Source organism: Phyllobates terribilis, unplaced genomic scaffold, assembly GCF_046119375.1.
Source record: "Phyllobates terribilis strain yellow unplaced genomic scaffold, ASM4611937v1 Scaffold_4__5_contigs__length_816908805, whole genome shotgun sequence".
NCBI classification, from domain to species: Eukaryota; Metazoa; Chordata; class Amphibia; order Anura; family Dendrobatidae; genus Phyllobates; species Phyllobates terribilis.
The window spans coordinates 684,839,247-684,983,425 of NW_027362764.1; the positions used below are offsets into that span (position 1 = coordinate 684,839,247).

Here is a 144,179-nt window from a genome sequence, read left to right on the forward strand (position 1 = left end):
TATGAGGAACGGTTGCAGGATTTGGGAATGTTTAGCTTGCAAAAAAGAAGACTGAGAGGAGACTTAATAGCTGTCTACAAATATGTCAAGGGCTGTCACATTGTAGAAGGATCATCTTTATTCTCATTTGCACAAGGAAAGACTAGAAGCAATGGGATGAAACTAAATGGGAGGAGACACAGATTAGATATTAGAAAAAACTTTTTGACAGTTAGGGTCATTAATGAGTGGAACAGGCTGCCACGAGAGGTGGTGAGTTCCCCTTCAATGGACGTCTTCAAACAGAGGCTGGACAGACATCTGTCTGAGATGATCTAGTGAATCCTGCTTTGAGCAGGGGGTTGGACCAGATGACCCAGGAGGTCCCTTCCAACTCTACCATTCTATGATTCTATGATTCTATTTCTTTGAATATTCCCCAAGTACATATTATATAATATGAGAGTAAGTCACTGGAATTTCAGACACTTGAAAAAACTCTTGTCTTAGATTCTTTTTTCACTGGCTGCCCGGTCTTAAGTTACATCAGTTGAAAATAGAATGAATGGGATCCTATACTATTAGCTCAAAGTTCAAAGGCCACAGCTGTCACACGTCATGCTGTAAAGCTACTTTAATTTGCACGAACACTTCATGCACAGAAAATATTAGCAACACAAAAGAATTAATAAGTATTACATATATATTATAGTTCAACTAGATATATTGTTATTATTTTAAAATGTTATACACATAAAATCATGCAATTTTTTCGCTTCCTGTGTGAATAAAGAAATAAATCCATTTTAGAGTTCTTTGATCAAATCCTGCTTTGGAATGAAAACTCTAAGGAAATATAAGAAAATAAAATTAAATATCAAATTCATACAGAAACAGAATTATTTAAATATCTTATACATATATTGGTTGGTTCTAATGTAATTCAAAATATTGCTACTTAAATTTATATATATGAAGTTCTAATTTATTAATTAATATATATATATATATTTTATAAATGTATATATAAATACAATTATACGCAATCTCTACTTAGACAAGTGTATATATATATAATATATATATATATATATATATATATATATATATATATATATATGAACTATTAGAAACTATGTAACTACAATTTTACTGTGTAAGATTATAAATAAATATTGAGACATTGTATTACATTTTGATACAACATTATAATTACAGTTTTTCCTTAGCCACTCCCTAAACCAAATCTTCTGTCTCTCTCAAATATCTCCAGGAACGCCCGATTTAGGAAAGACATTTTTCTATCCTTCAAAACCTCAGAGAACTGCCTGTTCTTCTGTCCACATTCCATGACGTCACTGTGAGTTGGTCGTCTCACCTGTCTCTGTCCATTAGGTTCAGCCATTTTCCTTTTTAGAGAATCACAGTTCTGACTGAGAATTAACTCATTCTGTGGAGAGATGGATCTTTGCACTGGCTGATATGGCTTATAACATATATGAAATCTTCTGCGTATTTGATAGAGTTCACTATGGGGATGACTCAGTCTAGGAGAGTTTGATATTGGCTTTTGGTAAGATTTTACCTTTCCTGGTTTTATGAATTTAGCTTGATTTATTTTCTTTTCACGATTCTCATGTTTTCTAACAAAATCCAGCATCTGCGCACATTCAAATAATGAATTTTTTTGTGATGCCATAACTTTGGAAACTGAATTTAGGAATTTGAATTTTTGTACAAAAGTTGTTATCATATGTTGTACTTTTCCATTTTTGATGAGAGCTTTGTACAACCGTTCAAATATGGACATGAATGTATATGTACATTCCTTCCTACCAATCCTTAGTTTCTGCAGATCTTCTATGTTGGGAAAATCCTTTGTGACACAATAAATCAAATATCTTAATCTGTCCGAATCATTTTCCCATCCATTAGGAGAGTCATTTTCACAGGGCATTAAATGTAAACGTCTGGACAATGTCACAGGAATCCATATTTTAAATAATTGATTCCTCTCCTCATTGGATAAAGCAAACTTATCAGAGAAGCTCTCAAATGTCTCTGAATTTCTACAGGCATGGATTTTGACTAGTGTTGAGCCACCCCCATAGTGTTCGAGTTCGGTTCGGTTCGTCGAACACCCGTGTGTTCGCCGAACTGTCCGTCGAACTGTTCGTCGAACACCTTCGAACACCGTTAAAACCAATGGCAGGCAAACAAAAACACATAGAAACACATAGAAAACACCTTCAAAGGTGTCCAAAAGCTGACAAACTGCTCAGAAGACATAACTAACACATGGAAAAGTGACAAGTACATATAGTCATGCGAAAATAAAAGAGGTGGAGGAGTAAAAGGAGGGTGAGACACAGATATAGGCATGTCATGCCCTTCTAAAATCCAAAAAGTGAGAAGCCGACACGGCCAGTCCGCTCCTGCCTGTGCCACCTCCGTGTCGCCGGGTTTGTGCCAGAGCCGCGGTGAACCCTGACGGCCAGCCCCCCTCTCCCAATACTGGTGCCTGTCCGCTGGTGGGTCGAGCGAGCCCCCCTGTGGTGGAGGCAGCTCTAAGCTTTTTAATTTAAATTGTCTCTCTAATTTGAATGAATACACTTTAAATCCATTTACAAGGGTCTATTGGAGGGCAAGTCTCATGCCAGCAGCCGCGGTAATACCAGCTCCAGTAGCGTCCACTAAAGCTGCTGCAGTTAAAAAGCTTTTATAAGGATCGAGCTCGGCTGTCCACCGCAAGACATCCTACTGCCAGTCCCAGCCCCTATGCCTTGGGGTGCCTCCTGATGCTCTTCACTAAGTATCCCATGGTCCCGAAGCATTTCCTTTGAAAAAATTAAGTGTCTAAACTACAGGTGGTGCAGCTTGCTTAACAGCCGGGATAATCCGCTGACTAGCAGACACTGCTACAAGGCACAAAGTATTTCCTGGGCTAGATGCAGTTAAAAATTTGTAATTAGATACTCTCGTTGGATGCTGAGAAAGCATTCCATAGAGTCTATTGGCACCCCATATATGATTCTCTTAAAAAGCTTGGGGTAGGGGTCTAGGGGACCCTTTTATAGCCAAAATCACGGCCCTGTATCGCAATACGTCACCTAGGCTGAAGATAAATGGAACTGTAGCACCCTGAGGGCTCGGTTGCTACAGATGTATTGCACCTCACCCAGAGGTGTGATATCTCACTCTCAGGTAAGGATGGAGTGTGGATCAGGACCCGACACCTGCATGCATTACACCACATTGCTGTGGGGCAGGGCAACCAATATGCCCCTGAGATGGGCACGACAGTCCCTGTCCCTGGCTGGAGTGGGGGGAGGGAACACTGAGGAAGGGGAACCCTGTAGTGCAGGAGCAGGGAGGAAGCAGTTCCTGGGTGCATTGAGAAGGGAGTATAAAAGGTGGGCACCATCTTAGTTCAGTGCAGAGAAGTCTGAGCAGAAGTGGCAGGGAGCAGGGGCTCTGCATGAGCTCTGCTCCGGAGGCGGGCCTAGTAACAGAGGCCCAGGCCTGGAAGAGGGAGAAGGAAGGAAGAGGAGCGGAGAAGGCTCCAGGAACGAGGAATGAAGGGATCCCAGGGGTGCGGACGGGCGAGTCGCCACCGCACGCCCGAATCCACCTGCGTGGAGGGGTCAGGCCAAAGGGGGAGACCGGTCCCCGAACTAGTGGAGGCAGGAAACGACCCTCAGCTAGAAACCGGAGGCTCTGACATTTTATGTGGCGCAGCCCCTCGCTACACCCGCTAGGAAGGCACCACATAGGGTCAGGGAAACTGGCGCCAAGTTTACCAAGAGGAGGCCCGAGGTAGCCGGACAGAAGCGTTGGTAAGAAAGGCCAGACAAAGGACACACAAAGGGGGTCCTGTGAAGTGCTCCAAAGTTATCTGGGAGTTGTCTGAGCCCCTCACCTGGTGAGCACAGTACGACGTGGGCAGCCGTTACCTGCAGACGTGGTCTGGATAATAAGAACTGTGAGTAAAGGCCCTGAACTGCATCACTGACTCCGTGTCGTTACTGCTGCTGCCCTGCACCATCACCCCCATCCTCCGCATACACTGCCCTGAGGCTATACTCCTCCCGTGGGGAGTTATGCTACGCTCTGCTGCACCCACAACACCAGCCTCAGTGGTCTGCCCTGTAGCGGCGGTTCACTCTGACCGCAATCCACGGGTGGCGTAGTCGGACATTTAAACATCAAAACCACATAAATAGTTCCGCCACTGGTTTGACCGCCCTGAACCACAGAACCGGGTCGCCGCCACGAAGACTACAACCACCAGCATCCACCAAAAAGGGTCCGGCTCCGGGTGTCCCAAGGCCCAGGGGGTGCGTCAGAACATTTTCATCACCTTTCACAATCACCAATGGGACAAGGCAGTGATGTCCTCTGTCCCCTCTCTTATACATCCTAGTGACGGAACACCTGCTCTCATCAATTCGCCATAACCCCAATATTAGGTGGATTGAGGTGGGAGGCACCGAGTACAAGTGCTCTCTATTTGCTGATGATGTCCTAGTATATATCACTCAATCACATATATCCATCCATGCTGTTATGGCTGAAATAGATCACTTTGTTACATGGTACAATTTTAAAATCAATGCAGCGAAGTCTGAGGCCCTCGATGTCTCCCTCCCCAAATCCATATAGGATTCCATCCAGTCCAACTTTCCCTTTGCCTGGCCCTCACAGGGTATCAAATACTTAGGAATTCCTATTCATAGAGACCTCTCCCATCTATGTTATCTTAATTTTGGGCCCTTTATTGAACAACTCCATACAGACCACGGTTGGCAAGTTAGAACTGTAAGATTCACTACGTGAACCACTGGTGTTTTGTGGAAAAGCACATGTACACTGCGTTCCAAATTATTATGCAAAAAGTGTTTAGGAGTGATAAGGGAAGAATTTGTTTGTTTGTCAGTTAAACTCATTGATGGTGATGTGTGTCAGGGCTCTTTATATCACTGTAAGCAATTGCAGACACCTGTGCTAATTAGTTTGGCAGGTGTGTCCAATGAAAGGCAAGACTACTTAAGAAGGCTCTCTCACATTATTAAGCAGCCTACATTTTCTGCCAAAATGGGAAAGAAAAAGGATGTGTCGGCTGCTGAGAAGCAACAAATTGTGGAGTGTTTAGGTCAAGGCATGACTACAATCAACATTGTGCGATGATCAGGATGAAGTGTCTTGGCAATCAAGAAGTATGTAGCTGATTCACAGTACACATGTGTGCGTGCTGATAAGGGCAAATTGAGGACTCTTTCCTACAGGCAATTACGTCAGGTTGAAAGAGCAGCGGCAAAAAAGCCTTGTCATAGCAGCAGACAAGTTTTTGAAGCTGCTTGTGCCTCCAACGTCCCCCGAACAACAAGATGCAGGGTCCTTCAGAGGTTTGCAGCTGTGCATGCGCCATCCTGTCGACCTCCTCTATCCACTTCACACAAGCAGAAACGGCTCCAGTGGGCCAAACATTACATGAAGACTGATTTCAAAACTGTTTTGTTCACGGATGAGTGCCGTGCAGCGCTCGATGGTCCAGATGGATGGAGTGGAGGATGGCTGGTTGATGGACACCCCACGCAAACACGGCTACAGCGCCAACAAGGAGGAGGTGGAGTAATGTTTTGGGCTGGAATCATGGGGAGAGAGATTGTCGGCCCCTTTAGGATCCCTGAAGGCGCTAAAGATGAATTCCATAATGTATGTGGATTTTCTCAAACAGCACTTCCTGCCATGGTTCAAGAAGAAGAACCGTGTATTTCACAGCAAGATCATTTTTCTGCATGATAATGCACCATCTCATGCTGCACATAAAACATCTGCATCTCTGGCTGATATGGGCATAAAAGGGGACAAACTTATGGTGTGACCCCCATGCTCCCCTGACCTCTACCCCATTCAGAACCTTTGGAGCATCATTAAAAGGAGTGTCTATGATGGCGGGAGGCAGTTCACATCTAAGCAACAGCTCTGGGAGGGTATTCTGTCCTCATGCAAAACAATTGAAGCAGAAACCATCCAAAACCTGACAAATTCAATGGACGAGAGAGTTCAGAAGCTCCTTTTCGAACAAGGGGTCCTATGTGAAAATGTAACATCACCTAGAATAAAGTTTTGAGTTGAAAACTGTTTGATTTCAGTTTCTAACAACCTGCTAATGCTTATAATTTCAAAAATGACCATTTTTTTGGTCTTTATTAAAATGAAAAGGTTGATCGAAAAGTTTGGGGGATCTAAGAGTGTGGCAACCCAGTAGTCATGATTACTTCGAATTCTGACAATATGAGGGTCATGCTGCAGGTAGTGCAGCAAGAAGGCACTTATGTGCCTTGCGCATATCGGAGCCCCAAAATTATTTTCCGGGCTAGATGCAGCTAAAAATTATTTTTAATTTTAAATCTGGTGAAGCTTTAGTATAGATGGCCTAATAGGATCAGTGCTGCACACTGCTACAAAGCCCAAATTATTTTCCAGTCAAGATACAGATAAACATGATTAGTAATTTGAAAGCTTAAAACGGTTGGTAGGGTGATTTTAACCAATCATCAAGCTTTTACTCTCCCCAGGATGACACAGGGGTAGAAAAGTCGTTTCGGATCCATGATTTGTTCATCTTTATGAACGTGAGTCTGTCTACATTATCAGTGGAGAGCCGCGTGCGCTTATCTGTCAGCACACCACCAGCAGCGCTGAACACACGTTCAGACAGAACGCTGACTGCGGGGCATGACAAGATCTCCAAGGCGTAAGTGGCTAGCTCCGGCCATTTATCCAGATTGGAAGCCCAAAAAGAGCAAGGGTCCAGTGACACAGTCGTGGCTTCAATGTTTACTTGGAGATACTCCTGTACCATCGTCTCTAGGCGTTGACTATGTGTCAGACTTCTTGTCTCCTGTGGCCTTGCAAAGGATGGGCTAAAAAAGTGGTGAAATGATTCCGCAAAATTGATGTTACCAGCAGATACTGTGGTTCTGTTATGGTTTGAGTGCTGAACACTTGACGGTCCCACGGTTGGCAAGTTGGAACTGTGAGATTCACTACGTGCACCACTGGTATTTTGTGGAAAAGCACATGTAAGATTCTGCAACAGTCTCTGCTGATACTCCTGCATGCGTGCATCCCTTTCTATGGCAGGAATAATTTCTGCAAATTTACTTTTGTACCGGGGATCTAACAGTGTGGCAACCCAGTAGTCAGGATTATTTCTAATTCTCATAATTCGAGGGTCATGTTGCAGGTAGTGCAGCAAGAAGGCACTCATGTGTGTTGCGCATCCAGGAGCACCAAGTCCCTGTTGTGTTGGTGGCGAGGTAACAATCATGCTTCCTTCCTCTGTCCTCTCCCCCCAACCTCGCACAACAGAAATGTGATCAAGGTCTCCCTCATCTGATGAGTCTTCCATCAGTTCGTCCTCCACTTCTTCCTGGGCTCCTGCACCTTCCTCACTAGTTTGGCTGCTACCATGCACCCTGGTAAAACCATCTCCCCCACCCTCACATGCCTGCCGCCTTGGTGCTGCCGACCGTCTGGACCTTGCAGATGTTAGCCCTTCCGCATACAACTCCTCCTCCTCTACTTCCTCCACCTCCTCTTGTGCCACCACCTGACTCCGAATTCTGTTTAACATGTGCTCCAGCATGTAATTCACCGGAATAGTCATGCTGATAATGGCATCGTCAGCACTAAACATCTTCGTCGCCATTTCAAAACTGTGCAGAAGGGTGCATAGGTCCCTGATCTGAGACCACTCCTCCAGCGTGATTTTCCCCACCTCTGAATCTCGTTGGCCCAGGCTATACGTCAGAACGTATTGCACCAGGGCTTGTCGGTGCTGCCACAGTCGCTGCAACATGTGCAGAGTTGAATTCCACCGGGTAGGCACATCGCATTTTAGCCGGTGAAGTGGCAGGCCCAACGACTTCCGTAGAGATGTAAGTCGCTGAGCTGCGGGATGTGAACGGCGGAAGTGAGCACACAGCGACCGTGCCCTCTGCAGAAGGCCATCTAGTCTGGGATAGTGGGCTAAAAATTGCTGGACAACCAGGTTCAACACGTGAGCCATACAAGGCACATGTGTGACATTGCCCCGGCGAAGGGCCGCTCCCAGGTTTGCAGCATTGTCGCACACGGCCTTCCCTGGTTTCAGGTCCAGTGGAGACAACCATTCATGAAATTGGTTCTCCAGAGCTGACCACAACTCCTCAGCTGTGTGACTCACATTTCCCAGACATTTCAATGTAAAAACCGCCTGATGACGTTGAGCCCTACTGCCCGCATAGTAAGGAGGTGTGCAGGATCCCTTCTGCGCAGTTAGAAAGCTTGTGGCATGACCAGACAGGCTTTGGGTGCAGGTGGAAGACCGAGAGGAGGTTGAGGAGGCAGAAGCAGTGGAGGAACTTTGACATAAAGAGGATTGACGCACAACTCGTGGGGACGGCAAGACTTGGACAGCAGCCCCTTGTCCTGCTGTCACCATAGTTACCCAGTGCCCAGTCAGCGACATGTAACGCCCCTGTCCATGCCTACTCGTCCAAGTGTCTGTGGTGAAATGCACCCTGTCACACACAGAGTTTCTCAAAGAAGCGGTGATGTTATGTGCGACATGCTGGTGGAGCGCAGGCACACCTTTCTTTGAGAAGTAGTGCCGACTGGGCATCTGGTACTGGGGCACTGCGACGGACATAAGGTCTCGAAAATCCTCTGTGTCCACCAGGCGGAAAGGCAGCATTTCTGTAGCCAAGAGCTTGCAGATGGTGAAATTCAACCTCTTAGCTTTCTCATGGCTAGGAGGAAATGGTCTTTTACTTGTCCACATCTGAGGGACCGAGGGCTGGCTATTGTGCTTAGACGGGGTTGATAAGGGTGTCCCCGGCAAACTGCCGGTCTGTGAGGAAGATGCAGGCGGACATGTTAGGTTGCCTTGATCCAAAGGTGGTGCTATCGATGTCGGACAGCGCTCAACACCAGCTGGTGTTACCACCTCCAAAGAAAATGATGACCTGCCAATCACGCTGGCTGTTGCGGGTAAAGAGGTGGCAGGTCTGCGCCCCAAAACAGGTGTGACTGCTGTCCCCCCAGTCACAGAGGATGAAGAGGCCGCGGATGCACAAGATATGGCAGACGGTGATTGGCCCGGCCGGCTAGGCCGCATTGTAGCACACTGAGCTTCCCACTGCAACTTATGCTTCATGTCCATGTGCCGGTTCATGCATGAAGTACTCAAACTATGTATTTTTTGGCCTCTACTTAGCTTTTGCTGACAATTGTTACAGATAACACGAGTTGGGTTATCTTTATCGATCTGAAAAAATGCCCAGGCTATGCAAGGCTTAGCACCCATGCGACCTGAAGAGCCACCACGACTTGTGGTGAGAGGCAGAGTTGTGTTTGAGGATGCAGTTGTTGACGTGCTTCCAGTACTACGTCTCTGTCCAGGAAGGCGCAACCTGACCTCGTCGTCACTAGCATCTTCCTCCACCTCCTCTGCTGACCTCATCTCTTGGCTGACTGTGGGTTGACAGTAAGTGGGATCTCCGACCTCATCATCATCACCCTGTGCGTTATCACACCTGTCGTCCTCAGAGCCAACCTGTTCCCGCCCTGACAAAAAACTAAAGTTGTCGCTCCAATCAGGTATTTGAGTCTTATCATCGTCTTCCTCATTGTCTCCACCAACAGGAGTTACAGTTTGGGAATGAGGGTCTACATTATGGTCAGAACCTTCTGCGTCTGGTCCTGGATCCGACTCATAAAGATTCTGGGCATCAGTGCAGATAATTTCCTCGTCTGGATTCACAGAAGTGCTGGAGTCGACCTCTGATTCCCAGGCTATAGTATGAGTAAACAGCTCTGCAGACTCAACCATCTGTTCTGCCTCATACTCAGACGGGCAGCTGGAGATTTGGGAGCTGTGAGGAAGCAAGTGCGATTTGGGTGACACCTTTGAGGACTGGAGTATTTGTGATGTTGAAGTTGATGTGGAGGAGAGCCCACTTAAAGGAGCACTTGATATCCGTTGAAGCACCTGCTGTTTTTGTGCCTCATCTGGAATTTGTAGCGATTGGCGTGGCCGTAAGAAAGGGATCTTATCACATTGTCCGCTAAAAAAAGTAGACATTTTAGTTTGGCTGGAAGTTGGTCTTTCTTCTGCAGATGTTACTGTTGCTTTAACACCTACCCCACGGACACAACCTTTTTTCCCCTTCCCAACACGCCTATTCCCCTTTCCACCAGCAGCAGGCCTTTTTCCACTCATTTTGGTGGTTAACTAATTCACAACTCTGGAGTTGTTTGCACAAAAAAACAATGGATGGTAACCGAGCAGAGCTGAGTGGCCAAACTGTGGTATTAGGCCAAAACTATTGGCTGGGTTAGATGCAGAAAAAAATTATTTTGAATTTGCAACCTGATGGAGGTCAGTATAGATGGATTAATAGAACAAGACCCACACACAGCTAGAAGCCCAATATTTTTTCAGAGGTAGATGCAGAAAAAAATAAATTCAGTTTGCAACCTGATGGAGGTCAGTATAGATGGACTAATACAACAAGTCCCACACACAGCTAGAAGCCCAATATTTTTTCAGAGGTAGATGCAGAAAAAAATATATTCAGTTTGCAACCTGATGGAGGTCAGTATAGATGGACTAATACAACAAGTCCCACACACAGCTAGAAGCCCAAATATTTTTTCAGAGATACTGTAGATGCAGATAAAAATTAGTTTTAATGTGCAACCTGATGGAGGTCAGTATAGATGGACTAATAGAGAAAGTCCGACACACTACTAGAAGGAAAAATATTTTTTCAGAGCTAGATGCAGAAAAAAATTATATTCAGTTTGCAACCTGATGGAGGTCAGTATAGATGGATTAATAGAACAAGACCCACACACAGCTAGAAGCCCAATATTTTTTCAGAGGTAGATGCAGAAAAAAATATATTCAGTTTGCAACCTGATGGAGGTCAGTACAGATGGACTAATACAACAAGTCCCACACACAGCTAGAAGCCCAATATTTTTTCAGAGGTAGATGCAGAAAAAAATATATTCAGTTTGCAACCTGATGGAGGTCAGTATAGATGGACTAATACAACAAGTCCCACACACAGCTAGAAGCCCAAATATTTTTTCAGAGGTACTGTAGATGTAGATAAAAATTAGTTTTAATTTGCAACCTGATGGAGGTCAGTATAGATGGACTAATAGAGAAAGTCCGACACACTACTAGAAGGCCAAATATTTTTTCAGAGCTAGATGCAGAAAAAAATTATATTCAGTTTGCAACCTGATGGAGGTCAGTATAGATGGACTAATAGAGAAAGTCCGACACACTACTAGAAGGCCAAATATTTTTTCAGAGCTAGATGCAGAAAAAAATTATATTCAGTTTGCAACCTGATGGAGGTCAGTATAGATGGATTAATAGAACAAGACCCACACACAGCTAGAAGCCCAATATTTTTTCAGAGGTAGATGCAGGAAAAAAATATATCCAGTTTGCAACCTGATGGAGGTCAGTATAGATGGACTAATACAACAAGTCCCACACACAGGTAGAAGCCCAAATATTTTTTCAGAGGTACTGTAGATGCAGATAAAAATTAGTTTTAATTTGCAACCTGATGGAGGTCAGTATAGATGGACTAATAGAATGATGCTATGCCCAAAAGATTTTACTTCACTAGGTGCAGTAAAAAAATTGGTATTCTATACACAGGTGGTATATCTTGCAACACAGATAGGCTACTCCACTGACTAACACACTCTGCAATAGGCCAAAAAGGATTAGCTTTGCTAGATTCAGCCAAATGCTGTGAAAAAAACTTGCACAGCACTGGCACAGACCTGCCTGGCAAAAACTGATAGGAACTGATGTAACCTAGTCCTGAAAAGGACTCCAATTACAATTAGTCTTTACTCCCACAACCTATCTATTTAAGAGCACAGACCTCCCTGATAAAAGTCGTAGGAAATGCTGTAACCTAGTCCTTTATATTTGTGCGAAAATTGGCTTGAAATTAACAAGGTATAGCGCACACAGCAACAGCGGTGCCGTCTAACACGCAGCTGCAGCAGTGAGAAAATGGTGGCGACGGGGAAAATGGCTTGGTCTTATAGGGCAAGGACATGTGACATACACTGCCAATGACACATGCCCTTGCTTGTGTGAAAAAAAGCACTTCGCTCCGTGTGTGCGCTGCTGATAGGCTGACAGATTGCACCACCCCACTGCAAATGCGGGAAAGAGAAAAAAAAATGGAGATATTCATTGTTCCTGCAGAGATCCATCCCCTGCCCCTCCCCCCACCCCGCTGTACACTCAAACTGCGTATTAACATTAATTTTCATCATTACTGAGAAAAAATCCAGTTATGATTTTGGTGCACGAACAGTTATCGAACATAACCTCGAACAGCCGAATTTTTCTCAAATTGTTCGTGTTCGCCGAACGGCTCGAACACCGCCCAAAACAGCTCGAATTTGAGATTGGCGAACAGTTCGAGTAGAACAACGCTCATCTCTAATTTTGACATCATATTTTGGCATGATTTTGTATAATTTCAGCAAATTTTTCCTCATTTTAATTTGGAGTTGAGCCTGGGTAATTCCAGAATTCTCTGATATTTTTAGTGGCTCTTGTACGTCCGTTCCTCCTACGTCACTCAAGTCTCCTACCACATCACCTAGTATGTCGGTTTCTCGTATGTCAGTCATGTCTCCTCCCATGTCAGGTTTCTGTATGTCCGTCTCTTGGTCAGACCCAAGGTCACCTTCAGTTACAGACACGTGTCTTACTTCTTGTTCATTTTCCACATTACAGTCAGAATCAGTATCACCGTCTGACACTTCTACACTATTTTCCTGCTTAGAAATCTCTAACACAAGACTATGAAAAAAATCTACCAAATGTAGAATATTTCTCAATTTCTGTTTGTCTCTATTTACCAATTTAGAAGTTAACTGTAAATTCTGCAATTCACATTCTTTGTATAAACTGAGCCGCAAAACTTCTATGTCATCTCATACATTAACTTTGAAATTAATATTACTTTGTTTAGCAAAAGAAGAAATTATATCCATATTTTGCTTACCTTAAGATTCCTTGGCTTCTCTTTATCAGCACGTCCTGTCTTCAGTTTGTCTGATTCTTTTCCTGTGTGATTCTGTTCCTTGTTAATACCTCTGTGTCCTGTCTTTCCTCAGTCTGTAGGTCCTTTCTGCTTCTCGTGACAAACTAGTGAATTTACTGACACGTGAACAACAGCTGTTCAGCTCATCAGGACTCCCCCCTTGTTCACGGAAGAAATTCACTTACTTAATTTAAAAAACAAAAAAACAGGACTTGCTGGCTCACCATTGTAAAATAATACTCTTCCTGTATTATTTTTTTCTACTGAGGACTTCTCAAAGTATCAATATCACGATATTCTTATAAAAAAATGTATCTATTTATTCTTGGATTGTCCATTAAAAAGAATCAGATTGCAGCAGGTACATACAATAATTAGTTATAAAGTAATTGTCCATTTGTCCATAATTAGCCTAATTGTTGAGATTCACCCATCTTTCCTTGGATCCTGGCTGGTAAATCATGTCTTTGTCCAGCATGTGTCCAGGCCTACATGTCATCTGCTTCTCAGCATGAAGATTCTGTGTCTTGTGGGGTGGGCAGAGCAAGAGAGCCCCCCCTTTCTGTACCATGGGCTTTTATAGCCAGTCGTATGGACACCTGTTCTACATATGGTAGTGAACCAAAAATACACACACAAATAGCGCATGTCAACTAGACACGATGGCTGAGGCATAGAACTCAGAAAAATGATTATCGATTAACATTCCAAATGAATTTCCATAATTAACCATTTAACAGAGACCGCCTGGGAATACCAGGTGCTGTAGGCTTTTGCTTTTTCCTTCCTTCCACCAGCAGGGGGCACTCTCTTCTATGCCTTTTTTCCATTCCCTTTCACAAGTGCACACATTCATTCTCTTTTCTTTTTTTCATTTGCTTTCTCTCTTGCGCTATTTCATCTCTGCAAAATACCAGCATCCTTCTGATCACCTGGGCCTCCAGCATTGTTGCTTATTTACTTTTAATACTAGGCTCCTTTTCACCAGGACCAGCATCTCCCGGGTGGCTGGAGGCAACCACTGGTAACCCCAAGCAGAAGACCTTTGCTGGCAACACGACCCTCTCCCCTGAAGAGCAGCTCAAAGTCACTGGCAACCATCTCACCCTCTTCCTTTATTCACCCCTGGACGTCTCGCTCCGCCCCCAAGTTACGGGTCCAGCTTGCTCTTTCTGTCACATTACCGCGATGAAGGGTTTAGCCTGCAGGAGACCCTGCGCCGAGCCATTTTTGAAGACACCTGATGCGGCGGGTGAATCACTGCTAAACAAACCACACCTGTAGGGACGGCACAGCCGTTGCATGGACCCTTTGGAGCCCGCCCCGTCACCACCAGATTGCTCGCCATCAAGCGATCCTGAGAAAGGCTGGCCGGGCGATGGATCAAGCAGCGTCTACTGGCCATACCACCTTGGATACGCCTGATCTCGTCTGATCTCGAAAGCAAAGCAGGGCTGGGCTCAGACAGTACTTGGATGGGAGACCTCCTGGGAACACCGGGTGTTGTAGACCATTTTTATGACGTTTTGCCCTACTGCCCAGCTCGGCTAGCATGGAACGGAGCCTTGCCGGACTCCGACCTTAAGTAACTTAGATGATGGAAGCCCCAAGGCCGCTGAGCCAGTTGGCAGCTAAGTACGCTACACCGCCGCCTTCACGCAGGCCTGACACCGAGCTCCTTGCCACGGCTAGGAGTGGTTATTGACTCCGCATGTCGCCGTGTGGAAATGATGGCGTTAAAAGCACCCGGGGCCGTGAAGGGGCCAGGCTTTCAGCAGGTGCCCAGGGAAGGTTTTGGATGCCGGCCGCCTAGCGAGGGCCAGCAAAAGTAACATGTTTCTCTGCAAAGAAGCTTGTGTAACCAAGCCAGACGGCTGACAAAGAGCTAACCTCAGTGCAAGGAAGGCAAGGAAGGTGCAGAAGGAATTGGGGAGGGGGGGGTGATTCCAGCTAGGGCCCTGAAATCATAAAACAGGCAGGAGAGTCTGATGCATGGTGACGGAGAGGTTGTAGGGGCAGATAGGGGGTGTTGTCACGTGCGAGCACGTGTGCATGCTGGCTTGTGTGTGAGAGTGCGCTTCCTAGGTGTGGCGCGCTGCATACAGTCAAAGGGATTGTTCCCTTTCATTAAAAGTTAATCCTCGGCTGCAGGCTATTAGAAAGCAACTAACCGCGCTCTACTCACCCTACCCGGGTCTACCGGTGAGTCTCGCCTCTGCTCCCGGCCTGTGGCATTGGCCGTGAAGCCGACGTTCCGTTGACAGCGCTGCAGCCGATCAGTGAGCTCAGCGGCTCTGAGTGGGGCCTTCTGTCTACAAGACCTTTTAAGGAAGCCAGCAAAAAAATTGAAGAGAAGCGAAAGCACAAAATGACCTGGTCTTGCTGAGCACTGGAAAGGGCAGCCGGCAGCAAGACTTTAAAGTAGAAAAGCAGCAATTGAGTGGCTTGTCTCTGCCTATGCCCACACCACCCTGAACAAGCCCAATGTCGTCTGATCTTGGAAGATATGCAGGGTTGGGCCTGGTTAGTACTTGGGTGGGAGACCGCCTGGGAATACCAGGTGCTGTAGGCTTTTGCTTTTTCCTTCTTTCCACCAGCAGGGGGCACTCTCTTCTATGCCTTTTTTCCATTCCCTTTCACAAGTGCACACATTCATTCTCTTTTCTTTTTTTCATTTGCTTTCTCTCTTGCGCTATTTCATCTCTGCAAAATACCAGCATCCTTCTGATCACCGTGGGCCTCCAGCATTGTTGCTTCTTTACTTTTAATACTAGGCTCCTTTTCACCAGGACCAGCGTCTCCCGGGTGGCTGGAGGCAACCACCGGTAACCCCAAAAAGAAGACCTTTGCAGGCAACACGACCCTCCCCCCTGAAGAGCAGCTCAAGGTCACTGGCAACCATCTCACCCTCTTCCTTCATTCACCCCTGGATGTCTCGCTCCGCCCCCAAGTTACGGATCCAGCTTGCTCTTTCTGTCACATTACCGCGATGAAGGGTTTAGACTGCAGGAGACCCTGCGCCGAGACATTTTTTAAGACTCCTGATGCGGCGGGTGAATCACTGCTAAACAAACCACACCTGTAGGGACGGCACAGCCTTTGCATGGACCCTTCGGAGCCCGCCCCGTCACGGCCAGATTGCTCGCCACCAAGCGATCCTGAGAAAGGGTGGCTGGGCGATGGATCGAGCAGCGTCTACTGGCCATACCACCTTGGATACGCCCGATCTTGTCTGATCTTGAAAGCAAAGCAGGGCTGGGCTTGGACAGTACTTGGATGGTAGACCTCCTGGGAACACCAGGTGCTGTAGACCATTTTGATGACGCTTTGCCCTACTGCCCAGCTCGGTTAGCATGGAACGGCGCCTTACCGGACACCGACCTTAAGTTACTTAGATGATGGAAGCCCCAAGGCCTCTGAGCCAGTTGGCAGCTAAGTACGCTACCCCGCCGCCTTCACGCAGGCCTGACACCGAGCTCCTTGTCACGGCTAGGAGTTTTAATTGACTCTGCAGCTCGCCGTGTGGAAATGATGGCGTTAAAAGCACCCGGGGCCGTGAAGGGGCCAGGCTTTCAGCAGATGCCCAGGGAAGGTTTTGGATGCCAGCCGCCTAGCGAGGGCCAGCAGAAGTAACATGTTTCTCTGCAAAGAAGCTTGTGTAACCAAGCCAGACGGCTGACAAAGAGCTAACCTCAGTGCAAGGAAGGTTATCCTTATCCTCTCTTGCTGACAACTTTATCTTCCAAAAGGTAGGGGAGAAAACAAGGGGATCTGCTACTTTGGATCTAATTCTTATAAACAGGGAGGAAATGGTTGAGGAGGTAAAGGTGGCTGGGACCCTAGGAGGCAGCGATCATGCTATTATAGAATTTTGGATAACTAGAGGAGGAAGACATGTGAAGACTCAAACTTCAAGGTTAGATTTTAGAAAGGCAGATTTTAAGAGACTCAGAAAGAGAATAGGAAGGATCCAATGGCTGGATGTCCTTAAGGACAAAAATGTCCAGGAAGGATGGGAAATTTTTAAAAATGAGATTCTCAAAGCACAATCGTTAACAATCCCGAAAAGTAGGAAGAATGGGAAGCATTTAAGGAAACCAGGATGGATGAACACAGAACTTAAACACATGCTAAAAAGAAAGAAAGAAATGTTTATTAAATGGAAAGAGGGAGGCATATCTAAAGAAGATTATAATGCAGTCTGCAGATCCTGCAGGGCACGTATCAGGTTAGCTAAAGCTGACAATGAATAAAGGCTTGCAAGAGATGTCAAAAGCAATAAAAAAGGATTTTGGGGGTATGTCAAAAGTAAAAGAAAGTCAAAGATGCTATAGGATTTTTACAGGATGAAAATGGAGAAATGGTAAGAGAGGATGTTGAGAAGGCCGAACTTTTTAATTCCTATTTTGCATCTGTTTTCTCTCAGAAAGAAAATGTAACATCAACTGATCTTCACTGTCCTTTCAAAGGAATAGAGGAATCCAAGTTATCTGTAAACAGAAAGATTGTGAGGGAATATTTAGCTAACATAAATGAGTTCAAGTCTCCAGGTCCAGATGAATTACACCCCAGAGTACTGAAGGAGATCGTAGAAGAAATTTTAGAACCACTCTCCATAATCTTTGAAAATTCTTGGAGAACAGGAGAAGTCCCAGAAGACTGGAGAAGAGCAAATGTTGTTCCTATCTTCAAAAAGGGGAAGAAGGTGGACCCAGGGAACTATAGGCCGGTGAGTCTGACTTCTATACCAGGAAAGATCTTTGAACAAATTATTAAACAACATGTATGTAAGTACATGGATAAGAATGAAGTGATTAACCAGAGTCAGCATGGGTTTGTAACTAACTAGTCATGTCAGACTAACTTAATTTCCTTCTATGACAGAATCACTGACTGGGTGGATCAGGGAAATGCTGTAGATATAGTATATCTTGACTTCAGCAAAGCATTTGACAAAGTATCTCACACCATCCTTATTGAAAAAATGACCAAGTATGCAATGGACCAGGCAACTGTTAGGTGGATTCATAACTGGCTTAGTGATCGGACTCAAAGGGTGGTTGTAAATGGCTTCACATCCAGCTGGATGAATTTCTCAAGTGGGGTACCACAGGGCTCCGTCCAGGGACCTGTATTGTTCAACATCTTTATCAATGATTTAGATGAAGGAATTGAGGGTAAACTGATTAAATTTGCTGATGACACAAAGCTAGGAGGGATAGCTAATACTAGAGAAGAGAGAGAGAGGATTCAAAAAGACCTAAATAAACTGGAGCAGTGGGCAGCAACCAACAGAATGGTTTTTAACAGGGAAAAATGCAAAGTACTACATCTGGGCAATAAAAATGAAAAAAGCATATACAGAATGGGAGGAATAGAGCTAAGCAACAGTACATGTGAAAAAGACTTAGGTATACTAATAGATCATAGACTGAACATGAGTCAACAGTGTGATGCAGCAGCAAAAAAGGCAAATGCAATTCTGGGATGTATTAACAGAAGCATACAGTCTAGATCACGTGAAGTCATTATCGGTCTTTACTCCTCTTTGGTCAGACCTCATCTGGAATACTGTGTACAGTTTTGGGCACAACATTTTAAAAAAGACATAGACAAACTGGAGCAAGTTCAGAGAAGAGCGACCAGAATGGTGACTGGTCTGCAAACCATGTCCTATGAGGAACGGTTGCAGGATTTGGGAATGTTTAGCTTGCAAAAAAGAAGACTGAGAGGAGACTTAATAGCTGTCTACAAATATGTCAAGGGCTGTCACATTGTAGAAGGATCATCTTTATTCTCATTTGCACAAGGAAAGACTAGAAGCAATGGGATGAAACTAAATGGGAGGAGACACAGATTAGATATTAGAAAAAACTTTTTGACAGTTAGGGTGATTAATGAGTGGAACAGGCTGCCACGAGAGGTGGTGAGTTCCCCTTCAATGGACGTCTTCAAACAGAGGCTGGACAGACATCTGTCTGAGATGATCTAGTGAATCCTGCTTTGAGCAGGGGGTTGGACCAGATGACCCAGGAGGTCCCTTCCAACTCTACCATTCTATGATTCTATGATTCTATGAAGGCAAGGAAGGAATTGGGGTGGGGGGGTGATTCCTGCTAGGGCCCTGAAATCATAAAACAGGCAGGAGAGTCTGACGCATGGTGACGGAGAGGTTGTAGGGGCAGATAGGGGGTGTTGTCACGTGCGAGCACGTGTGCATGCTGGCTTGTGTGTGAGAGTGCGCTTCCTAGGTTTGGCGCGCTGCAGAGAGTCAAAGGGATTGTTCTCTTTCATTAAAAGTTAATCCCCGGCTGCAGGCGATTAGAAAGCAACTAACCGCGCTCTACTCACCCTACCCGGGTCTACCGGTGAGTCTCGCCTCTGCATCCGGCCTGTGGCATTGGCCGTGAAGCTGACGTTCCGTCGACAGCGCTGCAGCCGATCAGTGAGCTCAGCGGCTCTGAGTGGGGCGTTGTGTCTACAAGACCTTTTAAGGAAGCCAGCAAAAAAATTGAAGAGAAGGGAAAGCACAAAAGGACCTGGTCTTGCTGAACACTGGAAAGGGCATCCGGCAGCCAGACTTCAAAGTAGAAAAGCAGCAAGTGAGAGGCTTGTCTCTGCCTATGGCCACACCACCCTGAACACGCCTGATCTGATCTGATCTTGGAAGCTAAGCAGGGTTGGGCCTGGTTAGTACTTGGATGGGAGACTGCCTGGGAATACCAGGTGCTGGAGGCTTTTGCTTTTTCTTTCCTTCCACCAGCAGGGGGTACTCTCTTCTATGCCTTTTTTCCATTCCCTTTCACAAGTGCACACATTCATTCTCTTTTCTTTTTTTCATTTGCTTTCTCTCTTGCGCTATTTCATCTCTGCAAAATACCAGCATCCTTCTGATCACCGTGGGCCTCCAGCATTGTTGCTTCTTTACTTTTAATACTAGGCTCCTTTTCACCAGGACCAGCGTCTCCCGTGTGGCTGGAGGCAACAACCGGTAACCCCAAGCAGAAGACCTTTGCAGGCAACACGACCCTCCCCCCTGAAGAGCAGCTCAAAGTCATTGGCAACCATCTCACCCTCTTCCTTCATTCACCCCTAGACGTCTCGCTCCGCCCCCAAGTTACGGGTCCAGCTTGCTCTTTCTGTCACATTACCGCGATGAAGGGTTTAGCCTGCAGGAGACCCTGCGCCGAGACATTTTTGAAGACACCTGATGCGGCGGGTGAATCACTGCTAAACAAACCACACCTGTAGGGACGGCACAGCCTTTGCATGGACCCTTCGGAGCCCGCCCCGTCACGGCCAGATTGCTCGCCATCAAGCGATCCTGAGAAAGGCTGGCCGTGCGATGGATTGAGCAGCGTCTGCTGGTCATACCACCCTGAACACGCCCGATCTCGTCTGATCTTGGAAGCTAAGCAGGGTTGGGCCTGATTAGTACTTGGATGGGAGACCTTCTTGGAACACCGGGTGCTGTAGACTATTTTGATGACGTTTTGCCCTACTGCCCAGCTCGGCTAGCATGGAACGGCGCCTTGCCGGACACCGACCTTAAGTAACTTAGATGATGGAAGCCCCAAGGCCTCTGAGCCAGTTGGCAGCTAAGTACGCTACACCGCTGCCTTCACGCACGCCTGACACCGAGCTCCTTGCCACGGCTAGGAGTGCTTATTGACTCCGCAGCTCGTCATGTGGAAATGATGGCGTTAAAAGCACCCGGGGCAGTGAAGGGGCCAGGCTTTCAGCAGGTGCCCATGGAAGGTTTTGGATGCCGGCCGTCTAGCGAGGGCCAGCAGAAGTAACAAGTTTCTCTGCAAAGAAGCTTGTGTAACCAAGCCAAACGGCTGACAAAGAGCTAACCTCAATGCAAGGAAGTCAAGGAAGGTGCGGAAAGAATTGGGGAAAGGGGGGGGTGATTCCTGCTAGGGCCCTGAAATCATAAAACAGGCAGAAAAGTCTGACGCATGGTGACGGAGAGGTTGTAGGGGCAGATAGGGGGTGTTGTCACGTGCGAGCACGTGTGTATGCTGGCTTGTGTGTGAGAGTGCGCTTCCTAGGTGTGGCGCGCTGCAGACAGTCAAAGGTATTGTTCCCTTTCATTAAAAGTTAATCCCCGGCTGCAGGCTATTAGAAAGCAACTAACCGCACTCTACTCACCCTACCCGGGTCTACCGGTGAGTCTCGCCTCTGCTCCCGGCCTGTGGCATTGGCCGTGAAGCTGACGTTCCGTCGACAGCGCTGCAGCCGATCAGTGAGCTCAGCGGCTCTGAGTGGGGCGTTGTGTCTACAAGACATTTTAAGGAAGCCAGCAAAAAAATTGAAGAGAAGGGAAAGCACAAAAGGACCTGGTCTTGCTGAGCACTGGAAAGGGCAGCCGGCAGCCAGACGTCAAAGTAGAAAAGCAGCAAGTGAGAAACCTGTCTCTGCCTATGGCCACACCACCCTGAACATGCCTGATCTTGTCTGATCTCAGAAGCTAAGTAGGGTTGGGCCTGGTTAGTACTTGGATGGGAGATGGCCTTGGAATACCAGGTGCTGTAGGCTTTTGCTTTTTCCTTCCTTCCACCAGCAGGGGGCACTCTCTTCTATGCCTTTTTTCCATTCCCTTTCACAAGTGCACACATTCATTCTCTTTTCTTTTTTTCATTTGCTTTCTCTCTTGCGCTATTTCACCTCTGCAAAATACCAGCATCCTTCTGATCACCGTGGGCCTCCAGCATTGTTGCTTCTTTACTTTTAATACTAGGCTCCTTTTCACCAGGACCAGCGTCTCCCGCGTGGCTGGAGGCAACCACCGGTAACCCCAAGCAGAAGACCTTTGCAGGCAACACGACCCTCCCCCCTGAAGAGCAGCTCAAAGTCACTGGCAACCATCTCACCCTCTTCCTTCATTCACCCCTGGACGTCTCGCTCCGCCCCTAAGTTACGGGTCCAGCTTGCTCTTTCTGTCACATTACCACGATGAAGGGTTTAGCCTGCAGGAGACCCTGCGCCGAGACATTTTTGAAGACACCTGATGCGGCGGGTGAATCACTGCTAAACAAACAACACCTGTAGGGACGGCACAGCCTTTGCATGGACCCTTCGGAGCCCGCCCCGTCACGGCCAGATTGCTCGCCATCAAGCGATCCTGAGAAAGGCTGGCCGGGCGATGGATCGAGCAGCGTCTACTGGCCATACCACCTTGGATACGCCCGATCTCATCTGATAATATCACAGCGTACCATAGCAATCAGTAATATCCATCTAATTATTATCAAAATATTAAAATAAAATATTTTTTGTAATAATAAACAATAATAGATAATAATTCATTATCAATCAAGTTCTCCATATGATAGAACATTTTTATGTCATAGGTGTAATTACCTTTTCCAACCCATAGGTGTCAGTGTATTTTGAAAAAACAAGTTTTTATATCTTTATTAAACCAATAATATCAAAGAATGTATACTCCTGAACCAAAATGAATAAATATATGAATGTATGAATGAATGAATGAATGAATAAATGAATGAATGAATTGTTGTGTTTACTCAAAAAATGTAAACATTTTTTTCCTTAGCAATATATATTTAATGAAGCAATACTCTTGTATTAGACATTACTTTATTAAATATTAATGTGTTTTCTCAATTGAGATATTGAACTGAAATAAAATCAAATGAGAATTAAAAAATGAAAAAATAGAAAAATAAGAAGTATAAAGTAAGAATAAAATGTTAAAAATGAAAAATAAAATTAAGAGTAAAAATAAGAATAAAAATAAAAATAAGGCCTTTAAATTTTAATGACAAATGCAGAGTAATTATATTCTCCATAAAAAATACCCTTATATCTCCATTATCTGGATGATTTCATATTTGTCATAACCTTGTACCACCAAAAAATATTAAATTATGCAAATTTGCATGTAATACCCTTCTTAATTATACCATAGTACCTTATTATTATTTCTTCTTTATTAAAATGTGTGGAAAATAAGTATTGATCAAAAGTGATTATTTAATCAGGATCAAAAACACATTTTCCCCCTTAATACCAAAAATATTATTTTATAAAATTTATGTATATATCAGAACCAAATTAAAAATAATTATTCTTCTAGAAATATATACATATATATATTTCTATATTTCTTTAATAATTATTATTTCTTGATTTAACTAATAGTGTATAAGGGCAACCACACATCAAAATGGTTTACAAAGCAAATTTATATTTAGAATAATTTTCCACATGATAATATTCTTGAATAACTATAATATTATTTTTAATGGTTACCTAAATAGGTACACTCCTCTCTTTAGTCAAATCTATGCTACTCATCGATATGAAATTTATGCACAATATTTCTAGAAGAATAATTATTTTTAATTTGGTTCTGATATATACATAAATTTTATAAAATAATATTTTTGGTATTAAGGGGGAAAATGTGTTTTTGATCCTGATTACATAATCACTTTTGATCAATACTTATTTTCCACACATTTTAATAAAGAAGAAATAATAATAAGGTACTATGGTATAATTAAGAAGGGTATTACATGCAAAGTTGCATAATTTAATATTTTTTGGTGGTACAAGGTTATGACAAATATGAAATCATCCAGATAATGGAGATATAAGGGTATTTTTTATGGAGAATATAATTACTCTGCATTTGTCATTAAAATTTAAAGGCCTTATTTTTATTTTTATTCTTATTTTTACTCTTAATTTTATTTTTCATTTTTAAAATTTTATTCTTACTTTATACTTCTTATTTTACTATTTTTTCATTTTTTAATTCTCATTTGATTTTATTTGAGTTCAATATCTCAATTGAGAAAACACATTAATATTTAATAAAGCAATGTCTAATACAAGAGTATTGCTTCATTAAATACATATTGCTAAGGAAAAAAATGTTTATATTTTCTGAGTAAACACAACAATTCATTCATTCATTTATTCATTCATTCATTCATTCATTCATTCATGCATACATTCATATATTTATTCATTTTGGTTCAGGAGTATACATTCTTTGATATTATTGGTTTAATAAAGATATAAAAACTTGTTTTTTCAAAATACACTGACACCTATGGGTTGGAAAAGGTAATTACACCTATGACATAAAAATCTTCTATCATATGGAGAACTTGATTGATAATGAATTATTATCTATTATAGTTTATTATTCCAAACATAATTTATTTTAATATTTTGATAATAATTAGATGGATATTACTGATTGCTATGGTACGCTGTGATATTATCAGATGAGATCGGGCGTATCCAAGGTGGTATGGCCAGTAGAAGCTGCTGGATCCATCGCCCGGCCAGCCTTTCTCAGGATCGCTTGGTGGCGAGCAATCTGGCCGTGACGGGGTGGGCTCCGAAGGGTCCATGCAAAGTCTGTGCCGTCCCTACAGGTGTGGTTTGTTTAGCAGTGATTCACCCGCCGCATCAGGTGTCTTCAAAAATGGCTCCGCGCAGGGTCTCCTGCAGGCTAAACCCTTCATCGCGGTAATGTGACAGAAAGAGCAAGCTGGACCCGTAACTTGGGGGCGGAGCGAGACGTCCAGGGGTGAATGAAGGAAGAGGGTGAGATGGTTGTCAGTGACTTTGAGCTGCTCTTCAGGGGAGAGGGTCGTGTTGCCTGCAAAGGTCTTCTGCTTGGGGTTACCGGTGGTTGCCTCCAGCCACGCGGGAGACGCTGGAACTGTTGAAAAGGAGCCTAGTATTAAAAGTAAAGAAGCAACAATGCTGGAGGCCCACGGTGATCAGAAGGATGCTGGTATTTTGCAGAGATGAAATAGCGCAAGAGAGAAAGCAAATAAAAAAAATAAAAGAGAATGAATGTGTGCACTTGTGAAAGGGAATGGAAAAAAGGCATAGAAGAGAGTGCCCCCTGCTGGTGGAAGGAAGGAAAAAGCAAAAGCCTACAGCATCTGGTATTCCCAGTTGGTCTCCCATCCAAGTACTAACCAGGCCCAACCCTGCTTAACTTTTGAGATCAGATGAAATTGGGCGTGTTCAGGGTGGTGTGGCCGTAGGCAGAGACTAGTCTCTCACTTGCTGCTTTTCTACTTTGACGTCTGGCTGCCGGCTGCCCTTTCCAGTGCTCAGCAAGACCAGGTCATTTTGTGCTTTCCCTTCTCTTCAATTTTCTTGCTGGCTTCCTTAAAAGGTCTTGTAGACACAACGCCCCACTCAGAGCCGCTGAGCTCACTGATCGGCTGCAGCGCTGTCGACGGAACGTCAGCTTCACGGCCAATGCCACAGGCCGGGAGCAGAGGCGAGACTCACCGGTAGACCCGGGTAGGGTGAGTAGAGCGCGGTTAGTTGCTTTCTAATAGGCTGCAGCCGGGGATTAACTTTTAATGAAAGGGAACAATCCCTTTGACTGTCTGCAGCGCGCCACACCTAGGAAGCGCACTCTCACACACAAGCCAGCATGCACACGTGCTCGCACGTGACAACACCCCCTATCTACCCCTACAACCTCTCCGTCACCATGCATCAGACTCTCCTGCCTGTTTTATGATTTCAGGGCCCTAGCAGGAATCACCCCCCCCTCCCCAATTCCTTTCGCACCTTCCTTGCCTTCCTTGCACTGAGGTTAGCTCTTTGTCAGCCGTCTGGCTTGGTTACACAAGCTTCTTTGCAGAGAAACATGTTACTTCTGCTGGACCTCGCTAGGCGGCCGGCATCCAAAACCTTCCCTGGGCACCTGCTGAAAGCCTGGCCCCTTCACGGCCCCGGGTGCTTTTAACACCATCATTTCCACATGGCGAGCTGCGGAGTCAATAAGCACTCCTAGCCGTGGCAAGGAGCTCGGTGTCAGGCCTGCGTGAAGGCGGCGGGGTAGCGTACTTAGCTGCCAACTGGCTCAGAGGCCTTGGGGCTTCCATCATCTAAGTTACTTAAGGTCGGTGTCCGGCAAGGCGCCGTTCCATGCTAGCCGAGCTGGGCAGTAGGGCAAAACGTCATCAAAATGGTCTACAGCACCCGGTGTTCCCAGGAGGTCTCCCATCCAAGTACTGTCTGAGCCCAGCCCTGCTTTGCTTCCGAGATCAGTTGAGATCGGGCGTATCCAAGGTGGTATGGCGAGTAGGCGCTGCTCGATCCATCGCCCGGCCAGCCTTTCTCAGGATCGCTTGGTGGCGAGCAATCTGGCCGTGACGGGGCGGGCTCCGAAGGGTCCAGGCAAAGGCTGTGCCATCCCTACAGGTGTGGTTTGTTTAGCAGTGATTCACCCGCCGCATCAGGTGTCTTCAAAAATGTCTCAGTGCAGGGTCTCCTGCAGGCTAAACCCTTCATCGCGGTAATGTGACAGAAAGAGCAAGCTGGACCCGTAACTTGGGGGCGGAGCGAGACGTCCAGGGGTGAATGAAGGAAGAGGGTGAGATGGTTACCAGTGACTTTGAGCTGCTCTTCAGGGGGGAGGGTCGTGTTGCCTGCAAAGGTCTTCTGCTTGGGGTTACCGGTGGTTGCCTCCAGCCACCCGGGAGACGCTGGTCCTGGTGAAAAGGAGCCTAGTATTAAAAGTAAATAAGCAACAATGCTGGAGGCCCACGGTGATCAGAAGGACGCTGGTATTTTGCAGAGATGAAATAGCGCAAGAGAGAAAGCAAATGAAAAAAAGAAAAGAGAATGAATGTGTGCACTTGTGAAAGGGAATGGAAAAAAGGCATAGAAGAGAGTGCCCCCTGCTGGTGGAAGGAAGGAAAAAGCAAAAGCCTACAGCACCTGGCATTCCCAGGCGGTCTCTGTTAAATGGTTAATTATGGAAATTCATTTGGAATGTTAATCGATAATCATTTTTCTGAGTTCTATGCCTCAGCCATCGTGTCTAGTTGACATGCGCTATTTGTGTGTGTATTTTTGGTTCACCACCATATGTAGAACAGGTGTCCATACGACTGGCTATAACAGCCCATGGTACAGAAAGGGGGGGCTCTCTTGCTCTGCCCACCCCACAAGACACAGAATCTTCATGCTGAGAAGCAGATGACATGTAGGCCTGGACACATGCTGGACAAAGACATGATTTATCAGCCAGGATCCAAGGAAAGATGGGTGAATCTCAACAATTAAGCTAATTATGGACAAATGGACAATTACTTTATAACTAATTATTGTATGTACCTGCTGCAATCTGATTCTTTTTAATGGACAATCCAAGAATAAATAGATACATTTTTTAAAAGAGTATTGTGATATTGATACTTTGAGAAGTCCTCAGTAGAAAAAAATAATACAGGAAGAGTATTATTTTACAATGGTGAGCCAGCCAGTCCTGTTTTTTTGTTTTTTTAAATTAAGTAAGTGAATTTCTTCCGTGAACAAGGGGGGAGTCCTGACGAGCTGAACAGCTGTTGTTCACGTGTCAGTAAATTCACTAGTTTGTCACGCGAAGCAGAAAGGACCTACAGACTGAGGAAAGACAGGAAGCAGAGGTACTAACAAGGAACAGAATCACACAGGAAAAGAATCAGACGAACTGAAGACAGGACGTGCTGATAAAGAGAAGCCAAGGAATCTTAAGGTAAGCAAAATATGGATATAATTTCTTCTTTTGCTAAACAAAGTAATGTTAATTTCAAAGTTAATGTAGGAGATGACATAGAAGTTTTGTGGCTCAGTTTATACAAAGAATGTGAATTGCAGAATTTACAGATAACTTCTAAATTGGTAAATAGAGACAAACAGAAATTGAGAAATATTCTACATTTGGTAGATTTTTTTCATAGTCTTGTGTTAGAGATTTCTAAGCAGGAAAATAGTGTAGAAGTGTCAGACGGTGATAGTGATTCTGACTGTAATGTGGAAAATGAACAAAAAGTAAGACACGTGTCTGTAACTGAAGGTGACCTTGGGTCTGACCAAGAGACGGACATACAGAAACCTGACATGGGAGGAGACATGACTGCATACGAGAAACCGATATACTAGGTGATGTGGGAGGAGACGTGAGTGACGTAGGAGGAACGGACGTACAAGAGCCACTAAAAATATCAGAGAATTCTGGAATTACCCAGGCTCAACTCCAAATTAAAATGAGGAAAAATTTGCTGAAATTATACAAAATCATGCCAAAATATGATGTCAAAATCCATGCCTGTAGAAATTCAGAGACATTTGAGAGCTTCTCTGATACGTTTGATTTATCCAATGAGGAGAGGAATCAATTATTTAAAATATGGATTCCTGTGACATTGTCCAGACGTTTACATTTAATGCCCTGTGAAAATGACTCTCCTAATGGATGGGAAAATGATTCGGACAGATTAAGATATTTGATTTATTGTGTCACAAAGGATTTTCCCAACATAGAAGATCTGCAGAAACTAAGGATTGGTAGGAAGGAATGTACATATACATTCATGTCCATATTTGAACGGTTGTACAAAGCTCTCATCAAAAATGGAAAAGTACAACATATGATAACAACTTTTGTACAAAAATTCAAATTTCTAAATTCAGTTTCCCAAGTTATGGCATCACAAAAAAATTCATTATTTGAATGTGCGCAGATGCTGGATTTTGTTAGAAAACATGAGAATCGTGAAAAGAAAATAAATCAAGCTAAATTTATAAAACCAGGAAAGGTAAAATCTTACCAAAAGCCAATATCAAACTCTCCTAGACTGAGTCATCCCCATAGTGAACTCTATCAAATACGCAGAAGATTTCATATATGTTATAAGCCATATCAGCCAGTGCAAAGATCCATCTCTCCACAGAATGAGTTAATTCTCAGTCAGAACTGTGATTCTCTAAAAAGGAAAATGGCTGAAACTGATGGACAGAGACAGGTGAGACGACCAACTCACAGTGACGTCATGGAATGTGGACAGAAGAACAAGCAGTTCTCTGAGGTTTTGAAGGATAGAAAAATGTCTTTCCTAAATAGGGCGTTCCTGGAGATATTTGAGAGAGACAGAAGATTTGGTTTAGGGAGTGGCTAAGGAAAAACTGTAATTATAATGTTGTATCAAAATGTAATACAATGTCTCAATATTTATTTATAATCTTATACAGTAAAATTGTAGTTACATAGTTTCTAATAGTTCATATATATATATATATATATATATATATATATATATACACTTGTCTAAGTAGAGACTGCATATAATTGTATTTATATATACGTTTATAAAATATATATATATATATTAATTAATAAATTAGAACTTCATATATATAAATTTAAATAGCAATATTTTGAATTACATTAGAACCAACCAATATATGTATAAGATATTTAAATAATTCTGTTTCTGTATGAATTTGATATTTTATTTTCTTATATTTCCTTAGAGTTTTCATTCCAAAGCAGGATTTGATCAAAGAACTCTAAAATGGATTTATTTCTTTATTCACACAGGAAGTGAAAAAATTGCATGATTTTATGTGTATAACATTTTAAAATAATAACAATATATCTAGTTGAACTATAATATATATGTAATACTTATTAATTCTTTTGTGTTGCTAATATTTTCTGTGCATGAAGTGTTCGTGCAAATTAAAGTAGCTTTACAGCATGACGTGTGACAGCTGCGGCCTTTGAACTTTGAGCTAATAGTATAGGATCCCATTCATTCTATTTTCAACTGATGTAACTTAAGACCGGGCAGCCAGTGAAAAAAGAATCTAAGACAAGAGTTTTTTCAAGTGTCTGAAATTCCAGTGACTTACTCTCATATTATATAATATGTACTTGGGGAATATTCAAAGAAATATAAAGATATTCAAATGATATGGCAATGCGCATTAATAAATTGGGATACAACAATTTTGGGTTAAATATATATATATATATATATATATCTAAAACTTCATATGTGGAATGTTTGAGTTGAACAGATCTGTGAATGTCAGAGTGAAGGTGACAGATGAGTAAATCAGCAGCTGCTAAGTGTGATTGATGTGACAGAGGCCTCGTATGTTTGTATGTTTGAAAAAATAAATGTTTCTTTATGTGAAGGTACAAAAATATATTTAATTCTGAGGAAATTATAATACATAATTAGGTATTATCTACATATATATATTTCTATATTTCTTTAATAATTATTATTTCTTGATTTAACTAATAGTGGATAAGGGCAACCACACATCAAAATGGTTTACAAAGCAAATTTATATTTAGAATAATTTTCCACATGATAATATTCTTGAATAACTATAATATTATTTTTAATGGTTACCTAAATAGGTACACACCTCTCTTTAGTCAAATCTATGCTACTCATCGATATGAAATTTATGCACAATATTTCTAGAAGAATAATTATTTTTAATTTGGTTCTGATATATACATAAATTTTATAAAATAATATTTTTTGGTATTAAGGGGGAAAAATGTGTTTTTGATCCTGATTACATAATCACTTTTGATCAATACTTATTTTCCACACATTTTAATAAAGAAGAAATAATAATAAGGTACTATGGTATAATTAAGAAGGGTATTACATGCAAAGTTACATAATTTAATATTTTTTGGTGGTACAAGGTTATGACAAATATGAAATCATCCAGATAATGGAGATATAAGGGTATTTTTTATGGAGAATATAATTACTCTGCATTTGTCATTAAAATTTAAAGGCCTTATTTTTATTTTTATTCTTATTTTTACTCTTAATTTTATTTTTCATTTTTAAAATTTTATTCTTACTTTATACTTCTTATTTTTCAATTTTTTCATTTTTTAATTCTCATTTGATTTTATTTGAGTTCAATATCTCAATTGAGAAAACACATTAATATTTAATAAAGTAATGTCTAATACAAGAGTATTGCTTCATTAAATATATATTGCTAAGGAAAAAAATGTTTACATTTTCTGAGTAAACACAACAATTCATTCATTCATTTATTCATTCATTCATTCATTCATACATTCATATATTTATTCATTTTGGTTCAGGAGTATACATTCTTTGATATTATTGGTTTAATAAAGATATAAAAACTTGTTTTTTCAAAATACACTGACACCTATGGGTTGGAAAAGGTAATTACACCTATGACATAAAAATGTTCTATCATATGGAGAACTTGATTGATAATGAATTATTATCTATTATTGTTTATTATTCCAAACATAATTTATTTTAATATTTTGATAATAATTAGATGGATATTACTGATTGCTATGGTACGCTGTGATATTATAGGTTAGGAAAAACTGCCAGATTTGGTATCAGATTAGGGAATGAAGACTTCAATCAAGACATCGCAATTATGAATTCTATCTTAATAAAGACTTTTAATTTTTATAAATCAAAGAGATTCTCAAAAGTTACAAGAAGAAGCAACTGATATCCGGACGTCTCAGAAGGTAACAGGTGTGAATGCTGAGTGTTATAATAGACTGTGTCCATTACATAAAATACAATTCACACCACTGATCACCAGGACGGCAGAGGACGATGATCCTATATGTACTGTGTTATGTTCAAGTTTCATCACGTTCCAGTGGTTTCTTATCACCTGCAACGCTTCAATGAAATCTGGTGAACAGGTAATACCTGGCATATGTGTCCTGTATATAAAGGACTGAGTACTGGTTATGGTGCTATATAAAGCAGGAAAGTGTCAAGTTAACCCTTGCTTTACTGACCAAAGACGTCACATCTGTTCCAAAAGTGACACGAGACCAGTGCGGACACACGGAAGATTCCAAAGACGATCCAACGTAAGTCCAGGTGACACTGCACACATATTAAAGCTACATTTCATCCATGGACTTTGTTTTCTTATCAACTGACACACATGATCTTTCTAATAAAGAGTACAGTTTATGGACTGAACAATAATGAGTACAATTATGTACTGTACAATATCTACATGCTGTAATTTATTTCAAAGGAGTTTTCATCTAAAGACTGTGTTATAAAAGAACCAAGAAGAAGACGAGACGACGACCCGATGACATCAGATGATGACGATTGAACCCGCGATTGCTTCAATTTAGATATAGGGAAGTATAATTATACATATTAAATGAATATTAGTCACGGCTAACCATAACATGAATTCACATCATTATATAACAATAATCCGTTATTGATACTATTATTACTATTATTATTATTATGGAAATTTAATGATATTGCCAAGGAAGAAGGAAAGAAAAAATGATTGATGAATGTATCTTCTTTTGAGAATTTTCAGTTAAAGTCCTTTTATTCTCAAAAAGGGGGAAATGTTAAATGGTTAATTATGGAAATTCATTTGGAATGTTAATCGATAATCATTTTTCTGAGTTCTATGCCTCAGCCATCGTGTCTAGTTGACATGCGCTATTTGTGTGTGTATTTTTGGTTCACTACCATATGTAGAACAGGTGTCCATACGACTGGCTATAAAAGCCCATGGTACAGAAAGGTGGGGCTCTCTTGCTCTGCCCACCCCAAAAGACACAGAATCTTCATGCTGAGAAACAGATGACATGTAGGCCTGGACACATGCTGGACAAAGACATGATTTACCAGCCAGGATCCAAGGAAAGATGGGTGAATCTCAACAATTAAACAATTAAGCTAATTATGGACAAATGGACAATTACTTTATAACTAATTATTGTATGTACCTGCTGCAATCTGATTCTTTTTAAAGGACAATCCAAGAATAAATAGATACATTTTTTTATAAGAATATCGTGATATTGATACTTTGAGAAGTCCTCAGTAGAAAAAAATAACACAGGAAGAGTTTTATTTTACAGTCTCCCATCCAAGTACTAAACAGGCCCGACCCTGCTTAGCTTCCGAGATCAGATGAGATCGGGCGTGTTCAGGGTGGTGTGGCCGTAGGCAGAGACATGCCTCTCACTTGCTGCTTTTCTACTTTGACGTCTGGCTGCCGGCTGCCCTTTCCAGTGCTCAGCAAGACCAGGTCCTTTTGTGCTTTCCCTTCTCTTCAATTTTTTTGCTGGCTTCCTTAAAAGGTCTTGTAGACACAACGCCTTACTCAGAGCCGCTGAGCTCACTGATCGGCTGCAGCGCTGTAGACGGAACGTCAGCTTCACGGCCAATGCCACAGGCCGGGAGCAGAGGCGAGACTCACCGGTAGACCCGAGTAGGGTGAGTAGAGCGCGGTTAGTTGCTTTCTAATAGCCTGCAGCCGGGGATTAACTTTTAATGAAAGGGAACAATCCCTTTGACTGTCTGCAGCGCGCCACACCTAGGAAGCGCACTCTCACACACAAGCCAGCATGCACACGTGCTCGCACGTGACAACACCCCCTATCTGCCCCTACAACCTCTCCGTCACCATGCGTCAGACTCTCCTGCCTGTTTTATGATTTCAGGGCCCTAGCAGGAATCACCCCCCCCCCTCCCCAATTCCTTCCGCACCTTCCTTGCACTGAGGTTAGCTCTTTGTCAGCCGTCTGGCTTGGTTACACAAGCTTCTTTGCAGAGAAACATGTTACTTCTGCTGGCCCTCGCTAGGCGGCCGGCATACAAAACCTTTCCTGGGCACCTGCTGAAAGCCTGGCCCCTTCACGGCCCAGGGTGCTTTTAACGCCATCATTTCCACACGGCGAGCTGCGGAGTCAATAAGCACTCCTAGCCGTGGCAAGGAGCTCGGTGTCAGGCCTGCGTGAAAGCGGTGGGGTAGCGTACTTAGCTGCCAACTGGCTCAGAGGCCTTGGGGCTTCCATCATCTAAGTTACTTAAGGTCGGTGTCCGGCAAGGCGCCGTTCCATGCTAGTCGAGCTGGGCAGTAGGGTAAAACGTCATCAAAATGGTCTACATCACCCGGTGTTCCCAGGAGGTCTCCCATCCAAGTACTGTCTGAGCCCAGACCTGCTTTGCTTCCAAGATAAGACAAGATCAGGCGTATCCAAGGTGGTATGGCCAGTAGACGCTGCTCAATCCATCGCCCTGCCAGCCTTTCTCAGGATCGCTTGGTGGCGAGCAATCTGGCCGTGACGGGGCGGGCTCCGAAGGGTCCATGCAAAGGCTGTGCCGTCCCTACAGGTGTGGTTTGTTTAGCAGTGATTCACCCGCCGCATCAGGTGTCTTCAAAAATGTCTCGGCGCAGGGTCTCCTGCAGGCTAAACCCTTCATCGCGGTAATGTGACAGAAAGAGCAAGCTGGACCCGTAACTTGGGGGCGGAGCGAGACGTCCAGGGGTGAATGAAGGAAGAGGGTGAGATGGTTGCCAGTGACTTTGAGCTGCTCTTCAGGGGGGAGGGTCGTGTTGCCTGCAAAGGTCTTCTGCTTGGGGTTACCGGTGGTTGCCTCCAGCCATGCAGGAGACGCTGGTCCTGGTGAAAAGGAGCCTAGTATTAAAAGTAAAGAAGCAACAATGCTGGAGGCCCACGGTGATCAGAAGGATGCTGGTATTTTGCAGAGATGAAATAGCGCAAGAGAAAGCAAATGAAAAAAAGAAAAGAGAATGAATGTGTGCACTTGTGAAAGGGAATGGAAAAAAGGCATAGAAGAGAGTAGCCCCTGCTGGTGGAAGGAAAGAAAAAGCAAAAGCCTACAGCACCTGGTATTCCCAGGCAGTCTCCCATCCAAGTGCTAACCAGGCCCAACCTTGCTTAGCTTCCAAGATCAGATGAGATCAGGCGTGTTCAGAGTGGTGTTGCCGTAGGCAGAGACAAGCCTCTCACTTGCTGCTTTTCTACTTTGAAGTCTGGCTGCCGGATGCCCTTTCCAGTGTTCAGCAAGACCAGGTCCTTTTGTGCTTTCCCTTCTCTTCAATTTTTTTGCTGGCTTCCTTAAAAGGTCTTGAAGAAACAACGCCCCACTCAGAACCGCTGAGCTCACTGATCGGCTGCAGCGCTGTCGACGGAACATCAGCTTCACGGCCAATGCCACAGGCCGGAAGCAGAGGCGAGACTCACCGGTAGACCCGGGTAGGGTGAGTAGAGCGCGGTTAGTTGCTTTCTAATCGCCTGCAGCCGGGGATTAACTTTTAATGAAAGGGAACAATCCCTTTGACTGTCTGCAGCGCGCCACACCTAGGAAGCGCACTCTCACACACAAGCCAGCATGCACACGTGCTCGCACGTGACAACACCCCCTATCTGCCCCTACAACCTCTCCGTCACCATGCGTCAGACTCTCCTGCCTGTTTTATGATTTCAGGGCCCTAGCAGGAATCACCCCCCCCCTTCCCAATTCCTTCCTTGCCTTCATAGAATCATAGAATCATTGAATCATAGAATGGTAGAGTTGGAAGGGACCTCCTGGGTCATCTGGTCCAACCCCCTGCTCAAAGCAGGATTCACTAGATCATCTCAGACAGATGTCTGTCCAGCCTCTGTTTGAAGACGTCCATTGAAGGGGAACTCACCACCTCTCGTGGCAGCCTGTTCCACTCATTAATCACCCTAACTGTCAAAAAGTTTTTTCTAATATCTAATCTGTGTCTCCTCCCATTTAGTTTCATCCCATTGCTTCTAGTCTTTCCTTGTGCAAATGAGAATAAAGATCATCCTTCTACAATGTGACAGCCCTTGACATATTTGTAGACAGCTATTAAGTCTCCTCTCAGTCTTCTTTTTTGCAAGCTAAACATTCCTAAATCCTGCAACCGTTCCTCATAGGACATGGTTTGCAGACCAGTCACCATTCTGGTCGCTCTTCTCTGAACTTGCTCCAGTTTGTCTATGTCTTTTTTAAAATGTGGTGCCCAAAACTGTACACAGTATTCCAGATGAGGTCTGACCAAAGAGGACTAAAGACCGATAATGACTTCACGTGATCTAGACTGTATGCTTCTGTTAATACATCCCAGAATTGTATTTGCCTTTTTTGCTGCTGCATCACACTGTTGACTCATGTTCAGTCTATGATCTATTAGTATACCTAAGTCTTTTTCACATGTACTGTTGCTTAGCTCTATTCCTCCCATTCTGTATATGCTTTTTTCATTTTTATTGCCCAGATGTAGTACTTTGCATTTTTCCCTGTTAAAAACCATTCTGTTGGTTGCTGCCCACTGCTCCAGTTTATTTAGGTCTTTTTGAATCCTCTCTCTCTCTTCTCTAGTATTAGCTATCCCTCCTAGCTTTGTGTCATCAGCAAATTTAATCAGTTTACCCTCAATTCCTTCATCTAAATCATTGATAAAGATGTTGAACAATACAGGTCCCAGGACGGAGCCCTGTGGTACCCCACTTGAGACATTCATCCAGCTGGATGTGAAGCCAATTACAACCACCCTTTGAGTCCGATCACTAAGCCAGTTATGAATCCACCTAACAGTTGCCTGGTCCATTGCATACTTGGTCATTTTTTCAATAAGGATGGTGTGAGATACTTTGTCAAATGCTTTGCTGAAGTCAAGATATACTATATCTACAGCATTTCCCTGATCCACCCAGTCAGTGATTCTGTAATAGAAGGAAATTAAGTTAGTCTGACATGACTTGTTAGTTACAAACCCATGCTGACTCTGGTTAATCACTTCATTCTTATCCATGTACTTACATACATGTTGTTTAATAATTTGTTCAAAGATCTTTCCTGGTATAGAAGTCAGACTCACCGACCTATAGTTCCCTGGGTCCACCTTCTTCCCCTTTTTGAAGATTGGAACAACATTTCCTCTTCTCCAGTCTTCTGGGACTTCTCCTGTTCTCCAAGAATTTTCAAAGATTATGGAGAGTGGTTCTAAAATTTCTTCTACGATCTCCTTCAGTACTCTGGGGTGTAATTCATCTGGACCTGGAGACTTGAACTCATTTATGTTAGCTAAATATTCCCTCACAATCTTTCTGTTTACAGATAATTTGGATTCCTCTATTCCTTTAAAAGGACAGTGAAGATCAGCTGATGTTACATTTTCTTTCTGAGAGAAAACAGATGCAAAATAGGAATTAAAAAGTTCGGCCTTCTCAACATCCTCTCTTACCATTTCTCCATTTTCATCCTGTAAAAATCCTATAGCATCTTTGACTTTTCTTTTACTTTTGACATACCCCCAAAATCCTTTTTTTATTGCTTTTGACATCTCTTGCAAGCCTTAATTCATTGTCAGCTTTAGCTAACCTGATACGTGCCCTGCAGGATCTGCAGACTGCATTATATTCTTCTTTAGATATGCCTCCCTCTTTCCATTTAATAAACATTTCTTTCTTTCTTTTTAGCATGTGTTTAAGTTCTGTGTTCATCCATCCTGGTTTCCTTAAATCCTTCCCATTCTTCCTACTTTTCGGGATTGTTAACGATTGTGCTTTGAGAATCTCATTTTTAAAAATTTCCCATCCTTCCTGGACATTTTTGTCCTTAAGGACATCCAGCCATTGGATCCTTCCTATTCTCTTTCTGAGTCTCTTAAAATCTGTCTTTCTAAAATCTAACCTTGAAGTTTGAGTCTTCACATGTCTTCCTCCTCTAGTTATCCAAAATTCTATAATAGCATGATCGCTGCCTCCTAGGTTCCCAGCCACCTTTACCTCCTCAACCATTTCCTCCCTGTTTATAAGGATTAGATCCAAAGTAGCAGATCCCCTTGTTTTCTCCCCTACCTTTTGGAAGATAAAGTTGTCAGCAAGAGAGGATAAGAATTTGCTTGACCTGTTAGTTTTACTTGAGAGAGATTCCCAACAAATGTCTGGATAGTTGAAATCTCCCATGACCACTACGTCATATTTTTGGAGAACTTGGTCATTTGATACATAAAGAGTTCATCCATATCTTCAGCTTGCCCAGGTGGCCTGTAGTAAATGCCTACAATGGTGTCCTTTTCGTTGTTCTCTCCTTGTATTCTTACCCAAACAGTTTCCACAGAACTCCCATTCTCTGAAGCTTCAATCTCTGTGCAGATATACACTTTTCTAACATACAATGCAACACCTCCTCCTCGTTTATCAAGTCTGTTTCTTGCAAATAAGTTGTATCCTTTTAGCCTTTTATTCCAATCATGTGTATCGTCCCACCAAGTTTCAGTGATTCCAATGACATCATATTCCTTTTCCTGCATTAGTAGTTCCAATTCTCCTTGTTTGTTGCCCATGCTTTGTGCATTTGTATAAAAACATTTTAGTTTGTGATTGGTTTCTCTTCCTCCCATATTTTTATTATTTAAATTGTTTTGTCTTTGTTCTTCCTTTCCACTTCCAGTAGCAGAGATCTCAATAGTATTTGTCAGCTGTATGGCTTTTTCTGGCCTTTTGCTTCCCTTCCCACATTGTTCTAGTTTAAAGCTCTTCTGATGAGTGTAGCAAGGCGACTTCCAAATACATGTTTTCCAGTCTTCGTAAGGTGCACCCCATCTCTAGCAAGTAGTCCATCGTATAGGTAATTCATTCCGTGATCCAGAAATCCAAATCCTTGTTGACGGCACCATCGACGTAGCCAGTTGTTCACCTGTAGAATCTTATTCCACCTCATTGTTCCATGACCATCCACTGGGAGGATGGATGAGAAGACCACCTGCGCTCCCAATTCTTTCACTTTCTTGCCTAAGTCTTCAAAGTCACTGTAGATGGTTTCCAGGTCCTTTCTTGCGGTGTCATTTGTCCCCACATGTATTAGCAGGAATGGGTAGTGATCTGTAGGTCTGAAGAGTCTTGATATCCTGTCAGACACATCTTTAATTTTTGCTCCTGGAAGACAGCACATTTCTCTTGAGGTTATGTCTGGTCTGCAGATAGCGGCCTCTGTTCCTCTTAACAGGGAATCCCCCATGACCACCACTCTCCGTTTTTTCTTCACAACATTCTTCTTTCTCCATCCAGGAGGATTCTGAGGGCTTACAAGGTTATTCATTGCTGGCAAAGTCTTATTTTGCTGTATTTCTTCATGGTTCTCCTGCGTGAGAGCCTGGTACTGGTTCCTGAGCAGTATGGGTGCTGACTGCCTCTCGATCCTCCTGCTTCTGTGGTTCACATGCTTCCATTCCTCTGTTTCGTCAGGTGCAGTTCGAATTTCTTCTCTTTCTGAATCATGAAGAGATAATTCTGCTCTGTCTAAGAACTCTTCACCTTCCTTAATGATTTTCAAGGTAGTTAACCTCTCTTCTAGATTTCGCAACTTTTCCTCCAACAGGGACACAAGCTTGCATTTCTGGCATGTGAAGTTTGGCTTTTCCACTGGCAAGTCTGTGAACATGTAGCAGGAAATGCAGCTCACCAAATGGCTCCTGGACTCTTCCATGTTCTTATTGTTAATGTTCTGAAAACAGTGAAAAAAGCTTAAAAAAAAAGCTTCAAAATGCACGCACCTACCGACGCGCGGTTTACCGATGTCCTCTTTTCAGCTCCAACAGCAAAAATCCAGTGTTCTTTGAGCTCGCGGAGACTCTTCGCTTACCCCAAAATGCAGTGGGAATATGCAAATTATCTCCTCAGGACTCCTCCCCTGGTTTACCGATGTCCTCTTTTCAGCTCCAACAGCCAAAATCCAGTGTTCTTTGATCTCACGGAGACTCTTCACTTACCCCAAAATGCAGTGGGAATATGCAAATTATCTCCTCAGGACTCCTCCCCTGGTTTACCGTTTCCTCTTTTCAGCTCCAACAGCCAAAATCCAGTGTTCTTTGAGCTCACGGAGACTCTTCACTTACCCCAAAATGCAGTGGGAATATGCAAATTATCTCCTCAGGACTCCTCCCCTGGTTTACCGATGTCCTCTTTTCAGCTCCAACAGCCAAAATCCAGTGTTCTTTGAGCTCGCGGAGACTCACTTACCCCAAAATGCGGTGGGAATATGCAAATTATCTCCTCAGGACTCCTCCCCTGGTTTACCGATGTCCTCTTTTCAGCTCCAACAGCCAAAATCCAGTGTTCTTTGAGCTCGCGGAGACTCTTCACTTACCCCAAAATTCAGTGGGAATATGCAAATTATCTCCTCAGGACTTCTCCCCTGGTTTACCGATGTCCTCTTTTCAGCTCCAACAGTCAAAATCCAGTGTTCTTTGAGCTCGCGGAGACTCTTCACTTACCCCAAAATGCAGTGGGAATATGCAAATTATCTCCTCAGGACTCCTCCCCTGGTTTACCGATGTCCTCTTTTCAGCTTCAACAGCCAAAATCCAGTGTTCTTTGATCTCACAGAGACTCTTCACTTACCCCAAAATGCAGTGGGAATATGCAAATTATCTCCTCACGACTCCTCCCCTGGTTTACCGTTTCCTCTTTTCAGCTCCAACAGCCAAAATCCAGTGTTCTTTGAGCTCGCGGAGACTCTTCACTTACCCCAAAATGCAGTGGGAATATGCAAATTATCTCCTCAGGACTCCTCCCCTGGTTTACCGATGTCCTCTTTTCAGCTCCAACAGCCAAAATCCTGTGTTCTTTGAGCTTGCGGAGACTCTTCACTTACCCCAAAATGCAGTGGGAATATGCAAATTATCTCCTCAGGACTCCTCCCCTGGTTTTGTGCTTTCCCTTCTCTTCAATTTTTTTGCTGGCTTCCTTAAAAAGTCTTGTAGACAGAAGGCCCCACTCAGAGCCGCTGAGCTCACTGATCGGCTGCAGCGCTGTTGACGGAACGTCAGCTTCACGGCCAATGCCACAGGCCGGGAGCAGAGGCGAGACTCACCGGTAGACCCGGGTAGGGTGAGTAGAGCGCGTTTAGTTGCTTTCTAATAGACTGCAGCCGGGGATTAACTTTTAATGAAAGGGAACAATCCCTTTGACTGTCTGCAGCGCGCCACACCTAGGAAGCGCACTCTCACACACAAGCCAGCATGCACACATGCTCGCACGTGACAACACCCCCTATCTGCCTCTACAACCTCTCCGTCACCATGCGTCAGACTCTCCTGCCTGTTTTATGATTTCAGGGCCCTAGCAGGAATCACCCCCCCTCCCCAATTCCTTCCGCACCTTCCTTGCCTTCCTTGCACTGAGGTTAGCTCTTTGTCAGCCGTCTGGCTTGGTTACACAAGCTTCTTTACAGAGAAACATGTTACTTCTGCTGGCCCTCGCTAGGCGGCCGGCATCCAAATCCTTCCCTGGGCACCTGCTGAAAGCCTGGCCCCTTCACGGCCCCGGGTGCTTTTAACGCCATCATTTCCACACGGCGAGCTGCGGAGTCAATAAGCACTCCTAGCCGTGGCAAGGAGCTCGGTGTCAGGCCTGCGTGAAGTCGGCGGGGTAGCGTTCTTAGCTGCCAACTGGCTCAGAGGCCTTGGGGCTTCCATCATCTAAGTTACTTAAGGTCGGTGTCCGGCAAGGCGCCGTTCCATGCTAGCCGAGCTGGGCAGTAGGGCAAAACTTCATCAAAATGATCTACAGCACCCGGTGTTCCCAGGAGGTCTCCCATCCAAGTACTGTCTAAGCCCAGCCCTGCTTTGCTTCCGGGATCAGATGAGATCGGGCGTATCCAAGGTGGTATGGCCAGTAAACGCTGCTCGATCCATCGCCCGGCCAGCCTTTCTCAGGATCGCTTGGTGGCGAGCAATCTGGCCGTGACGGGGCGGGCTCCGAAGGGTCCATGCAAAGGCTGTGCCGTCCCTACAGGTGTGGTTTGTTTAGCAGTGATTCACCCGCCGCATCAGGTGTCTTCAAAAATGTCTCGGCACAGGGTCTCCTGCAGGCTAAACCCTTCATCGCGGTAATGTGACAGAAAGAGCAAGCTGGACCCGTAACTTGGGGGCGGAGCGAGACGTCCAGGGGTGAATGAAGGAAGAGGGTGAGATGGTTGCCAGTGACTTTGAGCTGCTCTTCAGGAGGGAGGGTCGTGTTGCCTGCAAAGGTCTTCTGCTTGGGGTTACCGGTGGTTGCCTCCAGCCACGCGGGAGACGCTGTTCCTGGTGAAAAGGAGCCTAGTATTAAAAGTAAATAAGCAACAATGTTGGAGGCCCACGGTGATCAGAAGGATGCTGGTATTTTGCAGAGATGAAATAGAGCAAGAGAGAAAGCAAATGAAAAAAAGAAAAGAGAATGAATGTGTGCACTTGTGAAAGGGAATGGAAAAAAGGCATAGAAGAGAGTGCCCCCTGCTGGTGGAAGGAAGGAAAAAGCAAAAGCCTACAGCACCTGGTATTCCCAGGCGGTCTCCCATCCAAGTACTAACCAGTAGAGATGAGCGTTGTTCTTCTCGAACTGTTCGCCAATCTCAAATTCGAGCTGTTTTGGGCGGTGTTCGAGCCGTTCGGCGAACACAAACAATTTGAGAAAAATTCGGCTGTTCGAGGTTATGTTCAATAACTGTTCGTGCACCAAAATCATAACTGGATTTTTTCTCAGTAATGATGAAAATTAATGTTAATACGCAGTTTGAGTGTACAGCGGGATGGGGGGAGGGGCAGGGGATGGATCTCTGCAGGAACAATGAAGATCTCCATTTTTTTTTCTCTTTCCCGCATTTGCAGTGGGGAGGTGCAATCTGTCAGCCTATCAGCAGCGCACACACGGAGCGAAGTGCTTTTTTTCACACAAGCAAGGGCATGTGTCATTGGCAGTGTATGTCACATGTCCTTGCCCTATAAGACCAAGCCATTTTCCCCGTCGTCACCGTTTTCTCACTGCTGCAGCTGCGTATTAGACTGCACCGCTGTTGCTTGTTAATTTCAAGCCAATTTTCGCACAAATCTACAGATAGCTTGGGAGTAGGGAATAATTGTGATTGCAGTCCTTTTAAGGACTAGGTTACAGCATTTCCTACGACTTTTATCAGGCAGGTCTGTGCTCTTAAATAGATAGATTGTAAGAGTAAAGACTAATTGTAATTGGAGTCCTTTTCAGGACTAGGTTACATCAGTTCCTATCAGTTTTTGCCAGGCAGGTCTGTGCCAGTGCTGTTCAAGTTTTTTTCACAGCATTTGGCTGAATCTAGCAAAGCTAATCCTTTTTGGCCTATTGCAGAGTGTGTTAGTCAGTGGAGTAGCCTATCTGTGTTGCAAGATATACCACCTGTGTATAGAATACCAATTTTTTTACTGCACCTAGTGAAGTAAAATCTTTTGGGCATAGCATCATTCTATTAGTCCATCTATACTGACCTCCATCAGGTTGCAAATTGAATATAATTTTTTTCTGCATCTAGCTCTGAAAAAATATTGGGCTTCTAGCTGTGTGTGGGACTTGTTCTATTAATCCATCTATACAGACCTGCATCAGGTTGCAAACTGAATATATTTTTTTCTGCATCTACCTCTGAAAAAATATTGGGCTTCTAGCTGTGTGTGGGACTTGTTCTATTAATCCATCTATACAGACCTCCATCAGGTTGCAAACTGAATATATTTTTTTCTGCATCTACCTCTGAAAAAATATTGGGCTTCCAGCTGTGTGTGGGACTTGTTCTATTAATCCATCTATACAGACCTGCATCAGGTTGCAAACTGAATATATTTTTTTCTGCATCTACCTCTGAAAAAATATTGGGCTTCTAGCTGTGTGTGGGACTTGTTCTATTAATCCATCTATACAGACCTCCATCAGGTTGCAAACTGAATATATTTTTTTCTGCATCTACCTGTGAAAAAATATTGGGCTTCTAGCTGTGTGTGGGACTTGTTGTATTAGTCCATCTATACTGACCTCCATCAGGTTGCAAACTGAATATATTTTTTTCTGCATCTACCTCTGAAAAAATATTGGGCTTCTAGCTGTGTGTGGGACTTGTTGTATTTGTCCATCTATACTGACCTCCATCAGGTTGCAAACTGAATATATTTTTTTCTGCATTTACCTCTGAAAAAATATTGGGCTTCTAGCTGTGTGTGGGACTTGTTGTATTAGTCCATCTATACTGACCTCCATCAGGTTGGAAACTGAATATATTTTTTTCTGCATCTACCTCTGAAAAAATATTGGGCTTCTAGCTGTGTGTGGGACTTGTTCTATTAATCCATCTATACAGACCTCCATCAGGTTGCAAACTGAATATATTTTTTTCTGCATCTACCTCTGAAAAAATATTGGGCTTCTAGCTGTGTGTGGGACTTGTTCTATTAATCCAACTATACAGACCTGCATCAGGTTGCAAACTGAATATTTTTTTTTCTGCATCTACCTCTGAAAAATATTGGGCTTCTAGCTGTGTGTGGGACTTGTTCTATTAATCCATCTATACAGACCTCCATCAGGTTGCAAACTGAATATATTTTTTTCTGCACCTACCTCTGAAAAAATATTGGGCTTCTAGCTGTGTGTGGGACTTGTTGTATTAGTCCATCTATACTGACCTCCATCAGGTTGCAAACTGAATATATTTTTTTCTGCATCTACCTCTGAAAAAATATTGGGCTTCTAGCTGTGTGTGGGACTTGTTGTATTAGTCCATCTATACTGACCTCCATCAGGTTGCAAACTGAATATATTTTTTTCTACATCTACTTCTGAAAAAATATTGGGCTTCTAGCTGTGTGTGGGACTTGTTCTGTTAATCCATCTATACAGATCTCCATCAGGTTGCAAACTGAATATATTTTTTTCTGCATCTACCTCTGAAAAAATATTGGGCTTCTAGCTGTGTGTGGGACTTGTTGTATTAGTCCATCTATACTGACCTCCATCAGGTTGCAAACTGAATATATTTTTTTCTGCATCTACCTCTGAAAAAATATTGGGCTTCTAGCTGTGTGTGGGACTTGTTGTATTAGTCCATCTATACTGACCTCCATCAGGTTGCAAACTGAATATATTTTTTTCTGCATCTACCTCTGAAAAAATATTGGGCTTCTAGCTGTGTGTGGGACTTGTTCTATTAATCCATCTATACAGACCTGCATCAGGTTGCAAACTGAATATATTTTTTTCTGCATCTAGCTCTGAAAAAATATTGGGCTTCTAGCTGTGTGTGGGACTTGTTGTATTCGTCCATCTATACTGACCTCCATCAGGTTGCAAACTGAATATATTTTTTTCTGCATCTACCTCTGAAAAAATATTGGGCTTCTAGCTGTGTGTGGGACTTGTTCTATTAATCCATCTATACAGACCTCCATCAGGTTGCAAATTGAATATAATTTTTTTCTGCATCTAACCCAGCCAATAGTTTTGGCCTAATACCACAGTTTGGCCACTCAGCTCTGCTCGGTTCCCATCCATTGTTTTTTTGTGCAAACAACTCCAGAGTTGTGAATTAGTTAACCACCAAAATGAGTGGAAAAAGGCCTGCTGCTGGTGGAAAGGGGAATAGGCGTATTGGGAAGGGGAAAAAAGGTTGTGTCCGTGGGGTAGGTGTTAAAGCAACAGTAACATCTGCAGAAGAAAGACCATCTTCCAGCCAAACTAAAATGTCTACTTCTTTTAGCGGACAATGTGATAAGATCCCTTTCTTATGGCCACGCCAATCGCTACAAATTCCAGATGAGGCACAAAAATAGCAGGTGCTTCAACGGATATCAAGTGCTCCTTTAAGTGGGCTCTCCTCCACATCAACTTCAACATCACAAATACTCCAGTCCTCAAAGGTGTCACCCCAATCGCACTTGCTTCCTCACAGCTCCAAAATCTCCAGCTGCCCGTCTGAGTATGAGGTAGAACAGATGGTTGAGTCTGCAGAGCTGTTTACTCATACTATAGCCTGGGAATCAGAGGTTGACTCCAGCGCTTCTGTGAATCCAGACGAGGAAATGATCTGCACTGATGCCCAGAATCTTTATGAGTCGGATCCAGGACCAGACGCAGAAGGTTCTGACCATAATGTAGACCCTCATTCCCAAACTGTAACTCCTGTTGGTGGAGACAATGAGGAAGACGATGATAAGACTCAAATACCTGATTGGAGCGACAACTTTAGTTTTTTGTCAGGGCAGGAACAGGTTGGCTCTGAGGACGACGGGTGTGATAACGCACAGGGTGATGATGATGAGGTTGGAGATCCCACTTACTGTCAACCCACAGTCAGCCAAGAGATGAGGTCAGCAGAGGAGGTGGAGGAAGATGCTAGTGACGACGAGGTCAGGTTGCGCCTTCCTGGACAGAGACGTAGTACTGGAAGCACGTCAACAACTGCATCCTCAAACACAACTCTGCCTCTCATCACAAGTCGTGGTGGCTCTTCAGGTCGCATGGGTGCTAAGCCTTGCATAGCCTGGGCATTTTTTCAGATCGATAAAGACGACCCAACTCGTGTTATCTGTAACATTTGTCAGCAAAAGCTAAGTAGAGGCCAAAAAATACATAGTTTGAGTACTTCATGCATGAACCGGCACATGGACATGAAGCATAAGTTGCAGTGGGAAGCTCAGTGTGCTACAATGCGGCCTAGCCGGCCGGGCCAACCACCGTCTGCCATATCTTGTGCATCCGCGGCCTCTTCATCCTCTGTGACTGGGGGGACAGCAGTCACACCTGTTTTGGGGCGCAGACCTGCCACCTCTTTACCCGCAACAGCCAGCGTGATTGGCAGGTCATCATTTTCTTTGGAGGTGGTAACACCAGCTGGTGTTGAGCGCTGTCCGACATCGATAGCACCACCTTTGGATCAAGGCAACCTAACATGTCCGCCTGCATCTTCCTCACAGACCGGCAGTTTGCCGGGGACACCCTTATCAACCCCGTCTAAGCACAATAGCCAGCCCTCAGTCCCTCAGATGTGGACAAGTAAAAGACCATTTCCTCCTAGCCATGAAAAAGCTAACAGGTTGAATTTCACCATCTGCAAGCTCTTGGCTACAGAAATGCTGCCTTTCCGCCTGGTGGACACAGAGGATTTTCGAGACCTTATGTCCGTCGCAGTGCCCCAGTACCAGATGCCCAGTCGGCACTACTTCTCAAAGAAAGGTGTGCCTGCGCTCCAACAGCATGTCGCACACAACATCACCGCTTCTTTGAGAAACTCTGTGTGTGACAGGGTGCATTTCACCACAGACACTTGGACGAGTAGGCATGGACAGGGGCGTTACATGTCGCTGACTGGGCACTGGGTAACTATGGTGACAGCAGGACAAGGGGCTGCTGTCCAAGTCTTGCCGTCCCCACGAGTTGTGCGTCAATTCTCTTTATGTCAAAGTTCCTCCACTGCTTCTGCCTCCTCAACCTCCTCTCGGTCTTCCACCTGCACCCAAAGCCTGTCTGGTCATGCCACAAGCTTTCTAACTGCGCAGAAGGGATCCTGCACACCTCCTTACTATGCTGGCAGTAGGGCTCAACGTCATCAGGCGGTTTTTACATTGAAATGTCTGGGAAATGTGAGTCACACAGCTGAGGAGTTGTGGTCAGCTCTGGAGAACCAATTTCATGAATGGTTGTCTCCACTGGACCTGAAACCAGGGAAGGCCGTGTGCAACAATGCTGCAAACCGGGGTGCGGCCCTTCGCCGGGGCAATGTCACACACGTGCCTTGTATGGCTCACGTGTTGAACCTGGTTGTCCAGCAATTTTTAGCCCACTATCCCAGACTAGATGGCCTTCTGCAGAGGGCACGGTCGCTGTGTGCTCACTTCCGCCGTTCGCATCCCGCAGCTCAGCGACTTACATCTCTACAGAAGTCGTTGGGCCTGCCACTTCACCGGCTAAAATGCGATGTGCCTACCCGGTGGAATTCAACTCTGCACATGTTGCAGCGACTGTGGCAGCACCGACAAGCCCTGGTGCAATACGTTCTGACGTATAGCCTGGGCCAACGAGATTCAGAGGTGGGGCAAATCACGCTGGAGGAGTGGTCTCAGATCAGGGACCTATGCACCCTTCTGCACAGTTTTGAAATGGCGACGAAGATGTTTAGTGCTGACGATGCCATTATCAGCATGACTATTCCGGTAATTTACATGCTGAAGCACATGTTAAACAGAATTCGGAGTCAGGTGGTGGCACAAGAGGAGGTGGAGGAAGTAGAGGAGGAGGAGTTGTATGCGGAAGGGCTAACATCTGCAAGGTCCAGACGGTCGGCAGCACCAAGGCGGCAGGCATGTGAGGGTGGGGGAGATGGTTTTACCAGGGCGCATGGTAGCAGCCAAACTAGTGAGGAAGGTGCAGGAGCCCAGGAAGAAGTGGAGGACGAACAGATGGAAGACTCATCAGATGAGGGAGACCTTGATCACATTTCTGTTGTGCGAGGTTGGGGGGAGAGGACAGAGGAAGGAAGCATGATTGTTACCTCGCCACCAACACAACAGGGACTTGGTGCTCCTGGATGCGCAACACACATGAGTGCCTTCTTGCTGCACTACCTGCAACATGACCCTCGAATTGTGAGAATTAGAAATAATCCTGACTACTGGGTTGCCACACTGTTAGATCCCCGGTACAAAAGTAAATTTGCAGAAATTATTCCTGCCATAGAAAGGGATGCATGCATGCAGGAGTATCAGCAGAGAATGTTGCAGAATCTTACATGTGCTTTTCCACAAAATACCAGTGGTGCACATAGTGAATCTCACAGTTCCAACTTGCCAACCGTGGGACCGTCAAGTGTTCAGCACTCAAACCGTAACAGAACCACAGTATCTGCTGGTAACATCAATTTTGCGGAATCATTTCACCACTTTTTTAGCCCATCCTTTGCAAGGCCACAGGAGACAAGAAGTCTGACACATAGTCAACGCCTAGAGACGATGGTACAGGAGTATCTCCAAGTAAACATTGAAGCCACGACTGTGTCACTGGACCCTTGCTCTTTTTGGGCTTCCAATCTGGATAAATGGCCGGAGCTAGCCACTTACGCCTTGGAGATCTTGTCATGCCCCGCAGCCAGCGTTCTGTCTGAACGTGTGTTCAGCGCTGCTGTTGGTGTGCTGACAGATAAGTGCACGCGGCTCTCCACTGATAATGTAGACAGACTCACGTTCATAAAGATGAACAAATCATGGATCCGAAACTACTTTTCTACCCCTGTGTCATCCTGGGGAGAGTAAAAGCTTGATGATTGGTTAAAATCACCCTACCAACCGTTTTAAGCTTTCAAATTACTAATCATGTTTATCTGTATCTTGGCTGGAAAATAATTTGGGCTTTGTAGCAGTGTGCAGCACTGATCCTATTAGGCCATCTATACTAAAGCTTCACCAGATTTAAAATTAATAATAATTTTTAGCTGCATCTAGCCCGGAAAATAATTTTGGGGCTCCGAGATGCGCAAGACACATAAGTGCCTTCTTGCTGCACTACCTGCAGCATGACCCTCATATTGTCAGAATTCGAAGTAGTCATGACTACTGGGTTGCCACACTCTTAGATCCCCCAAACTTTTCAATCAACCTTTTCATTTTAATAAAGACCAAAAAAATGGTCATTTTTGAAATTATAAGCATTAGCAGGTTGTTAGAAACTGAAATCAAACAGTTTTCAACTCAAAACTTTATTCTAGGTGATGTTACATTTTCACATAGGACCCCTTGTTCGAAAGGAGCTTCTGAACTCTCTCGTCCATTGAATTTGTCAGGTTTTGGATGGTTTCTGCTTCAATTGTTTTGCATGAGGACAGAATACCCTCCCAGAGCTGTTGCTTAGATGTGAACTGCCTCCCGCCATCATAGACACTCCTTTTAATGATGCTCCAAAGGTTCTGAATGGGGTACAGGTCAGGGGAGCATGGGGGTCACACCATAAGTTTGTCCCCTTTTATGCCCATATCAGCCAGAGATGCAGATGTTTTATGTGCAGCATGAGATGGTGCATTATCATGCAGAAAAATGATCTTGCTGTGAAATACACGGTTCTTCTTCTTGAACCATGGCAGGAAGTGCTGTTTGAGAAAATCCACATACATTATGGAGTTCATCTTTAGCGCCTTCAGGGATCCTAAAGGGGCCGACAATCTCTCTCCCCATGATTCCAGCCCAAAACATTACTCCACCTCCTCCTTGTTGGCGCTGTAGCCGTGTTTGCGTGGGGTGTCCATCAACCAGCCATCCTCCACTCCATCCATCTGGACCATCGAGCGCTGCACGGCACTAATCCGTGAACAAAACAGTTTTGAAATCAGTCTTCATGTAATGTTTGGCCCACTGGAGCCGTTTCTGCTTGTGTGAAGTGGATAGAGGAGGTCGACAGGATGGCGTATGCACAGCTGCAAACCTCTGAAGGACCCTGCATCTTGTTGTTCGGGGGACGTTGGAGGCACAAGCAGCTTCAAAAACTTGTCTGCTGCTATGACAAGGCTTTTTTGCCGCTGCTCTTTCAACCTGACGTAATTGCCTGTAGGAAAGACTCCTCAATTTGCCCTTATCAGCACGCACACGTGTGTACTGTGAATCAGCTACATACTTCTTGATTGCCAAGACACTTCATCCTGATCATCGCACAATGTTGATTGTAGTCATGCCTTGACCTAAACACTCCACAATTTGTTGCTTCTCAGCAGCCGACACATCCTTTTTCTTTCCCATTTTGGCAGAAAATGTAGGCTGCTTAATAATGTGAAACAGCCTTCTTAAGTAGTCTTGCCTTTCATTGGACACACCTGCCAAACTAATTAGCACAGGTGTCTGCAATTGCTTACAGTGATATAAAGAGCCCTGACACACATCACCATCAATGAGTTTAACTGACAAACAAACAAATTCTTCCCTTATCACTCCTAAACACTTTTTGCATAATAATTTGGAACGCAGTGTACATGTGCTTTTCCACAAAACACCAGTGGTTCACGTAGTGAATCTTACAGTTCTAACTTGCCAACCGTGGTCTGTATGGAATTGTTCAATAAAGGGCCCAAAATTAAGATAACATAGATGGGAGAGGTCTCTATGAATAGGAATTCCTAAGTATTTGATACCCTGTGAGGGCCAGGCAAAGGGAAAGTTGGACTGGATGGAATCCTATATGGATTTGGGGAGGGAGACATCGAGGGCCTCAGACTTCGCTGCATTGATTTTAAAATTTGACCATGTAACAAAGTGATCTATTTCAGCCATAACAGCATGGATGGATATATGTGATTGAGTGATATATACTAGGACATCATCAGCAAATAGAGAGCACTTGTACTCGGTGCCTCCCACCTCAATCCACCTAATATTGGGGTTATGGCGAATTGATGAGGGCAGGTGCTCCGTCACTAGGATGTATAAGAGAGGGGACAGAGGACATCCCTGCCTTGTCCCATTGGTGATTGTGAAAGGTGATGAAAATGTTCTGATGCACCCCCTGGGCCTTGGGACACCCGAAGCCGGACCCTTTTTGGTGGATGCTGGTGGTTGTAGTCTTCGTGGCGGCGACCCGGTCTGTGGCTCAGGGTGGTCAAACCAGTGGCGGAACTATTTATGTGGTTTTGATGTTTAAATGTCCGACTACGCCACCCGTGGATTGCGGTCAGAGTGAACCGCCGCTGCAGGGCAGACCGCTGAGGCTGGTGTTGTGGGTGCAGCAGAGCGTAGCATAACTCCCCACGGGAGGAGTATAGCCTCAGGGCAGTGTGTGCGGAGGATGGGGGTGATGGTGCAGGGCAGCAGCAGTAACGACACGGAGTCAGTGATGCAGTCCAGGGCCTTTACTCACAGTTCTTATTATCCAGACCACGTCTGCAGGTAACGGCTGCCCACGTCGTACTGTGCTCACCAGGTGAGGGGCTCAGACAACTCCCAGATAACTTTGGAGCGCTTCACAGGACCCCCTTTGTGTGTCCTTTGTCTGGCCTTTCTTACCAACCCTTCTGTCCGGCTGCCTCGGGCCTCCTCTTGGTAAACTTGGCGCCAGTTTCCCTGACCCTATGTGGTGCCTTCCTAGCGGGTGTAGCGAGGGGCTGCGCCACATAAAATGTCACAGCCTCCGGTTTCTAGCTGAGGGTCGTTTCCTGCCTCCACTAGTTTCGGGGACCGGTCTCCCCCTTTGGCCTGACCCCTCCACGCAGGTGGATTCGGGCATGCGGTGGCGACTCGCCCGTCCGCACCCCTGGGATCCCTTCATTTCTCGTTCCTGGAGCCTTCTCCGCTCCTCTTCCTTCCTTCTCCCTCTTCCAAGCCTGGGCCTCTGTTACTAGGCCCGCCTCCGGAGCAGAGCTCATGCAGAGCCCCTGCTCCCTGCCACTTCTGCTCAGACTTCTCTGCACTGAACTAAGATGGTGCCCACCTTTTATACTCCCTTCTCAATGCACCCAGGAACTGCTTCCTCCCTGCTCCTGCACTACAGGGTTCCCCTTAATCAGTGTTCCCTCCCCCCACTCCAGCCAGGGACAGGGACTGTCGTGCCCATCTCAGAGGCATATTGGTCGCCCTGCCCCACGGCAATGTGGTGTAATGCATGCAGGTGTCGGGTCCTGATCCACACTCCATCCTTACCTGAGAGTGAGATATCACACCTCTGGGTGAGGTGCAATACCTCTGTAGCAACCGAGCCCTCAGGGTGCTACAGTTCCATTTATCTTCAGCCTAGGTGACGTATTGTGATACAGGGCCGTGATTTTGGATATAAAAGGGTCCCCTAGACCCCTACCCCAAGCTTTTCAAGAGAATCATATATGGCGTGCCAGGAGACTCTATGGAATGCTTTCTCAGCATCCAACGAGAGTATCTAATTACAAATTTTTAACTGCATCTAGCCCAGGAAATACTTTGTGCCTAGTAGCAGGGTCTGCTAATCAGCGGATTATCCCGGCTGTTAAGCAAGCTACACCACCTGTAGTTTGGACACTTCATTTTTTCAAAGGAACTGCTTCGGGACCACGGGATACTCAGTGAAGAGCATCAGGAGGCACCCCAAGGCATAGGGGCTCGGACTGGCAGTAGGATGCCTTGCGGATGACAGCCGAGCTCGATCCTTATAAAAGCTTTTTAACTGCAGCAGCTTTAGTGGACGCTACTGGAGCTGGAATTACGCGGCTGCTGGCATGAGACTTGCCCTCCAATAGATCCTTGTAAATGGATTTAAAGTGTATTCATTCAAATTAGAGAGACAATTTAAATTAAAAAGCTTAGAGCTGCCTCCACCACAGGGGGGCTCGCTTGACCCACCAGCGGACAGGCACCAGTATTGGGAGAGGGGGGCTGGCCATCAGGTTCACCGCGGCTCTGGCACAAACCCGGCGACACGGAGGTGGCACGGGCAGGAGCGGACTGGCCGTCTCGGCTTCTCACTTTTTGGATTTTAGAAGGGCATGACATGCCTATATCTGTGTCTCCCCCTCCTTTTACTCCTCCACCTCTTTTATTTTCGCATGACTATATGTACTTGTCACTTTTCCATGTGTTAGTTATGTCTTCTGAGCAGTTTGTCATCTTTTGGACACCTTTGAAGGTGTTTCCTATGTGTTTCTATGTGTTTTTGTTTGCCTGCCATTGGTTTTAACGGTGTTCGAAGGTGTTCGATGAACAGTACGACGAACAGTTCGGCGAACACACGGGTGTTCGACGAACCGAACCGAACTCGAACACTACGGGGGTGGCTCAACACTACTAACCAGGCCCGACCCTGCTTAGCTTCCAAGATCAGATGAGTTCGGGCGTGTTCAGGGTGGTGTGGCAGAAGGCAGAGACATACCTCTCACTTGCTGCTTTTCTACTTTGACGTCTGGCTGCCGGCTGCCCTTTCCAGTGCTCAGCAAGACCAGGTCCTTTTGTGCTTTCCCTTCTCTTCAATTTTTTTTCTGGCTTCCTTAAAAGGTCGTGTAGACACAACGCCCCACTCAGAGCCGCCGAGCTCACTGATCGGCTGCAGCGCTGTCGACGGAACGTCAGCTTCACGGCCAATGCCACAGGCCGGGAGCAGAGGCAAGACTCACCGGTAGACCCGGGTAGGGTGAGTAGAGCGCAGTTAGTTGCTTTCTAATAGGCTGCAGCCGGGGATTAACTTTTAATGAAAGGGAACAATCCCTTTGACTGTCTGCAGCGCGCCACACCTAGGAAGCGCACTGTCACACACAAGCCAGGATGCACACGTGCTCGCACGTGACAACACCCCCTATCTGCCCCTACAACCTCTCCGTCACCATGCGTCAGACTCTCCTGCCTGTTTTATGATTTCAGGGCCCTAGCAGGAATCACGCCCCCCCTCCCCAATTCCTTCCTTGCCTTCCTTGCACTGAGGTTATCTCTTTGTCAGCCGTCTGGCTTGGTTACACAAGCTTCTTTGCAGAGAAACATGTTACTTCTGCTGGCCCTCGCTAGGCGGCCTGCATCCAAAACCTTCCCTGGGCACCTGCTGAAAGCCTGGCCCCTTCACGGCCCCGGGTGCTTTTAACGCCATCATTTCCACATTGCGAGCTGCGGAGTCAATAATCACTCCTAGCCGTGGCAAGGAGCTCGGTGTCAGGCCTGCGTGAAGGCGGCAGGGTAGCGTACTTAGCTGCAAACTGGCTCAGAGGCCTTGGGGCTTCCATCATCTAAGTTACTTAAGGTCGGTGTCCGGCAAGGCGCCGTTCCATGCTAGCCGAGCTGGGAAGTAGGGCAAAACGTCATCAAAATGGTCTACAGCACCCAGTGTTCCCAGGATGTCTCCCATCCAAGTACTGTCCGAGCCCAGCCCTGCTTTGTTTCCAAGATCAGACGAGATCGGGCGTATCCAAGGTGGTATGGCCAGTAGACGCTGCTCGATCCATCGCCCGGCCAGCCTTTCTCAGGATCCCTTTGTGGCGAGCAATCTGGCCGTGACGGGGCGGGCTCCGAAGGGTCAATGCAAAGGCTGTGCCGTCCCTACCGGTGTGGTTTGTTTAGCAGTGATTCACCCGCCGCATCAGGTGTCTTCAAAAATGTCTCAGCGCAGGGTCTCCTGCAGGCTAAACCCTTCATCGCGGTAATGTGACAGAAAGAGCAAGCTGGACCCGTAACTTGGGGGCGGAGCGAGACGTCCAGGGGTGAATGAAGGAAGAGGGTGAGATGGTTGCCAGTGACTTTCAGCTGCTCTTCAGGGGGGAGGGTCGTGTTGCCTGCAAAGGTCTTCTGCTTGGGGTTACCGGTGGTTGCCTCCAGCCACCCGGGAGACGCTGGTCCTGGTGAAAAGGAGCCTAGTATTAAAAGTAAAGAAGCAACAATGCTGGAGGCCCACGGTGATCAGAAGGATGCTGGTATTTTGCAGAGATGAAATAGCGCAAGAGAGAAAGCAAATGAAAAAAAGAAAAGAGAATGAATGTGTGCACTTGTGAAAGGGAATGGAAAAAAGGCATAGAAGAGAGTGCCCCCTGCTGGTGGAAGGAAGGAAAAAGCAAAAGCCTACAGCACCTGGCATTCCCAGGCGGTCTCTGTTAAATGGTTAATTATGGAAATTCATTTGGAATGTTAATCGATAATCATTTTTCTGAGTTCTATGCCTCAGCCATCGTGTCTAGTTGACATGCGCTATTTGTGTGTGTATTTTTGGTACACTACCATATGTAGAACAGGTGTCCATACGACTGGCTATAAAAGCCCATGGTACAGAAAGGGGGGGCTCTCTTGCTCTGCCCACCCCACAAGACACAGAATCTTCATGCTGAGAAGCAGATGACATGTAGGCCTGGACACATGCTGGACAAAGACATGATTTACCAGCCAGGATCCAAGGAAAGATGGGTGAATCTCAACAATTAAGCTAATTATGGACAAATGGACAATTACTTTATAACTAATTATTGTATGTACCTGCTGCAATCTGATTCTTTTTAATGGACAATCCAAGAATAAATAGATACATTTTTTTATAAGAATATCGTGATACTGATACTTTGAGAAGTCCTCAGTAGAAAAAAATAATACAGGAAGAGTATTATTTTACAATGGTGAGCCAGCCAGTCCTGTTTTTTTGTTTTTTAAATTAAGTAAGTGAATTTCTTCCGTGAACAAGGGGGGAGTCCTGACGAGCTGAACAGCTGTTGTTCACGTGTCAGTAAATTCACTAGTTTGTCACGAGAAGCAGAAAGGACCTACAGACTGAGGAAAGACAGGAAGCAGAGGTACTAACAAGGAACAGAATCACACAGGAAAAGAATCAGACGAACTGAAGACAGGACGTGCTGATAAAGAGAAGCCAAGAAATCTTAAGGTAAGCAAAATATGGATATAATTTCTTCTTTTGCTAAACAAAGTAATATTAATTTCAAAGTTAATGGAGGAGATGACATAGAAGTTTTGTGGCTCAGTTTATACAAAGAATGTGAATTGCAGAATTTACAGTTAACTTCTAAATTGGTAAATAGAGACAAACAGAAATTGAGAAATATTCTACATTTGGTAGATTTTTTTCATAGTCTTGTGTTAGAGATTTCTAAGCAGGAAAATAGTGTAGAAGTGTCAGACGGTGATACTGATTCTGACTGTAATGTGGAAAATGAACAAGAAGTAAGACACGTGTCTGTAACTGAAGGTGACCTTGGGTCTGACCAAGAGACGGACATACAGAAACCTGACATGGGAGGAGACATGACTGACATACGAGACACCGACATACTAGGTGATGTGGGAGGAGACGTGAGTGACGTAGGAGGAACGGACATACAAGAGCCACTAAAAATATCAGAGAATTCTGGAATTACCCAGGCTCAACTCCAAATTAAAATGAGGAAAAATTTGCTGAAATTATACAAAATCATGCCAAAATATGATGTCAAAATCCATGCCTGTAGAAATTCAGAGACATTTGAGAGCTTCTCTGATAAGTTTGATTTATCCAATGAGGAGAGGAATCAATTATTTAAAATATGGATTCCTGTGACATTGTCCAGACGTTTACATTTAATGCCCTGTGAAAATGACTCTCCTAATGGATGGGAAAATGATTTGGACAGATTAAGATATTTGATTTATTGTGTCACAAAGGATTTTCCCAACATAGAAGATCTGCAGAAACTAAGGATTGGTAGGAACGAATGTACATATACATTCATGTCCATATTTGAACGGTTGTACAAAGCTCTCATCAAAAATGGAAAAGTACAACATATGATAACAACTTTTGTACAAAAATTCAAATTCCTAAATTCAGTTTCCCAAGTTATGGCATCACAAAAAAATTAATTATTTGAATGTGCGCAGATGCTGGATTTTGTTAGAAAACATGAGAATCGTGAAAAGAAAATAAATCAAGCTAAATTTATAAAACCAGGAAAGGTAAAATCTTACCAAAAGCCAATATCAAACTCTTCTAGACTGAGTCATCCCCATAGTGAACTCTATCAAATACGCAGAAGATTTCATATATGTTATAAGCCATATCAGCCAGTGCAAAGATCCATCTCTCCACAGAATGAGTTAATTCTCAGTCAGAACTGTGATTCTCTAAAAAGGAAAATGGCTGAAACTGATGGACAGAGACAGGTGAGACGACCAACTCACAGTGACGTCATGGAATGTGGACAGAAGAACAGGCAGTTCTCTGAGGTTTTGAAGGATAGAAAAATGTCTTTCCTAAATAGGGCGTTCCTGGAGATATTTGAGAGAGACAGAAGATTTGGTTTAGGGAGTGGCTAAGGAAAAACTGTAATTATAATGTTGTATCAAAATGTAATACAATGTCTCAATATTTATTTATAATCTTATACAGTAAAATTGTAGTTACATAGTTTCTAATAGTTCATATATATATGTATATATATATATATATATATATATATATACACTTGTCTAAGTAGAGATTGCGTATAATTGTATTTATATATACGTTTATAAAATATATATATATATATATTAATTAATAAATTAGAACTTCATATATATAAATTTAAGTAGCAATATTTTGAATTACATTAGAACCAACCAATATATGTATAAGATATTTAAATAATTCTGTTTCTGTATGAATTTGATATTTAATTTTATTTTCTTATATTTCCTTAGAGTTTTCATTCCAAAGCAGGATTTGATCAAAGAACTCTAAAATGGATTTATTTCTTTATTCACACAGGAAGTGAAAAAATTGCATGATTTTATGTGTATAACATTTTAAAATAATAACAATATATCTAGTTGAACTATAATATATATGTAATACTTATTAATTCTTTTGTGTTGCTAATATTTTCTGTGCATGAAGTGTTCGTGCAAATTAAAGTAGCTTTACAGCATGACGTGTGACAGCTGCGGCCTTTGAACTTTGAGCTAATAGTATAGGATCCCATTCATTCTATTTTCAACTGATGTAACTTAAGACCGGGCAGCCAGTGAAAAAAGAATCTAAGACAAGAGTTTTTTCAAGTGTCTGAAATTCCAGTGACTTACTCCCATATTATATAATATGTACTTGGGGAATATTCAAAGAAATATAAAGATATTCAATTGATATGGCAATGCGCATTAATAAATTGGGATACAACAATTTTGGGTTAAATATATATATATATATATCTAAAACTTCATATGTGGAATGTTTGAGTTGAACAGATCTGTGAATGTCAGAGTGAAGGTGACAGATGAGTAAATCAGCAGCTGCTAAGTGTGATTGATGTGACAGAGGCCTCGTATGTTTGTATGTTTGAAAAAAAAAAATGTTTCTTTATGTGAAGGTACAAAAATATATTTAATTCTGAGGAAATTATAATACATAATTAGGTATTATCTACATATGTATATTTCTATATTTTTTTAATAATTATTATTTCTTGATTTAACTAATAGTGGATAAGGGCAACCACACATCAAAATGGTTTACAAAGCAAATTTATATTTAGAATAATTTTCCACATGATAATATTCTTGAATAACTATAATATTATTTTTAATGGTTACCTAAATAGGTACACACCTCTCTTTAGTCAAATCTATGCTACTCATCGATATGAAATTTATGCACAATATTTCTAGAAGAATAATTATTTTTAATTTGGTTCTGATATATACATAAATTTTATAAAATAATATTTTTGGTATTAAGGGGGAAAATGTGTTTTTGATCCTGATTACATAATCACTTTTGATCAATACTTATTTTCCACACATTTTAATAAAGAAGAAATAATAATAAGGTACTATGGTATAATTAAGAAGGGTATTACATGCAAAGTTGCATAATTTAATATTTTTTGGTGGTACAAGGTTATGACAAATATGAAATCATCCAGATAATGGAGATATAAGGGTATTTTTTATGGAGAATATAATTACTCTGCATTTGTCATTAAAATTTAAAGGCCTTATTTTTATTTTTATTCTTATTTTTACTCTTAATTTTATTTTTCATTTTTAAAATTTTATTCTTACTTTATACTTCTTATTTTTCTATTTTTTCATTTTTTAATTCTCATTTGATTTTATTTCAGTTCAATATCTCAATTGAGAAAACACATTAATATTTAATAAAGTAATGTCTAATACAAGAGTATTGCTTCATTAAATATATATTGCTAAGGAAAAAAATGTTTACATTTTCTGAGTAAACACAACAATTCATTCATTCATTTATTCATTCATTCATTCATTCATACATTCATATATTTATTCATTTTGGTTCAGGAGTATACATTCTTTGATATTATTGGTTTAATAAAGATATAAAAACTTGTTTTTTCAAAATACACTGACACCTATGGGTTGGAAAAGGTAATTACACCTATGACATAAAAATGTTCTATCATATGGAGAACTTGATTGATAATGAATTATTATCTATTATTGTTTATTATTCCAAACATAATTTATTTTAATATTTTGATAATAATTAGATGGATATTACTGATTGCTATGGTACGCTGTGATATTATAGGTTAGGAAAAACTGCCAGATTTGGTATCAGATTAGGGAATGAAGACTTCAATCAAGACATCGCAATTATGAATTCTATCTTAATAAAGACTTTTAATTTTTATAAATCAAAGAGATTCTCAAAAGTTACAAGAAGAAGCAACTGATATCCGGACGTCTCAGAAGGTAACAGGTGTGAATGCTGAGTGTTATAATAGACTGTGTCCATTACATACAATACAATTCACACCACTGATCACCAGGACGGCAGAGGACGATGATCCTATATGTACTGTGTTGTGTTCAAGTTTCATCACGTTCCAGTGGTTTCTTATCACCTTCAATGCTTCAATGAAAGCTGGTGAACAGGTAATACCTGGCATATGTGTCCTGTATATAAAGGACTGAGTACTGGTTATGGTGCTATATAAAGCAGGAAAGTGTCAAGTTAACCCTTGCTTTACTGACCAAAGACGTCACATCTGTTCCAAAAGTGACACGAGACCAGTGCGGATACACGGAAGATTCCAAAGACGATCCAACGTAAGTCCAGGTGACACTGCACAGATATTAAAGCTACATTTCATCCATGGACTTTGTTTTCTTATCATCTGACACACATGATCTTTCTAATAAAGAGTACAGTTTATGGACTGAACAATAATGAACACAATTATGGACTGTACAATATCTACATGCTGTAATTTATTTCAAAGGAGTTTTCATCTAAAGACTGTGTTATAAAAGAACCAAGAAGAAGACGAGACGACGACCCGATGACATCAGATGATGACGATTGAACCCGCGATTGCTTCAATTTCGATATAGGGAAGTATAATTCTACATATTAAATGAATATTAGTCACGGCTTACCATAACATGAATTCACATCATTATATAACAATAATCCGATATTGATACTATTATTACTATTATTATTATTATGGAAATTTAATGATATTGCCAAGGAAGAAGGAAAGAAAAAATGATTGATGAATGTATCTTCTTTTGAGAAATTTCAGTTAAAGTCCTTTTATTCTCAAAAAGGGGGAAATGTAAAATGGTTAATTATGGAAATTCATTTGGAATGTTAATCGATAATCATTTTTCTGAGTTCTATGCCTCAGCCATCGTGTCTAGTTGACATGCGCTATTTGTGTGTGTATTTTTGGTTCACTACCATATGTAGAACAGGTGTCCATACGACTGGCTATAAAAGCCCATGGTACAGAAAGGGGGGGGCTCTCTTGCTCTGCCCACCCCACAAGACACAGAATCTTCATGCTGAGAAGCAGATGACATGTAGGCCTGGACACATGCTGGACAAAAACATGATTTACCAGCCAGGATCCAAGGAAAGATGACAAGCCTCTCACTTGCTGCTTTTCTACTTTGATGTCTGGCTGCCGGCTGCCCTTTCCAGTGCTCAGCAAGACCAGGTCCTTTTGTGCTTTCCCTTCTCTTCAATTTTTTTGCTGGCTTCCTTAAAAGGTCTTGTAGACACAACGCCCCACTCTGAGCCGCTGAGCTCACTGATCGGCTGCAGCGCTGTCGACGGAACGTCGGCTTCACGGCCAATGCCACAGGCCGGGAGCAGAGGCGAGACTCACCGGTAGACCCGGGTAGGGTGAGTAGAGCGCGGTTAGTTGCTTTCTAATAGCCTGCAGCCGGGGATTAACTTTTAATGAAAGGGAACAATCCCTTTGACTGTCTGCAGCGCGCCACACCTAGGAAGCGCACTCTCACACACAAGCCAGCATGCACACGTGCTCGCACGTGGCAACACCCCCTATCTGCCCCTACAACCTCTCCGTCAACATGCGGCAGACTCTCCTGCCTGTTTTATGATTTCAGGGCCCTAGCAGGAATCACCCCCCCCTCCCCAATTCCTTCCGCACCTTCCTTGCACTGAGGTTAGCTCTTTGTCAGCCGTCTGGCTTGGTTACACAAGCTTCTTTGCAGAGAAACATGTTACTTCTGCTGGCCCTCGCTAGGCGGCCGACATCCAAAACCTTCCCTGGGCACCTGCTGAAAGCCTGGCCCCTTCACGGCCCCGGGTGCTTTTAACGCCATCATTTCCACACGGCGAACTGCGGAGTCAATAAGCACTCCTAGCCGTGGCAAGGAGCTCGGTGTCAGGCCTGCGTGAAGGCGGCGGGGTAGCGTACTTAGCTGCCAACTGGCTCAGAGGCCTTGGGGCTTCCATCATCTAAGTTACTTAAGGTCGGTGTCCGGCAAGGCGCCGTTCCATGCTAGCCGAGCTGGGCAGTAGGGCAAAACGTCATCAAAATGGTCTACAGCACCTGGTGTTCCCAGGAGGTCTCCCATCCAAGTACTGTCTGAGCTCAGCCCTGCTTTGCTTTCGAGATCAGACAAGATCGGGCATATACAAGGTGGTATGGCCAGCAGACACTGCTCGATCCATCGCCCGGCTAGCCTTTCTCAGGATCGCTTGGTGGCGAGCAATCTGGCCGTGACGGGGCGGGCTCCGAAGGGTCCATGCAAAGGCTGTGCCGTCCCTACAGGTGTGGTTTGTTAAGCAGTGATTCACCCGCCGCATCAGGTGTCTTCAAAAATGTCTCGGCGCAGGGTCTCCTGCAGGCTAAACCCTTCATCGCGGTAATGTGACAGAAAGAGCAAGCTGGACCCGTAACTTGGGGGGGGAGCGAGACGTCCAGGGGTGAATGAAGGAAGAGGGTGAGATGGTTGCCAGTGACTTTGAGCTGCTCTTCAGGGGGGAGGGTCGTGTTGCCTGCAAAGGTCTTCTGCTTGGGGTTACCTGTGGTTGCCTCCAGCCACGCGGGAGACGCTGGTCCTAGTATTAAAAGCAAAGAAGCAACAATGCTGGAGGCCCACGGTGATCAGAAGGATGCTGGTATTTTGCAGAGATGAAATAGCGCAAGAGAGAAAGCAAATGAAAAAAGAAAAGAGAATGAATGTGTGCACTTGTGAAAGGGAATGGAAAAAAGCCATAGAAGAGAGTGCCCCCTGCTGGTGGAAAGAAGGAAAAAGCAAAAGCCTAGAGCACCTGGTATTCCCAGGCGGTCTCCTATCCAAGTACTAACCAGGCCCAACCCTGCTTAGCTTTCGAGATCAGGCGTGTTCAGTTTGGTGTGGCCGTAGACAGAGACAAGCCTCTCACTTGCTGTTTTTCTACTTTGACGTCTGGCTGCCGGCTGCTCTTTCCAGTGCTCAGCAAGACCAGGTCCTTTTGTGCTTTCCCTTCTCTTCAATTTTTTTGCTGGCTTCCTTAAAAGGTCTTGTAGACACAATGCCCCACTCTGAGCCGCTGAGCTCACTGATCGGCTGCAGCGCTGTCGACGGAACGTCAGATTCACGGCCAATGCCACAGGCCGGGAGCAGAGGCGAGACTCACCGGTAGACCCGGGTAGGGTGAGTAGAGCGCTGTTAGTTGCTTTCTAATAGCCTGCAGCCGGGGATTAACTTTTAATGAAAGGGAACAATCCCTTTGACTGTCTGCAGCGCGCCACACCTAGGAAGCGCACTCTCACACACAAGCCAGCATGCACACGTGCTCGCACGTGACAACACCCCCTATCTGCCTCTACAACCTCTCCGTCACCATGCGTCAGACTCTCCTGCCTGTTTTATGATTTCAGGGCCCTAGCAGGAATCACCCCCCCACTCCCAAATTCCTTCCGCACCTTCCTTGCACTGAGGATAGCTCTTTGTCAGCCGTCTGGCTTGGTTACGCAAGCTTCTTTGCAGAGAAACATGTTACTTCTGCTGGCCCTCGCTAGGCGGCCGGCATCCAAAACCTTCCCTGGGCACCTGCTGAAAGCCTGGCCCCTTCACGGCCCCGGGTGCTTTTAACGCCATCATTTCCACACGGCGAGCTGTGGAGACAATAAACACTCCTAGCCGTGACAAGGAGCTCGGTGTCAGACCAACGTGAAGGGCGGCGGGGTAGCGTACTTAGCTGCCAACTGGCTCAGAGGCCTTTGGGCTTCCATCATCTAAGTTACTTATGGTCGGTGTCCGGCAAGGCGCCGTTCCATGCTAGCCGAGCTGGTCAGTAGGGCAAAACGTCATCAAAATGGTCTACAGCACCCGGTGTTCCCAGAAGGTCTCCAATTCAAGTACTGTCCAAGCCCAGCCCTGCTTTGCTTCCAAGATCAGACGAGATCGTGCGTATCCAAGGTGATAAGACCAGTAGACGCTGCTTGATCTATCGCCCGGCCAGCCTTTCTCAGGATCGCTTGGTGGCGAGCAATCTGGCCGTGACGTGGCGGGCTCCGAAGGGTCCATGCAAAGGCTTTGCCGTCCCTACAGGTGTGGTTTGTTTAGCAGTGATTCACCCGCCGCATCAGGTGTCTTCAAAAATGTCTCGGCGCAGGGTCTCCTGCAGGCTAAACCCTTCATCGCGGTAATGTGACAGAAAGAGCAAGCTGGACCCGTAACTTGGGGGCGGAGCGAGACGTCCAGGGGTGAATGAAGGAAGAGGGTGAGATGGTTGCCAGTGACTTTGAGCTGCTCTTCAGGGGGGAGGGTCGTGTTGCCTGCAAAGGTCTTCTGCTTGGGTTTACCTGTGGTTGCCTCCAGCCACGCGGGAGACGCTGGTCCTAGTATTAAAAGTAAAGAAGCAACAATGCTGGAGGCCCACGGTGATCAGAAGGATGCTGGTATTTTGCAGAGATGAAATAGCGCAAGAGAGAAAGCAAATGAAAAAAGAAAAGAGAATGAATGTGTGCACTTGTGAAAGGGAATGGAAAAAAGCCATAGAAGAGAGTACCCCCTGCTGGTGGAAAGAAGGAAAAAGCAAAAGCCTACAGCACCTGGTATTCCCAGGCGGTCTCCTATCCAAGTACTAACCAGGCCCAACCCTGCTTAGCTTCCGAGATCAGGCGTGTTCAGTATGGTGTGGCCGTAGACAGAGACAAGCCTCTCACTTGCTGCTTTTCTACTTTGACGTCTGGCTGCCGGCTGCCCTTTCCAGTGCTCAGCAAGACCAGGTCCTTTTGTGCTTTCCCTTCTCTTCAATTTTTTTGCTGGCTTCCTTAAAAGGTCTTGTAGACACAACGCCCCACTCAGAGCCGCTGAGCTCACTGATTGGCTGCAGCGCTGTCGACGGAACGTCAGCTTCACGGCCAATGCCACAGGCCGGGAGCAGAGGCGAGACTCACCGGTAGACCCGGGTAGGGTGAGTAGAGCGCGGTTAGTTGCTTTCTAATAGCCTGCAGCCGGGGATTAACTTTTAATGAAAGGGAACAATCTCTTTGACTGTATGCAGCGCGCCACACCTAGGAAGCGCACTCTCACACACAAGCCAGCATGCACACGTGCTCGCACGTGACAACACCCCCTATCTGCCCCTACAACCTCTCCGTCACCATGCGTCAGACTCTCCTGCCTGTTTTATGATTTCAGGGCCCTATCAGGAATCACCCCCCCCCCTCCCCAATTCCTTCCGCACCTTCCTTGCACTGAGGTTAGCTCTTTGTCAGCCGTCTGGCTTGGTTACACAAGCTTCTTTGCAGAGATACATGTTACTTCTGCTGGCCCTCGCTAGGCGGCCGGCATCCAAAACCTTCCCTGGGCACCTGCTGAAAGCCTGGCCCCTTCACGGCCCCGGGTGCTTTTAATGCCATCATTTCCACACGGCGAGCTGCGGAGTCAATAAGCACTCCTAGCCGTGACAAGGAGCTCGGTGTCAGGCCTGCATGAAGGCGGCGGGGTAGCGTACTTAGCTGCCAACTGGCTCAGAGGCCTTGGGGCTTCCATCATCTAAGTTACTTAAGGTCGGTGTACGGCAAGGCGCCGTTCCATGCTAGCCGAGCTGGGCAGTAGGGCAAAACGTTATCAAAATGGTCTACGGCACCCGGTGTTCCCAGGAGGTCTCCCATCCAAGTACTGTCTGAGCCCAGCCCTGCTTTGCTTCCGAGATCAGACGAGAATGGGCGTATCCAAGGTGGTATTGCCAGTAGACGCTGCTTGATCCATCGCCCGGCCAGCCTTTCTCAGGATCGCTTGGTGGCGAGTGTAACATACCTGGCGGCGTCCTTGCATAGTGGTCCATCTCCCACTGTGCAAGAGCGCGCACTTGATCTCCTGTCCAGAATGTCTCTCTGGCTTCCCTCCATGCTGTCTGTTTGTGTCTGTTTCTGCTGCTTAAGGGCGGCGCCCGATCATTCCTGCTTTTTTTACCTGTTGTGGGTCACACCCCTTGTGCGTCCTCAGCCTATTGCTGTCTGTCACCTGGTATATAGCTCAGCTGCTCCCATCTATCCCTGCCTAAGCATAGTGTTTCATTCAGTGTGTGCTTGCACTCTGAAGGTGCCAGGTCCCGTTCTTTGTCTCCTGCCTTGCGGTATCAGTTCCCGTGTCTGAACTGAGTCCTGTCTATGTCTCCTGCCTTGTGGTATCAGTTTCCGTGTCTGAACTGAGTCCTGTCTTTGTCTCCTGCCTTGCGGTATCAGTTCCCGTGTCTGAACTGAGTCCTGTCTATGTCTCCTGCCTTGCGGTATCAGTTCCCGTGTCTGAACTGAGTCCTGTCTGTGTACTCTTGCCTGCTGCCTCTCCTGGAGGCTGTATTTCCAGTCCTGTCTGAACACGCTCCTAGCCTGTTCCTCCCGCCTTCTAGGGGCCGATTACCTAGACCCGCTCCTGTATCTTGTCTGTCCTGTCTGAACACGCTCCTTGCCTGTTCGTCCCGCCTCTCTGGGGGCCGTATTCCCAGACCCGCTCCTGTATCCCGCTGCAGTGTCGGTCTCCTCCGTACACTCAGTTCCAGTCTGAACTCTCTCCTATCCTTTACCTGTTTTGCCTCTATGTCCATTCCCTTCCTTTTTCTGCAGAGTCTGAACTCGTACCTAACTCCTGCTTGTTGTCTCTGTACTCCCGTTTGTGAGTTTGTGGTCCACTCGCTACTTCACTGCTAGTACCCTGTGGGTATCTGGCTCTGCCTTTCTCTTCCTGTCTGTTCCGTGTGAACAGAGCCCTGTCCCCCCTGCTCTTCTTTGTTTGCCGCTCTGCGGTTTCCGCTCTGCTCCTGCCTTGTTTACCGCTCTGCGGTTTCCGCTCTGCTCCTTCCTTGTTTACCGCTCTGCGGTTTCCGCTCTGCTCCTGCCTTTTTTACCGCTCTGCGGTTTCAGCTCTGCTCCTGCTTAGCTTGCCTCTCTTGCGGTTTCTGCCCTGCTCTTGCCTTGCTTGCCGCTCCTGCGGTTTCTGCTCTGCTCCTGCCTTGTTTGCCGCTCTGCGGTTTCTGCTCTGCTCCTGCCTTGTTTGCCGCTCTGCGGTTTCCGCTCTGCTCCTGCCTACTTAGCCGCTCTGCGGTTTCCGCTCTGCTCCTGCCTTGTTTACCGCTCTGCGGTTTCCGCTCTGCTCCTGCCTTGTTTACCGCTCTGCGGTTTCCGCTCTGCTCCTGCCTTGTTTACCGCTCTGCGGTTTCCGCTCTGCTCCTGCTTAGCTTGCCGCTCTTGCGGTTTCCACTCTGCTCTTGCCTTGCTTGCCACTAGTGTTGAGCCACCCCCGTAGTGTTCGAGTTCGGTTCGGTTCGTCGAACACCCGTGTGTTCGCCGAACTGTTCGTCGAACTGTTCGTCGAACACCTTCGAACACCGTTAAAACCAATGGCAGGCAAACAAAAACACATAGAAACACATAGAAAACACCTTCAAAGGTGTCCAAAAGCTGACAAACTGCTCAGAAGACACAACTAACACATGGAAAAGTGACAAGTACATATAGTCATGCGAAAAGAAAAGAGGTGGAGGAGTAAAAGGAGGGGGAGACACAGATATAGGCATGTCATGCCCTTCTAAAATCCAAAAAGTGAGAAGCCGAGACGGCCAGTCCGCTCCTGCCCGTGCCACCTCCGTGTCGCCGGGTTTGTGCCAGAGCCGCGGTGAACCCTGACGGCCAGCCCCCCTCTCCCAATACTGGTGCCTGTCCGCTGGTGGGTCGAGAGAGGCCCCTGTGGTGGAGGCAGCTCTAAGCTTTTTAATTTAAATTGTCCCTCTAATTTGAATGAATACACTTTAAATCCATTTACAAGGATCTATTGGAGGGCAAGTCTCATGCCAGCAGCCGCGTAATTCCAGCTCCAGTAGCGTCCACTAAAGCTGCTGCAGTTAAAAAGCTTTTATAAGGATCGAGCTCGGCTGTCCACCGCAAGGCATCCTAGTGCCAGTCCCAGCCCCTATGCCTTGGGGTGCCTCCTGATGCTCTTCACTGAGTATCCCGTGGTCCCGAAGCATTTCCTTTGAAAAAATTAAGTGTCCAAACTACAGGTGGTGTAGCTTGCTTAACAGCCGGGATAATCCGCTGACTAGCAGACACTGCTACTAGGCACAAAGTATTTCCTGGGCTAGATGCAGTTAAAAATTTGTAAGTAGATACTCTCGTTGGATGCTGAGAAAGCATTCCATAGAGTCTCCTGGCACGCCATATATGATTCTCTTAAAAAGCTTGGGGTAGGGGTCTAGAGGACCCTTTTATAGCCAAAATCACGGCCCTGTATCACAATACGTCACCTAGGCTGAAGATAAATGGAACTGTAGCACCGAGGGCTCGGTTGCTACAGACGTATTGCACCTCACCCAGAGGTGTGATATCTCACTCTCAGATAAGGATGGAGTGTGGATCAGGACCCGACACCTGCATGCATTACACCACATTGCCGTGGGGCAGGGCGACCAATATGCCCCTGAGATGGGCACGACAGTCCCTGTCCCTGGCTGGAGTGGGGGGAGGGAACACTGAGGAAGGGGAACCCTGCAGTGCAGGAGCAGGGAGGAAGCAGTTCCTGGGTGCATTGAGAAGGGAGTATAAAAGGTGGGCACCATCTTAGTTCAGTGCAGAGAAGTCTGAGCAGAAGTGGCAGGGAGCAGGGGCTCTGCATGAGCTCTGCTCCGGAGGCGGGCCTAGTAACAGAGGCCCAGGCCTGCAAGAGGGAGAAGGAAGGAAGAGGAGCGGAGAAGGCTCCAGGAACGAGGAATGAAGGGATCCCAGGGGTGCGGACGGGCGAGTCGCCACCGCACGCCCGAATCCACCTGCGTGGAGGGGTCAGGCCAAAGGGGGAGACCGGTCCCCGAACTAGTGGAGGCAGGAAACGACCCTCAGCTAGAAACCGGAGGCTCTGACATTTTATGTGGCGCAGCCCCTTGTTCCACCCGCTAGGAAGGCACCACATAGGGTCAGGGAAACTGGCGCCAAGTTTACCAAGAGGAGGCCCGAGGCAGCCGGACAGAAGTGTTGGTAAGAAAGGCCAGACAAAGGACACACAAAGGGGGTCCTGTGAAGCGCTCCAAAGTTATCTGGGAGTTGTCTGAGCCCCTCACCTGGTGAGCACAGTACGACGTGGGCAGCCGTTACCTGCAGACGTGGTCTGGATAATAAGAACTGTGAGTAAAGGCCCTGAACTGCATCACTGAGTCCGTGTCGTTACTGCTGCTGCCCTGCACTATCACCCCCATCCTCCGCATACACTGCCCTGAGGCTATACTCCTCCCGTGGGGAGTTATGCTACGCTCTGCTGCACCCACAACACCAGCCTTAGCGGTCTGCCCTGTAGCGGCGGTTCACTCTGACCGCAATCCACGGGTGGCGTAGTCGGACATTTAAACATCAAAACCACATAAATAGTTCCGCCACTGGTTTGACCGCCCTGAGCCACGGAACCGGATCGCCGCCACGAAGACTACAACCACCAGCATCCACCAAAAAGGGTCCGGCTCCGGGTGTCCCAAGGCCCAGGGGGTGCGTCAGAACATTTTCATCACCTTTCACTATCACCAATGGGACAAGGCAGGGATGTCCTCTGTCCCCTCTCTTATACATCCTAGTGACGGAGCACCTGCTCTCATCAATTCGCCATAACCCCAATATTAGGTGGATTGAGGTGGGAGGCACAGAGTACAAGTGCTCTCTATTTGCTGATGATGTCCTAGTATATATCACTCAATCACATATATCCATCCCTGCTGTTATGGCTGAAATAGATCACTTTGTTACATGGTAAAATTTTAAAATCAATGCAGCGAAGTCTGAGGCCCTCGATGTCTCCCTCCCTAAATCCATATAGGATTCCATCCAGTCCAACTTTCCCTTTGCCTGGCCCTCACAGGGTATCAAATACTTAGGAATTCCTATTCATAGAGACCTCTCCCATCTATGTTATCTTAATTTTGGGCCCTTTATTGAACAATTCCATACAGACCACGGTTGGCAAGTTAGAACTGTAAGATTCACTACGTGAACCACTGGTGTTTTGTGGAAAAGCACATGTACACCGCGTTCCAAATTATTATGCAAAAAGTGTTTAGGAGTGATAAGGGAAGAATTTGTTTGTTTGTCAGTTAAACTCAGTGATGGTGATGTGTGTCAGGGCTCTTTATATCACTGTAAGCAATTGCAGACACCTGTGCTAATTAGTTTGGCAGGTGTGTCCAATGAAAGGCAAGACTACTTAAGAAGGCTCTCTCACATTATTAAGCAGCCTACATTTTCTGCCAAAATGGGAAAGAAAAAGGATGTGTCGGCTGCTGAGAAGCAACAAATTGTGGAGTGTTTAGGTCAAGGCATGACTACAATCAACATTGTGCGATGATCAGGATGAAGTGTCTTGGCAATCAAGAAGTATGTAGCTGATTCACAGTACACACGTGTGCGTGCTGATAAGGGCAAATTGAGGACTCTTTCCTACAGGCAATTACGTCAGGTTGAAAGAGCAGCGGCAAAAAAGCCTTGTCATAGCAGCAGACAAGTTTTTGAAGCTGCTTGTGCCTCCAACGTCCCCCGAACAACAAGATGCAGGGTCCTTCAGAGGTTTGCAGCTGTGCATACGCCATCCTGTCGACCTCCTCTATCCACTTCACACAAGCAGAAACGGCTCCAGTGGGCCAAACATTACATGAAGACTGATTTCAAAACTGTTTTGTTCACGGATGAGTGCCGTGCAGCGCTCGATGGTCCAGATGAATGGAGTGGAGGATGGCTGGTTGATGGACACCCCACGCAAACACGGCTACAGCGCCAACAAGGAGGAGGTGGAGTAATGTTTTGGGCTGGAATCATGGGGAGAGAGATTGTCGGCCCCTTTAGGATCCCTGAAGGCGCTAAAGATGAACTCCATAATGTATGTGGATTTTCTCAAACAGCACTTCCTGCCATGGTTCAAGAAGAAGAACCGTGTATTTCACAGCAAGATCATTTTTCTGCATGATAATGCACCATCTCATGCTGCACATAAAACATCTGCATCTCTGGCTGATATGGGCATAAAAGGGGACAAACTTATGGTGTGACCCCCATGCTCCCCTGACCTCTACCCCATTCAGAACCTTTGGAGCATCATTAAAAGGAGTGTCTATGATGGCGGGAGGCAGTTCACATCTAAGCAACAGCTCTGGGAGGGTATTCTGTCCTCATGCAAAACAATTGAAGCAGAAACCATCCAAAACCTGACAAATTCAATGGACGAGAGAGTTCAGAAGCTCCTTTCGAACAAGGGGTCCTATGTGAAAATGTAACATCACCTAGAATAAAGTTTTGAGTTGAAAACTGTTTGATTTCAGTTTCTAACAACCTGCTAATGCTTATAATTTCAAAAATGACCATTTTTTTGGTCTTTATTAAAATGAAAAGGTTGATCGAAAAGTTTGGGGGATCTAAGAGTGTGGCAACCCAGTAGTCATGATTACTTCGAATTCTGACAATATGAGGGTCATGCTGCAGGTAGTGCAGCAAGAAGGCACTTATGTGTCTTGCACATCTCGGAGCCCCAAAATTATTTTCCGGGCCAGATGCAGCTAAAAATTATTTTTAATTTTAAATCTGGTGAAGCTTATTATAGATGGCCTAATAGGATCAGTGCTGCACACTGCTACAAAGCCCAAATTATTTTCCAGTCAAGATACAGATAAACATGATTAGTAATTTGAAAGCTTAAAATGGTTGGTAGGGTGATTTTAACCAATCATCAAGCTTTTACTCTCCCCAGGATGACACAGGGGTAGAAAAGTCGTTTCGGATCCATGATTTGTTCATCTTTATGAACGTGAGTCTGTCTACATTATCAGTGGAGAGCCGCGTGCGCTTATCTGTCAGCACACCACCAGCAGCGCTGAACACACATTCAGACAGAACGCTGGCTGCGGGGCATGACAAGATCTCCAAGGCGTAAGTGGCTAGCTCCGGCCATTTATCCAGATTGGAAGCCCAAAAAGAGCAAGGGTCCAGTGACACAGTCGTGGCTTCAATGTTTACTTGGAGATACTCCTGTACCATCGTCTCTAGGCATTGACTATGTGTCAGACTTCTTGTCTCCTGTGGCCTTGCAAAGGATGGGCTAAAAAAGTGGTGAAATGATTCCGCAAAATGGATGTTACCAGCAGATACTGTGGTTCTGTTACGGTTTGAGTGCTGAACACTTGACGGTCCCACGGTTGGCAAGTTGGAACTGTGAGATTCACTACGTGCACCACTGGTATTTTGTGGAAAAGCACATGTAAGATTCTGCAACAGTCTCTGCTGATACTCCTGCATGCGGGCATCCCTTTCTATGGCAGGAATAATTTCTGCAAATTTACTTTTGTACCGGGGATCTAACAGTGTGGCAACCCAGTAGTCAGGATTATTTCTAATTCTCACAATTCGAGGGTCATGTTGCAGGTAGTGCAGCAAGAAGGCACTCATGTGTGTTGCGCATCCAGGAGCACCAAGTCCCTGTTGTGTTGGTGGCGAGGTAACAATCATGCTTCCTTCCTCTGTCCTCTCCCCCCAACCTCGCACAACAGAAATGTGATCAAGGTCTCCCTCATCTGATGAGTCTTCCATCAGTTCGTCCTCCACTTCTTCCTGGGCTCCTGCACCTTCCTCACTAGTTTGGCTGCTACCATGCGCCCTGGTAAAACCATCTCCCCCACCCTCACATGCCTGCCGCCTTGGTGCTGCCGACCGTCTGGACCTTGCAGATGTTAGCCCTTCCGCATACAACTCCTCCTCCTCTACTTCCTCCACCTCCTCTTGTGCCACCACCTGACTCCGAATTCTGTTTAACATGTGCTCCAGCATGTAAATCACCGGAATAGTCATGCTGATAATGGCATTGTCAGCACTAAACATCTTCGTCGCCATTTCAAAACTGTGCAGAAGGGTGCATAGGTCCCTGATCTGAGACCACTCCTCCAGCGTGATTTGCCCCACCTCTGAATCTCGTTGGCCCAGGCTATACGTCAGAACGTATTGCACCAGGGCTTGTCGGTGCTGCCACAGTCGCTGCAACATGTGCAGAGTTGAATTCCACCGGGTAGGCACATCGCATTTTAGCCGGTGAAGTGGCAGGCCCAACGACTTCTGTAGAGATGTAAGTCGCTGAGCTGCGGGATGCGAACGGCGGAAGTGAGCACACAGCGACCGTGCCCTCTGCAGAAGGCCATCTAGTCTGGGATAGTGGGCTAAAAATTGCTGGACAACCAGGTTCAACACGTGAGCCATACAAGGCACGTGTGTGACATTGCCCCGGCGAAGGGCCGCACCCAGGTTTGCAGCATTGTCGCACACGGCCTTCCCTGGTTTCAGGTCCAGTGGAGACAACCATTCATGAAATTGGTTCTCCAGAGCTGACCAGAACTCCTCAGCTGTGTGACTCACATTTCCCAGACATTTCAATGTAAAAACCGCCTGATGACGTTGAGCCCTACTGCCAGCATAGTAAGGAGGTGTGCAGGATCCCTTCTGCGCAGTTAGAAAGCTTGTGGCATGACCAGACAGGCTTTGGGTGCAGGTGGAAGACCGAGAGGAGGTTGAGGAGGCAGAAGCAGTGGAGGAACTTTGACATAAAGAGGATTGACGCACAACTCGTGGGGACGGCAAGACTTGGACAGCAGCCCCTTGTCCTGCTGTCACCATAGTTACCCAGTGCCCAGTCAGCGACATGTAACGCCCCTGTCCATGCCTACTCGTCCAAGTGTCTGTGGTGAAATGCACCCTGTCACACACAGAGTTTCTCAAAGAAGTGGTGATGTTGTGTGCGACATGCTGGTGGAGCGCAGGCACACCTTTCTTTGAGAAGTAGTGCCGACTGGGCATCTGGTACTGGGGCACTGCGACGGACATAAGGTCTCGAAAATCCTCTGTGTCCACCAGGCGGAAAGGCAGCATTTCTGTAGCCAAGAGCTTGCAGATGGTGAAATTCAACCTCTTAGCTTTCTCATGGCTAGGAGGAAATGGTCTTTTACTTGTCCACATCTGAGGGACCGAGGGCTGGCTATTGTGCTTAGACGGGGTTGATAAGGGTGTCCCCGGCAAACTGCTGGTCTGTGAGGAAGATGCAGGCGGACATGTTAGGTTGCCTTGATCCAAAGGTGGTGCTATCGATGTCGGACAGCGCTCAAGACCAGCTGGTGTTACCACCTCCAAAGAAAATGATGACCTGCCAATCACGCTGGCTGTTGCGGGTAAAGAGGTGGCAGGTCTGCGCCCCAAAACAGGTGTGACTGCTGTCCCCCCAGTCACAGAGGATGAAGAGGCCGCGGATGCACAAGATATGGCAGACGGTGGTGTGCCCGGCCGGCTAGGCCGCATTGTAGCACACTGAGCTTCCCACTGCAACTTATGCTTCATGTCCATGTGCCGGTTCATGCATGAAGTACTCAAACTATGTATTTTTTGGCCTCTACTTAGCTTTTGCTGACAAATGTTACAGATAACACGAGTTGGGTCATCTTTATCGATCTGAAAAAATGCCCAGGCTATGCAAGGCTTAGCACCCATGCGACCTGAAGAGCCACCACGACTTGTGGTGAGAGGCAGAGTTGTGTTTGAGGATGCAGTTGTTGACGTGCTTCCAGTACTACGTCTCTGTCCAGGAAGGCGCAACCTGACCTCGTCGTCACTAGCATCTTCCTCCACCTCCTCTGCTGACCTCATCTCTTGGCTGACTGTGGGTTGACAGTAAGTGGGATCTCCGACCTCATCATCATCACCCTGTGCGTTATCACACCCGTCGTCCTCAGAGCCAACCTGTTCCTGCCCTGACAAAAAACTAAAGTTGTCGCTCCAATCAGGTATTTGAGTCTTATCATCGTCTTCCTCATTGTCTCCACCAACAGGAGTTACAGTTTGGGAATGAGGGTCTACATTATGGTCAGAACCTTCTGCGTCTGGTCCTGGATCCGACTCATAAAGATTCTGGGCATCAGTGCAGATCATTTCCTCGTCTGGATTCACAGAAGCGCTGGAGTCGACCTCTGATTCCCAGGCTATAGTATGAGTAAACAGCTCTGCAGACTCAACCATCTGTTCTACCTCATACTCAGACGGGCAGCTGGAGATTTGGGAGCTGTGAGGAAGCAAGTGCGATTTGGGTGACACCTTTGAGGACTGGAGTATTTGTGATGTTGAAGTTGATGTGGAGGAGAGCCCACTTAAAGGAGCACTTGATATCCGTTGAAGCACCTGCTGTTTTTGTGCCTCATCTGGAATTTGTAGCAATTGGCGTGGCCGTAAGAAAGGGATCTTATCACATTGTCCGCTAAAAGAAGTAGACATTTTAGTTTGGCTGGAAGATGGTCTTTCTTCTGCAGATGTTACTGTTGCTTTAACACCTACCCCACGGACACAACCTTTTTTCCCCTTCCCAACACGCCTATTCCCCTTTCCACCAGCAGCAGGCCTTTTTCCACTCATTTTGGTGGTTAACTAATTCACAACTCTGGAGTTGTTTGCACAAAAAAACAATGGATGGTAACCGAGCAGAGCTGAGTGGCCAAACTGTGGTATTAGGCCAAAACTATTGGCTGGGTTAGATGCAGAAAAAAATTATTTTTAATTTGCAACCTGATGGAGGTCAGTATAGATGGACTAATAGACCAAGTCCAACACACCGCTAGAAGCCCAAATATTTTTTCAGAGCTAGATGCAGAAATTTTTTTTATTCAATTTGCAACCTGATGGAGGTCAGTATAGATGGACTAATAGACCAAGTCCCACCCACTGCTAGAAGCCCAAATATTTTTTCAGAGCTAGATGCAGAAAAAAATTATATTCAATTTGCAACCTGCTGGAGGTCAGTATAGAAGGACTAATAGAACAAGTCCCACACACTGCTAGAAGCCCAAATATTTTTTCAGAGCTAAATGAAGAAAAAAATTATTTTTAATTTGCAACCTGATGGAGGTCAGTATAGATGGACTAATAGACCAAGTCCCACACACTGCTAGAAGCCCAAATATTTTTTCAGAGCTAGATGCAGAAAAAAATTATTTTTAATTTGCAACCTGATGGAGGTCAGTATAGATGGACTAATAGACCAAGTCCCACACACCGCTAGAAGCCCAAATATTTTTTCAGAGCTAGATGCAGAAAATTTTTTTATTCAATTTGCAACCTGATGGAGGTCAGTATAGATGGACTAATAGACCAAGTCCCACACACTGCTAGAAGCCCAAATATTTTTTCAGAGCTAGATGCAGAAAAAAATTATTTTTAATTTGCAACCTGATGGAGGTCAGTATAGATGGACTAATAGACCAAGTCCCACACACTGCTAGAAGCCCAAATATTTTTTCAGAGCTAGATGCAGAAAAAAATTATTTTTAATTTGCAACCTGATGGAGGTCAGTATAGATGGACTAATAGAACAAGTCCCACACGCTGCTAGAAGCCCAAAAGTCGTAGGAAATGCTGTAACCTAGTCCTTAAAAGGACTGCAATCACAACTATTCCCTACTCCCAAGCTATCTGTATATTTGTGCGAAAATTGGCTTGAAATTAACAAGGTATAGCGCACACAGCAACAGCGGTGCCGTCTAACACGCAGCTGCAGCAGTGAGAAAATGGTGGCGACGGGGAAAATGGCTTGGTCTTATAGGGCAAGGACATGTGACATACACTGCCAATCACACATGCCCTTGCTTGTGTGAAAAAAAGCACTTCGCTCCGTGTGTGCGCTGCTGATAGGCTGACAGATTGCACCTCCCCACTGCAAATGCGGGAAAGAGAAAAAAAAATGGAGATCTTCATTGTTCCTGCAGAGATCCATCCCCTGCCCCTCCCCCCGCCCCGCTGTACACTCAAACTGCGTATTAACATTAATTTTCATCATTACTGAGAAAAAATCCAGTTATGATTTTGGTGCACGAACAGTTATCGAACATAACCTCGAACAGCCGAATTTTTCTCAAATTGTTCGTGTTCGCTGACCGGCTCGAACACCGCCCAAAACAGCTCAAATTTGAGATTGGCGAACAGCTCGAGTAGAACAACGCTCATCTCTACTTGCCACTCCTGCGGTTTCTGCTCTGCATCTGCTCGCTGCTCCGGCAGTCCTGTCCTGCTCTGCTTCTGCTCGCTGCTCCGGCAGTCCCGTCCTGCTCTGCATCTGCTCGCTGCTCCGGCAGTCCTGTCCTGCTCTGCTTGCGCTCGCTGCTCAGGCAGTCCCGTCCTGCTCTGCTCTTGCCCACCGCTTCGGGCATTCCCTCTCTGCTGTGTTTGGCTACCGCATCTGCGGTTCTGTTTCTGTGACCCAGTCTGTACTGGGTCTTGTCCTCTCTGTGCTCCAGCCCGTCCTTTCGGCCAGTACCTCCCCGCCTGCATACTCGCCTGTATCCACCCGTCTGCATACCTGCCGTGTTCGCTTATATCCACCAGTCTGTGCCAGCCTAACCTGCCTGTTCCAGTAATCCCTGTGTGGGTCAACCCCCGTGTCCGGAGTTTGACCTGGAGTAGCACCTGGTCCCTCTGCCCGGTTTCTCCTTGGTGCACTGGCGTCGTATGCCGTCGTGCCACCTTGGTCGGATCGGCCAGATACTTAGTCACGCCCCTCCAGGCACTCTCCGGTTCATGGTCCAGTGGAACCACTACTCCCGCACACGCCAGTCAGTCCGGGCGTGTGAATAAAAGCGAGCAATCTGGCCGTGACGGGGCGGGCTCCGAAGGGTCCATGCAAAGGCTGTGCCATCCCTACAGGTGTGGTTTTTTAGCAGTGATTCACCCGCCGCATCAGGTGTCTTCAAAAATGTCTTAGTGCTGTGTCTCCTACAGGCTAAACCCTTCATCGCGGTAATGCGACAGAAAAAGCAAGCTGGACCCGTATCTTGGGGGCGGAGCGAGACGTCCAGGGGTGAATGAAGGAAGAGGGTGAGATGGTTGCCAGTGACTTTGAGCTGCTCTTCAGGGGGGAGGGTCGTGTTGCCTGCAAAGGTCTTCTGCTTGGGGTTACCGGTGGTTGCCTCCAGCCACGCGGGAGACGCTGGTCCTGGTGAAAAGGAGCCTAGTATTAAAAGTAAAGAAGCAACAATGCTGGAGGCCCACGGTGATTAGAAGGATGCTGGTATTTTGCAGAGATGAAATAGCGCAAGAGAGAAAGCAAATGAAAAAAAGTAAAGAGAATGAATGTGTGCACTTGTGAAAGGGAATGGAAAAAAGGCATAGAAGAGAGTGCCCCCTGCTGGTGGAAGGAAAGAAAAAGCAAAAGCCTACAGCACCTTGTATTCCCAGGAGGTCTCCCATCCAAGTACTAAGCAGGCCCAACCCTGCTTAGCTTCTGAGATCAGACAAGATCGGGCGTGTTCAGGGTGGTGTGGCCGTAGGCAGAGACAAGCCTCTCACTTGCTGCTTTTCTACTTTGAAGTCTGGCTGCCGGCTGCCCTTTCCAGTGCTCAGCAAGACCAGGTCCTTTTGTGCTTTCCATTCTCTTCAATTTTTTTGCTGGCTTCCTTAAAAGGTCTTGTAGACACAACGACCCACTCAGAGCCGCTGAGCTCACTGATCGGCTGCAGCGCTGTCGACGGAACGTCGGCTTCACGGCCAATCCCACAGGCCGGGAGCAGAGGCGAGACTCACCGGTAGACCCGGGTAGGGTGAGTAGAGCGCGGTTAGTTGCTTTCTAATAGCCTGCAGCCGGGGATTAACTTTTAATGAAAGGGAACAATCCCTTTGACTGTCTGCAGCGCGCCACACCTAGGAAGCGCACTCTCACACACAAGCCAGCATGCACACGTGCTCGCACGTGACAACACCCCCTATCTGCCCCTACAACCTCTCCGTCACCATGCGTCAGACTCTCCTGCCTGTTTTATGATTTCAGAGCCCTAGCAGGAATCACCCCCCCCTCCCCAATTCCTTCTGCACCTTCCTTGCACTGAGGTTAGCTCTTTGTCAGCCGTCTGGCTTGGTTACACAAGCTTCTTTGCAGAGAAACATGTTACTTGTGCTGGCCCTCGCTAGGCGGCCGGCATCGAAAACCTTCCCTGGGCACCTGCTGAAAGCCTGGCCCCTTCACGGCCCTGGGTGCTTTTAACGCCATCATTTCCATACAGCGAGCTGGGGAGTCAATAAGCACTCCTAACCGTGGCAAGGAGCTCGGTGTCAGGCCTGCGTGGTAGCGTACTTAGCTGCCAACTGGCTCAGAGGCCTTGGGGCTTCCATCGTCTAAGATACTTAAGGTCGGTGTCCGACAAGTAGCCGTTCCATGCTAGCTGAGCTGGGCAGTAGGGCAAAACGTCATCAAAATTGTCTACAGCACCCGGTGTTCCCAGGAAGTCTCCCATCCAAGTACTGTCCGAGCCCAGCCCTGCTTTGCTTCCAAGATCAGACGAGATCAGGCGTATCCAAGGTGGTATGGCCAGTAGACGCTGCTTGATCCATCGCCCGGCCAGCCTTTCTCAGGATCGCTTGGTGGCGAGCAATCTGGCCGTGACGGGGCGGGCTCCGAAGGGTCCATGCGAAGGCTGTGCCGTCCCTACAGGTGTGGTTTGTTTAGCAGTGATTCACCCGCCGCATCAGGTGTCTTCAAAAATGGATCGGCGCAGGGTCTCCTGCAGGATAAACCCTTAATCGCGGTAATGTGACAGAAAGAGCAAGCTGGACCCGTAACTTGGGGGCGGAGCGAGACGTCCAGGGTGAATGAAGGAAGAGGGTGAGATGGTTGCCAGTGACTTTGAGCTGCTCTTCAGGGGGGAGGGTCGTGTTGCCTGCAAACGTCTTCTGCTTGGGGTTACCGGTGGTTGCCTCCAGCCACGCGGGAGACGCTGGTCCTGGTGAAAAGGAGCCTAGTATTAAAAGTAAAGAAGCAACAATGCTGGAGGCCCACGGTGATCAGAAGGATGCTGGTATTTTGCAGAGATGAAATAGCGCAAGAGAGAAAGCAAATGAAAAAAAGAAAAGAGAATGAGTGTGTGCACTTGTGAAAGGGAATGGAAAAAAGGCATAGAAGAGAGTGCCCCCTGCTGGTGGAAGGAAAGAAAAAGCAAAAGCCTACAGCACCTGGCATTCCCAGGCGGTCTCTGTTAAATGGTTAATTATGGAAATTCATTTGGAATGTTAATCGATAATCATTTTTCTGAGTTCTATGCCTCAGCCATCGTGTCTAGTTGACATGCGCTATTTGTGTGTGTATTTTTGGTTCACTACCATATGTTGAACAGGTGTCCATACGACTGGCTATAAAAGCCCATGTTACAAAAAGGGGGGGCTCTCTTGCTCTGCCCACCCCACAAGACACAGAATCTTCATGCTGAGAAGCAGATGACATGTAGGCCTGGACACATGCTGGACATAGACATGATTTACCAGCCAGGATCCAAGGAAAGATGGGTGAATCTCAACAATTAAGCTAATTATGGACAAATGGACAATTACTTTATAACTAATTATTGTATGTACCTGCTGCAATCTGATTCTTTTTAATGGACAATCCAAGAATAAATAGATACATTTTTTCATAAGAATATCGTGATATTGATACTTTGAGAAGTCCTCAGTAGAAAAAAATAATACAGGAAGAGTATTATTTTACAATGGTGAGCCAGCCAGTCCTGTTTTTTTGTTTTTTAAATTAAGTAAGTGAATTTCTTCTGTGAACAAGGGGGGAGTCCTGACGAGCTGAACAGCTGTTGTTCACGTGTCAGTAAATTCACTAGTTTGTCACGAGAAGCAGAAAGGACCTACAGACTGAGGAAAGACAGGAAGCAGAGGTACTAACAAGGAACAGAATCACACAGGAAAAGAATCAGACGAACTGAATACAGGACGTGCTGATAAAGAGAAGCCAAGGAATCTTAAGGTAAGCAAAATATGGATATAATTTCTTCTTTTGCTAAACAAAGTAATATTAATTTCAAAGTTAATGTAGGAGATGACATAGAAGTTTTGTGGCTCAGTTTATACAAAGAATGTGAATTGCAGAATTTACAGTTAACTTCTAAATTGGTAAATAGAGACAAACAGAAATTGAGAAATATTCTACATTTGGTAGATTTTTTTCATAGTCTTGTGTTAGAGATTTCTAAGCAGGAAAATAGTGTAGAAGTGTCAGACGGTGATACTGATTCTGACTGTAATGTGGAAAATTAACAAGAAGTAAAACACGTGTCTGTAACTGAAGGTGACCTTGGGTCTGACCAAGAGACGGACATACAGAAACCTGACATGGGAGGAGACATGACTGACATACGAGAAACCGACATACTAGGTGATGTGGGAGGAGACGTGAGTGACGTAGGAGGAACGGACGTACAAGAGCCACTAAAAATATCAGAGAATTCTGGAATTACCCAGGCTCAACTCCAAATTAAAATGAGGAAAAATTTGCTGAAATTATACAAAATCATGCCAAAATATGATGTCAAAATCCATGCCTGTAGAAATTCAGAGACATTTGAGAGCTTCTCTGATAAGTTTGATTTATCCAATGAGGAGAGGAATCAATTATTTAAAATATGGATTCCTGTGACATTGTCCAGACGTTTACATTTAATGCCCTGTGAAAATGACTGTCCTAATGGATGGGAAAATGATTCTGACAGATTAAGATACTTGATTTATTGTGTCACAAAGGATTTTCCCAACATAGAAGATCTGCAGAAACTAAGGATTGGTAGGAAGGAATGTACATATACATTCATGTCCATATTTGAACGGTTGTACAAAGCTCTCATCAAAAATGGAAAAGTACAACATATGATAACAACTTTTGTACAAAAATTCAAATTCCTAAATTCAGTTTCCCAAGTTATGGCATCACAAAAAAATTCATTATTTGAATGTGCGCAGATGCTGGATTTTGTTAGAAAACATGAGAATCGTGAAAAGAAAATAAATCAAGCTATATTTATAAAACCAGGAAAGGTAAAATCTTACCAAAAGCCAATATCAAACTCTCCTAGACTGAGTCATCCCCATAGTGAACTCTATCAAATATGCAGAAGATTTCATATATGTTATAAGTCATATTAGCCAGTGCAAAGATCAATCTCTCCACAAAATGAGTTAATTCTCAGTCAGAACTGTGATTCTCTAAAAAGGAAAATGGCTGAAACTGATGGACAGAGACAGGTGAGACGACCAACTCACAGTGACGTCATGGAATGTGGACAGAAGAACAGGCAGTTCTCTGAGGTTTTGAAGGATAGAAAAATGTCTTTCCTAAATAGGGCGTTCCTGGAGATATTTGAGAGAGACAGAAGATTTGGTTTAGGGAGTGGCTAAGGAAAAACTGCAATTATAATGTTGTATCAAAATGTAATACAATGTCTCAATATTTATTTATAATCTTATACAGTAAAATTGTAGTTACATAGTTTCTAATAGTTCATATATATATATATATATATATATATATATATATACACTTGTCTAAGTAGAGATTGCGTATAATTGTATTTATATATACGTTTATAAAATATATATATATATATTAATTAATAAATTAGAGCTTCATATATATAAATTTAAGTAGCAATATTTTGAATTACATTAGAACCAACCAATATATGTATAAGATATTTAAATAATTCTGTTTCTGTATGAATTTGATATTTAATTTTATTTTCTTACATTTCCTTAGAGTTTTCATTCCAAAGCAGGATTTGATCAAAGAACTCTAAAATGGATTTATTTCTTTATTCACACAGGAAGTGAAAAAATTGCATGACTTTATGTGTATAACATTTTAAAATAATAACAATATATCTAGTTGAACTATAGTATATATGTAATACTTATTAATTCTTTTGTGTTGCTAATATTTTCTGTGCATGAAGTGTTCGTGCAAATTAAAGTAGCTTTACAGCATGACGTGTGACAGCTGCGGCCTTTGAACTTTGAGCTAATAGTATAGGATCCCATTCATTCTATTTTCAACTGATGTAACTTAAGACCGGGCAGCCAGTGAAAAATGAATCTAAGACAAGAGTTTTTTCAAGTTTCTGAAATTCCAGTGACTTACTCTCATATTATATAATATGTACTTGGGGAATATTCAAAGAAATATAAAGATATTCAATTGATATGGCAATGCGCATTAATAAATTGGGATACAACAATTTTGGGTAAAATATATATATATATATCTAAAACTTCATATGTGGAATGTTTGAGTTGAACAGATCTGTGAATGTCAGAGTGAAGGTGACAGATGAGTAAATCAGCAGCTGCTAAGTGTGATTGATGTGACAGAGGCCTCGTATGTTTGTATGTTTGAAAAAAAAAATGTTTGTTTATGTGAAGGTACAAAAATATATTTAATTCTGAGGAAATTATAATACATAATTAGGTATTATCTACATATATATTTCTATATTTCTTTAATAATTATTATTTCTTGATTTAACTAATAGTGGATAAGGGTAACCACACATCAAAATGGTTTACAAAGCAAATTTATATTTAGAATAATTTTCCACATGATAATATTCTTGAATAACTATAATATTATTTTTAATGGTTACCTAAATAGGTACACACCTCTCTTTAGTCAAATCTATGCTACTCATCGATATGAAATTTATGCACAATATTTCTAGAAGAATAATTATTTTTAATTTGGTTCTGATATATACATAAATTTTATAAAATAATATTTTTGGTATTAAGGGGGAAAATGTGTTTTTGATCCTGATTACATAATCACTTTTGATCAATACTTATTTTCCACACATTTTAATAAAGAAGAAATAATAATAAGGTACTATGGTATAATTAAGAAGGGTATTACATGCAAAGTTGCATAATTTAATATTTTTTGGTGGTACAAGGTTATGACAAATATGAAATCATGCAGATAATGAAGATATAAGGGTATTTTTTATGGAGAATATAATTACTCTGCATTTGTCATTAAAATTTAAAGGCCTTATTTTTATTTTTATTCTTATTTTTACTCTTAATTTTATTTTTCATTTTTAAAATTGTATTCTTACTTTATACTTCTTATTTTTCTATTTTTTCATTTTTTAATTCTCAATTGATTTTATTTGAGTTCAATATCTCAATTGAGAAAACACATTAATATTTAATAAAGTAATGTCTAATACAAGAGTATTGCTTCATTAAATATATATTGCTAAGGAAAAAAATGTTTACATTTTCTGAGTAAACACAACAATTCATTCATTCATTTATTCATTCATTCATTCATTCATACATTCATATATTTATTCATTTTGGTTTAGGAGTATACATTCTTTGATATTATTGGTTTAATAAAGATATAAAAACTTGTTTTTTCAAAATACACTGACACCTATGGGTTGGAAAAGGTAATTACACCTATGACATAAAAATGTTCTATCATATGGAGAACTTGATTGATAATGAATTATTATCTATTATTGTTTATTATTCCAAACATAATTTATTTTAATATTTTGATAATAATTAGATGGATATTACTGATTGCTATGGTACGCTGTGATATTATAGGTTAGGAAAAACTGCCAGATTTGGTATCAGATTAGGGAATGAAGACTTCAATCAAGACATCGCAATTATGAATTCTATCTTAATAAAGACTTTTAATTTTTATAAATCAAAGAGATTCTCAAAAGTTACAAGAAGAAGCAACTGATATCCGGACGTCTCAGAAGGTAACAGGTGTGAATGCTGAGTGTTATAATAGACTGTGTCCATTACATACAATACAATTCACACCACTGATCACCAGGACGGCAGAGGACGATGATCCTATATGTACTGTGTTGTGTTCAAGTTTCATCACGTTCCACTGGTTTCTTATCACCTGCAACGCTTCAATGAAAGCTGGTGAACAGGTAATACCTGGCATATGTGTCCTGTATATAAAGGACTGAGTACAGGTTATGGTGCTATATAAAGCAGGAAAGTGTCAAGTTAACCCTTGCTTTACTGACCAAAGACTTCACATCTGTTCCAAAAGTGACACGAGACCAGTGCGGACACACGGAAGATTCCAAAGACGATCCAACGTAAGTCCAGGTGACACTGCACAGATATTAAAGCTACATTTCATCCATGGACTTTGTTTTCTTATCAACTGACACACATGATCTTTCTAATAAAGAGTACAGTTTATGGACTGAACAATAATGAACACAATTATGGACTGTACAATATCTACATGCTGTAATTTATTTCAAAGGAGTTTTCATCTAAAGACTGTGTTATAAAAGAACCAAGAAGAAGACGAGACGACGACCCGATGACATCAGATGATGACGATTGAACCCGCGATTGCTTCAATTTAGATATAGGGAAGTATAATTATACATATTAAATGAATATTAGTCGCGGCTTACCATAACATGAATTCACATCATTATTTAACAATAATCCGATATTGATACTATTATTACTATTATTATTATTATGGAAATTTAATGATATTGCCAAGGAAGAAGGAAAGAAAAAATGATTGATGAATGTATCTTCTTTTGAGATTTTTCAGTTAAAGTCCTTTTATTCTCAAAAAAGGGGGAAATGTTAAATGGTTAATTATGGAAATTCATTTGGAATGTTAATCAATAATCATTTTTCTGAGTTCTATGCCTCAGCCATCGTGTCTAGTTGACATGCGCTAGTTGTGTGTGTATTTTTGGTTCACTACTGATAGGAAAATTAGTATACCATATCAATTAATCCCTTTTAATATAACCCTTTAACACTCCTATAAACCAATGTAGTAAAATATGCTGCTTAAACAACTAAATTATAATAAGATTAATCAATAATCTCTAAGCAAAGATGTAAAGTTTACCCAAGCCACTGTGGAATTTGCAGGGGTTGCTTATCTTAGTCAAAATGCCCTTTTGAGGTCAGGTTGATCTAGGGAAAGCACATTGACCAACAAAACAGGTACATTGCATCAAGTAATTATATAAGTACATAGGTAAGTATTTTATGTAATCGCCTGATTACTAATGATTGGATGCTAGTTGTTTATATTGTAAGATGATTGGTTATGTTATAATCTTCCTATGTCCCACCTACTATGTACAACCCACAATTTATACTATAAGAATTGTGCCCCAATACAATGGAGGCAGTTCTGTTCTAATATTGATCAGAGCTCTTGTGGCTACAATAAAACTTTCTTTAATCTGCAGAGATAGTGTGTGCACTCATCCTTTGGGAGACTGAGACGTTATTCCATATCAGTTGGTGCCGAAACCCGGGACCTCACGCCGCTACTTTGGACGGGAGAATTGCAAGCTGTATGCTGGCTGGACAGGTGGATCACTACTACAAAAGCGCGCTGCAGGTGAGAATTCCCTGTTGTTTGGGTGGTCATCCACTTTGGCCTGTCAGTAACTTCTTGTTCCTGTCCAGTAGCGTCTGAGGTATTTATTTTAGCCTTTATTTTATCCACTCTCCCAAAGGGTATATAGTAAATGTACGTAAGGTATTAGAGTTTATTTCAATGTTATAAAGTTTTACTGTCATGTAAATATTGCTGATATTTCTGGTCTGTTTCCTGAGAGAGCTGTGTAATATACTATTGTTACTATTGTTTACCTAATCAATATATCACTCACACTCACTGCCAGTTTCTCCTGTTCAGTGAACGTTTCACAAGCACAAGCTAATGAGATGGGACAGTGGTATTAATATTGCACAGCACTCTGAGCAAACATATTGGAATAACCAGATAAAAATTACAAATAGACATACGGTTATTATCATTAATTGTTTGAACTAATAACTTAGTTTAGAAAAATAAGTTTGAAAAGTGATAAGAAACTTAGTATCATTCATATATATATATATTTACACTGAATATTGTTAACTCATAAGTTGGTCTGACGAGACCCACATTTATTTCCTGTAATAAAATAACTCCAAAGAGGAAATGGGGAATGTCCATAGCAATTGTGCTAAATCCGGCAAAACCCCACAGAAGGAAATTAAATGTGTTCAATACTCAGAAGGGAGTCCGATGATTTATATGATTGATACATATGGGCAACCAGCATTCAATATATGGACTAGATGGAGATCTGTTTTGCCTGATCTACCAATCGAAGGCACATTAGATATTACTCTATTAAAGACTATATCACCTTGCTGTATCAGTGAGGAAGAACAGAAAATGTACTGTTCTTGGTTAGACGTAGCTGCATCTACCACTAATCCAGTATCCGTGACTCCTCTTATGCCTCGTGCCCCACCATCATATTATTCTAGTAAACCAAAATTATTAAATATGATGGATTGTGATGATGAACAAATGATAGCCTGCATGGCCCAGAGCCTGGTAGACCAAGCCCGGGCTGCCAGAGTTGCACAAGCAGCTCAGCCTTATGCATCCGTAACCACACCTTCCCCATTGCAAGCTTCTGCCCCAATAGGTCCCGATGCACCTTTATCCATGATCACAGATACTGGTTTTATAAAAACAAGCCCATCATCATCTGGTGCTAGTATAGATGAGAAGGTGCATGAAGGAACACTTGCTAGGACCACTGTAGTAAGAGAAGAATTATACCCAAATAGGGAATTGGAAGAATATTCTGACAAAACACCAATAATAGATAAAAATTATACCAATGTAAGCACAGATAACATTATAACTGAAGGTAGAAGGCGCCTACAAAACAATCCCCCTGCTCAAATGTACCCCATGCAAGAAATCACAGGCCCAGGTAACCAGTCATGGAAGATGAGAAAACCTTACACTTGCACTGATTTGTTTGAGATAAATAAGCAAGTGGGTGAATATAGGAAAAATCCCAGAAGATCTTGGGAAATGTTAGATAAGATCTTTCATACACATCAACTATATGGTCAAGATATTCTACAAATCTTGCATACTGTATTTACACCTGCAGAGGTTGTAGAATTACTTAAGAATACTCAATATACTGGACCTAATCCAGAGTTCAAAATTGATGACGTACAAAATCAGTGGGATAAAATTCGTCACAATTATAAGGAAATGTTTAAGCAAACCCCTGATTGGAATACTATAAGCAATATACAACAAGGGTCAACTGAATCAGTAAGAGAGTATTATCACAGATTCAGTCAGTTGGTGAAAGATCAGAGTGGTGAAAAAAGTCTATTTGAAGTTCCTGAAGTAGCTATAATTCTTATCCAAACATTTGTTGATGGGTTAACTAAGGTGTTAAAAAGCAGATTAACCACTCAGATGCCTCATTGGAAAACTTTAACTATGGATAGTGTGTTAGCTGATTTATATCATCACGAGAAAAATCTAGAGGGGGCACAAAAGAAAAAGGAAGAAAGATTGATGCAGTTACAAATATCTGCTACAGAGAGAACTCTGAAAACCACAGGCACTGCTAACAAGGATGACAACTCAAAAGGGAAGGATTTTAGGTGTTTCAATTGCAATGGGAAGGATCACATTGCCAGGTATTGCAAGAAACCAAAGAAACAACAAAAGCAGGAAGAAGATAAACAGAGTTGACTAGATGATAGTGAAACTGTGCAATATATGGTTAACCCTTTAATGCCTTTAAACACTTCTTCCTTTTCCTCTAGAGAACCAGTTTTACACTGTGAAGTGGCAGGAGAAACTGTACCTTTTCTTATTGACACAGGTGCTTCAGTGTCTCTAATTAATGATAACTCATTCCTTCCCAAAACAGGAGAAAAATTGAAAACGGTTGGAGTCACAGGAAAACCTAATTTTCTTTCTATTTCAGATCCAACTAGGGTTACTATAGGTCCCATTACAACTGAACATTCTTTTCTGTTGTCAGCAGATGCCCCGATAAGCCTCGTGGCACGGGACCTGCTATGTAAACTGAATTGTACCATATTTTGTACCCCGGATGGAGTACATTTACAGGTACCCAAGGGTCATACGGAGGATGCAGTGAATTTATTGTACATGAGTCCAGATACCATATTGGTCTCCAAAATATTGGATCCGGCGGTAGAATCAATGTTGACAAAGGTCCCACCTAAATTGTGGAATACTGATTCTACTGAGGTTGGTAACATGAATCATGTCCAACCTGTGCAAATTGACTTAAAACCTCACTGTATCCTCCCCTGTAAAACTCAATACCCATTAAAACCAGAAGCTGAAGTTGGCATAGCCCCAACTATTAAATCACTCTTGATACAAGGTGTGTTGAAGAAAATTCAGAGTCCATGTAACAGTCCTATTTTCCCCATCAAGAAACCTGGTAGTAAGGGACAGTGGAGGATGGTTCAAGATCTAAGGACCATAAATGAAGTGGTTGTACCATTACACCCAGTCGTTCCAAATCCAGCTACTATCTTAATGCAGATCCCAGCAAATAGTTCTTATTTTTCTGTCATAGATCTGTGTTCCGCTTTCTTCTCCATCCCCATTCACCCTGACTCCCAGTACCTTTTTGCCTTTACTTACAGAGGACAGCAGTATACATGGACTCGGTTGCCACAAGGTTTTCTAAACTCACCTACCATCTTCAGTCAAGCACTCAGTAACAACCTGGCAGATCTAGTGCTCCCATGCGGATCCATCTTGATTCAGTATGTGGATGACCTGTTGCTGTGTTCTGTTTCAAAAGATGAGAGTCTGGAAGATGCAGAAGCCCTTCTGTGCTTTCTAGCAGAAAACGGACACAAAGCAGCACTTGCCAAGTTGCAACTGTGCCAGACTAAGGTAGTATACATTGGACACTGTTTGACAAAAGGACTAAGACATCTCTTGACAGAAAGAGTAATGGCCATTAAACATATGACCATTCCCTATAACAAGAAACAGAGGAGACAGTTTTTAGGGATGGTTGGATACTGTAGACAGTGGATTCCTTGTTTTTCTTTATATTCCACACCACTGTATGCCCTTACCAAAGATACTGTCCCAGAACCTTTTGAGCATACAGAGGAAGTTCAAACTGCTTTTGTAGAACTGAAGGAAGCCTTGATCTCTGCCCCTGCTCTTAGTTTACCCAATTATGCTCTCCCTTTTCATCTTTTTTGCCATGAAGTACAAGGGCATGCTCAAGCTGTATTGACTCAACGTCATAATGATGCTAACAGACCAATTGCCTACTACAGCTCAGAACTAGACCCGGTTGCACGAGGAATGCATGCTTGTCTTAAGGCCGTTGCAGCAGCAGCATTTTCTGTGGAGAAATCTTCAGACCTGGTTCTCATGCACTCCTTGATTGTATGGGTCCCCCACTCTGTGTATGCACTGCTCAACTGCCAGAGGACCAAGCATGTCACCCAGGCCAGACTTACCAGATGGGAAGTGACACTCTTACAGCCAAGTCACATCACTTTACGCAGATGTTCCCAGTTGAACCCTGCTACTTTACTACCATATGAGACACTCTTGTCTCAGAGAGAGGGAGTGAATGGTGAGACTGGTGAATTTGACACAGACAGTGAGTTTGACAGAATGGCATGCCCTGATAAACATGATTGTGTACTTCACACGCAAACATTGACACTGCCTAGGGCAGATTTACAAGAAGAACCGCTGCAAAACCCAGATCTGGTGTTTTACGTTGATGGAAGTTGCCACAGGCAAACAGACACAGGAGAATTGAATTCTGGGTTTACAGTCGTGGATGACCACAATGTGGTCCATGCTGAAGCATTAGGAACACCACACTCAGCACAAAGAGCAGAACTAATTGCACTCACAAAAGCATGCCAGCTAGCAGAAGGACAACGTGTTAACATTTATTCAGACTCAAGGTACGCATTTGGTGTAATATATGATTTTGGTACTATATGGAAAATGAGAAATTTTCTCACTGCTAGTGGTTCTCCAATAAGCCACTCAGGAGAAATTGCTCAGTTACTTGATGCAGTGAATCTCCCAAAGGAGATTGCTGTCATCAAGTGTCAGGCTCATACCACTGGACAAGATCCAGTAGCAAAAGGAAACAACAGAGCTGATGCAGCTGCAAAAACGGCAGCAAGCAAAGTTTTAAACACCCATATGATGAATCTGATTGAAATCCCAAATTGGGAAAAACTGCAAACAATGCAAAATAATTGTTCTCCTCAGGAAAAGGCCCGATGGAAGGACATAGGATGCACCCAGGATTCAGAAGGCCTCTGGAGAAACGGTGAAGGTAAACCAGTGGCCCCAAAATCTCTGCTGACAGCGTTAGCAGATGCTGCACATGGTTTAACCCATGGAGGTAAAACCGCGATGCGAAATTTGGTATATACGTACTGGTGTGCACCAGGTTTCACAGTTATTGCAAAAAGAAAATGTTTGTCTTGTCAAACATGTCTCCAGCAAAATGCTGGAGGAGCTGTGAAAGCCCCACCTTCTCACCTCCCATCAACCACGGGTCCTTTCCAAATTCTGCAGATTGATTACATTCAACTACCTAAAGTTGGTAGATTGCAATATGTCTTGGTATGTGTTGATCAATTCTCAGGGTGGGTAGAGGCTTATCCAACAGCCTCACAGACAGCAGAAATAACTGCTTCAAAGATATGTAAGGAATTTGTGTGTAGATATGGTATTCCACAGATAATATCTAGTGATCAAGGTCCTGCATTTACAGGTAAAGTGTTCCAAAAAGTATGTTCAATGATAGGAGTAAAACAACAATTGCATACTCCTTATCACCGACAAGCTAGTGGGAAAGTGGAAAGGTATAACCGAACCATAAAAGAGAAACTAGCAAAATGTTGTAAAGAAACAGGCATGAAGTGGCCAGATGCCCTACCTTTGGTATTAATGGATATCAGAATAACACCACGAGGTCTTTTACAGTTATCACCTTTTGAGATTCTGTATGGCAAGATACCTAATCACCCACTTTCACCCCCAGAAACTGCCCAGGCTGCTCAGAATACCTTGAATGTGGACTACGTCTTACGCTTGCAAAAACAACTAAAAGACATTGCCCAGAGTGTACATCTACAGCAACCACAAGTCACTTTGTCCTGTCACGAGGTGCAGCCAGGAGACTACGTGTTGGTACGTAAATTCTTGAGATCTGGTTCCCTTACAGAACGGTGGGAAGGTCCATACCAAGTCCTGTTGACAACCCCTATCAGCGTTAAGGTAGAAGGAAGAGGGACGTGGATCCACGCATCTCACTGCAAAAGAGTGCAACCCACTGCCGAGACGACATCTTCATCTGCGCCAGATAAAGAAGATCCAGCTGACATCATCTGTACCACACACCCTGAGCTGCACCCCTAAGTAAGTTTTTGTGGTCTGAGACAAAGCAGAAATACGCTTCTCTCAGGCTGCCACCTAAGTCGCTGTTGTAACAGCTGAAGATAATTCCAGCGCTGTTCTTCCATCGCGTGAAGAGGATAAAACAAAGAAGAAGATGTCACTCTATGAGCAGTTATATGGACCACATGCGAGCAAAAGACTCTGGGGAGCGGTGATAGGCCTATGTAGTCTTTTGGTGATAATGGTGTGTTTACACAGTTTAAGTGAATGTTCTACGTCCACAGATACTGATAATCCAATAATACCACTAGATCCATTCTTGGGAGGGAGGAAGAAAAGAGGTATCCCAGATGTTCATGACTGTATAGAGTACTATTGTAAACCTAATGGTTATGAAGCCCGGTGCATAGTTTGGTGTTTTGATGATAGAGAATTCCTTCGAGGTAAACGGGAGTTACATGAACACCTACAAGAGCCCCGGGACAATAAATTGTTAAATATGCATGACACTATAGCCAAGCGCACAGGAACTAAAGATTGTTGGATATGCACTCTGTAGCATCGGCGTCTCTGCCCCGCTCTAGGCAGAGACGCCGTCCTTCTCACCTCCCCGCTCCTGGCGCGGCGTCCTCCAGCGCTTCTCTCCCCGCTGCTTCCGGCACGCGCTCCTTCCCCGGCAGTGTGCTTAGGGCGCGCGCGCGCGCGCTCCCCCTCTCTTAAAGGGACCACGCGCGCCGTCCTAAGGAGTCCCCGGCCAATTGCCGGAGGACCTCCCATATAAAAGGCACCTCCTCCAAAATGGAGGTGCCCGAGCAATGTTGTAGCACTGTTCACTACTCTGCTTCAGCCCTCAGGTCCCGTTTCCAGTTACCTGCCAGATACCTGCCAGATTCCTGCCAGTCTGCTGTCTAATTCCTGCCTGTTATCCTGCTACCTGCCTGCTAGCCTGAGGTCCGACGGTCTGCCTTCCAACTCCTGTCAGTCTGTCTAAAGACCAGCTTGCCCGCTCACCTGGGAGCGCTCATCTACTGCCTGTCTGCTAGCCTACCAGGAGGCTCTGCCGTCACGTGCTGTGACCACCCGCCTGTCCAGAGACTCCTGCCCGCTCACCTGGGAGCGCTCATCTGCTACCTGTCTGTTGGTCTTCCTGGAGGCTCCGCCGTCACATGCTGTGACCACCCGATTATCCAGAGACTCTCGCCTGCTCACCTGGGAGCTCACGTCTATCATCTGCCGCCACAGGTCGTACCAATCCTTTACCCAGAGACTGCCCCGGTCACTTGCCGTGACCTCCTGCCCGTTCATCCAGAGACTGCCCCGGTCACTTGCTGTGACCTCCTGCCCGTTCATCCAGAGACTGCCCCGGTCACTTGCCATGACCTCCTGCCCGTTCATCCAGAGACTGCCCCGGTCACTTGCCGTGACCTCCTGTCCGTTCATTCAGAGACTGTCCCAGTCACCTGCTGTGACTGCCTGCCCGTCTACCCTGGTCGCCACCCGCTCCCTTACAAGGACCGCCCCCTTGTATAGTAGCTCAGAGGTTCCGCCTCCCAGACCCGTTACAGTTTGCTTGGGCACCGGAACCCGGTGGCACCCAAGCTCCCTCGCTCTCGGACCTGTGTCATGAACTGTCCCGTCAGAGGTCCCAACAGGAGTCCATCCTGGGTCACCTGCGGAATGTCAATTCTCGCCTGGACACTCTGACTGCTCTGCCTGCAACCACCGCCAGTGCCATGACTCGCAATCTGGCAGCTCCACTGTCCACTAATAACATGGTATCCTGCCCCGGACCCCGGCTTTCTGCACCTCCTCGTTTCGGAGGCGACTCCGCCCAGGCTCGGGGCTTCATAAATCAGTGCACCCTGCACTTTGAACTCCTGTCTCACCAGTTTAACTCCGACCGGGCCAAAATTGCCTTCATCATGTCCCATCTCACCGGAGAGGCCCTGGCCTGGCTAAATCCTCTATGGGAGAGAGGAGACCCCCTGGTGTCCGACTTGCCTGCCTTTCTCATGGCTTTCCGGAAAGTCTTCGATGAACCCGGACGGAAGACCTCATCCGCATCATCTCTGCTACGCCTCGGTCAGGGAAGTCTCACCGTGGGCCAATATGCCATACGGTTCCGTACCCTTGCCTCGGAGCTGGCCTGGGATAATGACGCTCTGGTTTCCGTCTTCTGGGAGGGTCTGTCCGGCCGTATTAAAGATGAACTTGCCGGTCGGGACATTCCTACCACTCTCGATGACCTAATAACTCTTGCCATCCAGATTGACCTGCGGTTCCAGGAGCATGCCAAAGAGGTCACCCATGAGAGGAGGTTTCCACGTCTAGCTCCTACTTTTCAGAAACCCGTCACTCCCTCCGTCTCTCCTCAGCTACACTCTCCTGAGCCTATGCAGGTCGACCAGACCAAGATGGTCGGTTCTCGCCAAGAATCTCGCCGAGCCGAGGGAAGCTGTTTCTATTGTGGCAGTATGAAGCACTTCATCCGTTCCTGCCCGGAAAAGCCGGGAAACGCCAGTGTCTAGGACCACTCGGAGAGGTCGTCCTAGACAAAAGTAAGCCCTCTCCGTCTCTGACCTTACCGGTCTCTATTGCTTGGGGAGAAAACCGTCTCTTTGAACTCGCCCATCTGGATTCTGGAGCTGCTGGAAACCTCATCTCCCAGTCTCTGGTAGAGAGATACCATATTCCCACCAAGTCCCTGGCTGAACCATTGTCAGTCGCCTCCGTGGATGGAAGACTTCTCTCGGAGACCATCCTGCTCGTCACCGAACCCATAACCCTGCAGGTGGGAATGCTGCACTCTGAGGAGATCTCATTCCATGTGCTGTCCGGACTTTCTCACTCCCTGTTGCTAGGTCTACCTTGGCTCCAGACACATGAACCCGTATTGAACTGGCGGTCCGGTGAAGTACTCCGATGGGGTCCTGACTGCCATAGGACCTGCCTGGTCCCGGTCCGTCTACTTCGCCCTCAGCCTACTCCAGCTAACTTACCTGGTCTCCCGGCTCCCTACTGGCCCTATGCGGACGTCTTCGGTAAGAAGGAAGCTGAGACGTTGCCACCCCATAGGCCATACGATTGCCCGATCGACCTGGTACCTGGCACCACTCCTCCCCGTGGGCGTATCTACCCGTTGTCTGCAGCCGAGACCCGAGCCATGTCTGACTACATTGAAGAGAATCTGGCTAGGGGATTTATCCGAAAATCTACCTCCCCGGCTGGAGCCGGATTCTTCTTTGTCAAAAAGAAAGACGGCTCGCTACGTCCCTGTATTGACTACAGAGGACTCAATCTCATCACGGTAAAAAACAAATATCCCCTGCCACTCATCTCCGAATTGTTTGACCGTCTCAAGGGCGCCAGGATCTTCTCCAAGCTGGATCTACGAGGAGCGTATAATCTGGTCCGTATCCGTCAAGGAGACGAGTGGAAGACGGCATTCAATACCCGGGACGGTCACTCTGAGTACCTTGTGATGCCCTTCGGTCTCTGTAATGCTCCCGCGGTCTTTCAGGAACTAGTCAACGACATCTTCCGTGACCTCTTGTACTCCTGCGTAGTGGTATACCTGGACGATATCTTGGTCTTCTCTCCGGATCTCCCCACACACCGGAGGGATGTTCGTCAGGTCCTGCTTAGGCTTCGGCAGAACCACCTTTACGCCAAATACGAGAAGTGCCTCTTCGATCAGACCTCCCTTCCGTTCTTGGGCTATGTCATCTCCCAAACAGGTCTGCAAATGGATCCCGAGAAGCTCTCTTCCGTTCTAAAATGGCCTCGTCCTGAAGGTTTGAAGGCGATACAGCGATTCCTGGGCTTCACTAATTATTATCGTCTTTTCATCCCACACTTCTCGTCTCCGACTGCTCCCATATCTGCACTTACCCGTAAGGGGGCTAACCCCAGGACATGGTCACCTGAAGCCGAGGAGGCCTTCCTTTCCCTAAAGAAAGCCTTCGCCTCTGCTCCCGTCCTGCACCGTCCGGACTGTAATAAACAATTCTACCTGGAGGTTGATGCCTCCTCCTGCGGAGCCGGAGCGGTGCTCACCCAGAAGTCTTCTACCGGGAGAATGGTAACGTGCGGCTTCTTCTCCAAAATCTTCTCCTCGTCGGAGCGCAACTACTCCATTGGAGACCGGGAATTGCTAGCCATCAAATTGGCACTGGGAGAGTGGCGCTATCTGCTTGAAGGGGCTCTCTACCCGGTAATTATCTACACGGATCACAAAAACCTGGCATATCTCCAAAATGCCCAGAGACTCAATCCTCGCCAGGCCCGGTGGTCGTTGTTTTTTGCCCGCTTCGACTTCATTCTTCATTTCCGTCCTGCGGACAAGAACGTCAAAGCTGATGCCTTGTCCCGGTCCTTCCTGTCCTCCGATCAAGAGGAGGAACCTACGCACATCATCGACTCCTCCAAGGTGATGAATGTGGCCCCCTTGGATCTGACTCGTCTTCCACCCGGCAAGACGTTCGTAGCTGTGCCAGATCGGGAGAGGGTTCTTCGCTGGGGACATTCTTCTAAACTAGCTGGCCATGCTGGCCAAAAGAAGACCTTCCAACTTATTACCCGGCATTACTGGTGGCCTACCCTGCGTAAGGACGTGGTAGACTTCGTCGCGGCCTGTTCATCCTGTGCCCGTAACAAAGTTCCCCGACATCTACCTGCCGGCCATCTCCTGCCCCTTCCCCTACCTGCTGCTCCTTGGCAACACATCGCTATGGACTTTATCACCGACCTTCCAGTTTCTGCCGGTTGTACTGTCATTTGGGTTGTCGCTGACCGTTTTTCTAAGATGGCCCACTTCATTCCCCTGCCTGGTCTTCCGTCTGCACCCGAGCTGGCTAAAGACTTTATCCGCCACATCTTCCGTCTCCATGGTCTGCCCCTCCACATCGTGTCGGATCGTGGGGTTCAGTTCACCTCTCGCTTCTGGAGAGCCACATGTAAGCTTCTGGACATTACCCTGGATTTCTCCTCCGCTTACCACCCTCAGTCCAATGGTCAAGTGGAGCGGATCAATCAGATCTTGTCCAGCTACCTCCGACACTTCGTTGATGCTCACCACTCGGACTGGGTGGATCTCCTACCATGGGCCGAGTTCTCTTATAACAACCATGAGAGCGAGTACTCTTCCAAATCCCCGTTCTTTATAGTCGGTGGCCAACATCCCCGGATTCCACTTCCTGTCTCCGTTTCTGTGGACAACCCTGCTGCGGAGTCTCTTGTCAGCGAATTTTCTACTATTTGGGAGAGCACCAGGTCCGCTCTTCTTCTCTCCTCTGAGCGGATGAAGAGATATGCTGATAAGAGACGTCTGGATCCGCCCCAATTCCGTCCGGGAGACAAGGTTTGGCTCTCATTCAAACATGTGCGGCTCAAAGTACCCTCCTACAAGTTGGGTCCTCGATTCATCGGCCACTTCGAAGTCCTCAGGCAAATTAACCCTGTGGCCTACAAATTAAAACTCCCGGCCACCCTACGGATCCCCAACTCCTTCCACGTATCTCTCCTCAAACCCGTTGTCTTTAACTTTTTTTCCAAAAATCCAGGTGCCCCTCCTGCTCCGGTTTCCGCTGATGACATCTTTGAGGTAGAGAGTATTCTGGCCTCCAAGAGGGTAAGAGGAAAAACCTTTTTTCTGGTAGATTGGAAGGGGTTTGGTCCTGAGGAGAGAACTTGGGAACCCAGGGAGAACATCAACGCCCCGCTTCTCCTTGAGAAATTTCTTTCTGACCAAAAAAAGAGGGGGCCTAAAGGGGGGGGTACTGTAGCATCGGCGTCTCTGCCCCGTTCTAGGCAGAGACGCCATCCCTCTCACCTCCCCGCTCCTGGCGCGGCGTCCTCCAGGGCTTCTCTCCCCGCTGCTTCCGGCACGCGCTCCTTCCCCGGCAGTGTGCTTAGGGCGCGCGCGCGCTCCCCCTCTCTTAAAGGGACCGCGCGCGCCGTCCTAAGGAGTCCCCGGCCAATTGCCGGAGGACCTCCCATATAAAAGGCACCTCCTCCAAAATGGAGGTGCCCGAGCAATGTTGTAGCACTGTTCACTACTCTGCTTCAGCCCTCAGGTCCCGTTTCCAGTTACCTGCCAGATACCTGCCAGATTCCTTCCAGTCTGCTGTCTAATTCCTGCCTGTTATCCTGCTACCTGCCTGCTAGCCTGAGGTCCGACGGTCTGCCTTCCAACTCCTGTCAGTCTGTCTAAAGACCAGCTTGCCCGCTCACCTGGGAGCGCTCATCTGCTGCCTGTCTGCTAGCCTACCAGGAGGCTCTGCCGTCACGTGCTGTGACCACCCGCCTGTCCAGAGACTCCTGCCCGCTCACCTGGGAGCGCTCATCTGCTACCTGTCTGTTGGTCTTCCTGGAGGCTCTGCCGTCACATGCTGTGACCACCCGATTATCCAGAGACTCTCGCCTGCTCACCTGGGAGCTCACGTCTATCATCTGCCGCCACAGGTCGTACCAATCCTTTACCCAGAGACTGCCCCGGTCACTTGCCGTGACCTCCTGCCCGTTCATCCAGAGACTGCCCCGGTCACTTGCTGTGACCTCCTGCCCGTTCATCCAGAGACTGCCCCGGTCACTTGCCGTGACCTCCTGCCCGTTCATCCAGAGACTGCCCCGGTCACTTGCCGTGACCTCCTGTCCGTTCATTCAGAGACTGTCCCAGTCACCTGCTGTGACTGCCTGCCCGTCTACCCTGGTCGCCACCCGCTCCCTTACAAGGACCGCCCCCTTGTATAGTAGCTCAGAGGTTCCGCCTCCCAGACCCGTTACACACTCATTCACCAATATCCTCAAAATCTATGCCTTTCTTAGCTACTCCTGTACCAATGGAGGAACTTATCCTGTCATTGGAAGAAACTTTCACATTCCCCACAAATCTAAGTGCTTCACGATATAACAACACTCGTGTGTCCCTTCCAATAGCAGGATGGACAGCTCCACCATGGTGGGTAGCGATTCGAGATCTATCCCTCATTACACCCCACAGCATAGCTGTATGTGGTCCAGGATCTACCAGCATACGATGTAATAGAATTAATATTACAAATAATGAGTTGGGATCCATACCTGTTAATCTAGAATCATTACAGGTTATATTTCTACCAAGTCATGTCCCCTATACATCAGAAAATAATGAAGGATCTACTCTATTCGGGGGCCTAGTATACGAATTAACCGAAGGAACATCAGGTTTGTTGCATGATTTAATAAATAGTTCAGGATATAATGAAGATACGAATACATGCAATCAAACAGTAAGAGGAATAGTAAGACACCCCTGGTGCCCGTCCCCGAGGTTACAACCCCTCATATGGTATGCATCTGAAATTTCTTATAGGTTACTATCCCATTTAGGTGGAGAACATATCATTCTTCCAGAAAATATGTATTATGTTTGTGGAACTTTTGCTTACAAATTTCTACCTTATGATGGTGTTGGTACATGTACCCTAGCAAGATTGACCCTAGCTACATGGACCATCGCCCATGATGAGATAGACCTTGATCAGATACCAAGACATATAATGCAGAAGAGAAGAGCTAAAACCCAGCCTTTGATACACACTCCATGGTACACAAAGTTTGGACTCACTCTCACAATTACAGGATTGGCTATCCACAATTCTCATAACATTGAACAATTAGCAGAATTGTTTGATAATGTCACAGATGAAGTATTCGATGCCATCCTAATACTAAACAATCAAACTCGGTTTCATGCAAAAGTACTAAATCAACATACTATAGTATTGGACTATTTAACGGCCAGTCAAGGAGGTATGTGTCAGATAATCGGTCCTGCCTGTTGCAACTATGTAGATGCCAATTTTTCAGTCAGAGTAGATAAACACATCGCCAAAGCCATGGAATTAAAAGAAAGATTCAGAGAAGAACATTCCCATGATGATGAAACCATTTTTAGCAGTTGGTTACAATGGTTGAACCCTGCTAACTGGTTTAAAGGTATAGGAGGATGGATTGTCGGTGTAGGTCACATGTTCCTACAAATTTGTCTGTTTGCTTTCATCATCATATTGCTCATAAAATTATGTAAGTGGGCCATAAACAAAATCCGAAGACCCAAGAACGTCTTAAACGTTCATCTCCTTCCGGCAAATGAAAATTCTGAAATACCTCTCCTTGCTCCTCCCCCTCCTTTTCGGAGAGAGGGCAGAAGATACTATTACTTTGATGTAGAGGTGTAAGTGACAAGTGATAATATTATTATCAGAGAGAGGAAAATGATAGGAAAATTAGTAAACCATATCAATTAATCTCTTTTAATATAACCCTTTAACACTCCTATAAACCAATGTAGTAAAATATGCTGCTTAAACAACTAAATTATAATAAGATTAATCAATAATCTCTAAGCAAAGATGTAAAGTTTACCCAAGCCACTGTGGAATTTGCAGGGGTTGCTTATCTTAGTCAAAATGCCCTTTTGAGGTCAGGTTGATCTAGGGAAAGCACATTGACCAACAAAACAGGTACATTGCATCAAGTAATTATATAAGTACATAGGTAAGCATTTTATGTAATCGCCTGATTACTAATGATTGGATGCTAGTTGTTTATATTGTAAGATGATTGGTTATGTTATAATCTTCTATGTCCCACCTACTATGTACAACCCACAATTTATACTATAAGAATTGTGCCCCAATACAATGGAGGCAGTTCTGTTCTAATATTGATCAGAGCTCTTGTGGCTACAATAAAACTTTCTTTAATCTGCAGAGATAGTGTGTGCACTCATCCTTTGGGAGACTGAGACGTTATTCCATATCAACTACCATATGTAGAACAGGTGTGCCATACGACTGGCTATAAAAGCCCATGGTACAGAAAGGGGGGGCTCTCTTGCTCTGCCCACCACACAAGACACAGAATCTTCATGCTGAGAATCAGATGACATGTAGGCCTGGACACATGCTGGACAAAGGCATGATTTACCAGCCAGGATCCAAGGAAAGATGGGTGAATCTCAACAATTAAGCTAATTATGGACAAATGGACAATTACTTTATAACTAATTATTGTATATACCTGCTGCAATCTGATTCTTTTTAATGGACAATCCAAGAATAAATAGATAAATTTTTTTATAAGAATATCGTGATATTGATACTTTGAGAAGTCCTCAGTAGAAAAAAATAATACAGGAAGAGTATTATTTTACAGTCTCCCATCCAAGTAATAACCAGGCCCGACCCAGCTTAGCTTCCAAGATCAGATGAGATCAGGCATGTTCAGGGTGGTGTGGCCATAGACAGAAACAAACCTCTCACTTGCTGCTTTTCTACTTTGACGTCTGGCTGCCGGCTGCCCTTTCCAGTGCTCAGCAAGACCAGGTCCTTTTGTGCTTTCCCTTCTCTTCAATTTTTTTGCTGGCTTCCTTAAAAGGTCTTGTAGACACTGATCGGCTGCAGCGCTGTCGACGGAACGTCAGCTTCACGGCCAATGCCACAGGCCGGGAGCAGAGGCGAGACTCACCGGTAGACCCGGGTAGGGTGAGTAGAGCGCGGTTAGTTGCTTTCTAATAGCTTGCAGCCGGGGATTAACTTTTAATGAAAGGGAACAATCCCTTTGACTGTCTGCAGCGCGCCACACCTAGGAAGCGCACTCTCACACACAAGCCAGCATGCACACGTGCTCGCACGTGACAACACCCCCTATCTGCCCCTACAACCTCTCCGTCACCATGCGTCAGACTCTCCTGCCTGTTTTATAATTTCAGGGGCCTAGCAGGAATCACCCCCCCCCCTCCCCAATTCCTTCCGCACCATCCTTGCACTGAGGTTAGCTCTTTGGCAGCCGTCTGGCTTGGTTACACAAGCTTTTTTGCAGAGAAACATGTTCCTTCTGCTGGCCCTCGCTAGGCGGCCGGCATCCAAAACCTTCCCTGGGCACCTGCTGAAAGCCTGGCCCCTTCACGGCCCTGAGAGCTTTTAACGCCATCATTTCCACACGGCGAGCTGCGGAGTCAATAAGCACTCCTAGCCGTGGCAAGGAGCTCGGTGTCAGGCCTGCGTGAAGGCGGCAGGGTAGCGTACTTAGCTGCCAACTGGTTCAGAAGCCTTGGGGCTTCCATCATCTAAGTTACTTAAGGTCGGTGTCCGGCAAGGCGCCGTTCCATGCTAGCCGAGCTGGGCAGTAGGGCAAAACGTCATCAAAATGGTCTACAGGACCCGGTGTTCCCAGGAGGTATCCCATCCAAGTACTGTCCGAGCCCAGCCCTGCTTTGCTTCCAAGATAAGATGAGATCGGGCGTATCCAAGGTGGTATGGCCAGTAGAAGCTGCTCGATCCATCGCCTGGCCAGCCTTTCTCAGGATCGCTTGGTGGCGAGCAATCTGGCCGTGACGGGGCGGGCTCCGAAGGGTCCATGCAAAGTTTGTGCCGTCCCTACAGGTGTGGTTTGTTTAGCAGTGATTCACCCGCCGAATCAGGTGTCTTCAAAAATGTCTCGGCGCAGGGTCTCCTGCAGGCTAAACCCTTCATCGTGGTAATGTGACAGAAAGAGCAAGCTGGACCCGTAACTTGGGGGCGGAGCGAGATGTCCAGGGGTGAATGAAGGAAGAGGGTGAGATGGTTGCCAGTGACTTTGAGCTGCTCTTCAGGGGGGAGGGTCGTGTTGCCTGCAAAGGTCTTCTGCTTGGGGTTACCGGTGGTTGCCTCCAGCCACGCGGGAGACGCTGGTCCTGGTGAAAAGGAGCCTAGTATTAAAAGTAAAGAAGCAACAATGCTGGAGGCCCACGGTGATTAGAAGGATGCTGGTATTTTGCAGAGATGAAATAGCGCAAGAGAGAAAGCAAATGAAAAAAAGTAAAGAGAATGAATGTGTGCACTTGTGAAAGGGAATGGAAAAAAGGCATAGAAGAGAGTGCCCCCTGCTGGTGGAAGGAAAGAAAAAGCAAAAGCCTACAGCACCTTGTATTCCCAGGAGGTCTCCCATCCAAGTACTAAGCAGGCCCAACCCTGCTTAGCTTCTGAGATCAGACAAGATCGGGCGTGTTCAGGGTGGTGTGGCCGTAGGCAGAGACAAGCCTCTCACTTGCTGCTTTTCTACTTTGAAGTCTGGCTGCCGGCTGCCCTTTCCAGTGCTCAGCAAGACCAGGTCCTTTTGTGCTTTCCCTTCTCTTCAATTTTCTTGCTGGCTTCCTTAAAAGGTCTTGTAGACAGAAGGCCCCACTCAGAGCCGCTGAGCTCACTGATCGGCTGCAGCGCTGTCGACGGAACGTCAGCTTCGCGGCCAATAACACAGGCCGGGAGCAGAGGCGAGACTCACCGGTAGACCCGGGTAGGGTGAGTACAGCGCGGTTAGTTGCTTTCTAATACCCTGCAGCCGTGGATTAACTTTTAATGAAAGTGAACAATCCCTTTGACTGTCTGCAGCGCGCCACACCTAGGAAGCGCACTCTCACACACAAGCCAGCATGTACACGTGCTCGCACGTGACAACACCCCCTATCTGCCCCTACAACCTCTCCGTCACCATGCGTCAGACTCTCCTGCCTGTTTTATGATTTCAGAGCCCTAGCAGGAATCACCCCCCCCCTCCCCAATTCCTTCTGCACCTTCCTTGCACTGAGGTTAGCTCTTTGTCAGCCGTCTGGCTTGGTTACACAAGCTTCTTTGCAGAGAAACATGTTACTTGTGCTGGCCCTCGCTAGGCGGCCGGCATCGAAAACCTTCCCTGGGCACCTGCTGAAAGCCTGGCCCCTTCACGGCCCTGGGTGCTTTTAACGCCATCATTTCCATACAGCGAGCTGGGGAGTCAATAAGCACTCCTAACCGTGGCAAGGAGCTCGGTGTCAGGCCTGCGTGGTAGCGTACTTAGCTGCCAACTGGCTCAGAGGCCTTGGGGCTTCCATCGTCTAAGATACTTAAGGTCGGTGTCCGGCAAGTAGCCGTTCCATGCTAGCTGAGCTGGGCAGTAGGGCAAAACGTCATCAAAATTGTCTACAGCACCCGGTGTTCCCAGGAAGTCTCCCATCCAAGTACTGTCCGAGCCCAGCCCTGCTTTGCTTCTGAGATCAGACGAGATCAGGCGTATCCAAGGTGGTATGGCCAGTAGACGCTGCTTGATCCATCGCCCGGCCAGCCTTTCTCAGGATCGCTTGGTGGCGAGCAATCTGGCCGTGACGGGGCGGGCTCCGAAGGGTCCATGCGAAGGCTGTGCCGTCCCTACAGGTGTGGTTTGTTTAGCAGTGATTCACCCGCCGCATCAGGTGTCTTCAAAAATGGATCGGCGCAGGGTCTCCTGCAGGCTAAACCCTTAATCGCGGTAATGTGACAGAAAGAGCAAGCTGGACCCGTAACTTGGGGGCGGAGCGAGACGTCCAGGGTGAATGAAGGAAGAGGGTGAGATGGTTGCCAGTGACTTTGAGCTGCTCTTCAGGGGGGAGGGTCGTGTTGCCTGCAAACGTCTTCTGCTTGGGGTTACCGGTGGTTGCCTCCAGCCACGCGGGAGACGCTGGTCCTGGTGAAAAGGAGCCTAGTATTAAAAGTAAAGAAGCAACAATGCTGGAGGCCCACGGTGATCAGAAGGATGCTGGTATTTTGCAGAGATGAAATAGCGCAAGAGAGAAAGCAAATGAAAAAAAGAAAAGAGAATGAGTGTGTGCACTTGTGAAAGGGAATGGAAAAAAGGCATAGAAGAGAGTGCCCCCTGCTGGTGGAAGGAAAGAAAAAGCAAAAGCCTACAGCACCTGGCATTCCCAGGCGGTCTCTGTTAAATGGTTAATTATGGAAATTCATTTGGAATGTTAATCGATAATCATTTTTCTGAGTTCTATGCCTCAGCCATCGTGTCTAGTTGACATGCGCTATTTGTGTGTGTATTTTTGGTTCACTACCATATGTTGAACAGGTGTCCATACGACTGGCTATAAAAGCCCATGTTACAAAAAGGGGGGGCTCTCTTGCTCTGCCCACCCCACAAGACACAGAATCTTCATGCTGAGAAGCAGATGACATGTAGGCCTGGACACATGCTGGACATAGACATGATTTACCAGCCAGGATCCAAGGAAAGATGGGTGAATCTCAACAATTAAGCTAATTATGGACAAATGGACAATTACTTTATAACTAATTATTGTATGTACCTGCTGCAATCTGATTCTTTTTAATGGACAATCCAAGAATAAATAGATACATTTTTTCATAAGAATATCGTGATATTGATACTTTGAGAAGTCCTCAGTAGAAAAAAATAATACAGGAAGAGTATTATTTTACAATGGTGAGCCAGCCAGTCCTGTTTTTTTGTTTTTTACATTAAGTAAGTGAATTTCTTCTGTGAACAAGGGGGGAGTCCTGACGAGCTGAACAGCTGTTGTTCACGTGTCAGTAAATTCACTAGTTTGTCACGAGAAGCAGAAAGGACCTACAGACTGAGGAAAGACAGGAAGCAGAGGTACTAACAAGGAACAGAATCACACAGGAAAAGAATCAGACGAACTGAATACAGGACATGCTGATAAAGAGAAGCCAAGGAATCTTAAGGTAAGCAAAATATGGATATAATTTCTTCTTTTGCTAAACAAAGTAATATTAATTTCAAAGTTAATGTAGGAGATGACATAGAAGTTTTGTGGCTCAGTTTATACAAAGAATGTGAATTGCAGAATTTACAGTTAACTTCTAAATTGGTAAATAGAGACAAACAGAAATTGAGAAATATTCTACATTTGGTAGATTTTTTTCATAGTCTTGTGTTAGAGATTTCTAAGCAGGAAAATAGTGTAGAAGTGTCAGACGGTGATACTGATTCTGACTGTAATGTGGAAAATTAACAAGAAGTAAAACACGTGTCTGTAACTGAAGGTGACCTTGGGTCTGACCAAGAGACGGACATACAGAAACCTGACATGGGAGGAGACATGACTGACATACGAGAAACCGACATACTAGGTGATGTGGGAGGAGACGTGAGTGACGTAGGAGGAACGGACGTACAAGAGCCACTAAAAATATCAGAGAATTCTGGAATTACCCAGGCTCAACTCCAAATTAAAATGAGGAAAAATTTGCTGAAATTATACAAAATCATGCCAAAATATGATGTCAAAATCCATGCCTGTAGAAATTCAGAGACATTTGAGAGCTTCTCTGATAAGTTTGATTTATCCAATGAGGAGAGGAATCAATTATTTAAAATATGGATTCCTGTGACATTGTCCAGACGTTTACATTTAATGCCCTGTGAAAATGACTCTCCTAATGGATGGGAAAATGATTCTGACAGATTAAGATACTTGATTTATTGTGTCACAAAGGATTTTCCCAACATAGAAGATCTGCAGAAACTAAGGATTGGTAGGAAGGAATGTACATATACATTCATGTCCATATTTGAACGGTTGTACAAAGCTCTCATCAAAAATGGAAAAGTACAACATATGATAACAACTTTTGTACAAAAATTCAAATTCCTAAATTCAGTTTCCCAAGTTATGGCATCACAAAAAAATTCATTATTTGAATGTGCGCAGATGCTGGATTTTGTTAGAAAACATGAGAATCGTGAAAAGAAAATAAATCAAGCTATATTTATAAAACCAGGAAAGGTAAAATCTTACCAAAAGCCAATATCAAACTCTCCTAGACTGAGTCATCCCCATAGTGAACTCTATCAAATATGCAGAAGATTTCATATATGTTATAAGCCATATTAGCCAGTGCAAAGATCAATCTCTCCACAAAATGAGTTAATTCTCAGTCAGAACTGTGATTCTCTAAAAAGGAAAATGGCTGAAACTGATGGACAGAGACAGGTGAGACGACCAACTCACAGTGACGTCATGGAATGTGGACAGAAGAACAGGCAGTTCTCTGAGGTTTTGAAGGATAGAAAAATATCTTTCCTAAATAGGGCGTTCCTGGAGATATTTGAGAGAGACAGAAGATTTGGTTTAGGGAGTGGCTAAGGAAAAACTGCAATTATAATGTTGTATCAAAATGTAATACAATGTCTCAATATTTATTTATAATCTTATACAGTAAAATTGTAGTTACATAGTTTCTAATAGTTCATATATATATATATATATATATATATATATATATACACTTGTCTAAGTAGAGATTGCGTATAATTGTATTTATATATACGTTTATAAAATATATATATATATATATATTAATTAATAAATTAGAGCTTCATATATATAAATTTAAGTAGCAATATTTTGAATTACATTAGAACCAACCAATATATGTATAAGATATTTAAATAATTCTGTTTCTGTATGAATTTGATATTTAATTTTATTTTCTTACATTTCCTTAGAGTTTTCATTCCAAAGCAGGATTTGATCAAAGAACTCTAAAATGGATTTATTTCTTTATTCACACAGGAAGTGAAAAAATTGCATGACTTTATGTGTATAACATTTTAAAATAATAACAATATATCTAGTTGAACTATAGTATATATGTAATACTTATTAATTCTTTTGTGTTGCTAATATTTTCTGTGCATGAAGTGTTCGTGCAAATTAAAGTAGCTTTACAGCATGACGTGTGACAGCTGCGGCCTTTGAACTTTGAGCTAATAGTATAGGATCCCATTCATTCTATTTTCAACTGATGTAACTTAAGACCGGGCAGCCAGTGAAAAATGAATCTAAGACAAGAGTTTTTTCAAGTGTCTGAAATTCCAGTGACTTACTCTCATATTATATAATATGTACTTGGGGAATATTCAAAGAAATATAAAGATATTCAATTGATATGGCAATGCGCATTAATAAATTGGGATACAACAATTTTGGGTAAAATATATATATATATATCTAAAACTTCATATGTGGAATGTTTGAGTTGAACAGATCTGTGAATGTCAGAGTGAAGGTGACAGATGAGTAAATCAGCAGCTGCTAAGTGTGATTGATGTGACAGAGGCCTCGTATGTTTGTATGTTTGAAAAAAAAAATGTTTGTTTATGTGAAGGTACAAAAATATATTTAATTCTGAGGAAATTATAATACATAATTAGGTATTATCTACATATATATTTCTATATTTCTTTAATAATTATTATTTCTTGATTTAACTAATAGTGGATAAGGGTAACCACACATCAAAATGGTTTACAAAGCAAATTTATATTTAGAATAATTTTCCACATGATAATATTCTTGAATAACTATAATATTATTTTTAATGGTTACCTAAATAGGTACACACCTCTCTTTAGTCAAATCTATGCTACTCATCGATATGAAATTTATGCACAATATTTCTAGAAGAATAATTATTTTTAATTTGGTTCTGATATATACATAAATTTTATAAAATAATATTTTTGGTATTAAGGGGGAAAATGTGTTTTTGATCCTGATTACATAATCACTTTTGATCAATACTTATTTTCCACACATTTTAATAAAGAAGAAATAATAATAAGGTACTATGGTATAATTAAGAAGGGTATTACATGCAAAGTTGCATAATTTAATATTTTTTGGTGGTACAAGGTTATGACAAATATGAAATCATCCAGATAATGAAGATATAAGGGTATTTTTTATGGAGAATATAATTACTCTGCATTTGTCATTAAAATTTAAAGGCCTTATTTTTATTTTTATTCTTATTTTTACTCTTAATTTTATTTTTCATTTTTAAAATTGTATTCTTACTTTATACTTCTTATTTTTCTATTTTTTCATTTTTTAATTCTCATTTGATTTTATTTGAGTTCAATATCTCAATTGAGAAAACACATTAATATTTAATAAAGTAATGTCTAATACAAGAGTATTGCTTCATTAAATATATATTGCTAAGGAAAAAAATGTTTACATTTTCTGAGTAAACACAACAATTCATTCATTCATTTATTCATTCATTCATTCATTCATACATTCATATATTTATTCATTTTGGTTTAGGAGTATACATTCTTTGATATTATTGGTTTAATAAAGATATAAAAACTTGTTTTTTCAAAATACACTGACACCTATGGGTTGGAAAAGGTAATTACACCTATGACATAAAAATGTTCTATCATATGGAGAACTTGATTGATAATGAATTATTATCTATTATTGTTTATTATTCCAAACATAATTTATTTTAATATTTTGATAATAATTAGATGGATATTACTGATTGCTATGGTACGCTGTGATATTATAGGTTAGGAAAAACTGCCAGATTTGGTATCAGATTAGGGAATGAAGACTTCAATCAAGACATCGCAATTATGAATTCTATCTTAATAAAGACTTTTAATTTTTATAAATCAAAGAGATTCTCAAAAGTTACAAGAAGAAGCAACTGATATCCGGACGTCTCAGAAGGTAACAGGTGTGAATGCTGAGTGTTATAATAGACTGTGTCCATTACATACAATACAATTCACACCACTGATCACCAGGACGGCAGAGGACGATGATCCTATATGTACTGTGTTGTGTTCAAGTTTCATCACGTTCCACTGGTTTCTTATCACCTGCAACGCTTCAATGAAAGCTGGTGAACAGGTAATACCTGGCATATGTGTCCTGTATATAAAGGACTGAGTACAGGTTATGGTGCTATATAAAGCAGGAAAGTGTCAAGTTAACCCTTGCTTTACTGACCAAAGACTTCACATCTGTTCCAAAAGTGACACGAGACCAGTGCGGACACACGGAAGATTCCAAAGACGATCCAACGTAAGTCCAGGTGACACTGCACAGATATTAAAGCTACATTTCATCCATGGACTTTGTTTTCTTATCAACTGACACACATGATCTTTCTAATAAAGAGTACAGTTTATGGACTGAACAATAATGAACACAATTATGGACTGTACAATATCTACATGCTGTAATTTATTTCAAAGGAGTTTTCATCTAAAGACTGTGTTATAAAAGAACCAAGAAGAAGACGAGACGACGACCCGATGACATCAGATGATGACGATTGAACCCGCGATTGCTTCAATTTAGATATAGGGAAGTATAATTATACATATTAAATGAATATTAGTCGCGGCTTACCATAACATGAATTCACATCATTATTTAACAATAATCCGATATTGATACTATTATTACTATTATTATTATTATGGAAATTTAATGATATTGCCAAGGAAGAAGGAAAGAAAAAATGATTGATGAATGTATCTTCTTTTGAGAAATTTCAGTTAAAGTCCTTTTATTCTCAAAAAAGGGGGAAATGTTAAATGGTTAATTATGGAAATTCATTTGGAATGTTAATCGATAATCATTTTTCTGAGTTCTATGCCTCAGCCATCGTGTCTAGTTGACATGCGCTAGTTGTGTGTGTATTTTTGGTTCACTACTGATAGGAAAATTAGTATACCATATCAATTAATCCCTTTTAATATAACCCTTTAACACTCCTATAAACCAATGTAGTAAAATATGCTGCTTAAACAACTAAATTATAATAAGATTAATCAATAATCTCTAAGCAAAGATGTAAAGTTTACCCAAGCCACTGTGGAATTTGCAGGGGTTGCTTATCTTAGTCAAAATGCCCTTTTGAGGTCAGGTTGATCTAGGGAAAGCACATTGACCAACAAAACAGGTACATTGCATCAAGTAATTATATAAGTACATAGGTAAGTATTTTATGTAATCGCCTGATTACTAATGATTGGATGCTAGTTGTGTATATTGTAAGATGATTGGTTATGTTATAATCTTCCTATGTCCCACCTACTATGTACAACCCACAATTTATACTATAAGAATTGTGCCCCAATACAATGGAGGCAGTTCTGTTCTAATATTGATCAGAGCTCTTGTGGCTACAATAAAACTTTCTTTAATCTGCAGAGATAGTGTGTGCACTCATCCTTTGGGAGACTGAGACGTTATTCCATATCAGTTGGTGCCGAAACCCGGGACCTCACGCCGCTACTTTGGACGGGAGAATTGCAAGCTGTATGCTGGCTGGACAGGTGGATCACTACTACAAAAGCGCGCTGCAGGTGAGAATTCCCTGTTGTTGGGGGGTCATCCACTTTGGCCTGTCAGTAACTTCTTGTTCCTGTCCAGTAGCGTCTGAGGTATTTATTTTAGCCTTTATTTTATCCACTCTCCCAAAGGGTATATAGTAAATGTACGTAAGGTATTAGAGTTTATTTCAATGTTATAAAGTTTTACTGTCATGTAAATATTGCTGATATTTCTGGTCTGTTTCCTTAGAGAGCTGTGTAATATACTATTGTTACTATTGTTTACCTAATCAATATATCACTCACACTCACTGCCAGTTTCTCCTGTTCAGTGAACGTTTCACAAGCACAAGCTAATGAGATGGGACAGTGGTATTAATATTGCACAGCACTCTGAGCAAACATATTGGAATAACCAGATAAAAATTACAAATAGACATACGGTTATTATCATTAATTGTTTGAACTAATAACTTAGTTTAGAAAAATAAGTTTGAAAAGTGATAAGAAACTTAGTATCATTCATATATATATATATTTACACTGAATATTGTTAACTCATAAGTTGGTCTGACGAGACCCACATTTATTTCCTGTAATAAAATAACTCCAAAGAGGAAATGGGGAATGTCCATAGCAATTGTGCTAAATCCGGCAAAACCCCACAGAAGGAAATTAAATGTGTTCAATACTCAGAAGGGAGTCCGATGATTTATATGATTGATACATATGGGCAACCAGCATTCAATATATGGACTAGATGGAGATCTGTTTTGCCTGATCTACCAATCGAAGGCACATTAGATATTACTCTATTAAAGACTATATCACCTTGCTGTATCAGTGAGGAAGAACAGAAAATGTACTGTTCTTGGTTAGACGTAGCTGCATCTACCACTAATCCAGTATCCGTGACTCCTCTTATGCCTCGTGCCCCACCATCATATTATTCTAGTAAACCAAAATTATTAAATATGATGGATTGTGATGATGAACAAATGATAGCCTGCATGGCCCAGAGCCTGGTAGACCAAGCCCGGGCTGCCAGAGTTGCACAAGCAGCTCAGCCTTATGCATCCGTAACCACACCTTCCCCATTGCAAGCTTCTGCCCCAATAGGTCCCGATGCACCTTTATCCATGATCACAGATACTGGTTTTATAAAAACAAGCCCATCATCATCTGGTGCTAGTATAGATGAGAAGGTGCATGAAGGAACACTTGCTAGGACCACTGTAGTAAGAGAAGAATTATACCCAAATAGGGAATTGGAAGAATATTCTGACAAAACACCAATAATAGATAAAAATTATACCAATGTAAGCACAGATAACATTATAACTGAAGGTAGAAGGCGCCTACAAAACAATCCCCCTGCTCAAATGTACCCCATGCAAGAAATCACAGGCCCAGGTAACCAGTCATGGAAGATGAGAAAACCTTACACTTGCACTGATTTGTTTGAGATAAATAAGCAAGTGGGTGAATATAGGAAAAATCCCAGAAGATCTTGGGAAATGTTAGATAAGATCTTTCATACACATCAACTATATGGTCAAGATATTCTACAAATCTTGCATACTGTATTTACACCTGCAGAGGTTGTAGAATTACTTAAGAATACTCAATATACTGGACCTAATCCAGAGTTCAAAATTGATGACGTACAAAATCAGTGGGATAAAATTCGTCACAATTATAAGGAAATGTTTAAGCAAACCCCTGATTGGAATACTATAAGCAATATACAACAAGGGTCAACTGAATCAGTAAGAGAGTATTATCACAGATTCAGTCAGTTGGTGAAAGATCAGAGTGGTGAAAAAAGTCTATTTGAAGTTCCTGAAGTAGCTATAATTCTTATCCAAACATTTGTTGATGGGTTAACTAAGGTGTTAAAAAGCAGATTAACCACTCAGATGCCTCATTGGAAAACTTTAACTATGGATAGTGTGTTAGCTGATTTATATCATCACGAGAAAAATCTAGAGGGGGCACAAAAGAAAAAGGAAGAAAGATTAATGCAGTTACAAATATCTGCTACAGAGAGAACTCTGAAAACCACAGGCACTGCTAACAAGGATGACAACTCAAAAGGGAAGGATTTTAGGTGTTTCAATTGCAATGGGAAGGATCACATTGCCAGGTATTGCAAGAAACCAAAGAAACAACAAAAGCAGGAAGAAGATAAACAGAGTTGACTAGATGATAGTGAAACTGTGCAATATATGGTTAACCCTTTAATGCCTTTAAACACTTCTTCCTTTTCCTCTAGAGAACCAGTTTTACACTGTGAAGTGGCAGGAGAAACTGTACCTTTTCTTATTGACACAGGTGCTTCAGTGTCTCTAATTAATGATAACTCATTCCTTCCCAAAACAGGAGAAAAATTGAAAACGGTTGGAGTCACAGGAAAACCTAATTTTCTTTCTATTTCAGATCCAACTAGGGTTACTATAGGTCCCATTACAACTGAACATTCTTTTCTGTTGTCAGCAGATGCCCCGATAAGCCTCGTGGCACGGGACCTGCTATGTAAACTGAATTGTACCATATTTTGTACCCCGGATGGAGTACATTTACAGGTACCCAAGGGTCATACGGAGGATGCAGTGAATTTATTGTACATGAGTCCAGATACCATATTGGTCTCCAAAATATTGGATCCGGCGGTAGAATCAATGTTGACAAAGGTCCCACCTAAATTGTGGAATACTGATTCTACTGAGGTTGGTAACATGAATCATGTCCAACCTGTGCAAATTGACTTAAAACCTCACTGTATCCTCCCCTGTAAAACTCAATACCCATTAAAACCAGAAGCTGAAGTTGGCATAGCCCCAACTATTAAATCACTCTTGATACAAGGTGTGTTGAAGAAAATTCAGAGTCCATGTAACAGTCCTATTTTCCCCATCAAGAAACCTGGTAGTAAGGGACAGTGGAGGATGGTTCAAGATCTAAGGACCATAAATGAAGTGGTTGTACCATTACACCCAGTCGTTCCAAATCCAGCTACTATCTTAATGCAGATCCCAGCAAATAGTTCTTATTTTTCTGTCATAGATCTGTGTTCCGCTTTCTTCTCCATCCCCATTCACCCTGACTCCCAGTACCTTTTTGCCTTTACTTACAGAGGACAGCAGTATACATGGACTCGGTTGCCACAAGGTTTTCTAAACTCACCTACCATCTTCAGTCAAGCACTCAGTAACAACCTGGCAGATCTAGTGCTCCCATGCGGATCCATCTTGATTCAGTATGTGGATGACCTGTTGCTGTGTTCTGTTTCAAAAGATGAGAGTCTGGAAGATGCAGAAGCCCTTCTGTGCTTTCTAGCAGAAAACGGACACAAAGCAGCACTTGCCAAGTTGCAACTGTGCCAGACTAAGGTAGTATACATTGGACACTGTTTGACAAAAGGACTAAGACATCTCTTGACAGAAAGAGTAATGGCCATTAAACATATGACCATTCCCTATAACAAGAAACAGAGGAGACAGTTTTTAGGGATGGTTGGATACTGTAGACAGTGGATTCCTTGTTTTTCTTTATATTCCACACCACTGTATGCCCTTACCAAAGATACTGTCCCAGAACCTTTTGAGCATACAGAGGAAGTTCAAACTGCTTTTGTAGAACTGAAGGAAGCCTTGATCTCTGCCCCTGCTCTTAGTTTACCCAATTATGCTCTCCCTTTTCATCTTTTTTGCCATGAAGTACAAGGGCATGCTCAAGCTGTATTAACTCAACGTCATAATGATGCTAACAGACCAATTGCCTACTACAGCTCAGAACTAGACCCGGTTGCACGAGGAATGCATGCTTGTCTTAAGGCCGTTGCAGCAGCAGCATTTTCTGTGGAGAAATCTTCAGACCTGGTTCTCATGCACTCCTTGATTGTATGGGTCCCCCACTCTGTGTATGCACTGCTCAACTGCCAGAGGACCAAGCATGTCACCCAGGCCAGACTTACCAGATGGGAAGTGACACTCTTACAGCCAAGTCACATCACTTTACGCAGATGTTCCCAGTTGAACCCTGCTACTTTACTACCATATGAGACACTCTTGTCTCAGAGAGAGGGAGTGAATGGTGAGACTGGTGAATTTGACACAGACAGTGAGTTTGACAGAATGGCATGCCCTGATGAACATGATTGTGTACTTCACACGCAAACATTGACACTGCCTAGGGCAGATTTACAAGAAGAACCGCTGCAAAACCCAGATCTGGTGTTTTACGTTGATGGAAGTTGCCACAGGCAAACAGACACAGGAGAATTGAATTCTGGGTTTACAGTCGTGGATGACCACAATGTGGTCCATGCTGAAGCATTAGGAACACCACACTCAGCACAAAGAGCAGAACTAATTGCACTCACAAAAGCATGCCAGCTAGCAGAAGGACAACGTGTTAACATTTATTCAGACTCAAGGTACGCATTTGGTGTAATATATGATTTTGGTACTATATGGAAAATGAGAAATTTTCTCACTGCTAGTGGTTCTCCAATAAGCCACTCAGGAGAAATTGCTCAGTTACTTGATGCAGTGAATCTCCCAAAGGAGATTGCTGTCATCAAGTGTCAGGCTCATACCACTGGACAAGATCCAGTAGCAAAAGGAAACAACAGAGCTGATGCAGCTGCAAAAACGGCAGCAAGCAAAGTTTTAAACACCCATATGATGAATCTGATTGAAATCCCAAATTGGGAAAAACTGCAAACAATGCAAAATAATTGTTCTCCTCAGGAAAAGGCCCGATGGAAGGACATAGGATGCACCCAGGATTCAGAAGGCCTCTGGAGAAACGGTGAAGGTAAACCAGTGGCCCCAAAATCTCTGCTGACAGCGTTAGCAGATGCTGCACATGGTTTAACCCATGGAGGTAAAACCGCGATGCGAAATTTGGTATATACGTACTGGTGTGCACCAGGTTTCACAGTTATTGCAAAAAGAAAATGTTTGTCTTGTCAAACATGTCTCCAGCAAAATGCTGGAGGAGCTGTGAAAGCCCCACCTTCTCACCTCCCATCAACCACGGGTCCTTTCCAAATTCTGCAGATTGATTACATTCAACTACCTAAAGTTGGTAGATTGCAATATGTCTTGGTATGTGTTGATCAATTCTCAGGGTGGGTAGAGGCTTATCCAACAGCCTCACAGACAGCAGAAATAACTGCTTCAAAGATATGTAAGGAATTTGTGTGTAGATATGGTATTCCACAGATAATATCTAGTGATCAAGGTCCTGCATTTACAGGTAAAGTGTTCCAAAAAGTATGTTCAATGATAGGAGTAAAACAACAATTGCATACTCCTTATCACCGACAAGCTAGTGGGAAAGTGGAAAGGTATAACCGAACCATAAAAGAGAAACTAGCAAAATGTTGTAAAGAAACAGGCATGAAGTGGCCAGATGCCCTACCTTTGGTATTAATGGATATCAGAATAACACCACGAGGTCTTTTACAGTTATCACCTTTTGAGATTCTGTATGGCAAGATACCTAATCACCCACTTTCACCCCCAGAAACTGCCCAGGCTGCTCAGAATACCTTGAATGTGGACTACGTCTTACGCTTGCAAAAACAACTAAAAGACATTGCCCAGAGTGTACATCTACAGCAACCACAAGTCACTTTGTCCTGTCACGAGGTGCAGCCAGGAGACTACGTGTTGGTACGTAAATTCTTGAGATCTGGTTCCCTTACAGAACGGTGGGAAGGTCCATACCAAGTCCTGTTGACAACCCCTATCAGCGTTAAGGTAGAAGGAAGAGGGACGTGGATCCACGCATCTCACTGCAAAAGAGTGCAACCCACTGCCGAGACGACATCTTCATCTGCGCCAGATAAAGAAGATCCAGCTGACATCATCTGTACCACACACCCTGAGCTGCACCCCTAAGTAAGTTTTTGTGGTCTGAGACAAAGCAGAAATACGCTTCTCTCAGGCTGCCACCTAAGTCGCTGTTGTAACAGCTGAAGATAATTCCAGCGCTGTTCTTCCATCGCGTGAAGAGGATAAAACAAAGAAGAAGATGTCACTCTATGAGCAGTTATATGGACCACATGCGAGCAAAAGACTCTGGGGAGCGGTGATAGGCCTATGTAGTCTTTTGGTGATAATGGTGTGTTTACACAGTTTAAGTGAATGTTCTACGTCCACAGATACTGATAATCCAATAATGCCACTAGATCCATTCTTGGGAGGGAGGAAGAAAAGAGGTATCCCAGATGTTCATGACTGTATAGAGTACTATTGTAAACCTAATGGTTATGAAGCCCGGTGCATAGTTTGGTGTTTTGATGATAGAGAATTCCTTCGAGGTAAACGGGAGTTACATGAACACCTACAAGAGCCCCGGGACAATAAATTGTTAAATATGCATGACACTATAGCCAAGCGCACAGGAACTAAAGATTGTTGGATATGCACTCTGTAGCATCGGCGTCTCTGCCCCGCTCTAGGCAGAGACGCCGTCCTTCTCACCTCCCCGCTCCTGGCGCGGCGTCCTCCAGCGCTTCTCTCCCCGCTGCTTCCGGCACGCGCTCCTTCCCCGGCAGTGTGCTTAGGGCGCGCGCGCGCGCGCTCCCCCTCTCTTAAAGGGACCGCGCGCGCCGTCCTAAGGAGTCCCCGGCCAATTGCCGGAGGACCTCCCATATAAAAGGCACCTCCTCCAAAATGGAGGTGCCCGAGCAATGTTGTAGCACTGTTCACTACTCTGCTTCAGCCCTCAGGTCCCGTTTCCAGTTACCTGCCAGATACCTGCCAGATTCCTGCCAGTCTGCTGTCTAATTCCTGCCTGTTATCCTGCTACCTGCCTGCTAGCCTGAGGTCCGACGGTCTGCCTTCCAACTCCTGTCAGTCTGTCTAAAGACCAGCTTGCCCGCTCACCTGGGAGCGCTCATCTACTGCCTGTCTGCTAGCCTACCAGGAGGCTCTGCCGTCACGTGCTGTGACCACCCGCCTGTCCAGAGACTCCTGCCCGCTCACCTGGGAGCGCTCATCTGCTACCTGTCTGTTGGTCTTCCTGGAGGCTCCGCCGTCACATGCTGTGACCACCCGATTATCCAGAGACTCTCGCCTGCTCACCTGGGAGCTCACGTCTATCATCTGCTGCCACAGGTCGTACCAATCCTTTACCCAGAGACTGCCCCGGTCACTTGCCGTGACCTCCTGCCCGTTCATCCAGAGACTGCCCCGGTCACTTGCTGTGACCTCCTGCCCGTTCATCCAGAGACTGCCCCGGTCACTTGCCGTGACCTCCTGCCCGTTCATCCAGAGACTGCCCCGGTCACTTGCCGTGACCTCCTGTCCGTTCATTCAGAGACTGTCCCAGTCACCTGCTGTGACTGCCTGCCCGTCTACCCTGGTCGCCACCCGCTCCCTTACAAGGACCGCCCCCTTGTATAGTAGCTCAGAGGTTCCGCCTCCCAGACCCGTTACAGTTTGCTTGGGCACCGGAACCCGGTGGCACCCAAGCTCCCTCGCTCTCGGACCTGTGTCATGAACTGTCCCGTCAGAGGTCCCAACAGGAGTCCATCCTGGGTCACCTGCGGAATGTCAATTCTCGCCTGGACACTCTGACTGCTCTGCCTGCAACCACCGCCAGTGCCATGACTCGCAATCTGGCAGCTCCACTGTCCACTAATAACATGGTATCCTGCCCCGGACCCCGGCTTTCTGCACCTCCTCGTTTCGGAGGCGACTCCGCCAAGGCTCGGGGCTTCATAAATCAGTGCACCCTGCACTTTGAACTCCTGTCTCACCAGTTTAACTCCGACCGGGCCAAAATTGCCTTCATCATGTCCCATCTCACCGGAGAGGCCCTGGCCTGGCTAAATCCTCTATGGGAGAGAGGAGACCCCCTGGTGTCCGACTTGCCTGCCTTTCTCATGGCTTTCCGGAAAGTCTTCGATGAACCCGGACGGAAGACCTCATCCGCATCATCTCTGCTACGCCTCGGTCAGGGAAGTCTCACCGTGGGCCAATATGCCATACGGTTCCGTACCCTTGCCTCGGAGCTGGCCTGGGATAATGATGCTCTGGTTTCCGTCTTCTGGGAGGGTCTGTCCGGCCGTATTAAAGATGAACTTGCCGGTCGGGACATTCCTACCACTCTCGATGACCTAATAACTCTTGCCATCCAGATTGACCTGCGGTTCCAGGAGCATGCCAAAGAGGTCACCCATGAGAGGAGGTTTCCACGTCTAGCTCCTACTTTTCAGAAACCCGTCACTCCCTCCGTCTCTCCTCAGCTACACTCTCCTGAGCCTATGCAGGTCGACCAGACCAAGATGGTCGGTTCTCGCCAAGAATCTCGCCGAGCCGAGGGAAGCTGTTTCTATTGTGGCAGTATGAAGCACTTCATCCGTTCCTGCCCGGAAAAGCCGGGAAACGCCAGTGTCTAGGACCACTCGGAGAGGTCGTCCTAGACAAAAGTAAGCCCTCTCCGTCTCTGACCTTACCGGTCTCTATTGCTTGGGGAGAAAACCGTCTCTTTGAACGCGCCCATCTGGATTCTGGAGCTGCTGGAAACCTCATCTCCCAGTCTCTGGTAGAGAGATACCATATTCCCACCAAGTCCCTGGCTGAACCATTGTCAGTCGCCTCCGTGGATGGAAGACTTCTCTCGGAGACCATCCTGCTCGTCACCGAACCCATAACCCTGCAGGTGGGAATGCTGCACTCTGAGGAGATCTCATTCCATGTGCTGTCCGGACTTTCTCACTCCCTGTTGCTAGGTCTACCTTGGCTCCAGACACATGAACCCGTATTGAACTGGCGGTCCGGTGAAGTACTCCGATGGGGTCCTGACTGCCATAGGACCTGCCTGGTCCCGGTCCGTCTACTTCGCCCTCAGCCTACTCCAGCTAACTTACCTGGTCTCCCGGCTCCCTACTGGCCCTATGCGGACGTCTTCGGTAAGAAGGAAGCTGAGACGTTGCCACCCCATAGGCCATACGATTGCCCGATCGACCTGGTACCTGGCACCACTCCTCCCCGTGGGCGTATCTACCCGTTGTCTGCAGCCGAGACCCGAGCCATGTCTGACTACATTGAAGAGAATCTGGCTAGGGGATTTATCCGAAAATCTACCTCCCCGGCTGGAGCCGGATTCTTCTTTGTCAAAAAGAAAGACGGCTCGCTACGTCCCTGTATTGACTACAGAGGACTCAATCTCATCACGGTAAAAAACAAATATCCCCTGCCACTCATCTCCGAATTGTTTGACCGTCTCAAGGGCGCCAGGATCTTCTCCAAGCTGGATCTACGAGGAGCGTATAATCTGGTCCGTATCCGTCAAGGAGACGAGTGGAAGACGGCATTCAATACCCGGGACGGTCACTCTGAGTACCTTGTGATGCCCTTCGGTCTCTGTAATGCTCCCGCGGTCTTTCAGGAACTAGTCAACGACATCTTCCGTGACCTCCTGTACTCCTGCGTAGTGGTATACCTGGACGATATCTTGGTCTTCTCTCCGGATCTCCCCACACACCGGAGGGATGTTCGTCAGGTCCTGCTTAGGCTTCGGCAGAACCACCTTTACGCCAAATACGAGAAGTGCCTCTTCGATCAGACCTCCCTTCCGTTCTTGGGCTATGTCATCTCCCAAACAGGTCTGCAAATGGATCCCGAGAAGCTCTCTTCCGTTCTAAAATGGCCTCGTCCTGAAGGTTTGAAGGCGATACAGCGATTCCTGGGCTTCACTAATTATTATCGTCTTTTCATCCCACACTTCTCGTCTCCGACTGCTCCCATATCTGCACTTACCCGTAAGGGGGCTAACCCCAGGACATGGTCACCTGAAGCCGAGGAGGCCTTCCTTTCCCTAAAGAAAGCCTTCGCCTCTGCTCCCGTCCTGCACCGTCCGGACTGTAATAAACAATTCTACCTGGAGGTTGATGCCTCCTCCTGCGGAGCCGGAGCGGTGCTCACCCAGAAGTCTTCTACCGGGAGAATGGTAACGTGCGGCTTCTTCTCCAAAATCTTCTCCTCGTCGGAGCGCAACTACTCCATTGGAGACCGGGAATTGCTAGCCATCAAATTGGCACTGGGAGAGTGGCGCTATCTGCTTGAAGGGGCTCTCTACCCGGTAATTATCTACACGGATCACAAAAACCTGGCATATCTCCAAAATGCCCAGAGACTCAATCCTCGCCAGGCCCGGTGGTCGTTGTTTTTTGCCCGCTTCGACTTCATTCTTCATTTCCGTCCTGCGGACAAGAACGTCAAAGCTGATGCCTTGTCCCGGTCCTTCCTGTCCTCCGATCAAGAGGAGGAACCTACGCACATCATCGACTCCTCCAAGGTGATGAATGTGGCCCCCTTGGATCTGACTCGTCTTCCACCCGGCAAGACGTTCGTAGCTGTGCCAGATCGGGAGAGGGTTCTTCGCTGGGGACATTCTTCTAAACTAGCTGGCCATGCTGGCCAAAAGAAGACCTTCCAACTTATTACCCGGCATTACTGGTGGCCTACCCTGCGTAAGGACGTGGTAGACTTCGTCGCGGCCTGTTCATCCTGTGCCCGTAACAAAGTTCCCCGACATCTACCTGCCGGCCATCTCCTGCCCCTTCCCCTACCTGCTGCTCCTTGGCAACACATCGCTATGGACTTTATCACCGACCTTCCAGTTTCTGCCGGTTGTACTGTCATTTGGGTTGTCGCTGACCGTTTTTCTAAGATGGCCCACTTCATTCCCCTGCCTGGTCTTCCGTCTGCACCCGAGCTGGCTAAAGACTTTATCCGCCACATCTTCCGTCTCCATGGTCTGCCCCTCCACATCGTGTCGGATCGTGGGGTTCAGTTCACCTCTCGCTTCTGGAGAGCCACATGTAAGCTTCTGGACATTACCCTGGATTTCTCCTCCGCTTACCACCCTCAGTCCAATGGTCAAGTGGAGCGGATCAATCAGATCTTGTCCAGCTACCTCCGACACTTCGTTGATGCTCACCACTCGGACTGGGTGGATCTCCTACCATGGGCCGAGTTCTCTTATAACAACCATGAGAGCGAGTACTCTTCCAAATCCCCGTTCTTTATAGTCGGTGGCCAACATCCCCGGATTCCACTTCCTGTCTCCGTTTCTGTGGACAACCCTGCTGCGGAGTCTCTTGTCAGCGAATTTTCTACTATTTGGGAGAGCACCAGGTCCGCTCTTCTTCTCTCCTCTGAGCGGATGAAGAGATATGCTGATAAGAGACGTCTGGATCCGCCCCAATTCCGTCCGGGAGACAAGGTTTGGCTCTCATCCAAACATGTGCGGCTCAAAGTACCCTCCTACAAGTTGGGTCCTCGATTCATCGGCCACTTCGAAGTCCTCAGGCAAATTAACCCTGTGGCCTACAAATTAAAACTCCCGGCCACCCTACGGATCCCCAACTCCTTCCACGTATCTCTCCTCAAACCCGTTGTCTTTAACTTTTTTTCCAAAAATCCAGGTGCCCCTCCTGCTCCGGTTTCCGCTGATGACATCTTTGAGGTAGAGAGTATTCTGGCCTCCAAGAGGGTAAGAGGAAAAACCTTTTTTCTGGTAGATTGGAAGGGGTTTGGTCCTGAGGAGAGAACTTGGGAACCCAGGGAGAACATCAACGCCCCGCTTCTCCTTGAGAAATTTCTTTCTGACCAAAAAAAGAGGGGGCCTAAAGGGGGGGGTACTGTAGCATCGGCGTCTCTGCCCCGTTCTAGGCAGAGACGCCATCCCTCTCACCTCCCCGCTCCTGGCGCGGCGTCCTCCAGCGCTTCTCTCCCCGCTGCTTCCGGCACGCGCTCCTTCCCCGGCAGTGTGCTTAGGGCGCGCGCGCGCTCCCCCTCTCTTAAAGGGACCGCGCGCGCCGTCCTAAGGAGTCCCCGGCCAATTGCCGGAGGACCTCCCATATAAAAGGCACCTCCTCCAAAATGGAGGTGCCCGAGCAATGTTGTAGCACTGTTCACTACTCTGCTTCAGCCCTCAGGTCCCGTTTCCAGTTACCTGCCAGATACCTGCCAGATTCCTTCCAGTCTGCTGTCTAATTCCTGCCTGTTATCCTGCTACCTGCCTGCTAGCCTGAGGTCCGACGGTCTGCCTTCCAACTCCTGTCAGTCTGTCTAAAGACCAGCTTGCCCGCTCACCTGGGAGCGCTCATCTGCTGCCTGTCTGCTAGCCTACCAGGAGGCTCTGCCGTCACGTGCTGTGACCACCCGCCTGTCCAGAGACTCCTGCCCGCTCACCTGGGAGCGCTCATCTGCTACCTGTCTGTTGGTCTTCCTGGAGGCTCTGCCGTCACATGCTGTGACCACCCGATTATCCAGAGACTCTCGCCTGCTCACCTGGGAGCTCACGTCTATCATCTGCCGCCACAGGTCGTACCAATCCTTTACCCAGAGACTGCCCCGGTCACTTGCCGTGACCTCCTGCCCGTTCATCCAGAGACTGCCCCGGTCACTTGCTGTGACCTCCTGCCCGTTCATCCAGAGACTGCCCCGGTCACTTGCCGTGACCTCCTGCCCGTTCATCCAGAGACTGCCCCGGTCACTTGCCGTGACCTCCTGTCCGTTCATTCAGAGACTGTCCCAGTCACCTGCTGTGACTGCCTGCCCGTCTACCCTGGTCGCCACCCGCTCCCTTACAAGGACCGCCCCCTTGTATAGTAGCTCAGAGGTTCCGCCTCCCAGACCCGTTACACACTCATTCACCAATATCCTCAAAATCTATGCCTTTCTTAGCTACTCCTGTACCAATGGAGGAACTTATCCTGTCATTGGAAGAAACTTTCACATTCCCCACAAATCTAAGTGCTTCACGATATAACAACACTCGTGTGTCCCTTCCAATAGCAGGATGGACAGCTCCACCATGGTGGGTAGCGATTCGAGATCTATCCCTCATTACACCCCACAGCATAGCTGTATGTGGTCCAGGATCTACCAGCATACGATGTAATAGAATTAATATTACAAATAATGAGTTGGGATCCATACCTGTTAATCTAGAATCATTACAGGTTATATTTCTACCAAGTCATGTCCCCTATACATCAGAAAATAATGAAGGATCTACTCTATTCGGGGGCCTAGTATACGAATTAACCGAAGGAACATCAGGTTTGTTGCATGATTTAATAAATAGTTCAGGATATAATGAAGATACGAATACATGCAATCAAACAGTAAGAGGAATAGTAAGACACCCCTGGTGCCCGTCCCCGAGGTTACAACCCCTCATATGGTATGCATCTGAAATTTCTTATAGGTTACTATCCCATTTAGGTGGAGAACATATCATTCTTCCAGAAAATATGTATTATGTTTGTGGAACTTTTGCTTACAAATTTCTACCTTATGATGGTGTTGGTACATGTACCCTAGCAAGATTGACCCTAGCTACATGGACCATCGCCCATGATGAGATAGACCTTGATCAGATACCAAGACATATAATGCAGAAGAGAAGAGCTAAAACCCAGCCTTTGATACACACTCCATGGTACACAAAGTTTGGACTCACTCTCACAATTACAGGATTGGCTATCCACAATTCTCATAACATTGAACAATTAGCAGAATTGTTTGATAATGTCACAGATGAAGTATTCGATGCCATCCTAATACTAAACAATCAAACTCGGTTTCATGCAAAAGTACTAAATCAACATACTATAGTATTGGACTATTTAACGGCCAGTCAAGGAGGTATGTGTCAGATAATCGGTCCTGCCTGTTGCAACTATGTAGATGCCAATTTTTCAGTCAGAGTAGATAAACACATCGCCAAAGCCATGGAATTAAAAGAAAGATTCAGAGAAGAACATTCCCATGATGATGAAACCATTTTTAGCAGTTGGTTACAATGGTTGAACCCTGCTAACTGGTTTAAAGGTATAGGAGGATGGATTGTCGGTGTAGGTCACATGTTCCTACAAATTTGTCTGTTTGCTTTCATCATCATATTGCTCATAAAATTATGTAAGTGGGCCATAAACAAAATCCGAAGACCCAAGAACGTCTTAAACGTTCATCTCCTTCCGGCAAATGAAAATTCTGAAATACCTCTCCTTGCTCCTCCCCCTCCTTTTCGGAGAGAGGGCAGAAGATACTATTACTTTGATGTAGAGGTGTAAGTGACAAGTGATAATATTATTATCAGAGAGAGGAAAATGATAGGAAAATTAGTAAACCATATCAATTAATCTCTTTTAATATAACCCTTTAACACTCCTATAAACCAATGTAGTAAAATATGCTGCTTAAACAACTAAATTATAATAAGATTAATCAATAATCTCTAAGCAAAGATGTAAAGTTTACCCAAGCCACTGTGGAATTTGCAGGGGTTGCTTATCTTAGTCAAAATGCCCTTTTGAGGTCAGGTTGATCTAGGGAAAGCACATTGACCAACAAAACAGGTACATTGCATCAAGTAATTATATAAGTACATAGGTAAGCATTTTATGTAATCGCCTGATTACTAATGATTGGATGCTAGTTGTTTATATTGTAAGATGATTGGTTATGTTATAATCTTCTATGTCCCACCTACTATGTACAACCCACAATTTATACTATAAGAATTGTGCCCCAATACAATGGAGGCAGTTCTGTTCTAATATTGATCAGAGCTCTTGTGGCTACAATAAAACTTTCTTTAATCTGCAGAGATAGTGTGTGCACTCATCCTTTGGGAGACTGAGACGTTATTCCATATCAACTACCATATGTAGAACAGGTGTGCCATACGACTGGCTATAAAAGCCCATGGTACAGAAAGGGGGGGCTCTCTTGCTCTGCCCACCCCACAAGACACAGAATCTTCATGCTGAGAATCAGATGACATGTAGGCCTGGACACATGCTAGACAAAGACATGATTTACCAGCCAGGATCCAAGGAAAGATGGGTGAATCTCAACAATTAAGCTAATTATGGACAAATGGACAATTACTTTATAACTAATTATTGTATATACCTGCTGCAATCTGATTCTTTTTAATGGACAATCCAAGAATAAATAGATAAATTTTTTTATAAGAATATCGTGATATTGATACTTTGAGAAGTCCTCAGTAGAAAAAAATAATACAGGAAGAGTATTATTTTACAGTCTCCCATCCAAGTAATAACCAAGCCCAACCCAGCTTAGCTTCCAAGATCAGATGAGATCAGGCATGTTCAGGGTGGTGTGGCCATAGACAGAAACAAACCTCTCACTTGCTGCTTTTCTACTTTGACGTCTGGCTGCCGGCTGCCCTTTCCAGTGCTCAGCAAGACCAGGTCCTTTTGTGCTTTCCCTTCTCTTCAATTTTTTTGCTGGCTTCCTTAAAAGGTCTTGTAGACACTGATCGGCTGCAGCGCTGTCGACGGAACGTCAGCTTCACGGCCAATGCCACAGGCCGGGAGCAGAGGCGAGACTCACCGGTAGACCCGGGTAGGGTGAGTAGAGCGCGGTTAGTTGCTTTCTAATAGCTTGCAGCCGGGGATTAACTTTTAATGAAAGGGAACAATCCCTTTGACTGTCTGCAGCGCGCCACACCTAGGAAGCGCACTCTCACACACAAGCCAGCATGCACACGTGCTCGCACGTGACAACACCCCCTATCTGCCCCTACAACCTCTCCGTCACCATGCGTCAGACTCTCCTGCCTGTTTTATAATTTCAGGGGCCTAGCAGGAATCACCCCCCCCCCTCCCCAATTCCTTCCGCACCTTCCTTGCCTTCCTTGCACTGAGGTTAGCTCTTTGGCAGCCGTCTGGCTTGGTTACACAAGCTTTTTTGCAGAGAAACATGTTCCTTCTGCTGGCCCTCGCTAGGCGGCCGGCATCCAAAACCTTCCCTGGGCACCTGCTGAAAGCCTGGCCCCTTCACGGCCCTGAGAGCTTTTAACGCCATCATTTCCACACGGCGAGCTGCGGAGTCAATAAGCACTCCTAGCCGTGGCAAGGAGCTCGGTGTCAGGCCTGCGTGAAGGCGGCAGGGTAGCGTACTTAGCTGCCAACTGGCTCAGAGGCCTTGGGGCTTCCATCATCTAAGTTACTTAAGGTCGGTGTCCGGCAAGGCGCCGTTCCATGCTAGCCGAGCTGGGCAGTAGGGCAAAACGTCATCAAAATGGTCTACAGGAGCCGGTGTTCCCAGGAGGTATCCCATCCAAGTACTGTCCGAGCCCAGCCCTGCTTTGCTTCCGAGATAAGATGAGATCGGGCGTATCCAAGGTGGTATGGCCAGTAGAAGCTGCTCGATCCATCGCCTGGCCAGCCTTTCTCAGGATCGCTTGGTGGCGAGCAATCTGGCCGTGACGGGGCGGGCTCCGAAGGGTCCATGCAAAGTTTGTGCCGTCCCTACAGGTGTGGTTTGTTTAGCAGTGATTCACCCGCCGAATCAGGTGTCTTCAAAAATGTCTCGGCGCAGGGTCTCCTGCAGGCTAAATCCTTCATCGTGGTAATGTGACAGAAAGAGCAAGCTGGACCCGTAACTTGGGGGCGGAGCGAGATGTCCAGGGGTGAATGAAGGAAGAGGGTGAGATGGTTGCCAGTGACTTTGAGCTGCTCTTCAGGGGGGAGGGTCGTGTTGCCTGCAAAGGTCTTCTGCTTGGGGTTACCGGTGGTTGCCTCCAGCCACGCGGGAGACGCTGGTCCTAGTATTAAAATTAAAGAAGCAACAATGCTGGAGGCCCACGGTGATCAGAAGGATGCTGGTATTTTGCAGAGATGAAATAGCGCAAGAGAGAAAGCAAATGAAAAAAAGAAAAGAGAATGAATGTGTGCACTTGGGAAAGGGAATGGAAAAAAGGCATAGAAGAGAATGCCCCCTGCTGGTGGAAGGAAGGAAAAAGCAAAAGCCTACAGCACCTGGTATTCCCAGGCGGTCTCCTATCAAAGTACTAACCAGGCCCGACCCTGCTTAGCTTCCGAGATCAGGCGTGTTCAGGGTGGTGTGGCCGTAGGCAGAGACAAGCCTCTCACTTGCTGCTTTTCTACTTTGACGTCTGGCTGCCGGCTACCCTTTCCAGTGCTCAGCAAGACCAGGTCCTTTTGTGCTTTCCCTTCTCTTCAATTTTTTTGCTGGTTTCCTTAAACGGTCTTGTAGACACAACGCCCCACTCAGAGCCGCTGAGCTCACTGATCGGCTGCAGCGCTGTCGACGGAACGTTAGCTTCACGGCCAATGCCACAGGCTGGGAGCAGAGGCGAGACTCACCGGTAGACCCGGGTAGGGTGAGTAGAGCACGGTTAGTTGCTTTCTAATAGGCTGCAGCCGGGGATTAACTTTTAATGAAAGGGAACAATCCCTTTGACTGTCTGCAGCGCGCTACACCTAGGAAGCGCACTCTCACACACAAGCCAGCATGCACACGTGCTCGCACGTGACAACACCCCCTATCTGCCTCTACAACCTCTCCGTCACCATGCGTCACACTCTCCTGCCTGTTTTATGTTTTCAGGGCCCTATCAGGAATCACCCCCCCCCTCCCCAATTCCTTCTTTGCCTTCCTTGCACTGAGGTTAGCTCTTTGTCAGCCGTCTGGCTTGGTTACACAAGCTTCTTTGCAGAGAAACATGTTACTTCTGCTGGCCCTCGCTAGGCGGCTGGCATCCAAAACCTTCCCTGGGCACCTGCTGAAAGCCTGGCCCCTTCACAGCCCCAGGTGCTTTTACCGCCATCATTTCCACACGGCGAGCTGCGGAGTCAATAAGCACTCCTAGCCGTGGAAAGGAGCTCGGTGTCAGGCATGCGTGAAGGCGGCGGGGTAGCGTACTTAGCTGCCAACTGGCTCAGAGGCCTTGGGGCTTCCATCATCTAAGTTACTTAAGGTCGGTGTCCGGCAAGGCGCCGTTCCATGCTAGCCGAGCTGGGCAGTAGGGCAAAACGTCTCCAAAATGGTCTACAGCACCTGGTGTTCCCAGGAGGTCTCCCATCCAAGTACTGTCCAAGCTCAGCCCTGCTTTGTTTCCGAGATCAGTCGAGATTGGGCGTATCCAAGGTGGTATGGCCAGTAGACGCTGCTTGATCCATCGCCCAGCCAGCCTTTCTCAGGATCGCTTGGTGGCGAGCAATCTGGCCGTGACGGGGCGGGCTCCGAAGGGTCCATGCAAAGACTGTGCCGTCCCTACAGGTGTGGTTTGTTTAGCAGTGATTCACCCGCCGCTTCAGGTGTCTTAAAAAATGTCTCGGCGCAGGGTCTCCTGCAGTCTAAACCCTTCATCGCGGTAATGTGACAGAAAGAGCAAGCTGGATCCGTAACTTGGGGGCGGAGCGAGACGTCCAGGGGTGAATGAAGGAAGAGGGTGAGATGGTTGCCAGTGACTTTGAGCTGCTCTTCAGGGGTGAGGGTCGTGTTGCCTGCAAAGGTCTTCTGCTTGGGGTTACCGGTGGTTGCCTCCAGCCACCCGGGAGACGCTGGTCCTGGTGAAAAGGAGCCTATTATTAAAAGTAAAGAAGCAACAATGCTGGAGGCCCACGGTGATCAGAAGGATGCTGGTATTTTGCAGAGATGAAATAGCGCAAGAGAGAAAGCAAATGAAAAAAAGAAAAGAGAATGAATGTGTGCACTTGTGAAAGGGAATGGAAAAAAGGCATAGAAGAGAGTGCCCCCTGCTGGTGGAAGGAAGGAAAAAGCAAAAGCCTACAGCACCTGGTATTCCCAGGCGGTCTCCCATCCAAGTACTAACCAGGCCCAGCCCTGCTTAGCTTCTGAGATCAGACGAGATCGGGCATGTTCAGGGTGGTGTGGCCATAGCCTGAGACAGGCCTCTCACTTGCTGCTTTTCTACTTTGACGTCTGGCTGCCGGCTGCCCTTTCCAGTGCTCAGCAAGACCAGGTCCTTTTGTGCTTTCCCTTCTCTTCAATTTTTTTGCTGGCTTCCTTAAAAGGTCTTGTAGACACAACGTCCCACTCAGAGCCGCTGAGCTCACTGATCGGCTGCAGCGCTGTCGACGGAACGTCAGCTTCACGGCCAATGCCACAGGCCGGGAGCAGAGGCGAGACTCACCGGTAGACCCGGGTAGGGTGAGTAGAGCGCGGTTAGTTGCTTTCTAATAGCCTGCAGCCGGGGATTAACTTTTAATGAAAGGGAACAATCCCCTTGACTGTCTGCAGCGCGCCACACCTAGGAAGCGCACTCTCACACACAAGCCAGCATGCACACGTGCTCGCACGTGACAACACCGCCTATCTGCCCCTACAACCGCTCCGTCACCATGCGTCAGACTCTCCTGCCTGTTTTATGATTTCAGGGCCCTAGCAGGAATCACCCCCCCCTCCCCAATTCCTTCCGCACCTTCCTTACCTTCCTTGCCTTCCTTGCACTGAGGTTAGCTCTTTGGCAGTCGTCTGGCTTGGTTACACAAGCTTCTTTGCAGAGAAACATGTTACTTCTGCTGGCCCTCGCTAGGCGGCCGGCATCCAAAACCTTCCCTGGGCATCTGCTGAAAGTCTGGCCCCTTCACGGCCCCGGGTGCTTTTAACGCCATCATTTCCACACGGCGAGCTGCGGAGTCAATAAGCACTCCTAGCCGTGGTAAGGAGCTCGGTGTCAGGCCTGCGTGAAGGGCAGCGGGGTAGCGTACTTAGCTGCCAACTGACTCAGAGGCCTTGGGGCTTCCATCATCTAAGGTACTTAAGGTCGGTGTCCGGCAAGGCGCCGTTCCATGCTAGCCGAGCTGGGCAGTAGGGCAAAACGTCATCAAAATGGTCTACAGCACCCGGTGTTCCCAGGTGGTCTCCCATTCAAGTACTGTCTGAGCCCAGCCCTGCTTTGCTTCCGAGATCAGACGAAATCGGGCGTATCCAAGGTGGTATGGCCAGTAGATGCAGCTCGATCCATCGCCCGGCCAGCCTTTCTCAGAATCGCTTGATGGCGAGCAATCTGGCCGTGATGGGGAGGGCTCCGAAGGGTCCATGCAAAGGCTGTGCCATCCCTACAGGTGTGGTTTGTTTAGCAGTGATTCACCCGCCGCATCAGGTTTCTTCAAAAATGGCTCGGCGCAGGGTCTCCTGCAGGCTAAACCCTTCATCACGGTAATGTGACAGAAAGAGCAAGCTGGACCCGTAACTTGGGGGCGGAGCGAGACGTCCAGGGGTGAATGAAGGAAGAGGGTGAGATGGTTGCCAGTGACTTTGAGCTGCTCTTCAGGGGGGAGGGTCGTGTTGCCTGCAAAGGTCTTCTGCTTGGGGTTACCGGTGGTTGCCTCCAGCCACCCGGGAGACGCTGGTCCTGGTGAAAAGGAGCCTAGTATTAAAAGTAAAGAAGCAACAATGCTGGAGGCCCACGGTGATCAGAAGGATGCTGGTATTTTGCAGAGATGAAATAGCGCAAGAGAGAAAGCAAATGAAAAAAAGAAAAGAGAATGAATGTGTGCACTTGTGAAGGGGAATGGAAAAAAGGCATAAAAGAGAGTGCCCCCTGCTGGTGGAAGGAAGGAAAAAGCAAAAGCCTACAGCATCTGGCATTCCCAGGCGGTCTCTGTTAAATGGTTAATTATGGAAATTCATTTGGAATGTTAATCGATAATCTTTTTTCTGAGTTCTATGCCTCAGCCATCGTGTCTAGTTGACATGCGCTATTTGTGTGTGTACTTTTGGTTCACTACCATATGTAGAACAGGTGTCCATACGACTGGCTATGAAAGCCCATGGTACAGAAAGGGGGGGCTCTCTTGCTCTGCCCACCCCACAAGACACAGAATCTTCATGCTGAGAAGCAGATGACATGTAGGCCTGGACACATGCTGGACAAAGACATGATTTACCAGCCAGGATCCAAGGAAAGATGGGTGAATCTCAACAATTAAGCTAATTATGGACAAATGGACAATTACTTTATAACTAATTATTGTATGTACCTGCTGCAATCTGATTCTTTTTAATGGACAATCCAAGAATAAATAGATACATTTTTTTATAAGAATATCGTGATATTGATACTTTGAAAAGTCCTCAGTAGAAAAAAATAATACAGGAAGAGTATTATTTTACAATGGTGAGCCAGCCAGTCCTGTTTTTTTGTTTTTTAAATTAAGTAAGTGAATTTCTTCCGTGAACAAGGGGGGAGTCCTGACGAGCTGAACAGCTGTTGTTCACGTGTCAGTAAATTCACTAGTTTGTCACGAGAAGCAGAAAGGACCTACAGACTGAGGAAAGACAGGAAGCAGAGGTACTATCAAGGAACAGAATCATACAGGAAAAGAATCAGACGAACTGAAGACAGGACGTGCTGATAAAGAGAAGCCAAGGAATCTTAAGGTAAGCAAAATATGGATATAATTTCTTCTTTTGCTAAACAAAGTAATATTAATTTCAAATTTAATGTAGGAGATGACATAGAAGTTTTGTGGCTCAGTTTATGCAAAGAATGTGAATTGCAGAATTTACAGTTAACTTCTAAATTGGTAAATAGAGACAAACAGAAATTGAGAAATATTCTACATTTGGTAGATTTTTTTCATAGTCTTGTGTTAGAGATTTCTAAGCAGGAAAATAGTGTAGAAGTGTCAGACGGTGATACTGATTCTGACTGTAATGTGGAAAATGAACAAGAAGTAAGACACGTGTCTGTAACTGAAGGTGACCTTGGGTCTGACCAAGAGACGGACATACAGAAACCTGACATGGGAGGAGACATGACTGACATACGAGAAACCGAAATACTAGGTGATGTGGGAGGAGATGTGAGTGACGTAGGAGGAACGGACGTACAAGAGCCACTAAAAATATCAGAGAATTTTGGAATTACCCAGGCTCAACTCCAAATTAAAATGAGGAAAAATTTTCTGAAATCATACAAAATCATGCCAAAATATGATGTCAAAATCCATGCCTGTAGAAATTCAGAGACATTTGAGAGCTTCTCTGATAAGTTTGATTTATCCAATGAGGAGAGGAATCAATTATTTAAAATATGGATTCCTGTGACATTGTCCAGACGTTTACATTTAATGCCCTGTGAAAATGACTCTCCTAATGGATGGGAAAATGATTCGGACAGATTAAGATATTTGATTTATTGTGTCACAAAGGATTTTCCCAACATAGAAGATCTGCAGAAACTAAGGATTGGTAGGAAGGAATGTACATATACATTCATGTCCATATTTGAACGGTTGTACAAAGCTCTCATCAAAAATGGAAAAGTACAACATATGATAACAACTTTTGTACAAAAATTCAAATTCCTAAATTCAGTTTCCCAAGTTATGGCATCACAAAAAAATTCATTATTTGAATGTGCGCAGATGCTGGATTTTGTTAGAAAACATGAGAATCGTGAAAAGAAAATAAATCAAGCTAAATTTATAAAACCAGGAAAGGTAAAATCTTACCAAAAGCCAATATCAAACTCTCTTAGACTGAGTCATCCCCATAGTGAACTCTATCAAATACGCAGAAGATTTCATATATGTTATAAGCCATATCAGCCAGTGCAAAGATCCATCTCTCCACAGAATGAGTTAATTCTCAGTCAGAACTGTGATTCTCTAAAAAGGAAAATGGCTGAAACTGATGGACAGAGACAGGTGAGACGACCAACTCACAGTGACGTCATGGAATGTGGACAGAAGAACAGGCAGTTCTCTGAGGTTTTGAAGGATAGAAAAATGTCTTTACTAAATAGGGTGTTAATGGGGATATTTGAGAGAGACAGAAGATTTGGTTTAGGGAGTGGCTAAGGAAAAACTGCAATTATAATGTTGTATCAAAATGTAATACAATGTCTCAATATTTATTTATAATCTTATACAGTAAAATTGTAGTTACATAGTTTCTAATAGTTCATATATATATATATATATATACACTTGTCTAAGTAGAGATTGCGTATAATTGTATTTATATATACGTTTATAAAATATATATATATATATTAATTAATAAATTAGAACTTCATATATATAAATTTAAGTAGCAATATTTTGAATTACATTAGAGCCAACCAATATATGTATAAGATATTTAAATAATTCTGTTTCTGTATTAATTTGATATGTAATTTTATTTTCTTATATTTCCTTAGAGTTTTCATTCCAAAGCAGGATTTGATCAAAGAACTCTAAAATGGATTTATTTCTTTATTCACACAGGAAGTGAAAAAATTGCATGATTTTATGTGTATAACATTTTAAAATAATAACAATATATCTAGTTGAACTATAATATATATGTAATACTTATTAATTCTTTTGTGTTGCTAATATTTTCTGTGCATGAAGTGTTCGTGCAAATTAAAGTAGCTTTACAGCATGACGTGTGACAGCTGCGGCCTTTGAACTTTGAGCTAATAGTATAGGATCCCATTCATTCTATTTTCAACTGATGTAACTTAAGACCGGGCAGCCAGTGAAAAAAGAATCTAAGACAAGAGTTTTTTCAAGTGTCTGAAATTCCAGTGACTTAGTCTCATATTATATAATATGTACTTGGGGAATATTCAAAGAAATATAAAGATATTCAATTGATATGGCAATGCGCATTAATAAATTGGGATACAACAATTTTGGGTTAAATATATATATATATCTAAAACTTCATATGTGGAATGTTTGAGTTGAACAGATCTGTGAATGTCAGAGTGAAGGTGACAGATGAGTAAATCAGCAGCTGCTAAGTGTGATTGATGTGACAGAGGCCTCGTATGTTTATATGTTTGAAAAAATAAAAATGTTTCTTTATGTGAAGGTACAAAAATATATTTAATTCTGAGGAAATTATAATACATAATTAGGTATTATCTACATATATATATTTCTATATTTCTTTAATAATTATTATTTCTTGATTTAACTAATAGTGGATAAGGGCAACCACACATCAAAATGGTTTACAAAGCAAATTTATATTTAGAATAATTTTCCACATGATAATATTCTTGAATAACTATAATAGTATTTTTAATGGTTACCTAAATACGTACACACCTCTCTTTAGTCAAATCTATGCTACTCATCGATATGAAATTTATGCACAATATTTCTAGAAGAATAATTATTTTTAATTTGGTTCTGATATATACATAAATTTTATAAAATAATATTTTTGGTATTAAGGGGGAAAATGTGTTTTTGATCCTGATTACATAATCACTTTTGATCAATACTTATTTTCCACACATTTTAATAAAGAAGAAATAATAATAAGGTACTATGGTATAATTAAGAAGGGTATTACATGCAAAGTTGCATAATTTAATATTTTTTGGTGGTACAAGGTTATGACAAATATGAAATCATCCAGATAATGGAGATATAAGGGTATTTTTTATGGAGAATATAATTACTCTGCATTTGTCATTAAAATTTAAAGGCCTTATTTTTATTTTTATTCTTATTTTTACTCTTAATTTTATTTTTCATTTTTAAAATTTTATTCTTACTTTATACTTCTTATTTTTCTATTTTTTCACTTTTTAATTCTCATTTGATTTTATTTGAGTTCAATATCTCAATTGAGAAAACACATTAATATTTAATAAAGTAATGTCTAATACAAGAGTATTGCTTCATTAAATATATATTGCTAAGGAAAAAAATGTTTACATTTTCTGAGTAAACACAACAATTCATTCATTCATTTATTCATTCATTCATTCATTCATTCATTCATTCATACATTCATATATTTATTCATTTTGGTTCAGGAGTATACATTCTTTGATATTATTGGTTTAATAAAGATATAAAAACTTGTTTTTTCAAAATACACTGACACCTATGGGTTGGAAAAGGTAATTACACCTATGACATAAAAATGTTCTATCATGTGGAGAACTTGATTGATAATGAATTATTATCTATTATTGTTTATTATTCCAAACATAATTTATTTTAATATTTTGATAATAATTAGATGGATATTACTGATTGCTATGGTACGCTGTGATATTATAGGTTAGGAAAAACTGCCAGATTTGGTATCAGATTAGGGAATGAAGACTTCAATCAAGACATCGCAATTATGAATTCTATCTTAATAAAGACTTTTAATTTTTATAAATCAAAGAGATTCTCAAAAGTTACAAGAAGAAGCAACTGATATTCGGACGTCTCAGAAGGTAACAGGTGTGAATGCTGAGTGTTATAATAGACTGTGTCCATTACATACAATACAATTCACACCACTGATCACCAGGACGGCAGAGGACGATGATCCTATATGTACTGTGTTGTGTTCAAGTTTCATCACGTTCCAGTGGTTTCTTATCACCTGCAACGCTTCAATGAAAGCTGGTGAACAGGTAATACCTGGCATATGTGTGTTGTATATAAAGGACTGAGTACTGGTTATGGTGCTATATAAAGCAGGAAAGTGTCAAGTTAACCCTTGCTTTACTGACCAAAGACGTCACATCTGTTCCAAAAGTGACACGAGACCAGTGCGGACACACGGAAGATTCCAAAGACGATCGAACGTAAGTCCAGGTGACACTGCACAGATATTAAAGCTACATTTCATCCATGGACTTTGTTTTCTTATCAACTGACACACATGATCTTTCTAATAAAGAGTACAGTTTATGGACTGAACAATAATGAACACAATTATGGACTGTACAATATCTACATGCTGTAATTTATTTCAAAAGAGTTTTCATCTAAAGACTGTGTTATAAAAGAACCAAGAAGAAGACGAGACGACGACCCGATGACATGAGATGATGACGATTGAACCCGCGATTGCTTCAATTTAGATATAGGGAAGTATAATTATACATATTAAATGAATATTAGTCACGGCTTACCATAACATGAATTCACATCATTATATAACAATAATCCGATATTGATACTATTATTACTATTATTATTATTATGGAAATTTAATGATATTGCCAAGGAAGAAGGAAAGAAAAAATGATTGATGAATGTATCTTCTTTTAAGAAATTTCAGTTAAAGTCCTTTTATTCTCAAAAAAGCGGGAAATGTTAAATGGTTAATTATGGAAATTCATTTGGAATGTTAATCGATAATCATTTTTCTGAGTTCTATGCCTCAGCCATCGTGTCTAGTTGACATGCGCTATTTATGTGTGTATTTTTGGTTCACTACCATATGTAGAACAGGTGTCCATACGACTGGCTATAAAAGCCCATGGTACAGAAAGGGGGGGCTCTCTTGCTCTGCCCACCCCACAAGACACAGAATCTTCATGCTGAGAAGCAGATGACGAGTAGGACTGGACACATGCTGGACAAAGACATGATTTACCAGCCAGGATCCAAGGAAAGATGTGTGAATCTCAACAATTAAACAATTAAGCTAATTATGGACAAATGGACAATTACTTTATAACTAATTATTGTATGTACCTGCTGCAATCTGATTCTTTTTAATGGACAATCCAAGAATAAATAGATACATTTTTTTATAAGAATATCGTGATATTGATACTTTGAGAAGTCCTCAGTAGAAAAAAGTAACACAGGAAAAGAGTATTATTTTACAGACTCCCATTCAAGTACCAACCAGGCCCGACCCTGCTTAGATTCCGAGATCAGATGAGATCGGGCGTGTTCAGGGTGGTGTAGCCATAGGCAGAGACAAGCCTCTCACTTGCTGCTTTTCTACTTTGACGTCTGGCTGCCGGCTGCCCTTTCCAGTGCTCAGCAAGACCAGGTCATTTTGTGCTTGTCCTTCTCTTCAATTTTTTTGCTGGCTTCCTTAAAAGGTCTTGTAGACACAACGCCCCACTCAGAGCCGCTGAGCTCACTGATCGGCTGCAGCGCTGTAGACGGAATGTCAGCTTCACGGCCAATGCCACAGGCCGGGAGCAGAGGCGAGACTCACCGGTAGACCCGGGTAGGGTGAGTAGAGCGCGGTTACTTGCTTTCTAATAGGTTGCAGCCGGGGATTAACTTTTAATGAAAGGGAACAATCCCTTTGACTGTCTGCAGCGCGCCACACCTAGGAAGCGCACTCTCACACACAAGCCAGCATGCACACGTGCTCGCACGTGACAACACCCCCTCTCTGCCCCTAAAACCTCTCCGTCACCATGCATCAGACTCTCCTGCCTGTTTTATGATTTCAGGGCCCTAGCAGGAATCACCCCCCCCCTCCCCAATTCCTTCCGCACCTTCCTTGCCTTCCTTGCACTGAGGTTAGCTCTTTGGCAGCCGTCTGGCTTGGTTACACAAGCTTCTTTGCAGAGATACATGTTACTTCTGCTGGCCCTCGCTAGGCGGCCGGCATCCAAAACCTTCCCTGGGCACCTGCTGAAAGCCTGGCCCCTTCACGGCCCAGGGTGCTTTTAACGCCATCATTTCCACACGGCGAGCTGCGGAGTCAATAAGCACTCCTAACCGTGGCAAAGAGCTCGGCGTCAGGCCTGCGTGAAGGCGGCGGAGTAGCGTACTTAGCTGCCAACTGGCTCAGAGGCCTTGGGGCTTTCATCATCTAAGTTACTTAAGGTCGGTGTCCGGCAAGGCGCCGTTCCATGCTAGCCGAGCTGGGCAGTAGGGCAAAACGTTATCAAAATGGTCTACAGCACCCGGTGTTCCCAGGAGGTCTCCCATCCAAGTACTGTCTGAGCCCAGCCCTGCTTTGCTTCCGAGATCAGACGAGATCGGGCGTATCCAAGGTGGTATGGCCAGTAGACGCTGCTCGATCCATCGCCCGGCCAGCCTTTCTCAGGATCGCTTGGTGGCGAGCAATCTGGCCGTGACGGGGCGGGCTCCGAAGGGTCCATGCAAAGGCTGTGCCGTCCCTACAGGTGTGTTTTGTTTAGCAGTGATTCACCCGCCGCATCAGGTGTCTTCAAAAATGGCTCGGCGCAGGGTCTCCTGCAGGCTAGACCCTTCATTGCGGTAATGTGACAGAAAGAGCCAGCTGGACCCGTAACTTGGGAGCGGAGCGAGACGTCCAGGGGTGAATGAAGGAAGAGGGTGAGATGGTTGCCAGTGACTTTGAGCTGCTCTTCAGGGGGGAGGGTCGTGTTGCCTGCAAAGGTCTTCTGCTTGGGGTTACCGGTTGTTGCCTCCAGCCACCCGGGAGACGCTGGTCCTGGTGAAAAGGAGCCTAGTATTAAAAGTAAATAAGCAACAATGCTGGAGGCCCACGGTGATCAGAAGGATGCTGGTATTTTGCAGAGATGAAATAGCGCAAGAGAGAAAGCAAATGAAAAAAAGAAAAGAGAATGAATGTGTGCACTTGTGAAAGGGAATGGAAAAAAGGCATAGAAGAGAGTGCCCCCTGCTGGTGGAAAGAAGGAAAAAGCAAAAGCCTACAGCACCTGGCATTCCCAGGTGGTCTCTGTTAAATGGTTAATTATGGAAATTCATTTGGAATGTTAATCGATAATCATTTTTCTGAGTTCTATGCCTCAGCCATCGTGTCTAGTTGACATGCGCTATTTGTGTGTGTATTTTTGGTTCACTACCATATGTAGAACAGGTGTCCATACGACTGGCTATAAAAGGCCATGGTACAGAAAGAGGGGGCTCTCTTGCTCTGCCCACCCCACAAGACACAGAATCTTCATGCTGAGAAGCAGATGACATGTAGGTCTGGACACATGCTGGACAAAGACATGATTTACCAGCCATCATCCAAGGAAAGATGGGTGAATCTCAACAATTAAGCTAATTATGGACAAATGGACAATTACTTTATAACTAATTATTGTATGTACCTGCTGCAATCTGATTCTTTTTAATGGACAATCCAAGAATAAATAGATACATTTTTTTATAAGAATATCGTGATATTGATACTTTGAAAAGTCCTCAGTAGAAAAAAATAATACAGGAAGAGTATTATTTTACAATGGTGAGCCAGCCAGTCCTGTTTTTTTGTTTTTTAAATTAAGTCAGTGAATTTCTTCCGTTAACAAGGGGGGAGTCCTGATGAGCTGAACAGCTGTTGTTCACGTGTCAGTAAATTCACTAGTTTGTCACGAGAAGCAGAAAGGACCTACAGACTGAGGAAAGACAGGAAAAAGAGGTACTAACAAGGAACAGAATCACACAGGAAAAGAATCAGACAAACTGAAGACAGGACGTGCTGATAAAGAGAAGCCAAGGAATCTTAAGGTAAGCAAAATATGGATATAATTTCTTCTTTTGCTAAACAAAGTAATATTAATTTCAAAGTTAATGTAGGAGATGACATAGAAGTTTTGTGGCTCAGTTTATACAAAGAATGTGAATTGCAGAATTTACAGTTAACTTCTAAATTGGTAAATAGAGACAAACAGAAATTGAGAAATATTCTACATTTGGTAGATTTTTTTCATAGTCTTGTGTTAGAGATTTCTAAGCAGGAAAATAGTGTAGAAGTGTCAGACGGTGATACTGATTCTGACTGTAATGTGGAAAATGAACAAGAAGTAAGACACGTGTCTGTAACTGAAGGTGACCTTGGGTCTGACCAAGAGACGGACATACAGAAACCTGACATGGGAGGAGACATGACCGACATACGAGAAACCGACATACTAGGTGATGTGGGAGGAGACGTGAGTGACGTAGGAGGAACGGACGTACAAGAGCCACTAAAAATATCAGAGAATTCTGGAATTACCCAGGCTCAACTCCAAATTAAAATGAGGAAAAATTTTCTACAAAATCATGCCAAAATATGATGTCAAAATCCATGCCTGTAGAAATTCAGAGACATTTGAGAGCTTCTCTGATAAGTTTGATTTATCCAATGAGGAGAGGAATCAATTATTTAAAATATGGATTCCTGTGACATTGTCCAGACGTTTACATTTAATGCCCTGTGAAAATGACTCTCCTAATGGATGGGAAAATGATTCGGACAGATTAAGATATTTGATTTTTTGTGTCACAAAGGATTTTCCCAAACTAGAAGATCTGCAGAAACTAAGGATTGGTAGGAAGGAATGTACATATACTTTCATGTTCATATTTGAACGGTTGTACAAAGCTCTCATCAAAAATGGAAAAGTACAACATATGATAACAACTTTTGTACAAAAATTCAAATTCCTAAATTCAGTTTCCCAAGTTATGGCATCACAAAAAAATTCATTATTTGAATGTGCGCAGATGCTGGATTTTGTTAGAAAACATGAGAATCGTGAAAAGAAAATAAATCAAGCTAAATTTATAAAACCAGGAAAGGTAAAATCTTACCAAAAGCCAATATCAAACTTTCCTAGACTGAGTCATCCCCATAGTGAACTCTATCAAATACGCAGAAGATTTCATATATGTTATAAGCCATATCAGCCAGTGCAAAGATCCATCTCTCCACAGAATGAGTTAATTCTCAGTCAGAACTGTGATTCCCTAAAAAGGAAAATGGCTGAAACTGATGGACAAAGACAGGTGAGACGACCAACTCACAGTGACGTCATGGAATGTGGACAGAAGAACAGGCAGTTCTCTGAGGTTTTGAAGGATAGAAAAATGTCTTTCCTAAATTGGGCGTTCCTGGAGATATTTGAGAGAGACAGAAGATTTGGTTTAGGGAGTGGCTAAGGAAAAACTGTAATTATAATGTTGTATCAAAATGTAATACAATGTCTCAATATTTATTTATAATCTTATACAGTAAAATTGTAGTTACATAGTTTCTAAAAGTTCATATATATATATATATATATATATATATATATATACACTTGTCTAACTAGAGATTGCGTATAATTGTATTTATATATACGTTTATAAAATATATATATATATTAATTAATAAATTAGAACTTCATATATATAAATTTAAGTAGCAATATTTTGAATTACATTAGAACCAACCAATATATGTATAAGATATTTAAATAATTCTGTTTCTGTATGAATTTGATATTTAATTTTATTTTCTTATATTTCCTTAGAGTTTTCATTCCAAAGCAGGATTTGATCAAAGAACTCTAAAATTGATTTATTTCTTTATTCACACAGGAAGTGAAAAAATTGCATGATTTTATGTGTATAACATTTTAAAATAATAACAATATATCTAGTTGAACTATAATATATATGTAATACTTATTAATTCTTTTGTGTTGCTAATATTTTCTGTGCATGAAGTGTTCGTGCAAATTAAAGTATCTTTACAGCATGACGTGTGACAGCTGTGGCCTTTGAACTTTGAGCTAATAGTATAGGATCCCATTCATTCTATTTTCAACTGATGTAACTTAAGACCGGGCAGCCAGTGAAAAAAGAATCTAAGACAAGAGTTTTTTCAAGTGTCTGAAATTCCAGTGACTTACTCTCATATTATATAATATGTACTTGGGGAATATTCAAAGAAATAGAATCATAGAATCATAGAATGGTAGAGTTGGAAGGGACCTCCTGGGTCATAGAATCATAGAATCATAGAATCATAGAATCATAGAATGGTAGAGTTGGAAGGGACATCCTGGGTCATCTGGTCCAACCCCCTGCTCAAAGCAGGATTCACTAGATCATCTCAGACAGATGTCTGTCCAGCCTCTGTTTGAAGACGTCCATTGAAGGGGAACTCACCACCTCTCGTGGCAGCCTGTTCCACTCATTAATCACCCTAACTGTCAAAAAGTTTTTTCTAATATCTAATCTGTGTCTCCTCCCATTTAGTTTCATCCCATTGCTTCTAGTCTTTCCTTGTGCAAATGAGAATAAAGATGATCCTTCTACAATGTGACAGCCCTTGACATATTTGTAGACAGCTATTAAGTCTCCTCTCAGTCTTCTTTTTTGTAAGCTAAACATTCCCAAATCCTGCAACCGTTCCTCATAGGACATGGTTTGCAGACCAGTCACCATTCTGGTCGCTCTTCTCTGAACTTGCTCCAGTTTGTCTATGTCTTTTTTAAAATGTGGTGCCCAAAACTGTACACAGTATTCCAGATGAGGTCTGACCAAAGAGGAGTAAAGACCGATAATGACTTCACGTGATCTAGACTGTATGCTTCTGTTAATACATCCCAGAATTGTATTTGCCTTTTTTGCTGCTGCATCACACTGTTGACTCATGTTCAGTCTATGATCTATTAGTATACCTAAGTCTTTTTCACATGTACTGTTGCTTAGCTCTATTCCTCCCATTCTGTATATGCTTTTTTCATTTTTATTGCCCAGATGTAGTACTTTGCATTTTTCCCTGTTAAAAACCATTCTGTTGGTTGCTGCCCACTGCTCCAGTTTATTTAGGTCTTTTTGAATCCTCTCTCTCTCTTCTCTAGTATTAGCTATCCCTCCTAGCTTTGTGTCATCAGCAAATTTAATCAGTTTACCCTCAATTCCTTCATCTAAATCATTGATAAAGATGTTGAACAATACAGGTCCCAGGACGGAGCCCTGTGGTACCCCACTTGAGACATTCATCCAGCTGGATGTGAAGCCATTTACAACCACCCTTTGAGTCCGATCACTAAGCCAGTTATGAATCCACCTAACAGTTGCCTGGTCCATTGCATACTTGGTCATTTTTTCAATAAGGATGGTGTGAGATACTTTGTCAAATGCTTTGCTGAAGTCAAGATATACTATATCTACAGCATTTCCCTGATCCACCCAGTCAGTGATTCTGTCATAGAAGGAAATTAAGTTAGTCTGACATGACTTGTTAGTTACAAACCCATGCTGACTCTGGTTAATCACTTCATTCTTATCCATGTACTTACATACATGTTGTTTAATAATTTGTTCAAAGATCTTTCCTGGTATAGAAGTCAGACTCACCGGCCTATAGTTCCCTGGGTCCACCTCCTTCCCCTTTTTGAAGATAGGAACAACATTTGCTCTTCTCCAGTCTTCTGGGACTTCTCCTGTTGGTCATCTGGTCCAACCCCCTGCTCAAAGCAGGATTCACTAGATCATCTCAGACAGATGTCTGTCCAGCCTCTGTTTGAAGACGTCCATTGAAGGGGAACTCACCACCTCTCGTGGCAGCCTGTTCCACTCATTAATCACCCTAACTGTCAAAAAGCTTTTTCTAATATCTAATCTGTGTCTCCTCCCATTTAGTTTCATCCCATTGCTTCTAGTCTTTCCTTGTGCAAATGAGAATAAAGATGATCCTTCTACAATGTGACAGCCCTTGACATATTTGTAGACAGCTATTAAGTCTCCTCTCAGTCTTCTTTTCTGCAAGCTAAACATTCCCAAATCCTGCAACCGTTCCTCATAGGACATGGTTTGCAGACCAGTCACCATTCTGGTCGCTCTTCTCTGAACTTGCTCCAGTTTGTCTATGTCTTTTTTAAAATGTGGTGCCCAAAACTGTACACATTATTCCAGATGAGGTCTGACCAAAGAGGAGTAAAGACCGATAATGACTTCACGTGATCTAGACTGTATGCTTCTGTTAATACATCCCAGAATTGTATTTGCCTTTTTTGCTGCTGCATCACACTGTTGACTCATGTTCAGTCTATGATCTATTAGTATACCTAAGTCTTTTTCACATGTACTGTTGCTTAGCTCTATTCCTCCCATTCTGTATA

The 144,179-nt window shown here is 44.4% G+C and overlaps 4 non-coding genes and 23 pseudogenes across 4 annotated transcripts; 6 read left to right on the top strand and 21 right to left on the bottom strand.

Annotated features, from left to right (window-relative positions):
• Window positions 1-14,519: 14,519 nt before the first annotated feature.
• Window positions 14,520-14,639, top strand: LOC141268608 (5S ribosomal RNA; annotated as a pseudogene).
• A 941-nt stretch (window positions 14,640-15,580) lies between these two features.
• On the top strand, window positions 15,581-15,699 carry LOC141268782 (5S ribosomal RNA; annotated as a pseudogene).
• Window positions 15,700-16,320: 621 nt separating this feature from the next.
• LOC141268624 (5S ribosomal RNA) lies at window positions 16,321-16,440 on the top strand (annotated as a pseudogene).
• Window positions 16,441-19,746: 3,306 nt separating this feature from the next.
• LOC141267431 (5S ribosomal RNA) lies at window positions 19,747-19,865 on the top strand (annotated as a pseudogene).
• A 621-nt stretch (window positions 19,866-20,486) lies between these two features.
• Window positions 20,487-20,606, top strand: LOC141267005 (5S ribosomal RNA). Its single transcript, XR_012321024.1, has one exon. It is a non-coding gene; the product is annotated as a 5S ribosomal RNA (ribosomal RNA).
• A 943-nt stretch (window positions 20,607-21,549) lies between these two features.
• LOC141268028 (5S ribosomal RNA) lies at window positions 21,550-21,668 on the top strand (annotated as a pseudogene).
• A 3,386-nt stretch (window positions 21,669-25,054) lies between these two features.
• On the bottom strand, window positions 25,055-25,173 carry LOC141267587 (5S ribosomal RNA; annotated as a pseudogene).
• Window positions 25,174-26,114: 941 nt separating this feature from the next.
• Window positions 26,115-26,234, bottom strand: LOC141269029 (5S ribosomal RNA; annotated as a pseudogene).
• An 8,394-nt stretch (window positions 26,235-34,628) lies between these two features.
• Window positions 34,629-34,747, bottom strand: LOC141267837 (5S ribosomal RNA; annotated as a pseudogene).
• Window positions 34,748-41,334: 6,587 nt separating this feature from the next.
• On the bottom strand, window positions 41,335-41,454 carry LOC141268467 (5S ribosomal RNA; annotated as a pseudogene).
• Window positions 41,455-54,341: 12,887 nt separating this feature from the next.
• LOC141269600 (5S ribosomal RNA) lies at window positions 54,342-54,461 on the bottom strand (annotated as a pseudogene).
• Window positions 54,462-61,813: 7,352 nt separating this feature from the next.
• Window positions 61,814-61,933, bottom strand: LOC141269902 (5S ribosomal RNA; annotated as a pseudogene).
• A 605-nt stretch (window positions 61,934-62,538) lies between these two features.
• Window positions 62,539-62,647, bottom strand: LOC141270353 (5S ribosomal RNA; annotated as a pseudogene).
• A 934-nt stretch (window positions 62,648-63,581) lies between these two features.
• LOC141270187 (5S ribosomal RNA) lies at window positions 63,582-63,701 on the bottom strand (annotated as a pseudogene).
• Window positions 63,702-64,306: 605 nt separating this feature from the next.
• Window positions 64,307-64,415, bottom strand: LOC141269344 (5S ribosomal RNA; annotated as a pseudogene).
• A 934-nt stretch (window positions 64,416-65,349) lies between these two features.
• Window positions 65,350-65,469, bottom strand: LOC141269333 (5S ribosomal RNA; annotated as a pseudogene).
• Window positions 65,470-77,955: 12,486 nt separating this feature from the next.
• On the bottom strand, window positions 77,956-78,074 carry LOC141267062 (5S ribosomal RNA). Its single transcript, XR_012321080.1, has one exon. It is a non-coding gene; the product is annotated as a 5S ribosomal RNA (ribosomal RNA).
• A 921-nt stretch (window positions 78,075-78,995) lies between these two features.
• Window positions 78,996-79,115, bottom strand: LOC141268359 (5S ribosomal RNA; annotated as a pseudogene).
• A 22,934-nt stretch (window positions 79,116-102,049) lies between these two features.
• Window positions 102,050-102,169, bottom strand: LOC141269766 (5S ribosomal RNA; annotated as a pseudogene).
• A 621-nt stretch (window positions 102,170-102,790) lies between these two features.
• LOC141267064 (5S ribosomal RNA) lies at window positions 102,791-102,909 on the bottom strand. The gene has a single exon (XR_012321081.1). It is a non-coding gene; the product is annotated as a 5S ribosomal RNA (ribosomal RNA).
• A 922-nt stretch (window positions 102,910-103,831) lies between these two features.
• Window positions 103,832-103,951, bottom strand: LOC141267463 (5S ribosomal RNA; annotated as a pseudogene).
• Window positions 103,952-126,898: 22,947 nt separating this feature from the next.
• LOC141269780 (5S ribosomal RNA) lies at window positions 126,899-127,016 on the bottom strand (annotated as a pseudogene).
• A 607-nt stretch (window positions 127,017-127,623) lies between these two features.
• Window positions 127,624-127,732, bottom strand: LOC141268273 (5S ribosomal RNA; annotated as a pseudogene).
• A 933-nt stretch (window positions 127,733-128,665) lies between these two features.
• On the bottom strand, window positions 128,666-128,785 carry LOC141269479 (5S ribosomal RNA; annotated as a pseudogene).
• Window positions 128,786-129,406: 621 nt separating this feature from the next.
• LOC141266627 (5S ribosomal RNA) lies at window positions 129,407-129,525 on the bottom strand. Its single transcript, XR_012320657.1, has one exon. It is a non-coding gene; the product is annotated as a 5S ribosomal RNA (ribosomal RNA).
• A 951-nt stretch (window positions 129,526-130,476) lies between these two features.
• LOC141268600 (5S ribosomal RNA) lies at window positions 130,477-130,596 on the bottom strand (annotated as a pseudogene).
• Window positions 130,597-138,254: 7,658 nt separating this feature from the next.
• Window positions 138,255-138,374, bottom strand: LOC141267337 (5S ribosomal RNA; annotated as a pseudogene).
• Window positions 138,375-144,179: the final 5,805 nt, after the last annotated feature.